The 144,179-nt window shown below is 38.6% G+C and overlaps 3 protein-coding genes and 1 long non-coding RNA gene across 14 annotated transcripts; 1 reads left to right on the forward strand and 3 right to left on the reverse strand.

Annotated features, from left to right (window-relative positions):
- The first annotated feature begins 15,049 nt into the window (after positions 1-15,049).
- Positions 15,050-28,846, forward strand: GRSF1 (G-rich RNA sequence binding factor 1). Of its 3 annotated transcripts, none has more exons than XM_058722345.1 (10): positions 15,051-15,514; positions 17,979-18,135; positions 19,415-19,570; positions 19,925-20,068; positions 20,758-20,893; positions 23,054-23,235; positions 24,456-24,577; positions 25,748-25,883; positions 26,475-26,550; positions 27,466-28,846. In XM_058722345.1, exons 1-9 carry the CDS (start codon positions 15,161-15,163, stop codon positions 26,522-26,524), a joined length of 1,437 nt encoding a protein of 478 aa, XP_058578328.1. In that variant the 5' UTR covers positions 15,051-15,160; the 3' UTR covers positions 26,525-26,550; positions 27,466-28,846. The 3 variants fall into 3 exon arrangements, with proteins under 3 accessions (XP_058578330.1, XP_058578328.1, XP_058578331.1); XM_058722348.1 differs by lacking the exon at positions 15,051-15,514 and adding an exon at positions 15,693-15,807; XM_058722347.1 differs by lacking the exon at positions 27,466-28,846 and having other exon boundaries at positions 15,050-15,514; positions 26,475-26,551.
- A 9,748-nt stretch (positions 28,847-38,594) lies between these two features.
- Positions 38,595-119,198, reverse strand: RUFY3 (RUN and FYVE domain containing 3). Of its 9 annotated transcripts, XM_058722337.1 has the most exons (20): positions 102,609-103,155; positions 102,266-102,489; positions 85,443-85,496; positions 67,343-67,516; positions 66,421-66,538; positions 65,488-65,589; positions 63,644-63,767; positions 62,232-62,293; positions 61,261-61,326; positions 59,935-60,004; positions 56,782-56,874; positions 55,585-55,668; positions 52,984-53,151; positions 52,388-52,485; positions 48,128-48,247; positions 46,688-46,787; positions 44,933-44,997; positions 42,653-42,680; positions 41,831-41,899; positions 38,595-40,041 (listed from the first exon to the last, which is right to left on the reverse strand). In XM_058722337.1, the coding sequence occupies exons 2-20, from the start codon at positions 102,441-102,443 to the stop codon at positions 39,898-39,900; spliced, it is 1,917 nt and encodes a 638-aa protein (XP_058578320.1). In that variant the 5' UTR covers positions 102,444-102,489; positions 102,609-103,155; the 3' UTR covers positions 38,595-39,897. The 9 variants fall into 9 exon arrangements, with proteins under 9 accessions (XP_058578320.1, XP_058578317.1, XP_058578321.1 ...); XM_058722334.1 differs by lacking the exons at positions 85,443-85,496; positions 102,266-102,489; positions 102,609-103,155 and adding an exon at positions 118,717-119,198; XM_058722338.1 differs by lacking the exon at positions 85,443-85,496 and having other exon boundaries at positions 102,266-103,149.
- An 11,679-nt stretch (positions 119,199-130,877) lies between these two features.
- Positions 130,878-132,680, reverse strand: UTP3 (UTP3 small subunit processome component). The gene has a single exon (XM_058722349.1). It carries the CDS (start codon positions 132,370-132,372, stop codon positions 130,945-130,947), a length of 1,428 nt encoding a protein of 475 aa, XP_058578332.1. The 5' UTR covers positions 132,373-132,680; the 3' UTR covers positions 130,878-130,944.
- A 1,032-nt stretch (positions 132,681-133,712) lies between these two features.
- LOC131507493 (uncharacterized) lies at positions 133,713-142,031 on the reverse strand. The gene is made up of 2 exons (XR_009259525.1): positions 141,803-142,031; positions 133,713-134,040 (listed from the first exon to the last, which is right to left on the reverse strand). It is a non-coding gene; the product is annotated as an uncharacterized LOC131507493 (long non-coding RNA).
- Positions 142,032-144,179: the final 2,148 nt, after the last annotated feature.

Consider the following 144,179-nt stretch of genomic DNA (forward strand, 5'->3'; position numbering starts at 1 on the left):
GTACATGCAAAATAAAAACTGGACTTATTTCTTTTTCTGACAAAAGTAGTTATCTTCTTATCAAATGGTACACTGAAAAGAGAAAAGCACCTTAATTACTTTTCAATGTATTAACAGAATTCTATTATCTTGCTCAAGAGTATATTTTGTGATAAAACCTACTCAGTATGTTTTACTTTTTAAAAATTTGACCAGTGACTGTCTAGTAATAATTAACTGAGTTCTACTTAGGATTAACCCTCCAAAATATTGGTCTCAATTCTACTTTCCTAAAATAGCCTAGTCAGTCAATGAGAAAATCAGGACCACACTAGTGTTAAACACGAAACGATCTTTAAGTTCCTGTTTAGCTACATAAAAGAAACACCACTTTGGGTTTTTGTTTTGTTTTGTTTTTTAGTTGTTTTTTAGTTTTTTTTTTTTTTTTTTTTTGAGAGAGAGAGCATGAGTAGGGTAGGGGCAGAAAGAGAGGGGAGAGAGAGAATCCCACACAGGCTCTGCACTGTCAGCGTAGAGCCTGATGCAGGGCTCAAACTCAGGAAGGGTGAGATCATGACCTGAGAGGAAACCAAGAGTCAGACACTTAACAGACTGAGCCACCCACTTTACTTTTTAAGAACTAAATGGCATTATTATTAGTTAATATCAAGACTGCTGTCACAAAATAACATATTGTATCGATGGGTTACATCAACATTACTACAATAACTCAAACTCTACCTTTTATTCACATCTAGGCAAACAGAACCAAATTTCAAATAGGACATTTCACATTTCTAAAAGCACCAATTCATAGCAGTCAGATGACAAAAAAAGGACCAGGCAACAAGGTCAGGCATTGGAATTGAGGAGACATGCATCTTTTCTATTTCTGTGTCAGATGATAGTGATTTTTGTTTTTATTTCCAAAGACTGCTTACAGAACAGTGGCAAAGGAATAACAGAAGAGCTGGAACAGGCTTTTCCTTTGCCACATGATTTTAGGGAAGTCAGTGCTGCCATCTCTGGCTTCTATAGTTTCTCTTTTGAAAGAAATGATATAAGCATAGGATTAATCCAAGTTATAAGACTTAACAAGATGTTGATAGAGAAATTTGAGGAAGGCACAAACTCCTTGGATATATATATCCAAGGATATATTTATTATATATGATATAAATAAATATATAACAAATAATGCATAACACTAATTAATATACAATAAATATATAATTATAAATATCTATAAATATATCCTGGCATATATTTGTTAAGTCATTTCTATATATCTCTAGGGATACAAAAATGATAGGGTCCTAGCGATAGAAAAATAATAAGGCATAATCCCTGTCCCTGAAGATCTTAGAGATTCTTATACAAACAAAAAGTGCTTGTAAAATAAGCAAACAAAAGGGGCGCCTGGGTGGCTCAGTCGGTTAAGCGGCCGACTTCGGCTCAGGTCATGATCTCTCGCTCCGTGAGTTCGAGCCCCGCGTCGGGCTCTGTGCTGACAGCTCAGAGCCTGGAGCCTGTTTCGGATTCTGTGTCTCCCTCTCTCTGACCCTCCCCCATTCATGCTCAGTCTCTCTCTGTCTCAAAAATAAATAAACGTTAAAAAAAAAATTAAAAAAAAAATAAAAAAAAATAAGCAAACAAAAAATCTAAACATTTGGCTTTAGTTTCAATATTTTATAGATACATTAGTTAATTATGGTATAGTCTAAGCTTTTTGTAACAAAGAGATATAGAAATACAGTGGCTTAAGAAAAATGTCATTTTGGTGGTGGGAGTGGGGTGCCTGGGTGGCTCAGTTGGTTAAGCATTCAACTCTTGATTTCAGCTAAGGTCTTGATCTCAGGCTCCTGAGTTCAAGCACTGTGCTGGGCTTTGTGCTGGTTCTTTTTTTTTTTTTTTTTTTTTTTTTTTAACCTCCCAGTTAGTTAGCATATAGTGCAACAATGATTTCAAGAGTAGATTCCTTAATGTCCCTTACCCAGTTAGCCCATCCCCTCTCCCACAACCCCTCCATAACCCTGTGTTTGTTCTCCACATTTAAGGGTCTTTTATGTTTTGTCCCCGTTTTTTTTAATGTTTATTTTTGAGAGAGAGATAGATTCTGAGCAGGGGAGGGGCAGGGAGAGCCAGAGACACAGAATCCAAAGTAGGTTCCAGGCTCTGAGCTGTCAGCACAGAGTCTGACGCGGGGCTCAAACCCACAAACCACGAGATCATGACCTGAGCTAAGGTCAGATGCTCAACCGACTGAGCCACCCAGGTGCCCCAAGAAATAAGTGGTTCTTAGAAAGAAAGAAAGAAAGAAAGAAAGAAAGAGAAAGAAAGAAAGAAAGAAAGAGAAAGAAAGAAAGAAAGAAAGAAAGAAAGAAAGAAAGAAAGAAAGGAAGGAAGGAAGGAAGGAAGAAAGAAAGAAAGAAAAATGTCATTTTTATCTCTTTTACCTAATATTCTAGAAATAAGTCGTTCTGGGCTAGTAAAGAGGCCCTGCCATCCTCAACATGTGGCTTTTGTCTCTGGGTCCAAGCTGGCTGCTCTTGTCCACCGCCACCCCCCCCCCCCCCCGCCCTTCACTTTTGTATCTGGACCAGAAGGTTAGAAAAAAGAACAAGTTGAAAGCATGCCAATTTTTTTTTAAACTTTTTTTTTTTTTTTTTTAACATTTATTCACTTTTAAGAGGCAGAGAGAGACATAGTGTGAGTGAGGGAGGGGCAGAAAGAGAGGGAGACACAGAATGCAAAGCAGGCTCCAGGCTCTGAGCTGTCAGCACAGAGCCTGATATGGGGCTTGAACCCACAAACTGTGAGATCATGACCCTAGCCAAAATCGGATGCTCAACCAAATGAGCCACCCAAGTGCCCCTGAAAGCATGCAAACTTCCTTGAGGAAAAGAGCGGGTAGTGACAGAAATCACTTCTCACATTGCACTGGTCAGACTTAGAAAAAATGGTCAGGTAGCGGTAATACTCTAGCTGGTTGGCCTAGTAAAAACTTCATTGTTTTTATTAAAGTACCATCATCAGTCTCTGCTCCATGTAAGTATGGTCAAGAGTTGATTAGAGTATCTTGTTTTAGTAGCTCTAAGAAAGACATTCCTCAGGAGCTAAGACTCCAGACTTTGAGAAAATACACTTCAGGAAAGGATCATAAACACCTTGAAGATGAGAAACCATGGTGACCCCACCTCAACAATGTGTTGTTTGATGATCAACGATATGCACCAGGACATGCTTGCTAATTCTTTAATTTGGAGAAGCTATACACTCTTACAACTAATAAAATTATCTAGGAATTTGCTTTAAGATGATCTGGGAGTGGGTGGGCGAGGAAAGAAGTGAGCTCTGTAAAAAATGAAGCAAGATTGATCCTGAGTTATTTTTAAACCTTTTGCATATGTTTTAACTTTCCTATATTACAAAGGTTTAAGAGTCAATAAATAATAATTGCTAACATCCATATAGGGAACTGCAGATTTTCAAACCTGTTTCATGGGCATTATCTTTGTGAGATTTGATAAAATTCCAATAATTTTTTATCATTATTCTCCTCAATTTACCTTGACGAACAGAAAGTATGGAAAAGGTAAATGCTACAAAAGTATTTATGAAATTCAAAATGCATGTTAAAATAAAAAGTTTAAAAGTGTTTGAGGGTTGCCTGGGTGGCTCAGTTGGTTAAGCATCCAACTCTTGATTTCAGCTCAGGTCATAATCTCGGGGTTCGTGGGATAGAGCCTGCATTGGGCTCTGTGCTGACAGAGCAGAGCCCGCTTGGGATTTTCTCTCTCCCTCTCCCTCTGCCCCTCCCCTGCTCACACTCTCTCTTGCTCAAAATAAATAAATAAACTTAAAAAAAAAAAATAAAAGTGCTTGAAAACATGTAACTCTAACTATTTTCACTACCTTCTTACTTGTATTTCTTTTAAGAATAAAATTATATCATGCAATACCAAAGCATGTCCTAGGAAGAGAATAACATAATCTCATGAGTTAGAATGTGGTGTAGTATAAAGAGAAAGAGCTTTGGAGTGAGGAATCTGGCTAAGACCTTGCTCTACTCTACCAGCTATGGGACTGGGGCCATGTCATTTAATTCCACTGCATCTCATTTTTCCAATTTAACAAATGGGATTAATATTTAAGTTGTAGGTTTTTGTGAGGATAAATTCACAGTAAATGTAACTATTATTATAAATAAAGAGATAGAAGTGCTAATGTTTTCCTTTATGGCTTAGATTCCCAAGGTAGTGCTTTAAAGAAAAATACTCTCCAATTTTCCTTCTAGTTTTGATAGAATTCTGAAGGTGTACACATCTAAAAAGATGCCTATATGAACATTAGGAAGAAGGCAAAAAATTCATGTGTACTGCATTACTTATTGGCCAGTAAAATAAGTGTTAGGGAGAGCCTGTAGAAGACAGATGGATCTTGCAGAATGACAGTGGATTATTGTAAACTCAGTTAGATAGTGATTCCAATTGTAGCTGCTATTCCAGATGTGATTATGTTACTAGAGAACATATAAATTGAGGCCCTTATACAGAACCATTCCTTGAGGAGGATCTGTCACCTAGCTGGAATAGGTTATTATCAACATAATGTTGAACTACTTCCACTATGGGAAGACCAGCACTTTGTTCTCACTGGAATAGACACTTAATCTCTATATAGATTTTCCTTCTCTGTACATAAAGTTTATGCCAAAACCACCATCCATGGATTTACAGAGTGGCTTATCCACTGTCATCGTATTGTACACAGCATCACTTAAAATTATTTTTTTTAAATGTTTTTATTTATTTTTGAGACAGAGAGAGACAGAGCATGAGCAGGGGAGGGGCAGAGAGAGGGGGAGATGCAGAATCTGAAGCAGGCTCCAGGCTCCCAGCTGTCAGCACAGAGCCCGACGCGGGGCTTAAACTCATGGAGTGTGAGATCATGACCTGAGCTGAAGTCGGATGCTCAACCGACTGAGCCACCCAGGCGCCCCCACACAGCATCACTTTTGATGAAGGAAGTCTTTGTATAGAAATGAAGTGTGGTAATGGTAGTTTCCTCATAGAATTCACCAATCCTACTCTATCCCCCATCACCCTAAAGCCACAGATTTGAAAGAATGGTGGATTGGCTTTTTAAAGACTCAGATATGGTACCAGCTAAGTAACATATGGCATACTTTGTGCAGCTGAGGCAACATCCTCCAGGATGCAGTATATGTTCTAAATCAGATAATGTATGTGGTGCTTTCTCCTATAGACAGAATTCATGGGTCTGGGAATAAAAGGGGGTAAAAATGGGAGTGACTCCTTTCATTATTATGTTATATATATATTATATTACATATATATATTTATTAATATATATGTATGTTACATATATAATATTATGTTAATAATATATTGTATATATTATTCATATATAATGAAAGGAGTCATTCCCATTTTTACCCCTAGTGATCCACTAGCAAACTTTTTGCTTCTTGTGACTTTGGGTTCTGGTGGTATACAGGTCTTAGTTCTAAATGGAGGAATGTTTTCACCAGAGGACACAAGAATGGCTCCATTAAGCTGGAAGTTGAGACTGCTATCTGTTTACTTTGGGCTCCTCATGGTAATCAATCAACAGGCAAAGCAGGTAGTTACTTACTGTTCATGGTGTGGTGATTTGATCCTGACTACCAAGGGGAAATTGGGTTACTCCAGCACACTGGGGATAAGGAAGAGTACATTTGGATTGTGGAAGGTCTCCATTTTACATGCTCTTACTCTTCCCACGTCAGGTGATTTAAGCCAAGGGAGGAACTACAACAACTGAGTTCAAGTAGGATTAATGATCCACACACTTCAGAGATGAAGGTTCGGGTCACCCTACCAGGCAAGGGACCATGACCAGGTAAGAAGCTTGCAGAGGGCAAAGGAACTATGGAATTGATAGTAGTTATAAATACCAGCTACAACCGCATGACCGGGAGTAAAACTCAGGACTGTAATAGTCATAATTATTAAACTGAGAAAATTACTCTAGCCAAATCAGTAATTATACAAACTTCTGAAGGCTTTACAGCATTTACCAACTATTTGAGTTTATTCTGGAATTTTCACTTCGAAAAGGAAAAGGATTTCTTAAAAGTCTACTTTTTTTCATCACCTACAAGCATATTATATAATATTAAATCAATTAAATGCTGTTCACTAAGGGTTGTGATTTACTATTTTACATACTCAAACTTAGTACACAGCTAAGGCAGTGATGACTTCCTGGTATTTGCTTTAGGCAGAGATTCCTAAGTAGTATTCATCACTTTATATTCTGGTTATTTATTCACTGATACATTTCCCAGGCTAGACTACAAATTCCATATGGGGATATTTTTCCTCTGTTTTATATGCAGCACCCATCTAATGCCTAGACCCTAGAAATAAGCCATGTGTGTGTGTGTGTGTGTGTGTGGTGGGGGGATGTTTTCAGCATGTGTGGTTGTATAAATGAATGAACTAGCGTTACAGGTAATTTGAGTAATTCTGAAGTGACTAAAAATTGATGATTGTAAGTAAACGTCCTTATAATCATTTAAGAAAGGTATAATGAAATAATTTTGGTATCAAAAAGATGAGAGTCTGAATGCTGTCTTTGCAATTTGTTAGTTATTAAGCATTGGGCGCCTTACTTAGTCTCTCCAAGTCTAAATTTCCTCTTTTGCAAAGTAAGGTAACATTTTGTAGCATTGTTATGAGGGTTGGAGGTAATTTGTACACCTGACGCAGGGCTTAGCTCAGAGTATGTGCTCCAACTTCATTAAAGATAGTTCTATTATTATTTACTACATGTGTCCAGGAGTAACTAAACAACTCTTTGTATGAATTAATAAACTCAAATTATTCAGAAAACACAAAACAGTTTATGACATTCTGGCTCATACCTGGAATTGTTTTAAAAACTTAGAATACTCTTATAAACCTTGGGAAATTCCCTCAAACTTTGGGTTTTGAGAAATCTTCACCTATAAAATTGGTATCTCAACACGTATCCTACCTATATTACAGAATTATTAGAAGAATCAAATATGCAAATGAGTTTTATAAACTATAAAATGCTAAACAAATGCTAATTATTGTTATATCTTTGACTTAAATGCTTCAACCATAATTGTGAGAACATTTTTTTTTGTCATTGCACTATTATAGCAATGCATTTTTATCTCCTTGTCCATTTCCCAAAGAGAAATCAGAGCTGAAACTTGCCACTTGATTCACAAAGCTATCTTGAGGCCCAATGACCTAGTGTTTGCTACAAATTCATAAAACTCTCATCCTTAGAGACATATCCTGCAACTGCCAAAAGAAGTTTTAAAGGCAAAATGTTACGTATTTTATATTCATCAGCGTATTCTGCTGGTTGAAAACCTACTGTTGTTTAAGTAAACTTAGAAACTTTAAAAAAGTCAGTAGCACATTTCATCAGCTACCTAATGTGCTATTGACTCTCCCCATAACCTTTACCTTAGAGACTTTAGAACAAGAGCTTTGTATAAACATACCAAGATGGCCCTAGGCAGAATAGGGACATTGACTTTGTGTTTTTATGCGAAGTGGGGGTCATGTTGTTTTCTGTTTTTGTGTATGTATGTGTTTTTTAATGTGGCTTTATAGCTAGCAGTTCCTAAATTTAGCTGAGTATCAGAATTGCCCAAGAATTCACCCCAGTTCTACTGAGACAAAATAATACAAGGAGGAATCCTAGAAACAGTATTTTGAACAAATTCCAGGTCCTTCACATGTAATCAACTAAGTATCTCTGTCCATGGACCACTGGGAAACTGGCTCATCTTGCCTCAGTGTTGCTTTTCTCTTCTTCACTTCAGTGCTCTTTCCTTTGCTAGTGGTTCTTTACTTTCCAGGGTCCCCAAACGTCAGGATAAAATCTATCTGATATGTCATTAACACCCTAGTGTGACTTAGTTTAATGTGTCATTTCTTCAGAAATGCTAATGGTGTGATGTGAGAGTCTATGATAGGTTGGGGTGGGGGTGGTTGAGGGTGGGGAAACTTTGCTTCCTGGCCCCCAAAATGACTTTCTTAGAGAATAGCTTCCTTTAAGGTCAGCCTTCCCATAAATAAAAACTTTTTAAAAGGCAGCCTTCCCATAAACTCAGTCCTATATGTAAATCACTATATGGAGATGAATTTGAGGAAGAGAGTGAAAATGAAGTCCAGTGAAAATGGAAAATGGGGATAGAACTTGGAATCTAGACTTGCAGGTCCCTATAAACCTTGCTGGTTTTGTTTTTTGTTTTTCTTTTTTAAAATTAGAGTAAATGTCTGTGACCTTTCTAAGGAAATAGTGGATTATTCTCACTAGAGTTATTTAACATGGGATGTATCTCCACTTGGCAGAGATGCTGTAAACAAGATTCAAATATTGGATCAGAATCTCTCAATAACCTTAAAACTTTTTTCTATCTCAAAGACTTTATGTTCTCTGATACAGTAAAATTATTTTTTGGTTTGATATTTCCCCAGTTTGTAACAAGTTGGGTTAAAGTCTTTACTTCTAATACATGTCTGCTGGCTCCTTTAGCTTGACCTTTACTTTGCAGCCTATGTCCAGGACTGCCATAAGGCTTATAGAGGGCACTTTCAGGAAAACAGGATTTCCATCATTAGTCCAGATAGGTCTTGAAACATGTATATACATGTTTATTGCAGTATTATATACAATAGTCAAGATATGGAAGCAATGCAATTGTCCATCAATAGATGAATAGATAGATGTGGTATACATATACAATGGAATATATTATTCAGCCATAAAAAAGAATAGAATCTTGCCATCTGCAACAATATGGATGGATCTAGAGGGTATAATGCTAAGTGAAGTCAGTCAGTCAGAGAAAGACAAATACTATATAGTTTCACTCATATGTGTAATTTAAGAAACAAAACAAATAAACACATTTAAAAAGAGGCAAACAAAAACAAACTCTTAACTGTAGAGAACAAAGTAATGGTTACCAAAGAGGAGGTGGGTGGGGATGGGTGAAATAGGTAAAGGAGATTAAGAATACATTTATCATAATGAGCATTGAGTCATGTATAGAATTGTCAAATCACTCTATTGTACACCTGAAACTAATACAACACTATATCTTAATTATACTGGAATTAAAAATAAACAAATAAATAAATTTAAATCCTTAGATACATTATTAACAAATACATATTGAAGTAGTTATATGACAATTACATTTTGATTAAAAACATAAATAAATCCTGAGGTAAAATCAGAGGGAAGAAACAATTAAAATACAACAATAACCATTTCCTTTAAACAGTATCTAAGAAAATAAAAACACACGACTTACTAGGTTTTTCCTAAGTAGTAGATACCTCACAACTCTATGTGATAGTTAATGTTACCTTTATTTTTACAATTTGGCAAAGCAAAGCTCAAAGATTGAGTAATGACCAGTTACACAGCTTGACAGTGACATAGCCAGAATTTTATGAGAATGTGACTCTGAAGTCTTATGTTTTTCCTAATTAAGCTATGTTGTTAAAGAGGGAAACATTATTCTACAAATATCATTGCTGATTTACCTTTTCCTTTCATACCTTTTTTTCCCCAGTGTCCTTTGTTTCTTGTGACAAGGATCTCATTGGTCTCTTGCATTTCCTTTTCCGTTAGCTCTCAGTTTAGGAACACACTGGCTTCAGAATATTCTCTTAGCAGGTGGAAAACTTGTCAAAATCCCAAATACAGCAGAATTACCAAATTTAGAAGTGAGGAAACTGCACCAACCGTCTCTGAAAGGATACACAACAACATCTTTGAGAAGCAGATGACTAGAGAGGAGTGGCTAGAGGCTACCTTACTCTGTGTGTGTGCATATATGCATATGTGTATATATAATCTTGCATGGCTTGACTGTTTTTTAAACACTGTGTTCATGTATTACCTATTTTAAAGAGGTGATTGTTCAGAATGATGCCTATTAACAAAGGCTTCTTGGTTATTTAGTATCTTGTGTGTCATTTGATGTTCAGAGACTGGGCTCTGGTTGTACCCTAGCTTTTGCCCTCCTAGGAACAGCTAGTTGATGTGATTACTTCTCCTTAGCTGACTAGTAAAAACCACTACCACCTTATCTTTGTAAATATGGCCAGAGGCGGGGTGCATGAGTAGCTCAATGAAGCATCTTGATCTCGGCTCAGGTCATGATCTCACACTGTGAGTTTGAGACCCCCGCTAGTGTTCTCTCACTCTTTCTCTCTCAAATAAATAAAAAACTTAAAAAAAATACACATATATGTGTATATATATATACATATATATATATACACACACACATGTATATACATATATACATATGTGTGTGTATATATATACATATATATACACATGTGTGTGTATATATACACACATATGTGTATATATATGTATATATGGCCAGAGGTGCTCTATTCCATCATTCCTCTTTCTAAATATCCTCAATGAGCTTTACGCAGTAGTATCATCTCGTCATTCCCATAGAATTCAGTTTTGTAACCACCTCATCTATTTGGATAAACAGTTCCTGTCAACTGTGTTGACAATGTGTTCTGAGAGCTCCCTCAGGAATATAGGTCACATTTCCAGTCTTGTTCATATTTGACATGGGAAAAATGGGCTATTATCAATATAAATCATACTCTTATTTTTATTTATATTACTATTTCTTGATAGTACATTTCATTTAAACAACAAATTTCTTTTCTAGAGACAAATCTTAACAAGCTAACTTTAACAAGTGCAGAAACTGTAGTATTTAGAAGTGTATTGGTCTGTCACGTGCCGAGCATAAATGGGTATATTTTATTTCTTGGCGGAATGGTTTTCCAAATGCAATCTATGGGAGAGACCTAAACATTGTTTAGCATGGACTTGTTAGTAGTGTCAATTGACAAAGCAGACGCAAGAAACACATCACTGCAGCAAAGACATATTTTTGAGTTTGTGGCTCCAGTCGATCAATTTTCCTTGTCAGATAAAAGAATGAAGCAATGATAGTGGTGATAAAATGCACCTCTTCGTCTTTCCTTGGAAGTAACTTTCCTGAAGTTCTCTTGCATCTAGTCAATGTAATAAACTTCTTCCTTTAATCTTGGATGATGAATAGCATCTTAACCACAGGTTACACAAATGGGCACCATTTCTTTATGGTACTTCACTTCCATCCCTTTTCCTTTTGCCACCCTAGGCTTATTGACATCCTTGGTTCATGATTTTTTTGTTCCTTTCAAATGCAAAGAAGGCTGTGGGGTGGGACCTTTAAGATTAACTCCACTTCATTGCATATCAGAAGAAAAGTATGTTCACCTCCAAGAATTGAGGGGCACAGAGAATGTGTTCCTTCAGTTATTTATTAGTAATCAAACAATCATCCTCTTCCAGCTCCTCTCCCAGCTCACAATAATGTGCTCTTTAGAGTTAAGAGGACTTCTTTTGTAAATTCTTTCCTAGCAATGAGAGATGACTGTTTTTCTGTCCTCCTTATTCTCTCCTAAATCTAGTGTTTCCTTCCACCAAATTAGACTAGCTCTACCTCATAAATTCTTGTCAAAGAAGTAGGTTGACACTCTGTCAATGCTACTCGGTAAATAGTACTATAATAAGTGTTAAATGACCATACCCAAAGAACAATATGCTTTATGATAGAAACCATGGAGGAACTCTCCTCTATATAAAGCTAATCTCTGCACCAGAGCTTTGATGCCTTTGATGCCTAGTCCCTTTCACCCTTCTAGGAACCCTCTCAACCAATTTCTCCTGGTTACTCTATTAAATCCTTATCGACTGAATCCTTGCCCAACATCATTTCAACATGTTCTACTCGAACCCAATTTAATCCAAACAAAGCAAAATGAAATGCACTTTTGAGCTATACTTCCTTTACTGACTTACCCCTTTTTCACCTACAAAATCAAACTTATTTTGGACTTCTATCTCCATTTCCTCATCCCTGCTTTATTCTGGCCTCTGCTATCACCCCTCCAAACAACTGTACACAAGATTCCTGAAGGCTTCCCATAGCACTAAATCTAAGATACTTTTTTCTTGTTCTCATCTCATTTGACAGGTAAGTAACGATCTTAGTAAGGACTTGACACTGGTGAATACTCCCTACTTCTTTTCAGAAATACTCCGTTGGCTTTCTTTAACTTGCTCTTAATTCTCTTACTGATCCTTCTCTCTTGCAACTTCATTTTCCTCTACAGGCCATTCAATATTGTAGTATCTCACTTCTTTTTAGGCCTTCTCTCTCTAACCTTGATCCTAACAATCTCATCCAAATCAGCAGTTTCATTTATACTGACAACCCCCAAATGAATATTTTTAGGACAGATTTCTCTGGCTTAACACAAAATGGGGTTGACTTGCTTCCAATATCTCTACATTGAATTCTAAACTTTCCCCACCCATCTCTCCCAACTCCAAATAACAATAAAATTATGGAAAACAATATTCCCCTCTCTAATGTAGCTTCAAATTCTGTTGATTCTACCTTCTAAAATCTCAAATCTTCCCTCTTCACTTCCATCATCACTACCCTAGTCAAGTCCCTCAGTGTAAATTATTTGTCCAAAAGTCTTTTCATTTCCATGATAAAAGTTTAGTCCTAGAAAGTGCTATACGTATTTGGGTTATAATTTTATTTATTTTATTTTAATTAATTAATTAATTAATTAAAATGTTTATTTATTTATTCTTGAGAGAGAGAAAGCGCCGTACAAGCAGGGGAGGGGCAGAAAGAAAGGGACACAGACGGGGGCGCCTGGGTGGCTCAGTCGGTTAAGCGGCCGACTTTGGCTCAGGTCATGATCTCGCGGTCCGTGAGTTTGAGCCTCGCGTCGGGCTCTGTGCTGACAGCTCAGAGCCTGGAGCCTGTTTCAGATTCTGTGTCTCCCTCTCGCTGACCCTCCCCTGTTCATGCTCTGTCTCTCTCTGTCTCAAAAATAAATTAAAAAAAAACGTTAAAAGAAAGGGACACAGAGAATCCCAAGCAGGCTCTGTGATGACAGCACAGACTTGCCACTCGAACTCACAAAGTGTGAGATCACGACTGGAGCCCACATCAAGAGTCAGATGCCCAGTCAGCTGCCCAGGTGCCCCTAAAATAATATTTAATACAACTTTTAAACCCTGGTGTTCCAGGGGTCCTGGGTTCCAGAGTAGTTCAGTTGATTGAACATCCAGCATTTGGCTCTGGCTCAGGTCATGATCTCATGGTTTGTGAGGTCGAACCCCGGATTAGGCTCTGCGTCGACAGTGTGGAGCCGGCTTGGGATTCTCTCTTTCCCCTATCTCTCTGCCCCTTGCCTGTGCTCTCTCTCTCCCAAAATAAACAAACTTAAAAAAATAAAAATAAAAACCTGGTGTTCCGTAAGTCATTAGTGTCCATTTACAAAACTTATTGTTCTCTTTATATTATCTACACATATATAAATCTAACCATCACTTTGATATTTGGTCTGTAAGCCTTTTATTATATCCCTGACTGCATAGGGCATAGCATCATGCCCAGAACACAAAAAACACTTAATGATTATTAGATAAATGAATAATTGTTAAAAATTAGTTTCTATTCTCCCTTATGTTCTATTTTAGTAAGTGTTAAATATTGGGTGTTACTCCTGATTATAATCTGCAAAATTTCATTCTATGCATTGAGATTGCTAATCCATTCAGATTTGTGTATTATGGAGGATGGCTTCAGCTATTAACAAAATGAAGGCAAGAGTAAATATGGGCAGAATCCCTAACATGTTCACGGACTGTGAATTCAGACGAATACTGAAAGGGTGATTGACATGATCCTTGGGGTTTGCTTTAAAATATTCCAGCAAAGAAAAAAAAATTGGGCGTGGTGGTGATAGATAAAACAAGACTGAAAAGTGTTGATAATTTCTGAAATTCTGCCATTTTATTTATTTATTTATTTTTTTTCAACGTTTTTTTATTTTTTTATTTATTTTTTTATTTTTGGGACAGAGAGAGACAGAGCATGAACGGGGGAGGGGCAGAGAGAGAGGGAGACACAGAATCGGAAACAGGCTCCAGGCTCCGAGCCATCAGCCCAGAGCCTGGCGCGGGGCTCGAACCCACGGACCGCGAGATCGTGACCTGGCTGAAGTCGGACGCCCAACCGACTGCGCCACCCAGGCGCCCCTCTGCCATTTTATTATACTTTGAGATTTTCTTGAATAAACAGTTTTAAATCTTTCAGAGTTTCCTTTTTTTTTTTTATTTTTTTTTATTTTTTAACTCTCAGAACTCCCTTTTGCTTAATAATCTGTGATGGATCCTGGACTCTGGAGGAGGAAAACTTCACAACCAGTCCTTTTGCAAACCTCTGCCTGTCCACCTGTGAACACGCTAACTTATTACAGGAGGCTTTATTTTTGCTATATACATTATCAGCAGATAAGTATCTATACACTTCCTTTTGAAAAGAAAGTTGTGGGGGGGCACCTGAGTGGACTTCTGCTCAAATCAAGATCTCAGGGTTTGTGGGTTTGAGCCCAAGTCGGGCTCTGCTCTGACTGTGCGGAGACTGTTTGGGATTCTCTTTCCCGCTCTCTGCCCCTCCCCTGCTCTCTCTCTTTCTCAAACTAAATAAATAAATAAACTTTAAAAAAAACAAAGAAAGTTGGCCTTTGGCACAGATCTCAAATTTAGGGTGTACTAAACCTCCTCCGATATTATACCAACCTCTTTATAACCCGAGTAGCACAATTCCTCCCAGAAGCGGCCCTGTTGCCCCTCACGTCACGCATTTCGGGGACGGTGCTGGGGCGTCGCCAAGCTGGCGTTCCACGACTCGGCCTTCCCCAGAGCAAGAAGGCCTTCGCCTCGCCTCGTCCACTTCGGGGCTCAGTTTCCATCGAAGGAAAGAACAACCCGGCGGTCGGACCCAGGCCCCGTGGCCCCTCCCGACCCTCCGGCAGCCCCGCCCCGAGGGCGGAGACCGGGCGGAGCAGCGCGTTCTCCTCCGCCTCCTCCCGACTCGTTGCTGCCCCGGGTGCCGGCGGCGCATGTGCCTGGCACCCCCTCCCCGGCCCTGGATTCCACTCCCCCTCCGCTCGCGCTGCAGCCGCAGCCGCCTCCAGGCCCCGCGCCGCCTCCGGAGTCCATGGCCGGGACGCGCTGGGTGCTCGGGGCGCTGCTCCGGGGCTGCGGCTGCAACTGCAGCAGCTGTCGGCGCACCGGCGCCGCCTGCCTGCCCTTCTACTCGGCCGCCGGCTCCTTCCCCTCGGGCGTATCGGGCCGTCGCCGCCTGCTGCTGCTGCTCGGGGCGGCCGCGGCCGCCGCCTCTCACACGCGGGGCCTCCAGACCGGGCCTGCGCCCGCCGGGAGGCTGGCGGGGCCACCCCCCGCGGCCGCCTCCGCCGCCGCCGCGGCCGCGGCCTCTTACCCGGCCCTGCGTGCCCCTCTGCTGCCGCAGTCGCTGGCGGCGGCCGCGGGCCCGGCGCGGAGCTACAGCCAGGTAGGTGGGCGCAGCGAGGGGCCGCGCGCGGGACCCTTTCCCGGCCGCGCGCACGCGCTCCCGCGCCCCTCCGCGTGCGCCTCTCGTGCACGCCCGGGGACCCGCGGCACGCGCCGCGCACCCTCCCCCCCTTACCCCCGCCCGCCCAGTCCTCCTATTGGGCCCCAGAACAAGGGACGCTCTCCCAGGCCTCGGGTTTTCTCCTTGTTTTGTTCTCTCGAGTCTCTGGTCGGTTGGGCAGTGTAAGTGTGGCTAGGGGTGAATGTTGAGGCCTTGTTTCCCGCCGGCCCATGGTAGGTTTTGTGAGGCTGTTGATGCCCCCACCCCGCATCCCTGTCGCTCTCCGCCAGCTGGTGGTGAAGTTGGGAGGCTGGACCCGCGGAGGGTTGGGAGTTTCCGTGCAGTCAGAGCACTAGGCCTAGGCGGCCCTGGTGCGCCTCGCAGCCTGCTGATGGGGAGGTTCACGCACAGAGTTACGTGGGCTGGGTTCGTGGGGAAGGAGCCTCGTCGCCAGCGCTCCCCTCTCCCTCGTGTCCCTGGGGAAAGGCGGGCTGCCCCAGTTTACTGAAGGTCACCTCTGCACTTCACCTCCTCTAGCCGAAGGTCCTTTGGGACCATGGGTCGCCGCCGACGGGAGGACGGTGTGGAGACTGAAATATTGGGGGAGGGGACCTGGAAGAGGGGACGCTTAGGGGTAAAGCCAAGACTTGGGGACCCAGGAGGGAGGCTACAGTGTTTTCTTTTTTAAAGTCAGTGTGTGTCCTTTAAGAACTCGGATTGCAAATATTTTGTGCCTTGTAGGAAGCTTTCTTTTCTGCTTGTTAACGTGGCGTCTGGGAAATATCAGCACACGTTTTGACTACCCACTCCCGATACCTTGGATCATATTTATCTAATTCAGTTTGTGCTTCTCCTTGAACTTAAGGGAAACTGGGAGGCTAATCAGCCTGGCTTCTGTCTGCCAGTGGCTGAGCTAATGGATTTGAATCCTGGCCCAGTACTTTGTGCTGCCCTTTTCGTAAAAGCTTGTGATGCTTGTGGAATTCTGGGAAAATGGGGAATGTTGCCTTTATTAAAAAACACAAACTATCTCTAATAAGCCTTTGCCAGCTGGCTACTCTCTTGATTATTTTTCTGTGAAATTGACTATAGTATCTGTTGAGCCTCTACTAGTGTTGTTACACACTGTGCTTACATTTATCATTGACTTCTTAAAATTCTATGTAAGTCTTCATGAAAATGAGGAGAACATACAGAGGAGTGAAGTATCTCCTTAGCCCGAGAGCGTGCAAGTCACTTGTCTTAAAACCTGAGTTGTCTTTCCACATTGATAATTGTGCTTGTTGCATTTTTATTAAGTATGTAAGAGACTTCTGCTAGAGGTTTACATTTATCATTACTTCTTGCAGTTAGACGTAAGTCTTAATGTAAACGTGGGATGGTCCAAAGGAATCTCTTTCCTTAGGCCAGTAGAGTGCAAGTCTTAAAATTTCAGTTGTCGTTCCTGGTTATGGTTGTAGTGCTTATTGGAATCTTATTAAATTCCAGCTTTTGCTTAGTATTGTAAAATAGAGTTCTTTGGGTATGTCTCAGGTTTCTGTCACCTTATACTACTGTCACCTTTTATGATCTTTCCCTTATTCAGTTGGTCGGATTTGCCATTTGACAGATTAATCTTTACACGCCTCCTGCTGTCTTGTTTTACCCAGTCCTGTCTTTTATTAACTCCCCTTTGCCTACCAGGTTAAGGGAACACATTGAGCTTGACACTCAGGTGCCTCTGCTATATGGTACCAAGTTCCTTTTGCCAGCTCATCTTCTTTGGCTCCTAATTGTCCCTTGCAGTTTAGCCAAATGGGATTATTGCAGGTTTGCAAATGGACTGTTGTTCATGCTGCTTCTTCCCCTCACCTCTCAAACTGGAATGCCCTATCTTTTATATATGGCTGTCAAAATTCTGTCCTTTCAAGGCCCATCGTATATTATGTCTTGATTCTTCTGTTAATGCTCTGTTTTGAATTCCTCTAATAATCTTATATCTTAATTACAGCACTTAAAGCATCTTGTCTTGTAATGCTTGTCTTAGTTTAGATGGTAAGCTTTTTGAGATGAGGGCCTAACATGGCACATGGTGAGTAGGAGGCACTTGTATTTGTCAGATTGAAGGGACTCTTCTTGTCCTCCCTTAACTAAAATACTATTGTTATTGGGGCTGATGAATTTAAAAACAAGCCCAGAATAAAATTTATGTCCTGCCAAATCACTGGGATATACCTGCATGTTGCTTTAGAGTATACAATTTAAGCCAAAATAGGATGGGTTAGATTGGGGAAGTTTATTTCTTGCCTCTGAAATAGTAACTGTCTCCTAAGAATAACATTCGGAGTGTTAGTTTGCAGGAATAAACAATTTCTAAGTAGGTTGTCAGAGAAGTATTTTTACATTTTTCCATTTTTCTTGGAAGGAGTCCAAAACGACCTACCTGGAAGACCTTCCACCTCTCCCTGAGTATGAATTGGCTTCGTCCAAGTTAGGAGAAGAAGTGGATGATGTTTATCTCATTCGAGCTCAAGGATTGCCGTGGTCGTGCACTATAGAAGATGTGGTTAACTTTTTCTCAGGTATATTGTATGTATGTTTGAAATATGTAATTTTGTCTGAGTTTTTACTCAGACAGGTAGTCTCACAAAACCCAAGTTAAGCTATGCTATAGACGTCTTATTTGATATTTGGGAATTGTCTAGTTCTGACTGGTTTCATATCATACCAAGTAACACCATGTGTACCATTTGTGGCATATGCCAGGTTTAAGGACTTTAAATGCAACTAAAAAATGTGGTGTTCAAACTACATGGTAGAAACCAGTTTTCTCTGAAGTTCAAAAAGCAAAACCTGTTAACGGTAGCTCTTTATATGTAACACATACATTTAGAATACAGGATCACTTAGTGTCAAGCGATATAATTTCCTTAATAACATTTTTGGAATGTTTACATATCTACAGTTAGTTTTTAAGTTCTGTATCTGACTGTGATTTTTAAAAAAATTTTTTTTTTTTTTTTAACGTTTATTTATTTTTGAGACAGAGAGAGACAGAGTGTGAACAGGGGAGGGGCAGAGAGAGGGGGAGACACAGAATCTGAAACAGGCTCCAGGCTCTGAGCTGTCAGCACAGAGCCTGACACGGGGCTCGAACCCACAGACCGTGAGATCATGACCTGAGCCGAAGTTGGACGCTTAACCGACTGAGCCACCCAGGCGCCCCTGACTGTGATTTTTAATATTCCTCTTAAAAGACCTTTAGAAGATGCCCCCTTAAATGTTATAAAATCATATAATAATATATTGTGTACTTTCATGTGCATAACATTGAGTGGGTCAAGTATTTTATGAAGCCAGTTACATCTTCAACTAGTTGCCATTATAAGTATGCAGTATGGGGATCTTTTCCTTGGTAATGAAAAGGGGGCACAATCAATTATGGTAACAACATTATTCTTACAGCATTTTAGAGTTCTTATAGTTACGATTGTAACAAAAGAAAACACTTCTATATAAATCTAATCATATTTTAATTTTTTAAGTGATTTGAAACTGATTGTAGAAGCATTGGGAAGGGCATAATTTGTTCTGTGTTGAGCTTGTTTGCTGTTGTAATGATCAGGAGATTATAAGCTTATATGTTAAGGTTTGCTGTCCTTTTCAAGTGGAACATCTTCCAGACATCCACCTTATTAGCATTTGGACGCCTTCAGTGATGGGGGTTTCTGTAAGGAATATGATAGGCATTTTGGTTCACGCTTTGTTTTGTTGTTGGAATTGGAAGATTGCATTCTAGTGACATGTATAATTGAAGTAAAAGTTTGATTTCTGGTTTTGATTTTACTCACATACTTTCAGACTGCAGAATTCGCAATGGTGAGAATGGAATACACTTCCTCTTAAATAGAGATGGGAAACGAAGGGGTGATGCCTTAATTGAAATGGAGTCAGAGCAGGATGTGCAAAAAGCCTTAGAAAAGCATCGCATGTACATGGGACAGCGGTATGTGGAAGGTACGTGAAGTCACATTCTGGCTTTTTGCGATCAGTACGTTAGCCTGTACTGTCTAAGGCAGTTCATTTGATCCTTAGCAATAATGAAGTAGTTAGATGTTAGGAATATACCCTTTTGTAGGCTGTGAAAATGAAGCACAGAGATAATCTCAGTTTCTTATTTATAAAATGAGGATGTTGACCAAGTTTGCCTCACAAGATGGGATGTTTAAGTCATAGCTGGCACACAGTAAATAGTCAATAAATATCATTTGTTATTTTAAAATTCTTGGATAACCCAACAAGTGTGATTTTTTTTTTAATGTGTTCTTCTGTTATGTAAATTTGCGTACTTTTTGTGCTTTTACATTGCAGTTTATGAGATAAACAATGAAGATGTGGACGCCTTAATGAAGAGCCTGCAGGTCAAATCTTCACCTGCGGTAAATGATGGTGTGGTCCGTTTGAGAGGACTTCCTTATAGTTGCAATGAAAAAGACATTGTAGACTTCTTTGCAGGTGCTTTTCAGTTATATCATGTTTATGAATTATATCATGTTTATATCAGTATATCAGTTACATTATGTTCATGCCTTGTTTTTTCCTCCTGTTGTTTCCTTTTATATCTTAGATGAACCTTTTCTCCTAGGTAACTGCATTCAGTTATATTTGGTTCTTTAGGGGAGAACTCTTCACTCAGATTACCAATGTTTATAGATTATAGAAATGTTTTGACCTATCATGCTGATCTTTGGTGGATGCCACATTTCAAAATTATTTCATGTAGGTTTATTTTACTATTGACAAAGGTAATCTCTCATAAGAGTGGCTGTATTTGTCTAAGACAGTAACAATTTATATGGTTTAAAAGCATTATCATCTAATTTTAGCTCTAAAAAGTGTACCAATATTAGTCATGTTAGTCTAAATTCTTATTTCTCCCACAACACAATTAATGGCAAAAAAAGAGAGGAGAGATTGTGTGTTTTAGATGGACTGCATGGATTCTAAACATTCTGGAAATACAGATGTGTAGGTGTAGCTGGATAATAATTTTCATGTATTCAGCTTAGAGACTAGCAAAATATACCTAAAATTTTAATAATAAAATTCAAAAAAATTAATAGTATGTGAATGAATGTGTTATATTCTAAGGATAGAAAAGACTCCTGTTAGCTTTAATTTGTAATAATTTTTTGGTGTCCTAGGACTGAATATAGTAGACATCACCTTTGTCATGGACTACAGAGGGAGAAGAAAAACAGGAGAAGCCTATGTGCAGTTTGAAGAACCAGAAATGGCCAACCAAGCCCTCTTGAAACACAGGGAAGAAATTGGTAACCGGTAAGTGAAGCAGATTCTAATAATGTGGAAGTATCATACATTGGGTCATTTTATGAATGCACTGTGATAGAACTGTAAAATTATCTAAACACAGCAGAGATAATAGCATGATGACATACAAATGCCTGACACTTAGGATTAACAAATTATTAACATTTATTATATCTGTTTTTTTCAGTAGGCATCTTTAAAAAGCATTTTCTTACCTTATGTGATCCAAGTATTATCACATCTAACAAAATTAGCAGTAATTTATTTACTAATGCCAGTCCATAATCACTTTCCTAATTGTACCAAAAATGTCTGAGTTGGTGTTTTTTTTTTTTTTTTTTTTTTTTTTTTGGTACCAGAATCTAGACATGGTTCACAAGGTGCATTTTGATTGTTATGTCTTCAGTTCTCTTAAACTAGGGCAAGTTCCCTTCTCCTTTATTTTTTTTTTTATTCTCTTCCCCTTTTTAAATGCAACTAACTTGAACTAACTTGAATAAACTGAATCAGTCGTCCTGTACAGTGTCTCATGTTTTATATTGATCTTATTGGTTCTTCACTGTGTCACTAGTTTCTTTGTATCCTCTCTTATTTCCTGAAAACTGGAAGTTAAAGCTAAAGTCTTGATTCTTGATTCAGGTTAACATTTTGATATGGACACAGTATTAGGTGTTTCTGTATACTGCATATTATATCACATTAGAATGCATATGATGGATGGGTTCATTTGTGTCAAATTTGGAAGAGTACTCAAAAGTGTCAAATTTTAGATTGCTGTTTTACTGCTTTCTGGCTGTTTTATTTGGCTGCTTTGAAGTTTAAAAAAAAAGAAAAGCCATTTTAAAGTTGTGTATTTCAGGATCTTTGTATAGAATTGATTCAAAGGTCTTTATTAAATTTTTAGATAAAAATATGTATGCAAAAAGTACCCTCTCCCCCCCATTTTCTTTCAGTAGTCTTCATGTTTTCTTGTATGTCTTAGGACAAATACGTCGATGTTTTTATGTGGTAATGTTATGGCAGTGTATAAATCTCTTCAATAAATTAAGAAGTGGTGCCTATCTAATAGTTATGGATCTGTAAATACAAATGATTTTTGCAATTCAATCTTGATAACTTAATTTGGAAAAGCAGTCTTGAGGGAAAAAAAAACACAAAAAAACAAGATGGTTCCAGAAGCTTGGATTTAATAGATAATCCCACTGCCAAGTAGATAGCAAGTCAGAATTGACATTTAGTTCGTGAATCCTCATTGACATCTTGGTGTCGTTCTGGGGGAAGTTAACTCCTCATATACTGTGAATTTTTTAAAAAATACATTTATTTTGAGAGAGAGAGTGCGATTGGAAGAGGGGCCGAGAGAGAATCCTAGGCAGGCTCCACGGTCAGCACAGAGCCCAGCACAGGGCTCGATCACATGACCATGAGATCATGACCTGAGCCAAAAATCAAGAGTTGGACACTTAACCAGCTGAGTTACCCAGGCGCCCCTGATTTTTAATATCTTATACAGATATCATTAATTTTCACAGAATTGACTTGTGAGGCTTCAAGAGATTGATAACCAACTATAAAAAACAAAACCTTTCTTACCAGATTATTTTCATACACACAATCTTTGCATAGTTGTCCTCATGAAGCAAGACAGAATAGAAAATACTGTTAAAGGGTGCCTGGGTGGCTCAGTTGGTTAAGCGTCTGACTTCAGCTTAGGTTATGATCTCAGGATTTGTGAGTTCAAGCCCTGCATCAGGCTCTGTGCTGACACCTCAGAGCCTGGAGCCTACTGCAGATGCTGTGCGTTCCTCTCTCTATACCTCCCCCACTCATGCTCTGTCTCTCTCTCTCTCAAAAATAAACATTAAAAATATAAAAACTAGGTAAACATTAAAATTTTTTTAAAAAAAAAGAAAGAAAATACTGTTAAAATGTATATGAAGAAAGCTGTTATCTTGGGCAGGGATGTGAGAAAGATTGAAGCAGTGACCTGTTCTGTTGAGAGTAGTTTTCATGGGCTAATATCTATATCTTATCTTACTTTTCCTCCATCACTTGTGTTTCATAACACCTTTGTGTTGGAAATATTATATATGTATGTTTTATTTTAAACGACTTCAGTCTAAAGTTACTTTGCATTGCTTGTGCCTGTTTACTTTTGCTTTGACATAGATATATAGAGATATTTCCAAGCAGAAGAAATGAAGTCCGAACACATGTTGGTTCTCATAAGGGAAAGAAAATGACATCTCCTACTGCTAAGTATATAACTGAGCCAGAAATGGTCTTTGAAGAACATGAAGTAAATGAGGATATTCGACCCATGACAGCTTTCGAAAGTGAGAAGGAAATAGGTAAGGACCTGCATCCTGTTGAGATTTAATGAATCTGTCTTGTGATACTAAAATATTTTTTATGAACATGTTGTATGAAATTATTAGATTATAGGACCAAGGAATTGAGTTGAAGATTTATCGGTCTTTGAGTGTAGTATGTACTTTGAATATGTGCAGCAGGGCTTAATTATTTCATAAAGTTTTTTTTATTTAATCGTTTTTGTAGATTCTGTATAAAAAGCTGGGTGGCACAAATATAAAAGGAAGTAAAATGTCAACATTTACAGGTGAGGGGTGCCTGGATGACTCAGTCAGTTAAGTGTCTTACTCTTGGTTTTGGTTCAGGTCATGATCTCATGGTTTGTCAGTTCGAGCCCTGTGTTGGGCTCTGCGCTGGTAGCGTGGAGCCTGCTTGAGACAGAGTCTCCCCCCGCCCCTCCCCTGCTCGTGCTCTCTGAAAATAAATAAATTTAAGTAAACAAAGATGAGAAAAGATGTGGGTAGAGAGCAGAAATGTTGACTGAATTAAAGAGTTTTGTTTGCCTCTGTATTTAATTATTACTCTGATTCCTGACCACTAAGCAACACTGAAGTTTGATAAATCCTTTTTAAACTGGTGCTATGGGATTATCCCATTACCATATTTATTCTTTTTTAAGTGGCTATAACCCCCCAAATTTCTGTTGCCTCTATTTCTTCACTCATAATCATTTTTCTTCTCTTTGTTCTTATAGAAAAATCTGTAGTTTGTAATCTGGTATTAGTTTGAGGCACTAAATCTTTGCACTAAATCTTCATGGGGGTTCAGGTGATATTTGTTAGGTGTCACACATTTCAGATTATTTTTGCTTTTAAAATTAAAGCCCTTCCTGGGGCTCCTGGGTGACTCAGTCACTTAAGCGTCCAACTTCAGCTCAGGTCATGATCTCGTGGTTCCAGAGTTGTAGCCTCTTTGCTCTCAGCACAGAGCCTGTTTCAGATCCTCTGTCCCTCTCTCTCTCTGCCCCCCTCTCTCTCTCTGCCCCCCTCTCTCTCTCTGCCCCTCCCTGCTTGTGTGTGCTCTCTCTCTCTCTCTCTCCTCAAAAAATAAAAAATAATTAAAAAAATAAAATTAAAGCCCTTTCTTACTGGTTCAAGAAGAATTGAATAATTGGACATAAAGATATGCCTAATTATAACCTGTTAATAACCCTTGAAGCCTTTATGTTCCTGATAGTGCTTTTTGTTCCACTTCCCAGAATTGCCTAAGGAGATGTCCGAAAAGCTTCCAGAGGCTGTTGATTTTGGAACCCCATCTTCACTACATTTTGTCCACATGAGAGGATTGCCTTTCCAAGCTAATGCTCAAGACATTATAAACGTGTGTGGCAGTAAGATACTCAATCTCAATAGATTTGAACAAAAGTTCTAAAATTGAACTTATATTAATTTGGGAAAGATAGAGAAGAAAATACCATATTTCTGAACTATCTTTGGACAGTAAGATGGCATCTCCATTGTTGTAGAGGCTGAGAAGTGTGGATTTTATTAAGGTCAAATGTATAATGATAAAGAGGATTTTACAGATACAAAATAATGTGGTATATGTTTAGTATTCTAATTAAGAAAGTTTGAAAAAAACAAAACACCAAAAGAGATAAACACAGACAAAAAAACAAAATAGGAAAGTGTGGGTTTTCTCCAAAATGGTTCAGCTTATTCATTTTTGAGTTTAGGAAACAGACTCAGAGGGAATTTGTCACAAGGCAGTTATATACTAAACAAGAATCTAGTGTTCCTGTGCTTAGAACCATGTAGGCTTCTTCGTCAGGATTCCCTAATTCTTGGAGAAAAGGAATTTTAAAAATACTCTTATAATAGATAGTATATGAAAACAAAAGGAAGCAATAGCTATATTGACTTCATGAACTTGAGGACGTATACGTAAGGTAGATTCCAGCCTAGACTCTTCAGTTAGTGGTGGGGCCTCAAAATTGTCTTCATTATTTTAAAAAAACCCGATAGGAGTCATATCTTTAACCAGACGGAAGTTGCACAATCTCATTAAAGTATTACATTCGTGTTGCTTTGGTTTGAAATGATAACCACACTCAGTGTGATAGTGGTTTATGTAGTGCTGGTAAAAAACCTGATTCACAGGTACATGTCTGATGAAAATATGGTAAAAACGACTTATTAAGAAATGAAGTATATTTGATGGATGCTGTTTAGAAACAGGGAAGGATAAATTAGGAGTAATAAAAATAGTCCTTGTTGGCATAAAAAAGTTTGAGTATTCTTTGTGTAGTGTACTTATAGTTTACGTTTCCAGTGAACAAATATTTGAAATGTAACCTTGAGTTCCAAAAGGATCAGAAAAGCCAGAAGAGATGGTAGATGTGTAACTACATTGTTGCCTAAGGAGATTTCCTAAAAACAAATTTATTGAGCGTATGAATCAGAGTCTGAAAGAAAAAAATGCAGAACCGTAAGACTTCTAGAAATTGGGCCTCCTACCATTATGTTCCTTTTGGCTTCTTTTGTTGTTTAGTTTTTTGCTCCACTGAAGCCTGTTAGGATCACCATGGAATACAGTTCCAATGGGAAGGCCACTGGAGAAGCTGATGTGCACTTCGATACCCATGAGGATGCTGTTGCAGCTATGCTCAAGGATCGGTCCCATGTTCGTAAGTGCTGCTCATGGTTTCCATTGTCATTTTGGATGTCTGTCTTTGCTTACAAATGCCTTTCTGTGTTTTGAGTTTACCTAGACTTTTTACTTGGGTAAACTTGCTCTGTTAATACTACTAAATTAAATGTAAAAAGGGCAAAACACTATATTGTAATGAAAAGCATTTGTTTGCTAATTCTGCATATTTCTATACAGAGTTAGGTAGGGTTTTTTTTGCTTGTTTTTTAGATTTTGTTTTTGTTTTTAATTAGGAAAAGTAATGGACAAAGGGTTTGAGTTGCTGTCTTGAACTATGAGAAAATGGCTGCAGTATTGTTTCTCCCTTTTTAAAAGCTTTATTTTTTTTGATTTTGATTTTATTTTTTGAAGTTTATTTTGAGAGTGAAAGCACGAGTTGGGGAGGGGCAGAGAGAGAGAGAGTCAAGCAGGCTCCATACTGTCAGCATGGAGCCTTACAGGGGACTGGAACCCATGAACCCCTGAGTTCATGACCCCTCAGCCAAAGTCAGACGCTTAACCGACTAAGCCACCCAGGCACCCCTTCCTCTTCAGTTTCTTAAAATGAATCTTTTTTTGTCATTCTCAGACCATAGGTATATTGAATTGTTCCTGAATTCATGTCCAAAGGGAAAATAAGACTTCCAGGGACTCCAGATAATAAGGTAAATTTAAAAGGTACAATTGTGGGAATTATTTTCAGTTGATAAATTAAGCATTAACTCATTTATAATATGGTGGAAACCATTTTTTTTTTTTTAATGATCAAACTAATCATGATATTGAGCATCACAAAGAATCTTTTGGCATCATTCCCAATATTCATGAATCTATGTGCCTAAAATTAATTTTTACCTTTAATACCTATTAATTATATCACACTGAAAATGTGCTTACGTTAGTTTTTCTTCCTATAAAACTTAAACATATTTTCTCAGTTTCTAAGATATTAAGACGTTTAAAATGATTCTTCTGAAATCGGGGTGTACATTGTTACGTTCACTTAATGTAACACTGTCTCTTTTCCTAAAAAAGTGTTATGAAAATGGTTGTCCTAGGAAGTACATGATTTCATAGTTAACCTATGACAAATCTAAATGTTTTGATGTCCCCTCCCTTGACTAAATGTTATGTGGTATCTTTTATTTCCCCCTAAAATCTTTTAATGTATTATAATCATTATTTTGTATATAGTGGTACATTTGAGACTGTTAACTAGAATGATTTCTTGGAAATACATGGAGCATTTCTTTACTATAGTTGTCATAGGCTATTTTTGAATATTAAGTCCCACAATCTTGTGATGTTAGATATTAGTTAAATCCATGTTAAATGTATTTTGTGCTTAATTGTGAAGATCTACTGTCTTCATACCAGGCTGTAAACACTAATGCCTAATAATTGTCCTTAACTTAATGGATTTGTCACCAAATGGACTTGCACTAAACCAGAAAGAAAAGAATTGATCATTTTAAATGGTCTGGGAATGGGTATGATATGGCAACGCTTTTTTTTTTTTTTTTTTGGGCAACACTTTTTCATTGTGCATAAATGTCCAACATTTTTCATTTTATTTTCAGGATGAAACAGGAAGCATTTCATTTGCACATCTTTCCTGGACGTGGAGTATAAAGTTCCAGTTTTGTAGCAGCAACTGCTAGAGAAAGGATTTGGGGGTTTTGGGTTAATTGCTTATAAGACAAATTACATAGTGGACTATTTAGAAAAGAAAAGGAAAGTTTCAGTTTGGAATTATTAAATAAACCACAAATTTACATTTTTGTTTAATCTTCAGGATCTGATTTAAAAATCTGGTTTTTATTTTATACGATTAAACACTTTGTTTTCATAGAAGTTATGTTACCCAGTGTAAAGACTACATATTTTTTTTCAGCACTGTCCTTGAAAATATTCCTCCCATTTTGCAGATGATCTGTTTGAGGTTTTGTCTTTCTGCCTATGAATTAAGAGCTCTGATTGTAAAACTTCTTTGGAATGAAATGCTGATTTTTTTTAACCAAATACTCACCAAAGCAGGGAAAGGTTTCAGACCTTCAAACCATTATGGTTTGGCAGAGTAGTTTTAATTTTAGGTGTATTAGATTACTTAGGTAGGGGTAGAAATTTAAAAGAAAGAATCAAAACAAAAAATAAGTACCACAGGTTAGTGAGTGTAAATGACAACAATTTGGCAGTTTTAGGTCTTTAGAAATGTTTTGCCTTTCTACGCCTTGTGCTAAAGGCATTTGACATTGGTGCCTGTAATACTAAAGGAGAGAATTCTAGCCTCAACTTAAAAGTTCACTGAACACCCACCCCCAGCGTTTTTTGATTTTGGGTAAATCATAAGGTGTGTGTTAGTCTCAAAACTGAAGTGACATGTCAGAGAACAGTCCTGACTGGTAAGGACATTAATGGCTTCACTTGAATTTAAACCAGCTCCCTAGAGGAAAAAAATGTGTCTCCTCATTTGCTTTTTCAGTGGGATAGCATATCCCATATTTTAGAACAAGTAGGGGTGCCTTGCTTAAATAAAAATAGCATTTAATGTATAATTGTGTGAAGGGTTTATGGATAAAGCTGTATTTCTGTCACATTGTGACAGTACCTTCTGCTTAATATTAAACAGCTTGTTATTTAAATATTGGATCAAAATGGCTGGCTTCAAAATGTAGTCGTTAATAAACTAACTTTCTGTGCACCTGTGTAGGAGAATCAAAGTCCTGTATACTTTCTTTGCCTTGTTCCTGTTCTCAGGGTGACGACTGCCACATAGTTACCAGGAGATACAATTCTAGTTCTTAAAATTGAATTAGCCCAGATTTCTGAGAGGTGATATCTGGAAGAGAGATGACGCCTTCTCTCACCTAATACATAACCATATTTGATTACCAGCTAAGATATGAAATCACTGTACTGTAAGTAGTCAATAAATGAAGGCTTGTTTCAGGCTGCAGATTACCTAAGAGTATTTATTTTGGAGTGTGTGTATCAACCAAATATATTTTTGTTACATCAAGTCCTGGTATAGTGTAAGAAGACATTGTTAATTTTCATTTGTGTTTTTATCATATGAGCTTGAAGTAACCATCTTAACATCTTCAGTATTACTACTTAAATAGAAATGTGTTTTCATATATGGTTGAGTGTATCAAGCTATCAGAACTGGTGTCTATAGCGGAGTGATCTATTAGAATATGATCTTTTCTCTCTGTTTAGCAGTAGGTATCTAATTTGCCATGAAAAAAATCTGTAGGAACTGTTGGGATTGGGGTTGGTGAGAAATTCATTTGCAAATATTTTAAAGCCAATGAATTTTCGTTTGCACATCTCTAGGAAAAGAATGAGAGCAAAGCTTATGTGGTGGGTAAGCATGAAGGGGTGTATCTTACCACACTAATGACTGAGTACTGCGTACAAAAGGTGGCCGTTCTTGGGAAGTCATTTTATAAATTCAGACACTTTACTCCTTCCTTGAATAGGTGATAGCTTGTAATTTAGGCTAGTAAACGAATGATTGCTGAGACGGCAAATGTAGTTACTGGAAGGGGAAGAAAAGCACATAATAGATCAAGAGTAATCTTTTATTCCATCCAATCAAAAGACATATTTCTCTCTCCTGAACTTTGACAAGACTGGATTGTGTATTATTATTAGCTATTGAAAGAAGTAATGACAGTGAATTTCGCCCTTCTGCTTGGGTCCTTTTGTGTCTTTATAATCTCTTTTGTGGTAAAGCTATAAAAATAGCAGGTTTGGATATGGCCAGGTTACCCATCCTGCTTTAGATAGCTACTAGAATTGCAGGAGGGGACTCTGTGTAGACACCCAGGAGGAGATGGCTAAAGATCATGATCTGATTGATATACCTGCTGATAGGAGAGAATGAAGCAGTGTCCCAAAGTGTTTGTCCTTCTGCCTGGTTGAATAAGGCTTCTGCCAGGTAGGAAAGGAGACTGTCCACTGTGGACTGGAAGTCTCTGCGGTGTAGGGAGGAGGAAGCAGGAGAAGGCCACTTACAGCCACATGCCCTTTTGAGGCAATGGCCTTGCTCGTTATTAATCAACATGCCCTATTGACATCCTCTGCCATAAACAGTCCCTTAGCAGATTCTCACTTGGAGAGGTTTTTTTTTGAGTTACATCCTATTCACTAACATTCCATTGTTCTAAGAGTTTCCCCTAAATTATGTGAAAAGGTTCACATTCAATTGGCAGGACCTTATTATGGAGTAGAATGGTTTATCGGCAGTAAAGTAGAGGCAGGCCTAAGTTCCAGGGGCTTTGAAAAAAAATGTTGTAATGTAGTAGGAATACATTTTCCCTCAATTCAGCAGATTAGAAGAGAATCTCTGAAGTTTGTAGGAAGGGAATAAAGCTGCTATAAACATTCATGTGTAGGTTTTTGTGTGTACATAAGATTTCAGCTCATTTGGGTAAATACCCAGGAGTATGATTGCTGGATCATATGGTAGGACTATGTTTAGGTTTGTAAGAAACTGCCAAACTCTTCCTAGGTGGCTGTGCCATTTTGCATTTCCACTAGCAATGAATGTGAGTTCCTGCAGCAATTTGTTCTTATCAGCATTTGGTGTTGTCACTGCTTTGGATTTGAGCTATTCTAATAGATGTGTGCTGGTTCTCTTGTGTTAGCTTACAATTCCTTGGTGACCTAAGATGGTCAGCATCTTTTTATGTGTTTATTTACATCTTCATATTGCCTTTGGTGAGACGCCTTTGGTTTGGTTTGCCGCCCAGTATTTTAGTTAGGTGGTTTTCTTACTGAATTTTAGGACAGGGATATATATAGGAAGGTTTAGTTTGGTTCTTAAATCTGTATGATATGAAAATAAATGGTGGGGTAATTTGTAAATTGTTTATATTTTATTTTTTGAATGAAATAAAATTCAAGAGATATGAAAGGGTAAACAGTGAAGTCTCCCTCCCATCCTGTTCTTCAGCTAGATCCCCTTCTCAGGCAACCCTGCCATCAGTTTCTAGTGTAAACATCCAGTGATATTTACTGTGTAGATAAGCAAATATTAATAGATATTTTCATTTTAAAAATATAAATTTATAGTATACTATACATGCTGTTCTGTGCCATTTTTTTCCATTTAATACATTCTAAAGATCATTTTATATCCGTATATAAAATCCTCTCATTTTTTAAAAATGTACAGTATGGATGTACATAATTTAACCTGTCCCTTACTGGTGAACAGGAAAATTGCAATCTTTTGCTACTGTAATGCTGAAATGAATTACCTTGTAATAAACTTATGTCATTTTGTACATACATAAATTTCTCTAGGATAAATGGTCAGAGTCTGTGCACTTGTAATTTAGATCTACAATTAAACTTATGTCTGTAATTTGTTTTTTCTTAGTTTGCACCAGCAATGCAAGTGCCCATTTTCCCATAGCCTCATTAACACAGCATATTAGCAGTCGATTCTTGGCCAATCTTGAGAGGTTAAAAAAAACCCCCAAAACACAATGGTATTCTTCTGTGAGGTGGCATTTCATGTTTAAGACTTGTGGGATTTCCTTTTCTGTGAATTGTCTTTTTTTCTCTCTTAAAATCTCCATCTACTTATTCTCTTCATATTAATCTTAAAGCAAATCCAAGACATGGCATCATTTTATCTAAATATATTTCAGTATATATCTTTTCTTTAAAAAGGACTTTAAAATAATACCACCATTCCTAAAAATACTAATTTCTTATCACAAATATCTGAAAAAATAATGTTTTGAAAAGTTGATTTGAATCAGGATCTAAACAACAGTCCACACTCTGCAGTTGGTTATGACTTCCCCTGTAATATTTTTTATTTTTTTATTATTATTAAAAAATTTTTTTTTAATGTTTATTTATTATTGAGAGACACAGAGAGAGAGACAGAGCATGAGCATGGGAGGGGCAGAGACAGGAGAAGACACAGAATCCGAAGCAGGCTCCAGGCTCTGAGCTGTCAACACAGAGCCTGACGTGGGGCTCGAACTCACAAACTGTGAGATCATGACCTGAGCTGAAGTTGGACCTTAAGTGACTGAGCCACCCAGGCGCCCGGCCTGTAATATTTTTTAATAAAAAATTTCAAGCATACAGAAAAGTTGAATTATACATATACCTAAACCTACGCCTAGTAAAATTTTGTCTTATTCTCTTCCTCACTTTATATCTGTATATTCATCAAGCTATCTTCTTTTCTTTATAGATGTCAAAGTTGCAGACATTGATCTTAAGCTTTGATTGATCTTAAGCTTTTTGGAATACATATTGTTAATTAGGGTTTTTTCTTGAAGTAAAATTTGCAGTGAAGTGAACAAATGTTAAGTGTACCTTTCACTTGATGAGTGTTAATGTACAATTGTGTAACACAAGCCCCTAGCAAGCTATGGAGCATTTCCATCACATCAGAAAATTCCTTTTCCCAGTCAATTCCTACACCACTCCCATCCCTTCTCCCTGTTAGAATTTTGTTTTCACCATAGATTAGTTTGGCCAATTCTAGAACTTCATATAAATGGAGTCATACAGTATGTATTCCTGTGTAAATTTTCACTCAGCATGTTTTGAGATTTCATTAATATGTTTCAGCTCTTTGTTCCTTTTCATTGCTGAGTAGTATTCCATTGTATGAACATTTCACAATTTAACCTTTCACTTAGGTGAACAACTGGTGGACAATGGGCTGTTTCTAGTTTTTGGCTCTTATGAATAAAGTTGCTATGGACATTCTTGTGCAAGCCTTTTTGTGGATCTATGTTTTAATCTTTCTTTTCAGTAGGAGAATATCCTAAATTGTAAGATTGATTATCTTTTTAATTTTACTAGAAATTGACATACCTTTTTCCAAAGTGGTCATCCTATTTTATATAGACCAACAATATGAGAGTTCCAGTAGGCCCACATCCTCATTGTTTGGTGCCAGCTTGTAATTTTAGCTATTCTGTGTGTAGTGGTATGTTGGTTGTGGTTTTAACTTGCTGTTCATGATGATGTTGAGCATTTTTCATGTTTATTGGCCATACAAATATCTTCTTTAATGAAGATGAAGTGCCTATTATTTCTTTTAATCCATGTTTCCCCGTCCATTACTTTTGCCCTTATTTGAAGAAATAAGATTTATTTATAGAGGTTTCCACAAACTGAATTTTGCTGATTGCCTTTTTGTGATGTTTTTATATTGTGTTTGGGTTTTTTCTTAATAGGAGCCCTTTTTTTTTTTTTTAATTTTTTAAAAATGTTTTTATTTATTTTTGAGACAGAGAGCATGAGCAGGGGAGGGGCAGAGAGAGGGGAGACACAGAATCTGAAGCAGCCTCCAGGCTCTGAGCTGTCAGCACAGAGCCTGACGCGGGGCTCAAACTCATGGAGTGTGAGATCGTAACCTGAGCTGAAGTCAGAGGCTTAACCGACTGAGCCACCCAGGCGCCTCATGGAGCCCTTTATTCTTGCAAGGAGCTACCTCTGTGAATACCTTTCCCTCTGGCACTTTGGCATTTTGGTTGCTTATCATGGTAGAAATTATTTTTATGGGGGCGCTTGGGTGGTTCAGTCAGTTAAGCATCCGACTCTTGATCTCATCTCAGTCCTTGATCTCAGGGTCATGAGTTGAAGCCCCTCATTGGGCTCCATGCTGGGCTTGAAGCTTACTTTTTTAAAAAAACAAAAATTATTATTATGTGGTGCAATTCTTAAATCTCCCCTTGTATGGCTTCTAGGTTTTGTGTCACAATTAGGACATCCTAGTGAAATGATTTTGAAAGTACCTGGTAACAAGGCATGAAGCCAAGGTGGATTGGAATATGGATGGACCTAGTGAAACTCACAAGGATCACCAAGATACATTTAAGAAGAAGCCTTCCAAATGATCCAGACTGAATTTGAAGTCCACAGGTGAAATTTCACAAGTATATTCAAAGACCCGTGATTGCAAAACATAACTGGTTCTAACTGAACTAAAGAGGCTCTCAACCTTTCTTTCTGCCACGTGACAGTGACATTAGGGAATAAAGACCAAGAGTTAAAGAGAAACTGAGTTATTCACAATTTCTGGTAGGCTGGCTGTAATTCCATCCGTTTCTTGTCCTCTTGAGAAAGCAAATGGGGGAATACAAGCGCAATACAAGTTGGGCTAATTTTTAACCTTCTTTGACTTCTAAGAATAAATTTTTTTTTGAAGTTTATTTATTTTGAGAGAGAGTCAGTGTGCAAGCAGAGGAGGGGCAGAGAGAGGGAGAATCCCAAGCAGGCTCTGTGCTCTTAGTGCAGAGCCCGTGGGGGGGACTTGATTTCATGACCGTAACATCATGACCTGAGTTGAAATCAAAGAGTGGGATGCTTAACTGATTGGACCACCCAGGGGCTCTGAGAATAAATTGTTTTTTGATAGACCTTATAGTTGAATATGAATGGATGCTATTGTGTCAGAAAGCAGCACCCCCTAAATGGTAAGGCACTGTTGCTGCCTGGGGACTTGTATAGCTTTTCTACTGAACCTGCCTGTTGGAGGCCTGAGTGCTGTGTCTCTATCAAACTCAATTATTAACTTGTAGGAATCTGACATCCTCAGCAATGCTTACAACTGGTCACTGGCTCTATTTTTAACTAATTTTACATTTCAAGATAATACGTTGTCTGAATAAAGTTTGCCTTTTATTCTAAAGTTTATTTTTTAATTTATCTTGAGAAAGAGACAGCATGGGCAGGGGAGGGGCAGAGAGAGAGGGAGAGAGAACCCCAGGAAGGCTCTGCACTAGCAGTGGAGAGCCCCATGCGGGGCTCAAACTCACAAACTGTGAGATCTGGACCTGAGCCAAAACCAGGAGTTGGTTTCTTAACCGACTGAGTCACCCAGGCGCCTCCAAGTTTACCTTTCATTCTAGCTGTAGGAATGGTATTTCTCAGATACTTGATTTCTGATTTGATAGACTGACATGCTTATAAGATTTTCTTATACAAAAGTAGTTGTGTTAACAAAATGTCCTCAGGAATGTTGACAATAAAAGATCTCAATAATTGACAAATCTTCAAGCCCACCAGTGTCTAAGAATCCTTGAGATTTGACCTGAGGGAACTTTAAGTGGATATATTAGGCTAAGTTATTTGAAAAATGTTTTATAATCAATCAAAACATGGTCACTTCTGAAATACAATTCTTTAAAAAAGCCTACATTTTCTGTTGAGCAAAGCTGAAACGAGGTTATAATAGACAGTGGTCCTGAGAACTACTTCAAAATCACTAGTCCCATCGTTGACTCCTTTCACAGAATGGTTAAGTTCCCTTTAAGAGTTTCATCATACATTTTTATTGACTTACACTGAGGTATAAATCTGACTTAAAATCCTCATTCTGAGGAAAATTCTTACTCTATTTGGAAATAACATCTAGGGAGTTAAATTAAGTTCTATAAGGTTAGACCTATAGTTAGGAGTATGAAAACACCCTTTTTTAAACTTTTAATTTCAGGATAGTTTTCGGTATACAAAGATATTGCAAGAATAGAATTTCTATATGCACCTCACCTAGTTTCACTACTGTTGACTTCTTACATTGCTACAGATTTGTCACAACTAACATTAGTACATTGCCATTAACTACATTCCACACTTCAGATTTTTTTGGCTTTTTCTTCGTAGCCTTTTTGTCCCCAGGGCACATTACATTTAGTCCTCGTGGCTCTTTAATCTTAGACTTTATTTTGGATGACCTTGACAACTTTAAGGTATACTGGTCAGGTACTTTGTAGAATGTCCCTCAATTGGAGTCTTCTGAGGTTTTTCTCCTGGTTAGACTGGGGTTATAGGATTTGGGGAGGAAGAACACAAAGGTGCCATTTCACTACACCTTGTCAAAGATTCACGTTCTAAGCGTGACTTATCACAGGCATCAGTTTTCATGATCTTGCCAACATAGAGTTTGCTAAGTGACTATAAATTTCCTTTTATTTCTTTCTATATCATACTTTTTTGAAGCAAGTTACTAAGCATGGCCCACATTGAAGAAGCAGGAAGTTCCATCTTGAGGAATAGTAGCTACATAAATCATTTGTAATTCTTTGTAGATGTGTCACTTCTCCCTTATTTAATCTTGTATATCAATATGGACTCCTAAAATTTTATTTTTTGGCTTATAATCCTATATTACGTTATTTTGTTGCTCCCACTGTTTTTGGTTTTTATGCCACTTCCTTACTTTCTGGTATTACAAGATGTCCCAGACCTAGAATCAGCCATTTCTCCAAAGAGCCCTGGTTCCTTTTATTGGAAGAATGGTATTAGAAACCAAACTTAAGTTTCTTTTTATTTTTTATTTTTGAGAGAGTATGAGCAGGACAAGGGCAGAGAGAGAGGGGGACAGAGGATCTGAAGTGGGCTTTGTGCTGACAGCAGAGAGCCCAGTGTGGGGCTTGAACTCCCAAACCGTGAGATCATGACCTGGACCAAAGGCAGGTGCTTAACTGACTGAGCCACCGGGCCCCTCAGAAACCAAGCTTTTGTTGTTTTTTTTTTAATATGAAATTTATTGTCAAATTGGTTTCCATACAAAGATTGAATGCTGGGTTGTGCCCATTGTTACCAAGTGTTGGCTTCCAGGCCCTTTCAGCAGAGGGATCTGTGTACCAACCCATATTCATCTTCCCCAACCGAAATTCTGTATCCACTTCCCCCTTCCCTCAGCTTTTGGCAACCACAATTCTGTGTCTGAATTCGACTGCTCTAAGGAGTCATGCAAGTGGAGTCACATGCCCTTCTATGGCTGGCTTGTTTCACTTATAATGTCCTCAAGGCTCATGCATGTAGTAGATGTCAGAATTTCCTTCCTTTTTAAGGCTGAATAATATTCCATTGTATGTATCTACTGCATTTTATTCTTTCATTGGTCAGTGGACACTTGGGTTGCTTTTCACATTTTTGGCTATTGTAAATAATACTGTGAACATAGGTGTATAAATGTGTTTTGAGTCCCTGCTTTCACTTTTGACTACAGTATACCCAGAAGGGGAATTGCTCTATTACGTGGTAATTTTAATTTTTTCAGGAACCATCACACTGTTCCACAGTGGCTGCACTGCTACCAACAATGCACAAGGGGTTCTAATTTCTCCACAAGTTAATTTTGATGAAGTCCAACCTCTGTTATTTTTTGTTGTTAACTGTGCTTTTGGGGTCTTACCTAAATTTTTGCCAAATAGTTGTGATGAAGTTTTTCCTCTTTTTTTCCTATGAGTTCTAGTTCTAGCTCATTTGTTTAGATCTTTGAACAATTTTGAGTTAATTTGTGTATGTTATGTAGTAGAGGCCCACTTTTTTTTTTTTTTTGGCATGTGGACATCCAATTTTTGTCAACAAATTTGTTGAGAAGACTGTCCTTTAAGCCCCTTTTGGTCTTGGCACCCATCTCAAAAATCATTAGTCCATATTTGTGAAGGTTTATTTCTAAGTTCTTTCACTTCATTGGTCTAGGTCTTTATGCCAGTACCATGTTGTTTTGATCACTGTAGCTTTGTAGTGAGTTTTGACTTCAGAAGTGAGACCTCCAACTTTGTTCTTTTTCAAGATTGTTTTGGCTATTTGGGTGTCCCCTGAGATTCCATATGAATTTAAGACAAATGCTTCTATTTCTGCAAAAAATATGGGTGTTTTTGATAGGAATACTTAGAATCTGTAGATGGTTTTGGGTAGTATTGACATCTTAATGATATTAAGTCTTCCAATTCATAAACATGGAGTGTCCTTCTATTTGTTGGTATCTTTAATTTCTTTAGGCAGTGTTGTATAGTCTTCAGTGTACAAGTCTTCTGCCTCAGGTTGTTTAGTCCTAAGAATGGTATTCTTGTTGCTACTGTGAATAGTGGAAAGAACAGTTTTTGTTTTTGTTTTTTTTAATTTTTTTTTTTAACGTTTATTTATTTTTGAGACAGAGAGAGACAGAGCATGAATGGGGGAGGGTCAGAGAGAGGGAGACACAGAATCTGAAACAGGCTCTAGGCTCTGAGCTGTCAGCACAGAGCCTGACGGGGGACTCGAACTCATGGACCACAAGATCATGACCTGAGCCGAAGTCGGCCGCCCAACCGACTGAGCCACCCAGGCGCCCCAAGAACAGTTTTTAAGGAAGACAGACCTACTATGAAGTCAAGCCTTTCAGGACTTTGTTTCCTTGCTTTTGTTGACAGCTACACTAATAACAGATCGTTGGAGCTTTGTTTCAAAAAGAGAAAGGGCTGGGGCGCCTGGGTGGCTGGCTCAGTTGGCTGTGCGTCAGCTGTGCGTCAGACTTCGGTTTAGGTGGTGATTTCACGGATCATGGGTTTGAGCCCTGCATCTGTGGTCAGCACAGAGCCTGCTTCAGATCCTCTGTCCCCCCGCTTCTCTCTGCCCCTCCCCTGCTTGAGTGCTTTCTCTCTAATAAAACAAAACATGAAAAAAATGCTAAATAGCTTATGTGTAAGTCTCAATAAAATCTCAGTGGCTAATTATTCTTCCTCATATTCCATGTACAGAGCTGCCTCTTTTCAATTTAATTCAAAACTAATTATAAATAACTTTTGCTAGTTTAGGATAATTCCCCATATTATCTGTAGCACTTAGAACAGTGCTGAAAACATGTAGGTGGCCAAAAATAAGACGAATGAAGACCCCCCCCCCACACACACACAGAAATATTTAAAGGGAAAAAAACCAGTCAATAACCTAGGCAAGACTATTAGATTTTATTCTTTCCTAGTACTCTTATAGCTCAACTTTACCATGTAACAAGCCAGACTTCCCGAATAACAACTCTTTCCCAGGCTATAACCCTTCTCAGGAGACAGAAGATCAAGTATCATGGTTCCAGGATGTTTTCACCCCAGAATTCTAAACCAGTTACAGAATCATATCTTCTTAGGTCTTAATTGGAATCAAATAATCTAGGCACATGTAACATAATCAAAATAGCATATACCATTTCTTTCCTTCCCTTGTGGAATGCACATTCCTCTTTTCCCCCAAAGGGTTTGTTATGAAGAGATGTTTGAGTGTCACGTTTTCCAAGAAACCTGTCTACCAGTTCAAATTCTTGGCTCAGAATAAGGTATCGCTTATTCAAGAAAATTTAATAAATATTCTGATCTAATTGTTCTCAGACATGGACAAATTTGTTTTACACGCAACTTAGCTTTGCTTTCAATAACTACTTGCAAAAGTCAAACCCTATCTTTAAAATATCTTACAATTTCCCTTAGGACTTGGGAGAGCAGGGAAGGATGAGGAAGGGAGTTGGCTTATTTTTTAGTAGGACATTCTGAAAAGGGCAGATATTTACTTTTGAAGTCATTAAGTGGATAAACTGTCAAGTGTTCCTCTTGTTCTGATATTGAAAACATTTACAGCCCAGGGCCTTCCTGGTCCTGAAACTATAATAAATTATAATATTGTTTTAAGTACATTCAAAATTTATATTACTCTTTAATTTCTTTTCCCTGAGTTTGGGTTCACAGTTTGGTAGAGATACTTGAAAGAGGTAGTTAGTGGGGATGAAGAGGAAACAATGTTTATGTCTAGCAGCACCCAGGGAAAATATATAATATCTATTATTTTGATCTCAGGTAACATTTATCTTTCCCCCTTGAATCTGCACATTAAGAGAGGGAGATAATCATTTTCCTTTTCTTATCTGTTGGACTCTCTCTCCTATTATATTCACCCCAGTATTATTATCACTATTCATAAAAATGAATAGCCCCTCCAAAGACAAGCTACAGAATTAAGCCTTCAAGGTGGAGTTGTTTAGATTTAGAAGAGAGGGGCTCAACTGAGTAACTTTTATTCATACAGTCATTAGGGAAAATGAGCAAAATTTCCAGTTCCCCCAACTACTCACTGCCTTTTCTCCCTGGACCTGGTTTATTTAAATCATTGCTATCAATTCTGGAGTTGATTCTAAGGTCTGGGCTCTAGGAAATCTTGACATCTAACACAGGTACAGACACTGGTCCAGGCCTTGGCTTCCAGTCTTACGATGGGCTGGCGGAATACTGTTTCATCAGATGCTCATGGCAGGGATTGCAAACTCGCTCAGGCTTGATACTTGAGGGAAGAGGCAGTTCATTTGTTGAGCAGGTATCACAGAATGTTCCTCTGCAGTTCTTACACATATTCTACAAGGAAAAGAGGACGTTAGGTGGGGGATAGAGGAGCAGGGCATATAGATGCATGGAATAGAAAAGGCCAGATATGGTAATTATGGCAATACCTAATTATTGACTAATGTCTGCTATGTGCCAGATAGTATCTGACCAAACAGTTTCTGCCTACAAGGAAGCCTACTGTCTAGTTCTTAGATCTAAACGAAGAGCAGTGCCACAGAATTCAAAAGAACAAATAATACACAAATTGCTTACTCTTAGAATGTTCGCACCCATTATATTCACTTTTATGTGGGCTAATTCTAAAATTAGTTTGCAAGTACTTAAGAATACTCCAAATAAGGAGGCAGGCAGTGAGTGACCTAGCCATGGACTGGGTAGTGGTAGCCAGCCTAGGATTAAAAAACTTGCTGAGCATGAAGTGAAAGTAGAATTCCTAATACACTGATGTGCTTAATGCTTCCCTGTAATACTCTATAGACCTATCTTTTGGGATATCAGCGCAGCAGGAGCACAGCTTCCCTGCATCCTCTTTATAGGGAAATCAGTCTCTTTATTAAGCTTTTTGAATATTTAGTGGCCATGCAATGGGACAGCACGTGGGTCATTATGGCAGTGTCACTGGTAAGGCTGTGTGATAGGGTGGCACACACATAGCTCCAAGGGTCCCTAGTAAAGGCTGTGAAGAGTAATTCCCCCTGTTAATAATGCTGCTTTCTCCCAAACAATTCACCTTCCTGAGGATGCAGCAGAGGTAGGGGGTCACTTTTATTTGAAAGCCCGAGAGGAATTTTCCTCTGACATATTGTAGTTACTGTGCAGAATTAGAAAAGCCAGAATTAGATTCTCTTCCAGAAACAGACATTATTTCTGTAATTCCAATTCCAACTCTATAAAGGCAGCTCATCTTTATCTGATTCCGTTAAGACTAGGTCATATTATAATTTTGCTTGTTAAAATTCAGCATGATCACAAAGGGTGGCATAGAGGCCACAAAGGCAGAATTCGGCACATTTCCTCATCTCTTCCAAGCACTTGTTTCTTACAGTCATTTGCCCATTTCTTGAACATCTATGAACTGGGGACTACATGACATGCAGGGTGGGGGGGTACATATTACTATGAGCAGGTCAAACACCTGGCTATCAGAACACTTGCTGTATCTGAACACTTCCTTCACTCTGCCTACTCTAGCAAACTGGGGAAGCGCTCAAGCAGAGACCCTTGAGGATCTGAGGGGAAAACAAGTGGTTTTGGTGGAGAGAGCTCATTTCCCTCTCAGAGGCTGATTCTCCAAATAATTCAAAGAATCTCCCTTCCCCAAAACTGATTTGTTCTAAGCCGGATGGAGTACTGGAAGAGTACAGACTTTGGGGCCAAAGTCAGGCTGCAGCTGGGCCTTGCCACTTATGACTTGAGTAACTTTGAGAAATGTGCTTCACATCTCTGAGCCCAAGGTTCATCTACAAAATGATGTCACAGAGGAGATAAGCTTTACAACAGGGACTTGGTCTACGCTTTGCTCATTGCTCTTTCTCCAGCACACGAGATAGCACATTCTACACAGCAGGCACTCAATGAACATTTATAAATTTGTTTTAAATTCTTTATATTTGTGTTCATGGGGATTTACTGACATGACATACTATGACTGAAAAAAACGGGTACACAATAAATGCTTGCTCCTTTTGCTTTTTCTCCCCACTCTGCACTCTACACAGCAAAGTCCCTGTTACTGAAAGGGACTAGTGGTGTAACGGACATCCTGGTGAAGAACCTGTTTGGTTCTCAGCATCGTTACCTTTGCAAGGCGGCCGTCTTGCTGGCACAGCTGACACATCTGTGGCTTTGCAGAGAGCAGCGGCTGGTCCTAAACCACATATTGAGCCAGTTAGCTTCTCTTGGTCTCAGAAACATGAATACTTTCAGAATACTCATTTTTTTTAAGTTACAAAATTAATACAACCACGCTACAGGCTATCTGGAAACTAAAGAAACAAATTGTATACAGTCCTCGCGCCTTAATACAAGTCTACTAATCCTATCACTATCCTTGGAGCTCTTTTCACTTTTATAATAAAGTAACATGTGATTTCAGTTATAAAAAGAAAATTCAAGTATACAAGTATGAAGAAGTTTCAAAAAGCCCCATCCCTCTTTTCCTATCATATCATCAGGAATAGAAAGCAATATTCTATTTTGCTTTTTTTTTACTTTTTTTAAATTCCTAACAGATAAATGAAAGGGGTGACTCAGTCATAGCTGCCTGTGTCTTCTTTCTCATGGGTTGTCATATCCTATTATATATGCAAACTATCTTACAACCATTTATATTTGTTTATTTCCAAGTGAGCAAGAAGTATTTTTTCTGTTTTATAGAAGAGAAAACTAAGGGAAGAGGAGGCACTCTCTTAGGTCAAAGAGAATTTCTAAGAAGTGAGACGTGCCATTTCCTTAGTAAATTGCTCAGAGCTGTACTACTTCCTGTGAGAGTTTCAGGCCAATGCGTGTTTGTTGAGGATACTGTTAAAAGGACGGGGCACAGAGGCCTGTGTTCAGCTAGGAATGGGACAGCCAACTACATCATTTACACGAGATGTTTGAGAACAGGAGACTCGGTTACCTGTTCATTTGCAGGGGGAGACGGCAGCCTACAATGGAAAAACAGTAACAAACAGCAACTTATTATATTTCCATGTGAATCATTTCAAAAGCAAAGAAAAAGCATTACCATGGTTCTTTTATGTTGTTGGAACTGACATAATTATTAATCTTGACCTCCAAGGAGAAGAAATTTTTGTAGTTAAACCTATTACTAGAATCTGATCCTTGACCTACATTATGGTTCCTGTTTAAAAATGGATTTGGAATTACATTTGTTGTTTTCTTTTTACTGCCAAGAAAATAGTTAGCACTTGTATCCCAGCCAATAAAACTCCAATGGCCAATGCTATACATTTTAAAAGTTTCTTTTTTCTGATATTATAGAAACCTATTATATGTCATGTATTAATCCCCTCTTCCAAATATTCTTAAGATGTGAACTTTAGCAAATTAATGAGGGAGAGAATGGATGAGATTGTCACAGTTCTGGGGATAATGCACCACAGATCCACAGTGGTTCCAGTTCTCTTCCATCGAGTGGCAGGGTGACCAGCAGAGTGACCAAGTTCTCAGCTGTTCCTTGGACCGTAATCCCAAGAAACCTGGGTATGTTTTAGGATTGTAGTTCAGGATCTGGGAGCTGCTTTAGACAAAGGACTTATACACAGAAGACATGGTAAGTAGAGGCAACTTAGGTGTGCCACCTTGCCTCTCTGCTCCTCAGTTTTCGCATCTGTAAAGTAGGAACAGATGATTAAACTTTCCTAAGAATTAAAATGTTAAGGAAATAATGAATGTGACGTGACACAGACATAAGGTAGTCTTGTCTTATATTCCCAGGGCCTAAATCAAAACCTGGCATGTAAGGTCCTCCTGATTGTAAAGTACTTGGTTTTAGGCTGGAATGGGGCCGATTCTGAAAGGCTCTTTTAAGTCCTTGTTAATTTTATAGCCTTTCTAGTTCCTTTCTGTGGCCCATGCTGATCTGTGGGGTAGTTTAAGGTTAGTCCTACATCAGACCATGCTCTCTTTGGGAGTAAACTTAAAGGCTTTGGAATCATTCTGGCCTTGGAGGCCAAGTGCCTGCATAATCAGTCTACTGTTGGGACTCTGATTTATCTTCTCCAGCAGCTACTTTGCTCAGGTGGCACACGGCCTTATTCTTGAGCCATCAAAGCCTAGACAGGGACAGGTGCCAAAAATGTACACTGCATTGTTCTCTCCAACCCCCACTGTGGTGTCTTTCTTGTTATTAACCTTTGCTGTTGTTGTTGTTGTTGTAACAGAGCGAATTTTGGAGCAGTTTTAGGTTCACAGAAAAACAGAAAAACTGAGCAGAAAGTACCGACATTTCCCAGAAAGTATTTCCAATATACTTCACTGGCCCCCCATGCTCCCCCAATACCTACATTCCGTAACAGGGAAGGTGGGGAGGGGGTAGACAATGTTACAATCAGCAAACCTACACTAACACGTCATAACTACTCAAAGTCTGCAGTTTAGGGTTCACTCTTGGTGTTGTACATTCTATGGGTTTGGACAAATGTAAGACATGTATCTAGCATTACAATACCATAGGAGTATTTTCACTGTCCTAAAAAATTTTTACTGTGCTTAAATCCATGCATATCCCCTAACTCCTGGCAATCACTGTCTCCATGGTTTTGGCTTTTCCAGAATGTTATACAGTTGGACCACCTTTGTTTTTTAATGCAGTGGCACTGTGTAATATTTTGTTATATTTCTACTTGCTAAAATAATTGTTAAAAGTTCACTTCCTTGATACTATCCTAATACTTTTCATAGTGAGCAAATCAGATGAAGAGTTAAGAAAAAGACAAAGAGGCTGTTTGAGACCCTTAAGAGAAAGGACACGAAGGAAATGAGAGGATTTATGTGAAACATAGCTGCCCTCCACTAGCTCACAAGTGGAAACAAGTCCTACTCAAGTACACTAAAGACCCTGAGAAATGCTATGACTTGTACTTCGTTCCTTTGTGATGCCGATCCAGTAAAGATGAAACATAATCTTTGAAGTGATCATGAGAGTTTGAGGACTAACCAGGGGAAGAGTCGGAGGACAGCTTGATTATTACCCTGCTTTCTTCTAAAATGGACTAAATGGGTTTGGTTTTAATATGTGCTCTCTGCTTGACTTGTTCATGCCCCCTTTGAGATAACTTGCTGGAGTATTACTATTACAAGTCAGTGTCTGGTCAGTGCCATTGCCCATATGTATCGAAAGGTCCCTCTTCCCACCCAAAATACATTTATATCTTAGTATTTTATTAACAGACACCTGTGGCTTTCGTCCAGGGGCTTTTTAAGTTTAGCATTTTCCTCTTGAATTTTGTGCTTCCCATCCTGCCAAAAGAAAACAGCCCAGTATATTAATTATTCAGAATGCTAAGCAGTGATGATGCTGCAGACATTTTCTTCTGTATTGACTTAGCTTAGGCATAACACTAAGCAGCTTTATTATTATATGGAAGGAATTTACCTTCCAGAATATTTCCTCATTCTTTGCTCTAATTACTTTCTTAACAAATTATTCTGATAGGGTTTGCAACAAATGATTTTCAGAGTAGGTATTCTCCTTAACTCTTGCAATTCAAATAAAATTCAGAATATATCCTATTTACTTGTGAGTAAATAGTGAGCTCAAGGTATCAGTTACTGCTTAGGGTATCTTAGTTACTTCTGTCTATCTCTATATATCTTCACCTCCCACTCCCCACTGAGCTCTGGATAACTGGTAAAACCAAGCATGGCCATATATAGCAGACTATAACCCTGTGGACACTCAGTCAAGCAGCTGCCACAACACCGTAACAACTTGCATAGCCTAGACACTTGAGTTTTGTATTTCGAAGGACCAATGTAAAGTTCCAAACATCCACTCTACCAAAGTGTGTAAGCCCTGCCTAGGCAGTTTTCAGTGACAAATTCTTTCTGTGGACACTGCTGTCTGCCTTGAGCTGCTGTCCATCAGCCTCCAAAAATAGAATGCACATTCTTAGACCACTCAAGTGTCAAGGAAAGGAGGTTAATGCAACATTTATACTCCTGGAACCCCTACCGCAGGACAATTCCAGATTGAGAAACTTAAGGCCTCACTGGAAAAGCAGGGTAAAAAAGGCCAAGAATTTAAGTAAATCTCTATAAGCCCTTCTAAGTAGATTTTATGTTTGCTAAACTAAAATAATGAAGTTGGCATGCTACAAAAGGAGTGGTATTTTGTACACTTTAAATTGCAGTGAATACTACTACATAATAAATTTCTATTTACCATTATTTTCTGCTCTCCAGCAAATTAGCATCTCTTTCTCTAGCAATTTTAAATTAAGAAGCTTATAAATTTGTCCTGCTTTGTTATATATGATGTAAACAAAGAAGATAATTTTTTCCCTGTGTCTGTCTTTGACAGAAAATGTATTTAATACGTTTCTGATTTTATTATTTAACGACATTGGCTCCCGTTTCATGGATCCCAGAGATGGACTTTTCCATTTTAGCTTCCTAACCACTACAGGAGCTGGGAGTCTCACTCCTAAGACTGTCCTGTAGATATGTCTACTCTTGCTCTTTAATCACTCTATGTTCCCTCTTCTAATTTCCCAAGAAAAGTAAAACTGGAATCCTCATGATTCTGAAAACGGTATACAGAAGCAAATCCATATTTAAGACAATTCTGTTAAATGGAAAATCAGGGTGGGGAAAGATTACTATAACATATTATTGAAGATGTTAGCCAGTAGAATCCCAAGGAACACCAGTTTTTGTTAAGATACCAAAACAATCTTAAAGCGAAAGGGATTAAGAGGGTCACTGGAAATCATGGTTATTAATCTTCTTTTCCAAATGAAATCAAGTCAGAGAGAGTGTCCAGAGACAGACTGAGAATCAAGGCCTTGTGTTTACCCCAGGTCTTGTCTGCCATCTACATACTCAAGGCCACAGCAATTAAGCTCATGTTCCAGGAGACAATACTGTCCAGCCCATCGAAGTAGCCTCCAAAAATTAAGTAAATGAACAAGGGAATAACAAATATTACCGTTTTGGGTTCTGCCTTCTGAAAGCCCTTTCCTGGGATGTTCCTGTTGTTTTGTAACCTTCTTTCTCTTTCCTGTTTTAGCTCTAACTCAAGCTGGTGCCTGGGACAGATGGGAGAGGAAAAGGATGAAAATTTGGGTTTCTGCACTCATAATCTCTAAAGAACGCCCAACCCTTTTCTTAAAGCTCAGCAATTACATTTTAATACTTGATTAATAAAAGGATACCAGATATATATCGGCAATCAGGTTTTAAGGTGTTAAAATATAATACAGTAAAACCAGTAACACTAAAATACAGACATTTTTTAAATCTTCCTTGGGTAATTAAGAATGTACTTTAAGATCTCCTAGTACCCGAGGGTCACCACTCTCTGAATATCAGTATTAATATTAACTCTTTTTTTTTTAAGAGTCTTACAATATTTCTTTAACATTTATTTATTTTTGAGAGACAGAGAGAAACAGAGCACCAGTGGCAGAGGGGCAGAGAGAGAGAGAGGGAGACACAGAATCCGAAGCAGGCTCCAGGCTCTGACCTGTCAGCACAGAGCCCAATGCGGGGCTCAAACCCATGAACTGTGAGATCATGACCTGAGCTGAAGTCGGCCACTTAACCGACTGAGCCACCCAGGCGCTCCCAATATTAACTGTTAATAAAGAGTTGTGGTCAACTGAATGGCAATTAGTAGGATTTGCTATAATGAAAGACAGTATTTACCAATTTTCAACAAGAAACAATATGAAAGCACTAACACTGTAGTCCCATTTCGTTTTAATTAGCTGGTCTCTCTTTACAGTTATGTGTTCAATGCCCAGTTACATCATCAGCCACTAATGTCCTTAGTAGCCGTGTGCTTTTATATCTAACAACAAAGTTCTCTTTGTTTGAAGTCAGTGGCTTCTGCAGAGAATTGAGTCTCATTTGACAGATAATATGGAAGAGTTGTTAAGGACTTGGGAGTCAAGAGAGAGACAGGCTTTGAGAATGCTGCCACTGACTAGCTGCACTGTGTCAATCTGGACAAGCTGAACCCATCTAAGCTTTAATTTCATCTGAAAATGGGGGGGTAATATAGTCAACTACTAATAGGGTTGATGGGAAGATGTTAGGACAGAAAGCCTGTGAAGTACTTTGTGAAGTTTCTGCACACAGTAAAAATTTAGGAAATACCATTATTAGTGTTAGGTTGGCTATTAATTCTCTTACTTCTTTCTATTTATTTGGGACCTTGAATTCTAATTTCCTAATTCTTTGGTTGCAAAGCATGTTGACAAGATTTGGAAATGTTGATACAGGTGAAGCTTTCTGAATCTAATTCCAGAGAAAGGACATTACAAAGACAGAACAGAGGAGGCTGGATCCTGGGACCGCCTAATCTTGCGGCTAGCCTTAGAATTACCCACGACCACCCTGTCAGCTCCTGCTGCCCTCTCTTCACCGCTGCCTGGTGAGCTCCTCCACTTCCAGCTGCAGACTGTTTATCTTGTCTCCGAAGTCCTGCTTGAACAGCCGGTTGTCCAACTCAGCAGACTGGCGGTCTCGCTCAGCCTGGCGCAATCTGGATGTGAGCCACATGAACTTGTGATAAAAAACAAAAGCCATGGTGGGGAGGAAGACCAAGTTTACAACACAAAATAAAGCAACCCAAGGAAGAAGGCATGGAGAGACGTGGCGGGGTGGGGTGGGGTGGGGTGGGGGGGACAAAAAGCTTTGCAGGACACAGGGGAAGAAATTATATGAGGGAAAAAAGATGGAGAAGAAACAAATTCCAACGAAAAGTAAGATGAAGGTGAACCAGGCAGAGGAAAAGTTGATTTTCCAATTTTTTTTATTCTAGTACTACAGTTTACAGCCATTAGATGATAAACAATAAAACATCACTTTTTAGAAAATCCATATCCAAAGCCAACCTCAAGTACACAGTAATTAAAGTCAAATCCACCTTTTGTTTGTGTTTATTTCCTAATAGGTTTGGTACTTCATATTTCTGCTTTACACACATAACTGGAACTTGCAAATGGGCAACTACCTTATTATATGTGGAATTAGAACATGTTCCTGGTCCTTTCCCTAAACCACAAATTATATTAAATCACGGACATTACACATTAACCCTTACCAAGGCTTTTTGGGTGTTTCTATAAGGAAAAGCCTTTGCCAGAGTTTGGCCATCTCTTTCCTTTTCCATTCCCACCAGGTTGTGTGTGACTAAGTGGACAAACAACTCAGCACCGGGCCTACGTAAGATTCCTGATCGTATTCTCTGGAGAATTCTAATGAATGTTTTCTTCTATATATCCCATAACTTTGCACCTATAAAGAAGCATGTTCTAAAAGGTGAAACCTCTGGGGCTCTATATAATAGAATTTGAAAGCATGCTATCTGTAGTCTTTAAAATGTTTTATTTTAGTGTTTGAGCACTCCTCCCAAATGCTCATAGAAAAGGCAATTCATCACCACAAAAGGTTGATGAAGATAAGAACAGGTGCAAAATTATAAGAACTAAAATAAGTTCAAGAGCACAGGATATTCCATGAGGTTAGTCATATGCTCTTTGACTTGACTTTGGTTCAAGTCTGTAAGGACCTATAGAAGCACAAGTGAAATCTATCTTACTCTCTTAATTCTGGTTTTTCCAAGAAGAAGGTAAAGAGTTTCAAAAGCTGGAAGCAAAGGGGGGTTATCTTTGTTCCCACCTAAGCAGCTGAAATGCTGCAAATCATACCAAAATGAGAAAAAAACATTTTTTTGTCAAGACTTTTTGAAGGAATGAAGGCTTATGTACAGCCTGTTCCCCCATATCAAAAGTCATTAAAAAAAAAAAATCCAAGTATTTATAGGCTTATTTACAATGCAAAGCCTAGAAAGGGGTAGATCTGGGGTCACTTAGAAAAAGAAGCCCTGCTAATTAATCACTCTTGTGGTTATCTACTGGGAATGTTTGTTTTTAGACTAAATAATAATAAAGAGTTTATTATGTATCTATTTCCTACCTTGAGATGGTTTTCTAATAAAATTAGATAGTTAGTTTCCTAGAGACTAGCAAATCCCCATCTGAACAGAAAGTAATAGAAGCTCTTAAGTCAATGTTTCCAGCAAGGAATGACAGGTGGGGAACCATCACTCATGTCTATACCTTGTTGTCTTTGCTTCAAAAGGAAAAGCAAGATAGATTTGAAAATTGTGTAGTGTTTTTTTTTGTGTGTGTGTTTTTTTTTTTTAATAGACGAGTTTTTCATTAAAATTGTTCTCTCTGAGCTACCTAAATAGGAAGTGGCACTGCAGGAAAATGGCAGAGGTAGAAGATGACAAATATTAGGAGGGTTTTCCAAGCTTCCACATTATTACGTTATCATAAGTTACCTAATCACTACCTTTATCTCTATGTACTTTAAAGAAATGTAATGATGCGGGTTTCCCACCCCCTCCCCCCCCAAAGTCACTAAGGCAAAAAAGTTGCAAGCAATCTTGGTTACTGAGAATAGAACTGTAGTGAGATGCTAAGTACTTATCCGTGGCTTGGGGAGTAAACCTATACAACAGAAGTGGAAAGGGGCCAGGGCCTAGGAGACACAGAGCTATTTTAGGAGAGTGCTAGTCCATACGCTGTCACCTCCTGTTCACTACGTCGCAGTGGCCGAGCAGGCTTGCTGGTACACACAATGCACCTAGAATCTGACATGGTCAGGGACTGGCTTGTAAAGGCATCAATAAAATCTGCACACTGGGTTTTAATTAATTCCCTAGGCTTTTCTTGTGTTTTTTTAAAATGGTGTGTTTATCGGTCAACTCAGAAGTAATTTCTCAAAGTTTATTTGGCAATTAACTGAGAACTTATACTAAGGTTTCTAACTCTGGGGAGAAAATAAAGAAGAAAAAAACCCACAGCCTATATATCAAACTGGTTTTTTTTCCTTTCTTTTTTTTTAAAGTCCCAACAAATTCAAAGTCAATTTTTGGTGACATTTTATGTAGAATCAGAGCCTAAATGTAGTAACTTCCAGATTTCTTTCTTTACAATTAAGTTGTACGTCAGACTTGCGAGGTGACCACTTGCAAAGTGCCTAATGATGTTTGGGGATCAGTTTATTCGCTGCACTATTTAAGGTCTTTGCCTGTTTCACCAAATCCTTTTCACTAAATTAGTAAGATAAAAATAAAAATGAGTGAAAGGGGAATGAGAAAATGAATAAACGGGAAAGAAAAATAACAAGAGAAAAAGTCAGCTTAATATATGAAGAAGGAAGTCATTGTTTTAGTTCTGTCTACTTTAAGTGCCACGTCAAAAAACTATCAAAAAATAATTTGCACAACATTTCAAAAATACAACTTATGAACACCAAAATTAATCTGTTAAATCATAAACATGTAAGTGCTCATGAGCAAGCACTTAGAGAATGTCCTAGTTAGACCTGATACTCTTTTATTAAAAACCAGTCAAACCAGAAGTTTCAAACTTATTCACTCATTTGCAATTAACTTGTGAGTTACCATGAATATTCAGTGCCATTTAAGACCACCCCCTGGTCAAGCATCATCTGAATAAAAGAAGTAACCCATTCATCCTTTCATTCACGCACCAGCTAAGCGAACATCTCGCATGTTTCATGGTACTGAGGCAGATCCAACGAGGGAACTTAAAGAATTCATTAACTAACCCTGAGAACTCACACTCTCATCAGAAGGTACACACACACACACACACACACACACACACACACACACACACACAAAGGCTGTAACGTGAGGCAGAAAGTGAGAAGTAAGCATTATGGGCAGGTATGGATATAAGGCTCTGGGAATTCCAACAAGGGCAAATGGGTAGATTACTGTTATCAGAGAAGTATCAGAGGAAGCTTTGGAGAGATGGCATTTGAGTCTGAATGTAAAAAATGTATGTCAAGAACAAGGGAGTGGGAAGAGGAAGGGCATTTCTAGTTGGTGGGTCCACTAGGGAAGGAATGGATGGGGAAAGTGGAAGCATGTGCAGGGACCAGCAACTGGGTAGTTTTGCTCAAGTAAAAGAAGGGTGACCAGTGGGTGTTAAAGGTGGTATCACGGGCTGGCAACACAGAATGACCGTGGGTGCCACAACTCCTTCACAAGAGGACGTGTTTCGGGCAGACTGAATTGTAGGTACCAGTTGAAACAGCCAGTCAGAAGACAAAAACCCAAGACTGGTCTCCAGAGGGGACAGAGCTGGAGACAAATTTAAGATAGCGGGCAGGGGTGACAGTGGGCACACAGAACCGCTCAGAAGAAAGGAGATACAAGAGGGAGATGGTGGGGAGGAGATAAAGGAGCTAAAGCATTAGAAGGGCCCTCAGTACCCCTGACATCACTAGCACCAACGCATTCCGAGACTTCAATGATGAAGAAGAAAATAACAACTGTAAACATATTTAAAAGTGCTTTCATCCTCACAGGTTATCCCTCCTCCGACATGACACTGAAATGGGATTACGGAAGAGGGTTACTGTTCTGCTGTTCAGAACAGTCACAAGAGGCTGATATGTTTCTTAAAAATATTTTCAGTGACATCTTAGAGAAACACAAAATTTAACTGGCTTTCTACCAGCATGCCTCGTGTTAAGTTGGGAGAATCTCATACACTTTGTTTGCCAAATGCAGAGCACACTTCTCTTACTTCCAGCACTAAAAACCCCAAGCGTTTCACTAAAGAAACACCACTTTTACCTTTGTTCGAGTTGTTTGATGGTAGCAGCCATCTGATTAGTCTTCTCTTCCAAGCGACTGTTTAATTCACTTTTCTGTTTCACTCCTAAGTCTGAACTCTGTTATGGAAAAGAAGTATGAGTGATGTACATATAACATAAAGTCCTGAAATAAATCACACTTGCCTCTTGAACCTTACGAGTAAGTGGGAAATAGAGAAATAGAAATGCTCATATATTTGTATACCAGTTAATTTCCTGATGGAGAAGAAACAAAAAGCAATGTTTAAAATTAATATTGCTGTAAGCATCTTTGCCACAAAAATGAACATCAGAAGGTTCATCAATTTATCACATTTCAGTATAAAAGCTAATGGAATACAGAACTCAGTTGGCAGGTTAGGCTGGAGAGTAGAAATTATCTTATGGACGTAACAGACCCCCTTTCCCATTACAATCTGAAAAGTGACCATGGCTTTCCAGAACAGCAACACGGGACCCTGCAATGGTCTGATTCCCACAGTGGTTTATTGGCAGCTAGCCTCAAAATGAGATGCGACTCTGGGAAGCCCAGGGATCTTGGAGAGCCAGTGAGCCTATTCCTCTTATTTCCCCTACCTGCAGCTTAAAGGCAAGTTCATGCTTGAGAGCCCTGAGATCATCCAGCTGCTGTCGCAGAGACACAAGGGCGTCCTGCTTCTCACAGACATCCTTCTCCAGCATCTTCATAGCCAATTCCATCTCCTGTCGCATGCTGATCTGGATCTCCAGTTCTTTTTCAACATCCTGCCCCCAAAGGTAAATAAACTGCTTATTCTCTTTCATCAACTAAGTTCAAACTCTGCAATTCCAAAGGAAAAGGTGTGAACTCTCAGGTCTGAATATTTTGGCAAAATAGCTACAAGTTATCATTCAATGCAGAGACATTAACAACAATAATTAGGATCATCACAAAAATATTTACTCAATAATTTACAAATCTGAAAAACTTGGTAGGTCAAGATACTGCTATTTAATCTGTGCAAAATATGCACATACTTGAGACACTCCGTGATAGTAAGAGAAGGGATGTCATGTCCTATTATGGAAATGTATATAGAGTGCTACAGTAGCTACCATAAAATGAAACAGATGCAGTTCTCTTCAATGTGGATGTTACTGACATACTTAAGAGCTCAAGAAACCCAAAAGATACTTTAGGTCCCCAGCATAAACATCTCAATAACGGGAATGATCGATATGGCTAACTGAATTTTTATATTCACTTAACATGAAACCCATTTTTGTTTCAACCATTATTAGTGCAACATTATTTGGATGATCAAAGATACAAAGACCTGAGGTTCTTCTGCATCCATGCTGTGCCTGGGGCATATCTAGGACCTACTTGCTTGGTTTCTTTTCTTTGTGTTTGTTTCTTTCTGTGACATAAGGAATGTGGAAAATTTTGTGTAAGATTTTGATTTTGATGTGCCATCTGAGGTACTTCTCTGTGCATGGGTAGCATGATTAAATGAGACTGCTTCTTAAAATGCTGACATATATTATTTCTAGAATCTTCCTCATAGAAAGTGTTTTGAGATCTAATCCATAAACACGTAGAAGGAAAATGATAGTCATTTCAAGGATACTAAGATTATATTGCTGTTTTCTCAGAACTCCTGAAATTCTATTCTTACACTGTTAGTTGGTGATCATTTTTAGTACAAAGCAGGTCACCTTTATTTGCAGGCTTTTCCCTATTTTCAGAAACACTATTGGTGGGGGGAGATCCTTTTGTCTGTCATATTATCAAAATTGCAGAAGTTAATATATCAATACCATTGATATATTAATATTAATATACTAATATTAATATACTAATACTTATTAGTATAATAAGGGGTGTATTAATATACTAATACTTATATAAAATCTATTACAAGAGTATTATTCATTATTATACATTTATGCGCGCGCACACACACACACACACACACCCTCTAAGGAGACAAATCAGAATCTTCACAGGGGTTTGGATCATAAAGTTTAAAAAAGTAGGTCCCATGTACCTAATGTTCTTGTAACAGAAACTATAAAACTACAAAACCTGTCTCAGAAAATGGACTGAGAAAGCATTATAGGGAATATGGGTTCAAAAAGAGTGAGAAACGGGGCTCTGGGTGGCTCAGTTGGTTAAGTGTCTGACTTCAGCTCAGGTCATGATCTCACAGTTTGTGAGTTCGAGCTCTGCGTTGGGCTCTGTGCTGATGGCTCAGAGCCTGGAGCCTGCTTCAGATTCTGTGTCTCCTTCTTTCTCTCTGCCCCTCACCCACCCATGCTCTGTGTCTGTCTGTCTGTCTCTCTCAAAAATAAACATTAAAAAAAAAAAGTGAGAAACATACACCTGAAACTAATGTAACACTGTGTGTGACCTACACTCAAATAAAAAAATTAATTAAAAAAAAGTCATAGAAACAACTAATTAAAGTATCATTATAAGAGTCACAGAAGAGCTCTGTATGAACAATATTCTCATTAGCAAATATGATATGAAAAAATCCACGCTAAGACTTAGCTAAGAGGGTTTTCTAGATGTCATTTTAATTGAGTCAGATAATTAAAAATTTCCTACCATTTTTAAATATCTTATTTTTTCATTTAATTTTTTAAATGTTTATTTATTTTTGAGAGAGAGAGAGAGAGAGAGAGAAAGAGAGAGACGTGAGTAGGGGAGGGGCAGAGAGAGAGGGAGACACAGAATCCGAAGTAGGCTCCAGGCTCTGAGCTGTCAGCACAGAACCCAAGGCGGGGCTCAAATCCACAAACCCCAAGATCATGACCTGAGCCGGGGCTAGATGCTTAACTGACTGAGCCACCCAGGCACCCCCAAAATTTCCTATGGTTTTCTAATATGCACTGTATTAATCAATTAGCAGCTAGCCCTTCCTATGGAAGAAGGTAATATCCTTGGTTAAGAGTGTTTTATACAACTAATGCCCAGTGAAGGTAAAAATCAACCATATGAAAACTTGCCTTTATGTAGAACCATATTCACGATAAACATACTCAAAATTAAAAAAAGAAAAAAGAAGAGTGAGAAACAGTTTTTTAGGATCTACAAAAATCTGTTAGGTCACTATTAATGTTCCTGACCCTGGTCTGTAAGGTCAAATCTCTCTAAGTGGGCCTTTATGTTTAATGGGTTTCTGAACTACTAGAACATAAGTGAAGTTTTACCAGTCGCAACTGTGTCTCCTCCTTTAAATGCTTTCTGGCTTCACTCAGTGCTTGCCCATCTGAAGTTCTGTCCTGCTTAGGACCCTTGAAGAGATACATGAAATAGTAAATATATTTAAGGATTAGAAAAAAAAAAAAACCCTGTACAGCGTTAGCTGACACCAGTACTGCTGTTTAGTAAGGAAAAATGATTATATGTGGTTAAACGGGTGTAACAATGAATGAAGATAACAAAGAGATTGAAGAAGCTTAGTAAATAAAAAATTCTGTTCTGAGAAATCACAGTTGTTTTCACAAAGTCCACACACTAAAGCCAAACGCATTACTCACAGCAAACGACTTCATCCCCACTCAGAGCCTAGTTGCTTCCTTTTTAGAAATAATTTTAATAACTATGGATATTTGGATTCTTAGGTCACAGAAGGTTAGAAGTATGAAGATAAAAGGGAGTGGGGAGACACTAATACTTTCAGGGAGAAGCAACAGATGCCAGTGACATCATAATAGCAGAGAAAAAGCACCCAGAGCAACCTGGAAACATTTAAGTATAGGTGCTAGAAGCTCTATCAGTTCCAACAGCCCCTACGGTAGCATCACTGTAATTTAGTACAGAATTGCCACTGTTGGTAATTATGATTTTCAGTCATCATAAAGGGCTAATGTGTTAAATTATGTCCTCTATCTAAGACTGCTTAGAATTGTGTAGTACATAAAAGGTTTGCAAAAAAATCTGTATAGACATATATAAAAAGTTTGATAACTTTAAGGGGTTAAGTTATCTGGTAAACTCATGTACATGGTAACTCCCAGTGGTACCAGATAAACACTTCTTACAAAATAGTACCATGGACTAAAAACAATGATATATTTAATAGAATGAATATAACCCTGAACTACAGTGCAAATCATTAGTACAAAACAACAAGAAATTGAATGAGACCTGTTCTTGGAATCTTTAAACAGATGTAGGTGGCACAGAAGCCAAGGAGCATCTGTAGGAGAAGGGGCCTCACCCTGGCATAACCTCCATTATTCACTCGATTCTACATGGAGTCTTAGTAAAAACAGCATGCTATATGTCAAGTAGCTATATGTTTGCTACTTCCAAACAGTCCTCTAGAGTAGAGGCCCTCCCCACCGCCCCGCTAACACGTTAACACATCTCTAGGAATGTTTTATAAATCCAGTAAGGTTAACCTTCCGATTGGATTCCAATATGTAGGAGCTTTCCTCTTTAACTCGTTCCATTTCTTCTTGCAAGGTAATAATCCTGTTGTTTGCAACTGCAAGCTGTTGAAAAAATTTAAAAGGTAATCTTTTATTTTTCTTTTTTAACAGAGGATAAGATAATTCATGATCTGCTAGGACATCATTTTCAGGCTTGAATGTTCTTAGAAGGAAATAAAGTTATCTATGGCTGCATAAAAATGTTCTCATGGTGTGGGAAGTTAGGAAAAATATTTTTAAACTAGGTTAGGTAAAAATAAAAAATATCTACTGTTGCTTTTTGTGTAAACTCTTTTTCAGGACCAAAATGTTAACTTAAGAATGTTTACCTCAAGGGTATTCTCATGGGTAACTTATATTTTGTTATAATACCTATTTCTAAAATGTTTAATAAAGAGGTCACCTTGGGGCACCTGGGTATGTCAGGTGGTTAACTGTTGGACTCTTGATTTTGGCTCAGGTCACGATCTCACGGTTCGTGAGATGGACCCCTGCGCGGGCTCTGTGCTGACACCGTGGAACATTCTTGGGATTCTCTCTCTCTGCCGCTCCCCTGCTCGCACACACGCAAGTATGCATGCATGCATGCTCTCTCTCTCCAATAAATAAATAAACATTATATAAAAAAAGAAGTCACCTCATGCCTTGGGATTCATCTTACAAACGATACATAAGAACTTTGATAGATGATTTTTAAGAGTAAAGAAATGAACTAAGTCCTCGCTCTAAAAGATACCATTAAGTATCAAAGAGACTTTTTTATTTCCGCACCTAAACAGGTAAGGTAATGTTATTAGCAGTACACTGCTAAGGGGAAACATTTATATCCCCATTCCAACAGGAGGGGATCTCCTCATGAGCAGTGAGCATAGGTTCTGCTTAGTTCTGGTTCTAGTGCGTAAGTACAGAGGAACCTGGGCTCAGGCTGCTTTCTAGAGATGGGTCTGGAAGCCCATTTTTCCCTCTGCTCCATGGGCCTCACGGTGCATAAAAAAGTTAACTCTGGACAAGTGGGTCTGCTTTCTAGATCCAAAGACACCCTCAAATGGGTTCTTCCAAGATTTTAACATCAGAGAAAGTTTTAGGAAACTATGTCTGTATCTCCAAGTGGGCCTTCTAATTCAGCTTTATCAATAATAAAGTGGATATTTTTATATGATCATCTGTTTATAACTTCTCACTTTATCACACTGATTCATTCAGGAAAAGAGGGGTTTTTTTTGTTTTGTTTTTTTGTTTTTGTTTTTTTACTAGACCTCTTAAATCCAAAATATATGGAAAAGAGATCTGGGTGGAAAAGACATCCAGATATAGATATATAGAAAAGAAATGAGACATATGGAAGAAACAGATCTGATTTGCCTTTTCTGTTCTTTATAAAGCCTATACACAGTGCTTACCTATCTCTACAAATCCAAGGTTTCAATAAAATAAATGTTACTGGTAAAATAAGTACATGAATGAATAAATTAATATTGCTAATAAAATAAATCTAGGTCAGAAGGACAAGTCTTGTGACTGAGGGAATAAAATTAATAACTATATTTACTGGGTGCTTATGATGTGTCAGACACTGGTCTAGGCCTTCATGTATTACCATTTAATTCACACAAAAACCTTACTATTATTTTATCATCCCCATTTTACAGAGAAATAGATCAAGAAATAGAGGCTTAAGTTATTGGCCAGGATTAGAAAGTTAGCAAGTGCCAGAGCTGGGACATGAATCCACGTAGCCCAGCTCTAGAGACCATGCTTCACTGTTGGGCCTTATTGCCTCAACAGAGGAGCAGCAGAAACACGGCAGAAAATTTCTATGCAGAGTATTTCAGAAACTTTGTAGAGGGGCACCTAGGTGGCTTAGTCAGTTAAGCCTCCAGCTTGGGCTCAGGTCATGATCTCACAGTTCATGAGATGGAGCCCCACATCACGCTCTTTACTCTCTGCTGTCAACACACAGCCCACTTCGGATCCTCTGTCCCCCTCTTTCTCTGCCCGTCTCCTGCTGGCGTGTGTGCATTCTCTCTCACTCTCTCAAAAATAAATAAACATTAAAAAAAAAAAAAAAAGCTTTGTAGAGTAAAATTCTAAGGACTGTTTCCATTAAGTTTTAATATAATTTAAGAATCTATATCCAAAAGTGAAGCCCACAAGGCTGAGAAATAAGGAAGGTGTTTGAAAGTTGTAACAATGAAAATGTTCTGAAGGAAAATGTTTAAACAGCATCTTCCTGACCAGTGCTTGAACTTGGGTTTTATTTAGACCAAATCTATCTCACAGTATATAACAGGGTAGTTATAATCAGAAATACATAAGAGAAAGTCTTTGTCACCAGAAAATTTTATGTAACATTTTTCATAGAAACGTCTAATGCTATTGAAGAAAAAAAAAATGTGGCTTAGCCGCTGGCAAGTTAAAAAATTTCTTTATTAATCAGAATCGAAAATGAGGTTAATATTTATTCTTATTTTGGGGACTTTCCTAAGGATTTTCACATATATATTCTCCTGTGATCTTCAAAGCAACAGTGAGGCTGAAAGGGGAAGTATAAATACCCTCATCTGCCAGGGAGGGATGGGGCCTCCTGGAGGTCAAGTGACTTACTTGCTCAGAAGCACATGACTCGTAAGCAGCGTGACATACAAGCAGGGAATGCTGGTGTTCTGACCAGAGCTCTTTATATTATCTGCCCTACCACCCCAAGGAGAAAATGAGATCCTTGAGGGTGGGAGCTTGCCAATCTGGCACACATCAACCAATGCACACATAAATCTCTCTCTAGCTCTAGCACGTAAGCAGTACCAAATGTTTGTGAGTGAACAAACGAACATCAAGCTATATGCTAAAGGTTAACTCTAGGCTAGCCCAGACAAAACATTCATGCAAAAGAAAGCAAGATATCTGACGGGCCCAGGTTCTACGCCTTCATAGTCCAACTGGATAACAGACACCCCTGAGATAAGCCAGCTGGCCATTCTCAGTCAGAACAAGGGATTATGTCCTATTACAGACATTATCTGAAAAAGCCAAGTCCTTTATTTTCAAAGTTCCATAGAAATGACTGGTTCCACTAGTGCACATTATTAAATTCTATGTCAATCAAAGTGTTTCCAAAACACTTACCTCCTCTGTCAGTTTAGTGTTGGATTTTTCTAATGCATCCACTTTTGCCTGAAGGTTGTTTACAGTAGCACTGTCAAGAAAGGAAAAAAAAAACCATAATGGTTTCTCTTGAAAAACAGAATATCCTGTACTTTCCATTTAAACACTCATCACATTTATCATTCATTGTCTAAAGTCCACAATTCGTGATAGAATTGCAGGTTCTAAGACAGTTTACAAGTGGCTGTGTGTCTTAACTGTTACATCCTGGCCACTGAAGCTTGTATTTAAGAAGTACTTGTTGGATGAAATTAAGGAGCTGATGCACGGCACAGTATATAATAATAAACTATATGAATTAAGTGCTTGCCATACACTGAGCACTTTTCTAAATTATTTTATTTACATTATTTCATTTACTCCTTTCAACAACCCTATGCATTAGGTATCCCCAAAGACAGATAACAAAGCTGACGCACGAAAGAGTAAATAATTGTCATGCTTCTATTTCACTATCAAATGTAAGCATACTTCTGCTTGACTAATATCTCCATTAATTCACTGTAGTCATTATTAGTTCTTGGTCTCCAGAGAAAATATACTTAAACTGCTCTTGAATTTTCTAGCTGGAACCAAGACTACTCAAAATTTATACTGATACTGGTATAATCATATAATAGGTCTTACTTTATTAAAATTGTTATCTTTTTAAAAGAATTGTAAGCAAGATAATAGTTAATGGATGGAGAGATCAATTTTTCTGAATTATTCAACAGTCTTTAGCATAACAAGAACATCAATGTACTTGAGAACACCAACAGAATTTGGATTGCTCTCCTCACGAAAGAGGAGATGGTTTCATGTTCCGGAAGTTCCGAAAAATACTTAGTATTTGGGAAATTAATGGTAGTGATGGCAAAGAGAGGGTAAACTAATACCATCAATTCAATGTATAAATGACAAATCCAAGGGACCAACAAGATTAATCAAAAGGTCCCAAGGCAATGAGTGGATTACCCAAGATCACTCTTGAAATATGTGGCTGGATCTACTGAACCAAGAAGGCTGCTAGTTTCAGCTGGGTATGTCACATGGTTAAGAATTTTTAACTGAACATAGTCAATCACTAGAGTTATAATTACATACTAATCTTAAATTGCCTTTCACTAACGGTCACCCAAACAGTTAATGTCATTTATTTAGTGCCTAGCTCAGTGCCTGGTAAGCAGGAATTCAATTTATTTTTATCGAGTATTGTCTGAATTTATCTCATGGCTCATCAGTTTACTCTTTCCTTCCTTTGCAACAAAATCTCCAGTAAAGTAAAAGTATTGATTCATTCTTTACTTTAGATGTCTGTTGAGTTCCTCCACATAGTTCTTCTGATCCAGAATTGCAGTAATTTGGCCATCTCTGGGATGGGAGGGGAGAGTTGGAGGAAAAAACAGAAATAAAATAAATCCCATTAGAAACACCAAGATCCTCCCTCCATTAATCTTTTCATATCACAGAGAAAAGAAAATTGTAGCACAGAAACCAGAAGACAGACCTGATGTATAATACCCTCAAACAAGAAAGACTCAGAGATTTAAAAATGAAACAAAAAAATTCTCCATATTAATAAAACCTTTGCTATAGCTTAAATCCCTTAATAACTCAGGTTATAGGTATAACACTATAATTTATCAGAGGCATTTAAAAATAAAAATTTTCATCTCACAACTGGTAGCCTTTTTAGCTTTGCTGGTATTACTTATAACAACGACTCTCCTGTGAGATCAAGACCTGAGTGGGGATCAAGAGTCGGGTGCTTAACCGCCTGAGTCACCCAGGCGCCCCTCTGAGGTCTAATTTCTAAGGGCCATGTGGATATTCTGAAGTAATTTTACATTTACAAGAGATGTAAAAGCAGTGCTGAGTTTGCATTTATTCTTCACCTCATTACCCTGAATGTTAACATTGTACATAACCCCATATCGTATGTTTAATATTTCAAATTTTAAGAAATGGAGAATGCAATTGTCTGATCAAGAAAGCCACTTTTTCAAACACTACTTCAAGAGAAGGAGCAAGGGATTCCTTTTATAAACCTTTTTATTTTATTTTGTTAGCCCCTGAACCACACAGTAGAAAACCACTTAACCAAAACCCTTTTAGGGCTTAGCATGCACAATAGTCAGATGCTTTTGGCAAGATTCTATTAAAGCTATATCATCGGAAATTCTTCCAGCAAGTGTGTTAAAGCACTACTGTTGTAAACATTAAATGCTATCGAAGAACATTAAAGAGAAAAGAAATTTAATTTTCTTTGTACATACCCTTCACTACCTTTACTGCTGTTCCCATCCTTGAGATACATTGAAAAATCTATAACTCCAACCTACAAAGAGAATTTTCAGAATTTAACATAAAATTAGATACTTTTTCTGAGGCATAATACAATTATCTCTTTCTGGGCACTCAGAACAGCAATGAAGTCATGACAGTTATTAGGAATTTTGATGAAAATGTAATGTTTTACTTTTGTAGGACCAGAAGACCAGATCACACAAGTCAACAGAAGATTTTAACAAGAAAGTCAAGAGAATGCTTAATATAAATTTAAGGTTTAAAGTTTCTTTCTCTTTTGTGTCTTTCAAGTATTTTGCTACTGAATCCCTATTCACTTACAGGAATAATAGTTTAAAAATGATAATTACAAAGAGAATGCACAGTTCCTTAAAGAAGTTTTGGAAAATACGGATAAATAAAAGGATGTAATACAAAACACCCATGGTCCCAACCACCCAGATAGGACCACTGTAACAATTTGATATCTATTCTTCCAAACTTTCATTGATACATTATGTCTAAATTTTTTAGGACTGCTATTTCATTATTCAGTTTACTTATTTTTTTAATACAGGTCAAAATATCATATTTCCTTTTCCATTTTCTTAGAGTAAAATGTAACAGAAATTTGCTGTAGTATTTCATAGAGAAGGGGTGAGAACGAGTCAGAATGAAAGCAACAGCTTTATTTAGTAAGCAATTAATATGTGCCAGGCCCTGTACTAGGTGAATTACATTACTAATTCTTTTATTCCACACAATAACTATAAGACATAGATATAGATACTCTTTTTTAAATCCCTGTATTTCAGCTAAGAAATGTGAAGCATCAAGAAACTACAAAATTTATTCAGCTAGAAAATAAAGAAGCAGAATCTGAACCTAAACAGTTTGGCTTCAGTCTGTATTCTTTTTTTATTTTTATCTTAAAAAATTTTTAATGTTTATTTATTTTTGAGAGAGACAGAGACACAGTGCGAGCAGGAGAGGAGCAAGATGAGAGGGAGACACAGAATCTGAAGCAGGCTCCAGGCTCTGAGCTGTCAGCACAGAGCCCCATGCGGGGCTTGCACTCACAAACCGTGAGATTGTGACCTGAGCCAAAACCAAGAGTTGGACACTCAACTGACTAAGTCACCCAGGTGCACCAGTCTGTACAAGATATTTTAAACAGGGGTCACAGTCAAGAGAAAAGTTGAAAAGCACTCATAATACATAAATGAGTCAAATTAGAAGAAAAAACAAAGTAATTGCTTATATTCACATCAAAATTTTTAAAAATACTATTCATGACTCACAGAATTTCTCTTAATTTGGTTGGTGTAATCTGATCAACCCAAATTCTGAGCTAACAAAACTCAAGAGTGATGCACTTCGTAACTGAGCACATTGTGCATACCTGAGAGTCCAAGTCTTCTCCTTTCATACAGAAATTGGCATCAATGACGTTGAGACCCACCAAGAGACCAGCAATTATGGCTCCTTCTTCTTCCATCATGAGGGCGTTGGGTTCATAGAATTCGCTGTAAGAGAAATCCACAGAATGCTCTGTTGTAACAAAACCTCAAGAATCCAATGATGTAATCACAAGACAAGCAGAAAATGCTGGCCTCATAGTTGAATATGGGTACTATGATAATAGAGAAAAGGTTAAAAAAAAGGGGGGGGGATGGTCTGAATACTTTATTTTAGATAATAGGTGCATGAATAGACTCTAGATAATAGACAGTCTAGCTGAAAGAGAAGTGACCAGAATGGTAGTTTCACTGAAGTGATTATTTATACTTTCCCCACATATTTGTATTTGAGATGCAAGGGATGATTTTTCCATCTTTAATGCATCTTTAAAAAATTGTTTTTTAAAAATTTGCCTCGGAGATCTGCTTTATTTGTAGGTGGGTGTGTATCACATTGTTGTTCTAATTTGCATTTACATGATGGCTAGTGAACTTATGTGTGTGTATATATATATATATATATATATATATATATATATACACATATATATATATTTTAAAGTTTATTTTGAGAGAGAGAGAGAGAGAGAGAGAGAGAGAGAGAGAGAGTCCCAAGCAGGCTCTGTGCTGCAAGCATGTGGGGCTCAATCCTATGAATCATGAGACTGTGACATGAGCTGAAATCAAGAGTTGGATGCTCAACCCACTGAGCCACCCAGGTGCCCTTACATTTATATTTTTTTAAAGTAATCTCTATGTCCAATGTGGGACTGAACTCACGATCCTAAGGTCAAGAGTCAGTCACATGCTCTACCCACTGAGCCAGCCAGGCACCCCTCTTTTTAATGTTTACTAGCCATTTTGATTTTCTCTTGAGAAACGCCTGTTCAAATTCTTTACCCATTTTTACATTTGCTCATCTATCCTTTTTTGAAAAAAAAGAAGTTTTTTTAATGTTTATTTTTGAGAGAGAGACAGAGCACGAATAGGGGAGGGGCAGAGAGAGAGGGAGACACAGAATCTGAAGCAGGCTCCAACCTCTCAGCTGTCAGCACGGAGCCTGATGCAGGGCTCACACTCACAAACTGTGAGATCATGACCTGAGCTGAAGTTGGAGGCTTAACCAAATGAGCCACCCAGGCGCCCTTGCTTTTTTCTTATTGGATTGAAGGAGCTCTTCACATACCCTGATTCATATCATTTATTCAATATATGTGTTACAGATATCTCCTTTCACACTCTATGGATTGCCTTTTAATCTTGTGTCTTTTGATGAATGAAGTTCTTCATTTTAATGTAGACCAATGTATCCATTTTTTCTTTAACAGGGAGAATTTTTTATGTCTTGTTTAAGAAATTTTTGTCTACCTTATATTGTCTTCTAAAATTTTTACTGTTTCCTCTTTGCCATTTGTGTCTATAATCCATCTAGAACTTTGTGTGCTGTTTTTAAATTTAATGTAACATGTCAACTTCCTGTCTTATTGCATCTGGGTAAATGCTAAGGTTGAGTCAAAAGCCTTTCCTGTTTTCTGGGGGTATTAAGTTTTAGCCTACCCTACAAAGGACCATATATATGCCACAGTGACAGACTGAACACATGTAATAAACATCTATTCTTGGGTATGTGTGTGTGAGGTATGGGAGGAAGTATTAGTTGAACTATGTGAAATTGTCATGAAACAACTGTTTTTGATCTGCAGAAACAGCAAATTTATATGATTTGACCTCATATAAAATATAGAACATAGCAAGAAAAGAACAAAGTTCAATAAGATGTTCATACCTGAGAAGTTCCTTCTTATTGATCAAAGCTTTCATGTATTCTGAGAGTTTCTTTTGCATTAATGCCAAACGAAGCCAGGCTCTTCCTCTGCCTACTGGTGTCCTACAGAAACACATGAATCCAACAACTACAAGTAGCAGAGATAGAGGACATAGTGGGACAGATTCACTTACTCTTGCTAATAGTCCCCAGTAATAACATGCACACCGAGGTGCTCTTTACAACCTATTCTCCCACATTCCTATGTGAGGAGTTCTGAGTGGGCTGGTGGGACTAGGGGTGTGTTTGGGACAACTGCTCTTGTGAAGAATGAATTACTGAGACTACAATTTGAAGAAAAAAACCTCTGGGAGGCCCAAATGAAAATGTTCTATCACATTAGCATCGGTAAATCCTCATAAACTTAGTGTGGATCATGTAAGTGTCCAAATACTCGCAATGTGGACACAGTCCATTTAGGCCTCTATCTGATTAAAGTTAAACCAGTTTAATTTGGGAAAATGATCAGTCCTCTTTTTGAGTTCTGAGGCAGGTTCCCAGTGTCAGTTCCTGAGGTCCACTTGACAACGGTTTTAATCTTGGCTCTTAAAACTTCATTGAACACATTCTTTTTCTTAGTTGGGTCTAGCATCCTCCCTCCTAAGATCTGATTTCTTGAGACTCTAACTGATTCCCACAAGTACTTTTTACAAAATAAGAAAAATTTTGGCATTTTAATATGAATGCAACCTCTTTTAAATTAGTGATAATTATCCCTCACAGACACACTTCTCTTAATATTCTATATCAGCAAGTCTCTTGTAGTAGTACATATTCATAAAAACAGCATGCATTCTGGACTGTTATGAAATAAATGATTATGGTCATCATTATCTTTAGACTTCAAGGCAATGGTTAATGTTTTCCTAGCAGAATTCTGGACCTTAAACTTACTTAAGTCCTGGAAGATCTTTAACACTTGCTGTTATCTCTGCAGCTTCTGGAACAAGCTTTTCTACCAGTTCTAGAGGCCCCCAGAAGGATTTATTTTGTCCAAGAAAAGTTTTCTTAGCTAAGGTGATAAAAACAAAGCAATGTTTTAATATCCCTTGCAACATAAACATGCCCTCCACACACAAACACATATACACACTTCTCTCTCATCTATTTAATCCTTTTTATCAGAGAATTAATTTCTGCATTATCAGACAGTTCTGAAATTATTCATGCTTTCAGAACAGATAACATTTTGTAAAAACCAAAAATCCCCCACTCCCCAAGACTCAGTCCTTCCTCTTTCAGGAAGAATTTATAACTAGACCTATAATAATAACAATAAAAGGCTTTAACAATATAGTACTTAAAGCTGTGTGGTATTAGTGAAGAAAAGAGTCCAATGGGAAAGAATATGTAACCTGGAAACAGGCTATTAACGACTGGGGAGGGAGCAGGAAGGAAGCAAAGTGAACTAGACCAGGTTCTGCCCTCAAAAGCTTATGGTCAAGTGGAAGAACACAGAAGCAAGACTCAGGAGATATGAATTCTAGCACTTGCTCTGCCCCCACTCACTGTGTGACCTTGGGCAAATTACCTCCCATTCTAGGCCTGTTTCCACCTGTCCAACAGAACTGCCATATTGGACTAGATACTCGTAATGTCCTTTCCAGCTCTAGCATTTAAGGATTTAAGCCCTGCATGTCTTTTAATTCAACCACATCCCTGTCTCCCTGTCTGTGCTCATATAGGGTGCGTTCCAATAGATTAATATTATTAATTCAAGCCTCTTATTCTTTGGCTCCAGAAAGAACACGTTTCTTGAACACGTATTGCTAGAAAATAGCTGCGTGCACATTTGCATTCTGGGGCCATGGCCTACCCTTCAAGCCGTGTTTCAGGCAATGTTCCATCACCACGAAGAACTGCTGGAGGGGTGCATAGTCTGAGTCCAGAGTTCTTCCCAGGTTCAAAGCTGATTCAATCAAGCCCTTGATACTCAGCTTGGCCATGTTCATCAGGTTCATGCGTTCGTTAGCCATGAGATAATTAGGATCTACGGCCAAAGAGGGAGAGGATGGAGCCTGGTTAGTGGAAACAGCACATTTAGAAATTCAATGTTTCATTGTGTTGACGTTAGCATCGAAGGTGCAAAAGCAATGGTGGGTAGGACTGTTGGGTGTCTTGGCAAGAATGGAGACAGTGGTTTTGTATTCTCTGCCAAGTACTTGCTGTTAAAAAAAAGAAAGATGCCAGTTTCCCTTAGGAATATCCTTGATGCAACAGTGAAAATTACTTATTTTATCAAATTTCAAGCATTGAGTACAGTCTTAATAATCTCACCACCACCTCTGCCCTAACCTAACCTGGGTGCCCATCCTAGCTCACTATTGCACAACCTTCACACTGGTCTCTGTGATTCCACCCTGGCCCTGCCCACCTCGTTCTCTACACAGTTTGTGAAGTGCTCTAAAAATTAAAGGCAATGTAGAAAAAAAAAGTACTTAAACTTTGTTCCAAGTATACGATTGACATTATTATTACTATTTATGTTAATTAGCATTATTATTATTTAAACTAAACATTACATAAACTAAAAATAATTAACCGTATTAACTCCCAAAATTTTAAGACTTAGCATAGAGTATGATAAACTATTTGATGAAAGGGACTAAGTACCACATTTTATCCGACAGAACTCGGCACAATCCAGGCACCTTCTACCTTCACTTACTGGGGCCTACACTGTGCCAGGTACTGTGGGCTGCTTCTGACAGTTACAATTTCAATCCCTCCTTATGTCAGGCTGTGAGACAGTTACCAGTAGCACCAACTTACAAACGAGGCTAAGTGTGTGAAAGAGCCAGTCCCTGGGCCCAGCCAGTAAGAGACAACAAAGCCAGAGTTCCAACTACATAAATCTGGCTTTGTTGTGCTGTTCTCTGAGGTAGTAGTTTTAAAGAAAAAAAAAGTCAGAATTGGTATATATATTGCCATTAATTCTTCCTTGCACAACAAATCAAATGTGACTCTCTTTCCTCAGGGCAGGTAAGTGTTGAGAATAAGCTCACAAGGTGAAATGCACAACAAAACTACCCCCTAAAACACAGCCGCTAAAACCAGTTTTATCAGACATTAATTCCCAACTTTGTCACTGGCATTTATGGGCACTCCAGTGTTTCTAACCTCCCATAATCACTGGAAGAAATGAATGGGATAAACGTGTGTGGGTGTGCATAAATGTTTGTGGACAGCAACTAGATTCTGTTTAACCTCCCAATAGATGGCAAGAAAATGTCACTGGAGAGCTGGATTGGAGACTCTTGCCAGAAGGGTGATGGATTTACACTTCTACATTGCCTCATGTCATTCTTCTTACAATCAGTAGCAACATGTTCAAGACATCTGTTTGTGGCCTGGGGTGCATAAACCATGCAGAAAGATGAACTAATGCCTAGGGAAATTAAATTCCTAATACCTCGGACGACTTAGTATGGTGCTATACCCTATTGAACTAATCTACATCAAACACAAACAACCCATTCATTCTTTAGAAAATACTGCTCTCAACTTCTGCTGCACTACTAACGTTTTGGCCAGATAATTCTTTTTTTTTTGAGGGGGTGTGGGGTTGTTCTGTGAATTAAGTTTAGTAGCAACCCAAGCCTTTACCCACTAGGTGTCAGTAGCATCCTCCAGTTATGACAACCCAAAATATCTCCAGATACTGCCCAATGCCTGTCTCCTGGAAGACAAAATCAGGTTGCTACCCCACTGAGCACCACTACTCTAAACAAATAAAAGAAGGTCAAACAAAAATCAGGGTAATTTGACATTAGGCATAAAAAGCTCAAAAGACTTCACTGCTCATTATTAATTATTTAATGCAGAAGGTAAAATGTTTATTATTTAATGCTTATTATTATCATTTTTGTGTTGAATAGTATATAAGAGTATGGGCATTACAAATCATTTTAATTACGTTTCCTGGTTAGTACAAAATCAAACTACTGAAAATAATTAGCACTTAAAATTATTTCTTTGTTCCATTTTGTAATGTTGGGTACTAGTAAAGATCACCAAATCACTAACTTAATTTGTCACAAAATAAAAAATAATCTATTCAATCAGTTTGTTACTTGTCTTAAATCGTACTCGAGTGTAAAATGATTTTGTGGAACGAATATATGCTGTTAAAAAGGGTTGCAGCAACCCAAAGGGAGCATGGAAGGACTTCTGGGGTTCTGGTTTTTGGTGTGCAATTGTTGAGTGTGTGAAAATTTATTACACTGAATACTTACAATGTGATATTTCCTGTATATTTTATACTTTTAACCATAAAAGTTTTCATTTTAAAGTTTTGTTATATTGTATAGCCCAGAAATTTTTTTTTTTTAATGTTTATTTATTTTCGACAGAGACAGAGACGGAATGTGAGTGGGTTAGGGGCAGAGAGAGAGGAAGACACAGACTCCGAAGCAGGCTCCAGGCTCTGAGCTGTCAGCACAGAGCCTGACACGGGGCTCAAACTCACGAGCTGTGAGATCATGACCTGAGCCGCAGCTGAACGCTCAACTGACTGAGCCACCCAGATGCCCCCCAGAAAATGGTTTTTAAAAGTTCATGGCTTTCAGGGGTGCCTGGGTGGCTCAGTTGCTTGAGCGTCCAACTCTTGAGTTTAGCTCAGGTCGTGATCCCAGGGTTGTGGGATCCAGCCATGTGTCGGGCTCTGCACTGAACGTAGAACCTACTTAAGATTTCTTTCTCTCTCTCCCTCTGCCCCTCTCCCCCGCTCGTGCATGGGCTAAAATAAAAAAAAAAAAAAAAGTGAAAAAAAAATGCATGACTTTCACAATGTTATGTCATATTTTTTCTAGGAGAAAAATAACTAAAAACGTTTAACAATGCTAACATTTAACACTATTATTTCAAAATCTGAACTTCTGTTCATTCATTCATTTTTTTCTATAAATAGCGACCATCTACTGGGTGTTAGATATTTAATGCTGGGATTCCAGAGATAAAAGACCTAGTTCCTGACATCAAAGTGCTCACTATTTATCAAACTTGGTTTACACAAATGTTTGGAGAATGAAAACAGGGCAACTTACAGAGAACACTTGAAATTTCACAATAAACATTACCATCTTTGACAAAGATCAATTTTATTTCAGAACAAATAAAATTAAAATGTTTTTATATTAGGTCAAGTATCCTCTTTCTATGGAATCAAATGTAAATTTTATATAAATTTTAAGGCTAAGATACTAGATGCGATATTAATGTAAAATTTCAGACACACCGTATAAAAGTCTAATACAATTTCTTCTGCCACTGGATGTGGAAAAGTTTGAGAGTCTGTATAAACGTACTGTAATAAGAACACTAACAAAAGTATACACAGGATATTATAAGAATATGCACAGAAGAAAGCTACCTGACCTGGCTCCCTTTTTCCTTCAAAAGAACTTTTTTTTAAGTTTATTGATTTATTTTGAGAGAGACAGAGACAATGTGAGTAGGGCGAGGGCTGCCAGCACAGAGCCTGTTGCCCGGCTTGAACCCACGAAACTGTGAGATCATGATCTGAGCTGAAACCAAGAGTCAGATGCTTAACCGACTGAGCCACCCAGATGCCCCTTCCCTTCAAATTTAAAGGGCAGGTATGTATATATTAAGTTCTCAGAGATGAGGCTATTTGGTTTTAAAAAAATATTTATTTATTTTGAGAGAGAGAGTGAGAAAGAGAGAAAGTGAGAGACAGTGGTGAGGGGCAGAAAAAGAGGGAGAGAGAGAATTCTAGCAGGCTCCATGCTGTCAGCGCAGAACCTGATTCGGGGCTCAAACTCACAAACCGTGGCTTGAACTCACAAACTGTGAGATCATGACCTAAGTCGAAATCAAGAGTCAGATGCTCAACTGACTAAGCCACCCAGGCACCTTGAGACTTTTTTTTCTCCAGCTAATAAAATGTTTTTAGTCACTCTGTAGCATTTTAAGAAAATTAAAAAATACATATTAACATGGCTAATTCTGAACACTGTACTGAAGGTGAAAGAATGCAATTAAAGAAGATAAACAAATTGGAGACATACAACCTGTGAAAGAGTGGGTCAAACATTACTCCTCTCACACGTTCTGATTCTACACCCAGAAAATCAAACAAACAAAATATGCAAAAAAATATAATTCATTAAGGTAACAGTGTACAAAATTAATATACAGACATTATTAGGTGCCATACACATCAGTAACAGAGGGTGAGACTTTTGAGTTCAGTCTTTTTTTTTTTTTTTAATTTATTTTTTTTAATGTTTATTTATTTTTGAGACAGAGAGAGACAGAGCATGAATGGGGGAGGGGCAGAGAGGGAGGGAGACACAGAATCTGAAGCAGGCTCCAGGCTCTGAGCTGTCAGCACGGGGCTTGAACTCACAGAGTGTGAGATCATGACCTGAGCCGAAGTCGGAAGCTCAACCGACTGAAGACACCCAGGCACCCCAATTGAGTTCAGTCTTAAAGGACAGAAAGACATTGGTTTGGCAAAGAGCTGGGAAGGGAGCAGAATGGAAGGAACAGCTGGGGCAAAGGCACTGAAGAATGAAAAGAACTTGGCACACTAAGAAAAACAAAATGGAAAAAGTGCCACAGTTTATGGTACATATGAGTAAATGCTGTGAAATGAGATGAGGGAAATAGGTAAAAGAGAGACTGCTAAGGATCTTTGTTAAGGAGTATGGATTTTACTTTATCAGTAAAGAGTTTAATGAGAGGTGTGATGTCACAGATTTGAATCTTATTTATTTGTTAAAGTTTTATTTATTTAAGTAATCTGTACACCCAACACGGGGCTTGAACTCATGACCCCAAGATCAAGAGTCACATGCTCTTCCGCCTGAACCAGCTAGGCGCCCCACAGATATGAATTTTAGAGAAGCCATTGTCACAGCCACATGGAAGACAAACTGGAAGGGTGTTAGAACTCAACGCTGTGGAGCAAGTAAGGGTCTCCTGCAATAGTTGGGGAGAGAAACAATAAGGGAAGAGCCGTCGGAGCTGTGGGGAGAAGAGGGAATTAATTAGCTTTGGGGGCTGTTCTAGGGGTAGAATGTCAGGATTTCAGGACTTGATGACCACTTAGATGTGAGAGGAGGAGGAGGAAGAATGGAGAGTAATTTTCTAGTTTTGGTGAATAGATGGGTAGGGGTACAAAGCACCATGGTGGGGAACACACCAGGAGCAGTGGACTAAAGAAACTACAGAAATGACTATAGTTACAATAATCAACTATATTAATTGATTTTCAAACCAAAGTTCTTTCAAGAATATGTGTATGTTTATTATAGGTCTTCAAGACTGCTAATTTCTATATGAGGAAATATTAATGAACTTTACAGAGTAATGAGACTCATTTAGTTAATAGTGATGACAAAAGTTAATCCAAAGTCACATAACTAAGAGTGACACTGAGTCACACTGTTCTGCAAACCCATCATCTGACCAAGACCCCATTCCATCTCTTTAGTGAAATGACTAATGTTCATACGGAGAAATCTTGAAATATTTTAAGAATAATTGAAGAAAATTAAGTTATACTTAACATATATTAATATTAAGTATGTTATATTGTACCAAATTCTGGGTAAGTTGGGAATAATTTGTATGTAACACAAGCAGTTACTCTTTAGAATTTCCTGGTTATTTGACAGATCAAAAATTTAGACTATATGAGAAACAAAAGTTGCCATACAGAGATTTTCAAAAGATACCTAAGAACATTAACATGAGATTAAAAACGACAAAATAACAAAGATATAGAGAGGAAAGCTTACTGTGTTCACAATGTTTGAAGGCCAATAATTCCTAAATAAATCTATTTTCAACCTTTTCTGTAATATTTCTTTTTTTAACGTATTTATTATTATTTTTTAAGTGCTTTATTTATTTTTCAGAGAGCACGCAAGTGGGGGAGGGGCAGAGAGAGAAGGGGACAGAGGATCCAAAGCGGGCTCCGCACTGACAGCAGCAAGCCCAATGCAGGGCTCAAACCCACGAACCATGAAATCATGACCTGAGCTAGACAGACACTCAACCAACTGAGCCACCCAGGTACCCCTGTACTATTTCTTAAAAACTGGGCATAGAATTGCTAGTCCTTGATAGTGAACAAATTACTGAAAGCACTAGAAGATCTTATAATAAAACACAATTTGACTATTCTAATGACACTTGAGAATCATGAACTTTGACTCAATCCTCATTTAAAAATAATCAATAGATGGGGTACCTGGGTGGCTCAGTCAGTTAAGCGTCCAACTCTTGGTTTCAGTTCAGGTCATGATCTCATGGTTTGTTCCAACCCCATGTTGGGCTCTGCGCTGACAGCGTGGGGTCTGTTTGGGATTCTCTCTCTCTGTCCCTCCCCTCACTCACTTTAATAAATAAGTTCTCCAAATAAATAAGTAAACCTAAATAGTATTAAAAAAATAATCAATAGATGGGGTGTCTGGTTGGCTCTGTCGGTAGAGCATGCAACTCTTGATCTCCGGGTTGTAAGTTTGAACCCCATGCTGGGTGTAGAGATTAACTTAGAAATAAAATCTTTTTAGGGTGGCTGAGTCGGTTAAATGTCCAACTTCAGCTCAGGTCATGATCTCATGGTTCCAGCCCCAGGTCGGGCTCTGTGCTGACGGCTCAGAGCCTGGAGCCTGCTTCACATTCTGTGTCTCCATCTTTCTCTCTCTCTGCCCCTCCCCCACTCATGCTCGGTCTCTTTCTCTCTCTCTCTCAAAAATAAATAAAAACATTAAAAAAATCTTTTCAAAAATGTAAAAATAATCAAGAGTCTTAGGACCCTTAGATTATCTATGTACCCATATCTATCTATTCTCCTTAATGCCATTCCAAATACCATATAAAATTCTACTCGAGTAATAAAGAGGAAGTACACTTGAGTAACATTTTGTCTGGTTGAAATCTTAAAGACGTTAGTCAAGAAAATTTAACAACAAATTTGTTTATCCTCATTGCTACCTTTCCTTGGTAATAGCGTAATCAAAGATGTGCTTCACTAAAATCCATCCTTATTATCAGGAACACTATATCCACCCACTACTCTTAATCTGTTTGATATTAATCACTTCTTTGTACCAATTAACTTATGACACCAGGCAAGGAGTCTCATTTCTTTGGGGCTTCAATATCCTCATCTGTGAAATGAGGGTTAAGCTTGTTCAGTAATTCTTTTATCTGGTGGAAACAACACACACCCATATAGATCCTAATGACTCCCTGCAGCACCAATTTTCAAGGGGTCGGGGGAGTATATTATTAACTCTGGAATGGAGAGAAAAAACAGGTTTTGGAAAACCCCACAAATGACCCTGATACCAAATGAACTAGATCCTTGCCACTGCACATGTAGCCCTGGCATCAAAATTGGCATCACCTGGAAGCTTTTGGAAATGGGAGGCCTTAGGCTCCAATGGTACTACTGAATCAGGTTCTGCACTTTAACTCGACCTGAGGTGATCTATATATGCATTAAAGTTTGACAAGGCACTGACCTACATGACTCTTCCAGCTCTAGCATAACTTAATTCCATGATTTCACAGAAGCTTCCTCAAGGGCAACCAATAAACACATATACCAGTGGAAAGCCCCAGGAAGAAGGGGTAATAAAAGATTAGAACAGAAATAAACAGCACATTAAAGTACTGAGAAAATCAATGAAACCTGAAGTTGGTTCTTTGATAAGATCAACAACTGACAAATATTTAGCTTGATTGACCAATAGAAAAAGAGAGAAGACTTAAACTGCTAAACTGAGGAATGAAGAGGAGACATTATTGTTGACCTTACAGAAACAAAAAGGATTGGAAGGGAATACTACTGACAACTGTATGCCAAAATATTAGACAACCTAGACAAAATGAACAATTTCTAACAAAGATACAGATCACCAAAACTGACTTAAGAAACAGAAAATCCATAACAGGTAAAGATACGGAATTTGTCAGTAAAAAAAAACATCCCACAGAGGTGCCTCGGTGGCTTAGTCAATTGAGCATCTGAGTCTTGATTTCGGCTCAGGTCATGATCCCAGGGTCGTGGAATCAAGCCTCACATCAGTCTCAACATGGGCACTCTCTATCTTCCTTTGCCCTTCTCCCCTGCTCTCTCTCTCTCTCTCTCTCTCTCTCTCTCTCTCTCTCTTTAAAAACAAAACAAAACAAGAAAAAAAAAATCCCACAGAGAAGAAGCTGGAACCAGAGGGCTTCATTATTGAAATCTATCAGACATTCAAAAAAATAAAGAATGAAAATAACCCTTCATAAACAATTCTAAAAAACTGGAAGATGGAACATTTCCCATTTCATTCTATGAAACCAATTATTACCTTAGATCAAAATCAGGCAACTATATATAAAAAAACTATAGATTAATAAATACCTCTTATGAATATAGATGCAAAACCCTCAACAAAGTACTTACAAACCAAATCTAGCAACATATAAAAAGGATTATACAACATGACCAAATGGTTTTTTAAATGACACCAAAAGTGGGGCACCTGTGTGGCTCAGTTGGTTAAGCGTCCGACTTTGGCTCAGATCACGATCTCATGGTTCAAGGGTTTGAGTCCCACATTGGGCTCTGTGCTGATAGCTCAGAGCCTGGAGCCTGCCTCACATTCTGTGTGTCTCTCTCTCTGCCCCTTCCCCACTTGTGCTCGCTCTTGCTCTCTCTCTCTCAAAAATAAGTAAATACTAAAAAAAAATAATAAATGACTCCAAAAGCACAGCAACAGAAAAAACAAACAACTGGATTTTATAAAAATTAAAAAAATTTGTGCTTCAAAGGACATCATTAAAAAGTGAAAAGAGAGCCTACAGAATGGGAGAAAAAAATCACATTATATCCAATATCTAGAATATACAAAGAACTCTCACAATTCAACAAAAGACAACCCAGTAAAAAAGAATGGGCAAAGGATTTGAACATTTTTTTCAGAGAAGATATACATATAAATGGCAAACAAGTACATGAAATAATGCTCATTGGGAAAATGCAAATCAAAAACACAATGAGATACCACTTCACATTCACTAAGATGGATGTAATCAAAAAAAATTTTTTAAAGGAAAATAACAAGTGTTGACAAGAACGTGGAGAAATTGGAACCCTAGTTCACTACTGGCAGGAATGTAAAATGGTACAGCTGCTTTGGAAAACAGTCTGGCAGTTCCCCAAAGGTTAAACCATAGTCACCAATATGACCCAGCAATTCCCCTTTTAGGTGTATAACCAAAAGAAGGGAAAACACATGTCCATATAAAACATATAAAGTTGCATGTTCATAGCAACTTTACTCATAATAGTCTAAACATGGAAATAGTACAAATGTCCATCAATTGATGAATGGAGAAATAAGATGTGGTATGTTCAATGAAATGTCATTCACAGCAATAAAAAGGAATGAGGTACTGATACATGCCATGTTATGTATGAACCTTGAAAACACCATGCTGAATGTAAGAAGCCAGGCACTAAAGGCCCCATGTTTAATGACCATTCACATGAAATGTCCAGAACAGGCAAATCTATAGAAACAGAAAGTGGGTGAGTAGTTGCCAGGACCTGGGGGAAAGAGGGATAGGAACTCAATGGTAATAGATATGTATAGGGTTTTTTTTTTTTTGTAGGGTGATGAGAAGGAGAAGGCTCAGTAGCTCAGCACTGGTCTTGTATAGGGTGATGAGAATATTCCGGTAGTCGTGATGGAGGTACAACTTTATAAATATAGTAACTACTAAATGATACAGCTGAGAGTGGTGACTCTTATGGTATGTGAATTATATCTCAACAAGGCAGTTCTTTCAAAAAACTAGAGACTTGCTGGAGGGGAGGGGGGCAGGGGGATGAGTTAAATAGGTAATGGGTATTAAGGAGAAAACTTGTTTTGATGAGCACGGGGTGCTGTATGTAAGTGATGAGTCACTAAATTCTTCACCTGAAACTTACTGTTACACTCTATGTTAACAAACAAGAATTTAAGTAGCAACTTGGAAAGAAAAAACAAACAAATAAAATTAGGAAGATAATAGCAGTATTAAAAAATTAAAAAATAAAAAAACTAGAGACTTAAGATATATAATAATGTATATTATGTATGGATCCTGATTTGAATAAACCAATTAAAAAGAGACATATTTAAGACAAGCAACCTTTGAAAACGAGCTGAATAAATAGTAGGTACTATTAAGAAATTATTGTTAATATCGAAGTGCTTACAAGTGGTAAGGAATACTGTTTGGAGTTTTCTTTAAATGCAGATCTTCTGGGGCACCTGGGTGGCTCAGTCGGTTGAGCATCTGACTTCGGCTTGGGTCATGATCTCATGGTTAATGGGTTTGAGCCCCGCATCGGGCTCTGTGCTTACAGCTCAGAGCCTGAAGCCTGCTTTGGATTCTGTCTCCCTCGCTCTCTGCCCCTCCCCCGCTCATGCTCTGTCTCTCTCTGTCCCTCAAATATAAATAAATGTTAAAAAATTTTTTAAAAATAAAAATAAAAAAATACAGATCTTCTTCAAGATATGATGGGGTTACTTCCCAACCAACGCATTTTCCATTGAAAATATTATAAATTAACACCTAACCTTTAACAGACCTAGCCTACCTTAAACATACTCAGTCACATTAGCCTAGAGTTGGGCAAAATCATCTAACAAAAGCCTATTTTATCACAAAGTGTTGAATACCCCATGCCATTTATTAAATACTGTACTGAGAGTGAAAAATGAATGGCTGTATGGCACAGGATGGTTTTAAGTGTATCAGATGTTTACCTTGTGACTGCATGGCTTGACTGGGAGCCACATTTCTCTGCTATTGCCCACCGTCATGGGAAAGCTTGGGAAAAGGTGAAAATTCACAATGTGAAGTATGGTTTCTACTGAATGAATATCCCTTTCACACCACCATAAAGTAAAAAAGTCCTAAGTTGGGGGTTGTAAGTACTCCAGGAACAAAAATATGGAAATTGATGAAATAAGATCAGCAAATATTGACAATTATTAAAGCTGGGTGATGGCAACTTTAGGCTTCATTACTCTATGTAGTTGAAAACTTCCATAATTAAAAATAAAAAAGAGGGGCGCCTGGGTGGCGCAGTCGGTTAAGCGTCCGACTTCAGCCAGGTCACGATCTCGCGGTCCGTGAGTTCGAGCCCCGCGTCAGGCTCTGGGCTGATGGCTCGGAGCCTGGAGCCTGTTTCCGATTCTGTGTCTCCCTCTCTCTCTGCTCCTCCCCCGTTCATGCTCTGTCTCTCTCTGTCCCAAAAAAAAAAAAAAAAAAAAAAAAAAAAACGTTGGAAAAATAAAAAAGAGGTTCTGTTTTCTTTTGCTTCAGGTCAAGGTTTAACTGCCAACCTCCAATGAGAAGACTACCTCTATACTGTTTTCCCATCTCTGAAAATAACCAAAACCCCCTTCTGATTGGCATTAATACTGAACTGAATGATCTTATTTGGTGATTTAATGTTTCCAAACCATTCTTTTATATACTATCACTCATTCTTGATAAGGCATTGTGAACTTTATATGTATATCCTGAACAAAGAGCTCCTAAAACCCTTAAAATTTCCTAAGTGATAAGAGCCATAGAAACATCTTTTGTTATATGTGGTTTTTGTCCCTGGCTCCTGAAATAGCTCCAGAGTTAAGGATAAAAGAAGCATTTTTGGAAAGTCCCTAAGGATGGGGGCTGGTTACCCAGGAGCAACAGCCATGTGATTAAAGGGTTGGAAGTTTCAGCTGTACCCCACCCCCCAACTCCAGGGAGGGGAGAGGGGCTGAAGATTGAGTTCAGTCATCAATGACCAATAATTTAATCAATCAGGCCTATATAATGAAACTTGCATAAAAATCCTAACCAAAAGGGATGAGACAGCCACTGGGTTGGTGGACACACTGAGGTGCTAGGAGGGTGAAGCACCCAGAGAGAGTATGGAACCTCTGCGCTCCTTCCCACACACTTAGCCCTATGCACCTCTTCCACCTGGCTGTTCCTGAGTTGTATTCTTTTGTAATACACCATAATCTAGCAAGTAAACTCTCTTCCTGAGGCCTGAGCCATTCTGGCAAATTATCAAACTTTATGAGAGGGTCACAAGAACCTCTGATTTAGACCTAGTTGGTCAGAAGCAGAGGTGATAACCTGGCCTAGCAATTAGCATCTGAAATGAGGGGGCACCTTGTAGGAGTAACCTCCTAACCCGTGGAGTCTGCACTAACTCCAGGTAGATGGTGTCAGAATTGAACTGATGCTAGCGAATTGGTTGGTGTGGGAAAATCCCCCGCATAATTGGTGTCAGAAGTAGTGTGAGCAGTAAAGGAAAAGTGTTTTTCTTTTAGGCATCCACTATCTTTAATGTTTAAAAGATGTCCATTTACATACACTCTTTTCCAAGAGTTTCCTATGAAAATGCACTGGTTTCTTCTTCATTAGGCTCCCATATCATAATATAATCGATTTTTGTTTTGGGAGCTTCCCAAACTCAACACCACAGAAGAATACCTAGAAAATTTCCGGGAACATTTATAAGTTAGGACAACAGTCAGTCGTCTGTGTTTTGAGGCAACATAAGAAATTTAGGAGATAAGTACAAACCCAAAAGTTCCTTGCTTTGCTTAGCTTATTCCATAGAAATAGTTTAAATGTTGAGGGCACCACTGTGACTTAGGACAGCTAGAGCTCTGATCTACAAGAGTTAGATCTCCATTTCTCACATTCCCTGACACTGGGGAAATTTCTCATTTCTTTATATTTTACCTGTAAAATGTTGGGAGAGACAATCCTCCTTGGCCCTCTTGTGCCATTACACATCTTTACTGGGTTGTATCAAGACTGCAACAAGACCTTGACCACTCTTTTATCTGGGTCATCTGTCAGGGCTGTTTATGCAGCTGATAGTCATGAGAGGTGAGGCTTTCTTACTGCTTCCTATAAAAGCAATGGGTTCTCCAAAGTCAGTGTTCCTCAGTTGCAACACCCACCCACCACATGCAGAGCATCTTGCTGAGCCTTATGGTGTCTACTAGGTGGGACTCTTGTGCAAGACACCAGTATGCTGATGTTCAGGCTGTTTGCAGAGTTATGAGTAATAAAGTCCTTTGTCTCCCACTAGGAGTCTTGTATCTTTTGCCAGTATCTAAGAACAGAATCAGGCTAATTTTTCAGCTTGTAAGTAGGGTAAACTCCAGACCTGACCAAAAACCTGGAATAATCTCGATCTTTAGGTTAATGCCGGGAATACTGTACACCTGTGTTCCAAATGAGACACCACCAAATACTGTAGGATTTGAGGAAGACCCTCAACGTGAAATCACAGAAAACACGGAAGAATGCATTCTAAAAGGTGGGAATGGGTGTGTGAAATGAGGTAAAGAGAATCGGAATGGCATGGGGAGAGCTGGCAAGCACAGGAAAGGCAGTCAGGTGACAGAGGTCTCTAAAAGCAGACAGGTAATGAAACAGGTAATGAGAACCATTCTAGGTTTTGAGCAGAGAGGTGGTGTAATCAAAACTTTGAAGATGATGAGTCTGAGAGGATAATGCACAGTGAATTTGGGCGGGGGGAAGAGGACCAAAACTGCCTGCCATGAAGGACTGTACCAGTTAAGGAAACAGAACAGTCACGAACAGCCAAAGTTTTTGCCCCGTGAGACTGGAAATGAAAATGAAAAAACTGAGTAACTATTTGGGGGTAAGGGGTAAAATCAGGTTGGTTTCAGATATGGTAAAGGACATTTATGTGGAAGTATTCTCAACATATTTTTTCATCACAGAGCTGTAAATACAAATTAAAGTTTGAGGTTGGATAATCATTAGCATAGGGATAATAGTGGCAATTATTAGATGCTTTCACCAGAGGAGATGGTTTATACAGAAACAGAAGGATGAAGGGTTAGTTGCCCAGCCTTTGGAGGATGACAATAATTGTATGCAGGAAACAGAATCTAAAATAGAGCCATTTCAGGAAGAGCTCTCTTTCTTAGCTTAGTACCTACAGCAATTTTCAAACTAAAGGTCACACTCCTTAGTGGAGTATAAAATTGATTTACTATGTCTCACCATAGATTTACTATGTCTCACCATGTATTGATACATGTTCTAGAGGTCATGTTCTAGGTACATACAAATAAATGATGTATGTACTGAGTTTTGATGAAAACATATTTTTACAGTGGGTTTTAAGTCAAATAGGTTTGAACTCTGGTGTAGTGGTCAAGGGCACAAGCTTTGGAGTGAGCCTGTGGGAGTTTGAACTCTACTTGAATTCTACCCTGTGCGATTCTGGGAAAGTTTATCTCTTTTTTCTCTGCACTTTTTTTTTGAGATAATTGTTGATTCAAATGCAGTTCTAAAAATTGTAGTTGTTGTGTGTACCCTTAACCTAGTTCCCCCAAATGTAACACTTTGCAAAAACTAGAGTACATTATCATAACCAGAATACTCATATTGAATTACAGTTAAGACACACAACGTTGCCATCAACACAAGGATCCCTCATCTTGCCCTTTTAAAGCCAAACTCACTTTCCTCCAGCCCCCTACCCTCTCCTAACCCTTGGCAACTACTATTTTCCATTTCTATACTTTTGTCATTTCAAGAATATTATATAAACGTAATCACACAGTATGTAACTTTTTAAATTGGCGTTTTTTTCCCCACTCAGCATAATTCCTTATATTCATCCAAGTTGTTGGGTGTATCAATAGCTTGTTCCTTTTTATTGCTGAGCAGTATTCCACCTGGCAATTTTCTTCATGGGGTAGGCCTCACTTTCCTCATCCATAAAACAATACTAGGGTTTTGAAGACTAAACAAATTAGTATGTGTTAAATATTTAGAAATGCTTGGGGCATGCTAAGAATAAAACATTGTTAGTGATTAAAATTATTATGGTTTTCCATAAATATAAGTGCAACAATTTTATTTAAAATAAACCTTTACTCAATGACTATGTGACACAGTGTTACATGCTAAGAATATCTCTTAGATATGTTCCTTCCATTTTTCACGATGGCGGACATTAAATCTTAACCCAAAAGAAAATGTCAAGGAACCAGTAAGCAATCTTGATCAAATAGTATGTCACAAAGGTGTATCATTTCCCTAATTCAAGTAACATCCCAACTATTTCAATGCTCAGAAAGATGGGCAATAACATGGACAACTGCAAATTCGCTGAATCCATTTAAGAGGCTGGTAATGAGTACAGAAAGGAATTTAATATTTGAGAACTAAAGATAGTAAATTATCCGCTTTTATTATTTCATTTAATCTTCATAATTTTTTGTGAGTTTCCAAACTTTTAGACACAAATTAATAGTATATAATGAGATGGGATGCCAGATGATTGATCAGTGTTGTAAGCAAGATACATTTTCATCCTCAGAAGACATTTCAAATTCTGTTAAGACAGGAGTGACAGACACACTGAATGTAAAACCAACAACCATCACTGTAAGAAATCAGTTTGCCAGAAGAAACTTCAATCTTGACAAAATTTAAAACAAAACAAAACCCAAAAGCTAATAGTTCTAATCTGCAACCTCCTAGAGTTTGTTATGTTAAAAAGCAAATTTTCAGGAGGCTGGAGGCCAGTGTTAACACTTCATCTATTAAAAAGTCAACTGTTATGACACATCCATAATAACAGATAAGAGACAGAATTGAAACAGTTCAGCGGTAAAGGTCTCCTGAAAAGATCTGAGTCTACATACATCTCAGCTTTCTCAGATCTAAAACCAGAACCCACCCCAGGCTCTGAGTTGCTAACTCTGTTACATGTGGGTAATACTCTTTAACTCATGTTTATTCTTGTAACAAGCACTTTTATAAAAACTCTTGTTATGTATTAACATAGTAAAACTCTAGCATTTTACATAACTGAAATGAGGCAAGAGAAGTAGAAAATGATAATAAAAAAGACAGGGATGAATGACTCAAAAAAGTTAATGAGTAAAGCCCCTTCCCTTCCACCATTCTGATTGTCATTTTTTTTTTTTTTTAAACTCCATTCCAGATAGACTCTTCTGTAAATACGTTCTTGACCAACATTACCATACACTACATGACTGGTAATTTACTACTATCATCAAAGTATTGAGACAGTTCACATCTTCTGGGCTTTTTATGTGCTATACTGTTACAATTCACCTCATTTCCCTTTCTGATTTCACCTGTGGCAATCATTCACAAAAATTCCCGCAAAAACAAGATGAAAAAGAGGAGGCTGACTCTCACAGTAGGCTTGATTCTTTCAGTAGTACATTGTATTAAAGAAATGGAATTTTGTCAGGTTGACTCCTAGGGAAGAAGTCTTCAAGAAGGACATAGATTTTTTGGCTTTTATGCAGCATTTTTTTTTAGTACCTAGTCTATTAAAGGAATCGAAACCTTATACCTGTGTGGTGCCTGGTAAATAATAGTAATAGCAACTAACATAATAGTAAACGCTACTCACTGAATGAATCAACACCCTCCTCTTTGTTTTTCGTTGTCTATGAACTGTCAATCAACTAGATAATACTGATTTGCTTTTTCATCGAATTATATGTAACTGGTTATATTAAAAGATGGAATAAAGGCATAGCTTGACTGTGGGAAATGAGGTGAAACTCATAATAATTTACTCATTCAAAGTAAAGTGAAGAAGAAACTACTGGGCATCAGTAGAGACAGAATGCCTTAGTCTTGTCTGGTGTGACCAAATGGACTGAGCACAGTACCACCCCAGATCTCACATGGACACCAAGAAGTTTAAGACAACCTCTGTTCAAGGATATTACACTTGAACTAGGACGATAAACACAAAAAGGAGAGAACAAGTAAAAAGCCTTAAGCTCCAAGTTCTGAAGAACTTGAGTGAATGGAGAAATGAACGTGGGCCACAGCTGTTAAGGAGCACTTCCTTCCTGGAGCACGCATCTAGGCTAGAGGGCGGTGCCCCAAGCACAGCGGGGCGCAGGGCAGGTAAGGGAGAAGGGGAGTAAGTGCTCCGGGTGGAATGCTGCAGGTACAAGGCAGGAGAGGAGGCTGAGGGCACTCAGGGCACTCAAGGCACTCAGGCACAGGCAATGAAAAGGCCAGTCTGCGCGCAGGGCCAGTCTCCTGTGTGTGCTAGGAGAGTGTGTGCTGAAGCTGGGGGACGTTTAGTGCCCAGGCAAAGTGGGAGAATGTAAATGACAGAGTGCAGTGGAGCCAAACTTCAATTTTTCTATTTTTATTATAAAATGTATAAATTACCTTGAGCTCCCTAAAGTTTGGTGCTGATTTCAGAAGAAACGATTGGTTTAGGGAAACTTCATATATTGGAGCATATGTGCTACTTTTGAAAGTAATTCCACTGGAAAGTAATGCTAATATGGGACCAAGATGAAAGCGCTTCATGTTATGGAAATCTACAAATCAGAACAACATTCCAGACTGGATACTTCAGATTCCTGGGATTGGTTTGTTTTTGGCCACTGTGGAATTCACAGAAATATATTTTTTCAAAAATGATAAAAACATGTGTTTACATCTTCCCAACAAATGAAAAAACAGCCTAGAAAAATTTGATATAATTTTGAAATAAAGTCCCCTTAAAACATTTATTATTAGGATATTTAACAAATATCCTAAAGGAACAGCATAAACATATATGCTTTACTTGGAACCACAAGGATAAAGATTTTAAGTGCAAGACTCTGAAAACCCTAATCCTGTACAAATGAAGTACCTGTATGGAAAATGTAGCAAATATTTTTATTATTACTCCAATTATTGCCATGGGAAATAAAACCTAAAGCTGACAGTCTCGCTTATGGAAAACAATCAAAAGGTGGTTAGAGATTAATAAAAAAATAAAAAAGAAAGAAAGAAAGAAAGAAAAGAAAGGAAAAAAAGCTGAAAGATGTTGGTGTGGCACGCACCTTCTGTATCATCACGCATTTGCTCCACCAAATCTGTCAAATCCTCCCAAGAGTCTTTGCAAACGGCAAAAAGAAAGGAAAAGAAAGATAAAATGTCATGCAAGCCAAGAAAGAAAAGTGCTATTAAAAACAAGGTTTCAAAAGGATAACTGAAAGGGAGATTTCCTAGAATTCTTTCAGCTTAACCCAGAGATTAACAGTGAAAACGGCTGGAAATACTCCTGAGAAGGGGTAGAACTCTAAGCAGAGACATCGACTACGACTATTAAATTTGTTTCAAAGCTAAAATCATTTCAAAGTTTCTAACAAAAGGAAACAAGGATTCATATCCCATAAAAAATAACAGATTTTTTTCCACTGAAAAGCAAGATTAGGCTCTTTGTATTTTAAGCGCACACAACATTGGCCTCATTCAACGTTTGTTTTGACCACTTCAGTGGAGCTGGAAAATATGTGGAATGCTTTTTAGAATCAGGCCAAATATGATACAAACTAGTGACTTTTCTTAAAATAACCAAAGAAAAGTCCAAATACCTCTCTCAAAACCCTCCACCCATACAGTTCTTTCCCAAACCAAAAATAAAGGAAAAGATGCTGCTTTGAAGACAGACAAAATAAATCATTTATAATTCAATACAGATGTGCCTTCAGTTAAAAGTATAGTACTCTCTCCTTTTTCTATAAATTCAATATTCCTGTATACAGAATATTCCATGTGAGGGAGAAGGACAGGAAAGAATGCGAAGATTACAAATATAATAGGTACTTCTGTGTCTTAAAGCTGTAAGATGACTTTGGAAATAAGAGAACCTATAGAAATTTTTCAAAAAGTACACCAGCTTCATCGCTCAGTAATTCTGAAGCTATTATATTGTACACACCTGCAATATTCATATTCAAACTCACAAAATCAGGTGAATTTTGTGTGTGTAAATATGCAGCAAATAAAGGGACATTCTCAGAGGATGAAGCATAACAAAAATGAAAATGGGCACGATAAGCCTTCCGTCTTGAAAAATGTATCACAGAAACCAGCACAGGATCTGAAGCAACAAGTGGGAATCACCATTTAGGAAAGGAATTTATCATTTGTCCTGCTTTTTCACTAGTTTATTATATCATCACTGTAATTCTTCAATTCAACTGGTTAATTTCTAGCTCTGCTGTGGTATAGTGGTTATTCAAGTGGGCTGTAAGGGCACATTCTAGTTAAATAAATAAATATATGATCACTTATCCTAAAAAGATGTGCAAAAAACATACAAGTATGTAAAAAATTTCAGTTTAAATTCAGAAAACAGGGAAGCGGATGAGGATGTAATATGTGATTATGTTGATATTGTGATGTTGTGATTATGATAATATGTTGATATGTGATTAAAGTAGCAATTTTTGAAAACTATATATAGATAGATTGTTGGTTAGGCCAGACATGGGGACAGGCAATGTAAGAAGAATGCAAGTATCTATAACCTTTTACACTTGTACTGTCTCCCGATTAAAAAGTCTAGAAATTAATAATTAGAAAACCAAGCGCAGATGTAGGGCACAGGCAAATAGGATTAAATCCCTAACTGGCATCAACATCCCAAGGAAGTCACCTTACAAAGGGAGGCAGGAGAGCACAGTTCTGAGAGCAGATTCAGGATCACTGGGGCTGGCATCCCAGCTCCACCCCTACTCGCCCTATGACCTTGTCCCTGTACTTCAAGTCTCTTTCCTCAGTTTCCTCATTCTGGAAAACAGGGACAAGAACAGTACCTATCTGACAACACTGTTGTGAGGAGCAAACGAGTAACACACGCCAAGTCCTTCATGTTAATATTTTCCAGCCAAATATATTTTGAAATTCAGATTATTTTTTTAATTTTAGAAAGGCAAAATGGTAAATACTGAGGCCCAAGACCCCCCACAAAACCATGCAGAACTAGCAGGCTCCGGGGCAGCACTTCACAATCAAGCACATTAATATTTCTGCAGGAAATAAATGAATGTTCAAATTAAATAGGATAAATAAAGACTATAAATAACCTCAAATAAATTCAGGTCATGTCTTAGCACCAAATGAATTCAGGCGAATTTATGAAAAATGCTCTTGTTTTTCAGAGCGTTTTTGGATTCTGCAATTGTGTATATGTATGTGCAAAGCACTTAGTGTTTCATATAGAAAAAGCATAATATAAGTGCTAGTTACTATTATTTTATAGTAAATTAGTGCTAAAATACATTACATATAGATATATTTCCATATATCACTTTCAATATCCTGACAATATGCTACAGATTTATATTACGTAGGATTATAGGTTTATAAGAATGTACTTCTTAAAAAAACTTTTTTTTAATGTTTGTTTATTTTATTTTTTTTTTAATTTTTTTTTCAACGTTTTTTATTTATTTTTGGACAGAGAGAGACAGAGCATGAACGGGGGAGGGGCAGAGAGAGAGGGAGACACGGAATCGGAAACAGGCTCCAGGCTCCGAGCCATCAGCCCAGAGCCTGACGCGGGGCTCGAACTCACGGACCGCGAGATCGTGACCTGGCTGAAGTCGGACGCTTAACCGACTGCGCCACCCAGGCGCCCCATGTTTGTTTATTTTTGAGAGAGAGAGACAGAGTGTGAACAGGGGAGGGGCAGAGAGCGAGGGAGAGACAGAATCTGAAGCAGGCTCCAGGCTGTGAGCTGTCAGCACGGAGCCCGATGCAGGGCTTAAACTCACGAACTGCCAGATCATGACCGGAGCTGGAGTCGACGCCTACCGACCGAACCACCCAGGCGCCCCAATAAGAATGTACTCTTAACCATCACATTAGTTTACAGACTTGCTATGCTGACCTTGTGAAAGTCAGCAAGGTGAATGTTACCATTTATCCTTCATTTTCTTCACCTAGAAACTATATTTGTCACCTAATAAAATAAAAGTACCTAATTATAGAAATGAAATATAAAGATCCTCTGAGATTCGTGCACAGAAGAGCTCTGGAAAGTGAATTTCTAGGTAGGAATGGTTGGTGAGTACAAGGGACCTCTCTGACTTTCCCCTTCCGTGTCCCATCTACAAGTTTCCCAGTCTACTCTGACCAGACATATTTTCTGTTTTGTTTTTAAAACAAAAAAGTTCTGAGTATCAGGGTGATGGAATCAATTTAAAAGAGCCCTCCTCCCCTGAAAGATAAAAGGCGTGTTTTCTCCTTCTAAAGTTGTTCTCCCCTTACCTCGGCACGCTCAGGATTTCATTGCAATAAAGAATGGATACTGTGCTGTTCTTTTACATTCCTCAAAGAAGGATTTACAAAATATTTTAAAAATTATGCTATCTGGAATATGTTCAAATTGTCAAAACAACAATGAAAGTGTCTAATACATGAATCAAAGAAAGTACTAGCATGGATAACTCTGGTCTTTTCGCCAGAACGTTTCATTTTTCTAGGGATTATACTTTGTTACTCTCAGCATGTTTTTGCCTGATCTAAAAATCTATGGTAACTTTAATTTGTGTCATAATAATACATATTCACAAGTTTCAGAGAGCGGTAACCTAAAGGTTTGCTAGTTGCTACAGAAGATAGTCCTGAATTAAAATCTTGCTATAGATAATGCATAATTCAGAGTTGTACCAGTCAGAACTATGTCAAATGTACACCGTAAATGTTAAAGTAAATAGTAAAGGGAGCTTCCAAGGTTACTCTGGCTAAACAGACAGCCTCATTCTCACTCAGAACACTGATTCCTTATGAGTGCATAGCTTAGAAATGCCAAGTGGACTGTCACTGTGTGTGGTGCCCTAAGTCTGGTAATGAAACATCAGGACCACCACACCACTCTAAATGCTTGGATTACATGGTTAAAAATGGTGCACCTAACAGATTCAGGAGAAGCATGTGAACAAAGACATTTTCTAAAGTCAAGAAATAAGAGACAAGGCTGGAAGTGTACGAGGGCCCCGAATTAAGGAAGCATAGCTGATCTGAGGTTTAATGAACTATTTTCTTGGCTATCATTCTGTTTCAAGTCTAAGAATGAGTAAGTCAGCAAACTAATATATATGGCACTATAAATAACTAATGAGCAAGTACCGTAAAATATTTGCTCTTACAGAACATGGTGACTCAATGGCAGTGGCTGTGTGGCCTGGTAGGAGAGACCTTGGCTTTGGTACTGATACATATTTGGGGTAGGACCACTGCTCTCACAAAGCCTTGGGCCCTGTGTAGTTCCATCTTTTTTCTCTGATGAGGGAAGCAGCTGAAGCTCCTTCTCTCCTGAGAAATGCTTGAATGTGCTCAAAGTGCCTCACCATTGTTTATGTATCCAGGGCTGTGAGATCTCTCTTCTTGATAGATTCTTTTTCCAGGAGTCTTATAACTATGGAAAACGAAGTTACAGCCAAGTTTAGAGAAATATGTAACCAAGTTACATTGTCTCCTTGATGCTAGGTGACTCTGATTTAGAGTGTTATTTTTAAAAAGCTTATTAGTTTCTTGGGGGAAAGCCTTCTTAAAGCCCCAACTACTGATCATAAAGCACTCTTCAATGGACTGTTATGAAAATGAAAGCTAACTCATTTAAAGTACTTAGCACGCCTTAGATTCAATGTGAACTTTACCTTTACAAGAAACTAACAAGCTGGATTCCACTAAGTATATTTGCCACAATTAAAAAAGAAAATAGGGGGAAGTGGGGTTAAATAAAAAAAAAAAAACAACAACAAAAAACTAAATATTAAACAGGGTAAAAATAAGCCAATACAAGCAGACCAAATGACAAGTTTAACAGCTGAGATACTCTTAAACTAACTAGTAACATAATTAGCTTTAGTAATATAAAAATTAGTAAAGGAACTGCCAAACTAATTTTAAAAAGTACGAAGAGGTTCTGTTCTAATAAACCAATAGTTTAGACCAAGATCTGTCTCTTCCCCACAGTAGAGTTAAAAACAAAAATATCAGCAAAAAAACACAAATGGTCTTGGAAAAAAAGTAATATTAAGCGATTGTGATCTTGTGATTTATAATAAATATCTATTTGGTCTTCTTCCCCAGTCCCTGGCACAGGGCTCCCGAAACCCCTGTAAATTCCTAAGTGATAAGAGCCCTACAAGCATCTTTTGTTCTAATGAGGTGACTCCAGGTGGGCTCCTGGATGGGGGCTGGTCCCCAAAAAGACCAAGCCATGCTTCTAAGTTTGGAATTTTCAGCCCCACCACTCACCTCTTTAGAGAGGGGAAAGGGGCTGGAAATGGAGTTTATTGATCATGCCTACGGAGGAAGCCTCCACAAAATCCTAGTAGTATGAGGTTTGAAAGCTTTCCAGGGGGGTGCACACCCCAAATCCACCAGGAAGAAGCTCCTGCATTTGGGACCCTTCCAGACCTCACCCTATGTATCTCCTCTTCATCTGTATCCTTTTTTCATAACCTTTAATAAACTGGCAAACTTAAGTGTTTCCCTGAGTTCCGTGAACTGTTCTAGCAAATAACTGAATCTAAGGGGAAAGCGGTCATGGGGATGTCTGATTTGTAGCCAAGTTGGACAAAAGTTGTGGGTAACCTGGGGATCTACTACTTGTGATTAGTATCTAGAGTGAGGGGCAGTTCTGTGGGGCTGAGCTCTTAACCTGTGGGATCTGACATTACCTCCAGGTAGGCAGAGTCAGAATTGAGTTAAACTGTATACCCAGCTGGTGTCACAGATTGGTGTTGGACCACCTGCCCCACACACATACATTTGGTGACCAGAAGTGTTAGAAGTGAGGCATCCTGAGTGAAAGGAGAAAGACACAAGAGAACTATAGGTTTTCCTAATACAGTTATCAACACTTGGGCCATTTAATACTTAGGCTTTATGTTGAACAAAGGCTTTTACTAAGGCAGACAGTACAGTGAGTTTGTACAGAAGTCACAAGTATGAAATATCACAGGCACTTCCCTTCAGAACTAAGTAACTGCGACATGAGGTAAACAGAGATTGGTATTAGAGAGATAAGAGAAGATAAAATGGATTCCTAAATCAGGTGAGCAGCTACGTGATACTGGAAGGCTAAGGAGGACACGGCCTGATGGAGAGTGAGAGGATGAGGGAAAGGGAGCCTCCCCAAATTAGTAGAGCCTTTGCCACCTACCTGAATGGCTGCAATGGAAGAAATAATCATGAGGCGTCTGATACCTCAACGGGGAAGCTTGCTGCCCACAGGCCTAGACATTGTGGGATTCTCAGATGAAATGTAGTACACCCTGAATTTTACAGCTCTAGGAGAAAGAGAAATCTCAGCAGCCTTTTCATCCCAGAAGACAAACTCCAGCAATCAGAAAATTTCTCATTGTACATTTAACAGTAAAACTCATTCTATTCTACCTAAGATATTGTCACTGGCTTAAAGAAAAAAACAAAAACAGATAAAACATAATCATGGAGTTTACAGCTGCTGAATCAACTGTTCTAAAAACCACAACTGTTTCATTTGGAAAGTTCAGATTTTAGTACTGTGAGAAACCACAACCAACTGCAGTAGCGAAAGACAAAAAGAGGTAGCTAATACGAAAGTTCACGATACCATGCTATTAAAATTTTTTTAAATGTTTATGGCAGCTTGGAAATGTGTATAAAAAATTAAAATATATTACTATTTGACCCAGAAACTCCACTTCTAAAGATGAAAATTGGTAAACTGTTCAAATTGTAAACATAATTTGGGTAAAAATACCCCAAATGAAAGTGGTGGCCAAATTTAGAAACAATCTAAACGTCTGTAATAAGGAAGTCAAAGAAATTATGGCATATCCAAAAAACTGAAGACATTAAGTGAGGTGATGCAGATTTCTATTTACTGTGGTGGAAAGACACCGCAGAGAAAAAAGGCAGGTCACACAACACAGGAATGGTACGATTTTGCATGTATAAAAACTGTGTGAGCTTGTAAGTGAACTGTGTGTATATATTAATAAAAAAGAGAATCTGATTACTAAATCTTATTAGTGGTTATCAATAGGTGCTAGAAATGGGGCACCAGGGTGGCTCAGTCGGTTAAACATCTGACTTCTGCTAAGATCATGATCTCGTGGTTTGTGGGTTCGAGCTCCATATTGGGCTCTGTGCTGACAGCTCAGAGCCTGGAGTCTGCTTCAGATTCTGTGTCTCCCTCTCATGCGCTCTCTCTCTCTCTCTCTCTCTCAAAAAATAAATAAACATTAAAAAAATTTTAAAAAAATAGGTGCTAGAACTTTAGGTGAATTCTACTAGCTTGTGTTTTATTTACACTCTTCTGTATTCTGTAACTCTTACAATATGAATATATCATTTCTATAACTAGAAAAATAAAGTTGCTTTCATAAAATACTTATATACATAATAAATATTTTCTAAAAAAAACATTATTTCCAGCAGACTGACACATATACATTTTATTTTGAGAATATTTAATTATAACAAAAAATAAATAATTCCTTAGGGGCCATTTGTCAACAAGTCTATTTCTCTGTCCCTCTATACATGTGCTTCTAAGCTCATCAAATCTTTCTATCTGTTCTCTGGCAAAGTTCAACTATGAAAAATTGCAAGGAACAGTTTTTTGTGTTTACTCCCCTGGACTCAAAAACACTTCACAGCAATCAGAGTGAATTGGTGGGGGTTGGAGGAACCACAGTGGAAAACTGCGCCCCATTATGCTTTCTATTTCCCCACAAAAAGGAGGTACTGACAAAACTCAAAAAACAGAACCACAGCTGAAAAGCGGAGAATACTGTGGGTGCTCTCAGATGATAGCACTTGCCCTTTCCAGCCACGTGTTACAAGTACCCAGGTCTGGGAATCCAACGACTTGAATTCCAATCTGAGCTCTATCACTGAGTAGTTATCTAATCGGGTACAGCATTTACCTCTGGAAAATGATAAATATGTCAAAGAGAAGTTTAGGAGGAATGACCTTCTGTACTGGAAGCTGATAACCCAAGGAAGAGTCACTATAAACTCCATTAAGAAAGACACAAATTAAAGATTAAAGAAAAAGCTCTGTTCTCAGAAAGGTCCAGAAAGGCTCACCAATAGAGCAAAGACAGTAAGGCACTGTGATTACGACAGTGCACTAACGTGGACACCAGTGCAGGCATTTGAAGGAGTTGGGAAGGAACTGGAATGGGAAGGAGAGTGCTGACTTCAGGAAGAGCACATTACAGTCAGCTCAGAGGCAGCACAAAACTCTGCTGATATTTCTCTCCCAGGAAGGATTTTACAAAACTTGGGTACAACTTACCTTGAAAGGGTGACTAGCCAAGCTCTTCCACAGCAGAGCAACAAGAAAGGGATGAACTTTGTCCAAAGAACTTTGCCCAATAGGCTTCCAAGACGGTATTACAAGCTACCACGTCCACACTTCAAAAAGTTCACAAAGACTGCCTTCTGCACACGTAATCACAACTTGGAGAACCTGACAATACAAATCTGAGGCTATCAGGGCTGGTGGCAACAAATGTTCCTGTAATCTCACTGAGGGCAGATTATAAAGGGAGGTGTGCCATGTTGAAAGCCAAGAACAGTAACAGGATTCCGTTTGAATCCTAACAATTCAGGCTTTATTTTCTGGACACTTCTGAAAGGAATAAATCAAATGCTGTACCGAATGCATCTAAGTCCAGACCTTGTGGGTCACCTGGTGTACTGCAGGCAGCTTTTAGACAGCTCTGAAAACAAAGCATGCCAGTACACAAATACAGGCCTAGGACTCAGAAAAACTCAAAATGTCTACTAGAAATATAAAAAAAAAAATTCTGACAATGGATGTGAAACTGTTAAGGAAAGTACTTATTAAATACGAGTCAGGCGGATGATCGCACACCTATACTGATATAGCCTTTTGCTTTAAAAAAGAGCATTTTTTTTTCCTGATTATACTAATATACCCTCTTGTAGAGTATTTGGAAGACATGAAGAAGCTTAAATAATGTCATAAAAGTCACCTGTCGTTCCACTGTCCAGAGGTAATTACTTTTTACATATTTGGTACATTTTGTTTTACTTGTGGTGGATATGTACCCTTGCATTTAACACAAATTGTGACCACAGTGTATGTAGTTTGGGAAACAGCTTTTAAAAATTATATTCTAGGGGCGCCTGGGTGGCTCAGTTAGTTAAGTGTCCAACTCTTGATTTTGGCTTAGGCTTTGGTCTCCCAGTGTGAGTTCGATCTCCACATCGGGCTCTGTGCTGACAGCGTGGATCCTGCTTGGGATTCTCTCCCTCTCTCTGCTCCTCTCCCGCTCTCTCATTCTCTTTCAAAATAAATAAGTAAAATCAACTTTAAAAATTATATTCTAAACAATTCCCTATGCCATTAAATATTCCTCCACAATCATCTTTTAGGGCTTGTTGTATAGATGTTCTGCAATTTACTGAACCACTTTCCTATTCGGCGACTCGGGTTGCTTTTAAAGGTCCTGCTACTATAAATCATTAAAACGGGGACTTGCCTGTTATTTCTGATTATTTCTTTAAGACAGATGTTTGCTATAATCACTGGGATTTAACTTGTCGAGGTTCTTGATTCACAGGGATTAAGGGAACCCCAACAAAGCTGCACCCATGTGCACGCCTACCAGCAGAGCCTGTGCCCAATGCTTCCCCTGCTTTCATCAGCACTGAATAGTATTCTTGGATTTAGTAGAAAACAACAATAAGAAACTATTACATTATACAAAACTTCAACTTTCTAAGTAAGATACAGTGAATCTGGAATAGGAGATAAATGACTAAAAGAATTAAATTAAAAAAACTCAAGGGGCACCCGGGTGGCTCAGCTGGTTGAGTGTCTGACTTGGTTTCAGGTCACGATCTCACAGCTCGTGAGTTCAAAGCCCCACGTCAGGCTCTGTGCTGGCAGCTCAGAGCCTGGAGCCTGCTTCCTAGTCTGTTTCCCTCTCTTTTTCTGCCCTCCTCCCGCTCATGCTCAGTCTCAAATAAACTTAAAAAAATATTTAAAAAACCTAAAAAACCACAAATTGTGTGTGATGGAGGGAAGGTATTCCAATAATCTTTTCTTTCACCACTGATTATTTTCTGGAGTTATGGGGCATTACTGCATTCACCCAAAGTGTGTTGGATAGCTACCGTAAGCAGTACCTAGTACTACGAGGCCTTCTGAAGGATACAAAACAAAGTTTTGCCCAAAGAACTTTCTATATAATTTCATAAATGAGGAATCACATAGATTAAAATGAATCACTGGAGAATGATTCCAAGTGCATTCAATCAAGTGGCACAGACACTACCCAACGATTCAAGGCATATGATTCAGGAGATGAAGAGCAATGGACATGCTAGAGAAGGCCTTCTGGATGAAGGGAGTCAAGGGGCCTTTCCATTTCTTGATATGATGTCAGCATGGAGAATCTCAAGAGGGGATAGTGTAACAGCAAGAATAATCAGGGTCCTGGCGAAGTGAGAATCTACAACCTGGCTGAAATAGGTTAAGTATGGAACAAGAGTATGAAAAAGCATTAGATAAGTAAAATTACCCAAAGCAGGGCATGGAAATACTTGGCTAAAGACTAAGGATTCAATGTAGTTACTATTTCAATCCATAATCATGAACATTTCTCTTACCACAAACAGCTTTTCACATCATTTTGTACATCTACCTGAGAAACATTTCAAATTTAGCACATAAAGGTGCTGACCTGCCAGTCAGGTCAGTTTTAGCAGTGTGCCGCTGTTTGGGAGTATCTCTGCAACTATGTAAATATTTTCACGCACTTCATAAAAACGAGTGGAAAGAAGAAAATGAAAACAAGTGGATAAAAGCTAAGATCTCCACTTCAATTAATGGCAATCACCAAGCATGCCCCAACTGGCATGCTTTTGGCCTCATTTTGATGTTCACTGGACTCACGCTGGCCACTGCTGTGATCAACTGTGTACAAAACTGCTAGAAATAGGTCACCAGAGTAGACGCCCTTTGTTACATGCAGGTCTATTGGTAGACTTACATTTTACTGAGTTTTGCTATAGGAGTGCCCCAAGAAGATTGAACTGTGGCTGCCTGAGTTTGAATCCTGGCTCTATCACTTACTACATTCCCAAATGTCAATTAGTAAAATGGGCCTAATAATCGTACCTAGGCTCAAAGCGTTGCTGCAATGATTAAATGACATACTATATACATATTACTTGGAAGAGTTCTTGGCACAAAATAAGTGTTCAGTAAATGATAACGTCTCCTCCTGTTCCAACACCATTACCACTTTTTCAGGAGTACTCTACATGTAATACAGAAGGCTGCCTGAAACAGGGCTCTTGTACAAGAATGAAAAGTTTGCTTTCATAAAGACTCATTTGGCAATTTTATGAAGAATGAATCAGTATAGGAAGAGAAATGGGTTTGGAGAAAAGCTGAAAGTAGGTGTAGGAATCTAGATGTGACACAATTAGCTCCTGGTAGTTGTACAAATGAAAATAAAAGACAAAATTAAGACTTTGTTGTGGAACACAGCACGTATATCCTTCTTTTACGCCCTAACACATATAGCACTATTTGCTTGTTTAATCATAGCAGAAAACTATAATAGCCAGATGCCTTGTGTGTCTACAGGTGTTGTGTTAAATTCAGAAAGATCATTTATATATAGTTTAGTAAAGTGCTACGTTTGATACAAATGACATATATTTACTTATGAAAATTGGAGCCTTGATTTTTCATCAACTTCAGTTAAAGTCATTTCACATAAGAACCTTTGAGTATTGCATGCTTATAATTTTCTTAGTAAATACATGTTCATCATCAAAAAGATAAATGAATGTTCACATATAAATAAGTGAAAATAGAAAGTCTGATCACAAATCTGCAGGTTACTGGGATTCAACATTAAGAATAATAGTTCTGGGATGCCTGGATGGCTCAGTCAGTATCCGACTTTGGCTCAGGTCATGATCTCGCAGTTCGTGGGTTCGAGCCCCACATTGGGCTCTGTGCTGATAGCTCAGAGCCTGGAGCCTGCTTTGGATTCTGTGTCTCCCTCTCTCTCTGTTCCTCCCCTGCTCATGTTCTGTCTCTCTCTCTCTCTCTCAAAAATAAATAAAGCTCAACAACTTTTTTTTTTAAGATTAATAGTTTTGTTTTTCTATTAATTGGGAGAAATGACTATTAAGTCTTATTCAGGAGAGCTATTAAAATTCACATATAATATATGCTTATTTTATTAAAGTATAGGAGTAAATGCACATACATAATGAACTTACTGTTAAAACACTTAAGATTTTAATGTTAAAAAATTAACATTATGCACAACCAGAAGGAAAAAAAAACACCTACTACTTTCATCACTACTCCTAACATTTTGTTCCCAGTAAAGCATGTGAAAACTTACTGGAGAGGAAATTTGGAAAGGGGCTGAAAATAAATACTAACCACCTTTCAGTTCTGGCATTTGAGTCTGTGTAGTTCTTCCTCCCCATCCCCACCCCTTAAGACTCCCTTGCCTCCAGTTTATGCCCAGATAACTCCTGCACATATTTTAGGTCTTAGCTCAAACATTACTTCAATTGGAAATCTTTTCTGGAATAAGATTTTTCACTCTGTACTACTGTACTGCAATGACTGTCATTTTACTTGCTTGAAGTACCCCACCCTACACCTCCCAACCTATCAAATAAGCCCAGAAAATCCAAAGGACCATACTTGTTCACTTCACTGTACTAGGACATAAATTATAAGTGTGGGGCATAAATCATAAGTAGGATACTTAAATGCATGTTGAATGAAGGGCCAAGGTCTGTATGATAAAAGCTGAGTTTTTAAAGCGTTATTCGTTTTTCCTTTGAGGGTTCTAATGGACACTAAGGATTTTTCTACAGGAAAAAAATGAACAGATATAAAATTTTTTGAATGATAATTAGGATCACGGGTCCCAGGTTTAGAAGCTCTGCATTATAGTGAATTCATGCTCTGAAGTTTCTTGGTAAATAGCCCTTTGGCTTCCCCTGCCAAAACGCCCATTGGGACAGGCACCTTTTTCATTAAAACATACACATTTCACCCCAAGCAGGGTGGGGTTATACTAGGGTGCAGTGATATTGATGAGTAAAAGTACATTAGTAAATGTCAATGGAGTGATCTCAGCATGAGACACTTCCCACAGTCACTGAATAATAAACACTTTTCCATTACATCTTTAGGGGATTTTTCCTTGCTTATTATATCTTATCAGTAGAATATTCCTTACTGTATCTTATCAGTAGAGTAGTTCCTATCGAATGGAAAAACCTGATCACAAATCTGCACCCATAACCTACACCCAGACTGTCCTTCGGGAAATGTGAAGGGGTGTCTATTTATTTCTTAGTCCCTAGAACTGGACTTTGCATCAAGGAATGCCTAATAAATATTTCTGACCAACAGGCAGACCAGAACACGTCCTTGTATGTCAAGGACAGATGTTTCATATAAACTACCTCTCTATACATTAATGAAGCCAGCTATTCTAATGAACACTGAAGCAAAATGACACCACCAGGGCAACTGCAGAGTTATGCAATAATAGCATGTATTAGGTCTGCCATCACATATAGTTCTCTACAATACCCAAAAACTATCGTGTCTGTCCAATATGTCACTGCCTCCATAGTCTGTCTCTTATTATCTGTATCTGAAAAGGAAGTTTCCTAAGTCAAAAAAGTAATTTCAAAGCTTATACCTGTCTTTGTAACCAGATGGTACATTTTACTGTATTAAATTGATCATCTGTGGACATCATCTCTCAACATCAGATTCCCATTCTTTAAAAGGTTAATAGGAAAACAAGTATTGCTTGATAACTAAGTTGTATTTTTAATCAATTACTTTGTTTTATAGAGCTCCAAGAAAGGATAATGCTAAAACATGAATTTAAGCTACTAATGGTCTACTTTAGTCTGTCTAGTAAACAACTAGTTCAGAGTGTTCCAAAAAATTAGACATAAAAACAAAAATATACATTAAAATGGTAATGTATTCAAAAACATGCTGCAGTTCAACCTAAGGCTCCATGAATAACTATTACACACATAAGTAACATTTATAGGGTTTACATTAATTATCTCAATTTTCCTCACCTACAATCAGATAATTACCACCCATAACTACTTGCTATTCTCCAGCTCGACCAGCTCACCATGTACTGCTGGAAATGTCCCCCCTCTTCACCCTGCATCTGCCTGATGATCACCTAATTATGTACAATGTCCAGGCCAGTCTCACTCATTAAATGAAGCCTTTCCTGAACCATCTCCTCTTCTGTGGAATCGGTCTTGGGCTCTTGTCTTAGGGGAAATCTACTCACACAGATTTATAGATATCCTCCTGGTTTTAAAAAAAGGGTACTGAGAGAGAGATCACTTCCTTGACTACCAACAAGCACTGAAATGATGACATGAGTGTTTCTATTCCCATGTATTTTAGGGCTAAGCTAGGCGGAAACTCTAGGTCCAGGCCTGCACTGTGGGCTGCACAGTGAGAGGCATGAGCTGTTTTCAGAAAACAAAAGTTGGAAACTACAAATCTTCTAACTGAGGCCATGCCCAATCTTTATTCTTGTCTTAAGAGGGTATATGATGCTTTTTGTCCATTTTCTCTTGTGGGAGTCAGGGTGCCTCATTGCAGGATTTGTGTGGCTGGAAGGCTTTCCCTCCAAGAATCAGCTGGGAAGTATAATGTGAATCCTCCTGTGTGTCCAGGTACCAGGTGCTCCATTTTGTCAACAAGGTGAGAGATTCACAGTATCACTGGCCTGGCAATAACTGCTTACATGCTGATAGCTAAATTATACCTAATACTTATCACTGGTATTAATATTAAAGCAGACACTTCTTGAGTCCAAATGACTGTTCACACATCCTGAGTTAGCCAGTGGAGCAAGGAAATAAAAGCTCTGAAAAGCACCACCTTGTTTCCCAGGTCCCCAAACCCACAGATGTCTGGACTTTCTTTTATTATATCCATTTCTAATCACTTGAAATTATTGTTTCTCTTGCCCACTTTAAGGCAAAATTCCAAAATTCAAGGACAGTATTTCCCTATTTTCCTTCACATCCTCTATAGCTGATTTTAAGGTATTGGGAAGTTCCTATTTGTCTCTTTTCCTTAATCAAAGAATGTGCCACTTAGAGCTTAGGCTGCAGCCCTCGTACAGATTTCCATCACAGATTTCTCCATGAAGGATTCATACAGAACCACTATAAATGCTTACATGAACCATGAGCTCATTTTTGCTCACTCATAGGAATCCTGTTCAAAAAACAAATATAAATTCAAAGTATTAAAAATGTTAAAAATTATTTATGAAACACTAATATACTGGATTTTATAATTAAGGGAATATTTCATATTATATTACTTTCAAGATGGATGAGAGTATTTTTAAAAACAAAATATGTAAATTGAGGCATTCACTAAAAGATTTCTTCGTAGCCTTCTAAAAACGTATTTTTCTTCCCTAAAGATTCCTAAACCTTTGGGAGTTGTTTTAAACAGTACTGGCATTCTATGGATTTCCAGCTGATGTCTGCCAACCCCTGTGCACATTTCTGAGACTTAGAGCCAAGGAAGCTGTCCAACTGACAAACCAATTGTTAAAAGACGCAGCGGGTCTTAAAAACTACTTAAATATTGCCCTTAAAGACACACCCAAAATGACTGCTTTGTGTTCTGTGGTATTAATTCTCTCTAAAACTTTCTCAAGGCTAAGCCTAACGGGGGAAATAAAATCCTTTTCAGACATAAAGGGTGAGATCTGAGTCACGCTAAGATTGCAACACAAGGTCAAGGGCAAGGAATCACTTTTCCTAACCCAATCTGCTATGTGCAATTCACCTTATGCCCTCCATTCAGCAGATATGCCTAAATACCAGGCAGATGTTGATAAAGAATTTCTCATTTGTGAGCATTTCTGCATTATTTCAAAGCTGGAGAATAAACACTAGTTAAAAGGTCATTACATAAAAAACAAAATATTTGTAGCTATGACTTAAATTAACTCTCTTCCTTATAGCATTGACTTAAGAGAATTAAGGGTACAAGGTAAAAACCTGTGGTAATTTAGAAAAGGTTCTGGGAGAAAGTCACAAGTCAAGCAACCTCAAAGGTCTCAAAGGTACTGACAGTGGAAATTTCAAATGGGTCATCACAGTTACCACAAATAACTTATAAAAAGCAATGGCCAATAGATTCTATGGGTAGAGATTACCTTATTAATCATGTTTAACCTTTTTGAGGCATTATGCTTTTTAAAGCATCCATATTCATTAAATAAGCACTGAATGGAAAACTGCTCATCTACGGTCCATATTATTAAAAAAAGATAATGTTTGATCAACTATTTTCTAGATATCATAGCCTATTTCACAGGTTATACCCTGATATCCCTTGGTAAAACACCTCAAGTGCTTCAACTATGTCAAGTACAATCCTAAAGTCATGCTGTCTTAACTTAATCTATTAAGAATTATTGTAATTTCTATAACATTTTAGTATATAATCAATATTAATAGCTTTTTCATTATCAATTAGGGCCAAATGTGATAAGTGACCTCACATGTTCTCTTTAGGGGCTTAAAGACAAAGAGCTCTAAATAGGCACCAGCATCTTTTGAAAGGATACCTCAGGGGGCAGGGAAATAATATTTTTTCCCAGTAAAGTAGAGAAGGTAAACTGGGTGGTAGGTAAGGAAAAAAGGTTGTCATCGTTGTTAACAGGTTAGAGTACAGAGTACGGGTTCTTCCTGAAACCTCTCCCTGACCCTCCCAGCTTACTGTAACAATGAGGATGCTGGTGAGACACTAGTGGACGGGTTCTGACCATACCTTCATGGGTAGGCTCTGGGTCAGGTGTAAGTGAGATGTCATCCAGCTCTCGCAGGCAGAGCCATTCTCCATCCATAGACACTCGGAATTTGCAAAGGTAGATGGTCTCCATGGCAGCCTGTGTGATCTTGTCAGTGGTGGGGGTTGGCATATCAGTTGGAGGCGTCAGAGCAGACATGATGACTCAGCTGGGACCACAACACACACACACAAACACACACACACTCACCCCAACAAAAATAAATAAAACCTCCTTACCCCAAAACCCCAAATCCAAAGCTCTGAAACAAAGCTCTCAGGAAAAGGGGTGGGGGAGATTAAAACAAAACACAAGGAAAAATACCTTACGGTTTAAGAACCAACTGTTCAAGACAAGCAATCCTCTACTATCTTTTCTCATAGATAGTTCCTACCACATAGCAAAATAAAATGATGCCTGTTTTCTCTAGCTTCTGTCCTTTTATCTTCTCTTCCCTGCCCCCTCCTTTTTCAGCTGGGCTATAGGCTTTAAACGTTGCACAGCCGATGCCACCTTAGCTGGCTTTAAAAAACTGGTCTCTGAATGAATAAGTGAAAAATCCTCCTTTGTGCAGGAAAAAAAATACCCCGAAAAAATCCCGAAAAATAAACCAATATTTTCAATTTAGCTTAAAAAATATCCTGAACTGCAGAAATCACTTCCAGGATCTGCTCAGATGAGCCGGGATGCTGAGTTCTAATAGGATTGGTTGTGCGCAGTAAGCAGGGTGTTGACCAAAATGGCTGACTAATGAACTGAACTGAAAATCCAGGCTCATGTGACCAGCTGCTCTGAACGTAGGGCGAGCAATTCCCAGGATGCTTTATAGATGCTGCTGATGCAGGGAGAGCAATTAAGCTGCTGCTCTCATCCTGTACAACCCACTTCCAGACTGTGCTAGTCAAACTGTGATCAGACATAACACAATGCACCTATCCTCATCAATTCCCTCACTTTGGGATAAAAGGGCTAGATAACAGGAGGACAATTAACACTGGGTAATACTTCATTGCAAAGATGATGAAAGAGACAGTTAGATTAATTTAGTAAGCACATAATTCACTTCCATCTTTTACCCTCATATACCTAGCTATCAAAATTCTTTACTAAAGGTGGTGTTTTAAGAAAAGCCAAAGCAGATTTTCAAGTTAAATATCATACTCTCAGGCATTTACAATCTCCTTCTCCAAGGTACAAAACCTGACTTTTTAGACTAGATAGAAGTGCAAGAAAAAAACCTTGATGCTAAAAAAGTAAAATCCCTTCCAATTAATGGCAATCCCCTGCCCCACCCTCGCTTTTGAAGTTGTTGTATTTACCAAATTTCTTTTTTAATTGTTTTTAATATTTATTTTTGATAGAGACAGAGGGTGTGTGGGGGAGGGGCAGAGAGAAGGAGACAGAATCTGAAGCAGGCTCCAGGCTCTGAGCTGTCAGCACGGAGCCTGTCATGGGGCTCATGAACCTTGAGATCATGACCTGAGCCGAAGTCAGACGCTTAACCAACTGGGCCACCCAGGCGCCCCTACCACGTTTCTGCATAAAGTATGTATTATGTTTCTAAGTAAAAGATAAAACTATGTTATATTTTTAAAAAGCCTCCCATCCTGGAACATCCTAAGGGCATATTATCATATATTATCAACTCACCAACCAACCAACTCACCTACCCACATACATGTCTGTATTATCCAATGAGGCATTTATACCTTGATAGCAAAAAGTTAGGTGCTTCCTTTCTGAGCTGCAATAAATAATGAGATAAGGGATGATAACGATTTTCTTTGAAAATGTTTTGGACAATTGAAAACAAGTATTTTTTCTATTTAAGGATCTGGTTTTAAGGTGGAAGCTACAACTTCAAGAAATATATGACAAGACGATTTATTCTATTTTAGGAATTTCATTCAGAAGGATACCTTGATTTTTGAAAACTAAAAGAAAAAAATTCTCCTTGAATATTATAATGACATTTTATATGTATATTACATATAAATATAATATTAAAATTTCACAAATGTTGCATCCTAACTTGAGATTGAGCCCAAAGAAAAAATGCTAAGAATCAGGTTCTGTAGGTAAACAGGCATTTCTCATACTGTTAGAGGGAAAGCAAACTGGTACAACGTAAAAATGCATATACATATATGATTATTTACAATTAGGAAGAAAATCAGCAAATTACTAAGGAAAACAAAATACCCCAGGTTTATTCATTTCTATTTAAAATTTTTCAACATTATCCTACATCTGGACCCAAAGCTATTCATTCACGAATTTTCTCATTCAGTAAATATTCAGTCAGAGTATTCCACATGTCAGGCAGCGATCCAGGCACTGGGCATGCAGTAAGACAAAATCACCCTTTCAAAGAAGCAGAATTTATGTACCCAAAAACTGAACATAAGTCTTCGTTTAACACATTCACATTTAATTATAGGTCGATTCCTTTCTAGACATACATATTTCCATCTTATACATTAAAGCTTAAAGGGGACAGTTTATAGTTTCACCATGCAATACTTTATAACCTAGTAAGCAGTCATTAAAATCTTTAAACTTACACTGAATAGTTCCTGGAATCACAATGCCAAAGAGCCCTGGCTTCTGTACGTACAACACCAAGACTGTAGGTCACTGACACATTCTTGAAATATAGAATAGTGAAAACAAAGAAAAATCTGGATGCTTTGAGATTTCCTGGTTCCATGAATATCTGAATTGAGCCTATCACAAACCATGACAATCTTTTTAGCAACCAATATGCATTTAATAACCTTAAACAGATTTGGATTGATTACAAGACACTAGCATACAAGAAAATCTAGGTCAATAAACAGAGAAAACCTGGTCAACATTCCTTCCCAAGGTCCTTCTCTCCAGGTAGAAGATATCAGGAGGGAAGCCCAAAGCAACTAACACTTCTGCCAAGGAGAGAAAAACCTTCCTGCACTGGTTATCTCTCAGTTTAAGGAGGCATTAGGAGTCATTTCAGAAGTAAGAACTGTGGGTGAGCAGGAAAACCTGTCTTTCCACTATCTCAGTCATACCTGCTTGCAGGTAAACACCTTTGAGTCTTCAGTGTGGACACTTACTCACTGTTCACAGGCAATGAATTTCCTACGAGAACAAGCACTGTTTGTAGAAGACTAACAAATAATTCTAAACGTTGTTTAGTACTGTTTTTACATTTGGGTATTTACTAGGTAAACATATTAGCTTAGGTAACATGAAGTCATCAGTGAGACAAACCTTGAACTTTTTTCTCATTTGATCCTACCTGTGAATAAAGGCACATCTTTGTAAGATGGTTGTGAGGAGGGTTGAGGTATAGTGTGTGGCCCTAGAAGCAGAACTAACAGGCCTAAGTGAAATTCAAATCCAAGGTGATGATCTGAATAATACTATGTTCTAGTTGCTTACACAGCCTGAGTTTTCCATCTTATAATTGATTCAAAGCAAATGAGATTCACTGTCAAAGTCAGAAGTCACTTTTAAAGACTACTCAGCTACTATTATAAGACAAAGTCTGATTTGTCGTGCCCAAAGTCCCTGTTATACAATAGGGAAAAATTACTTAAACTAGCTATCGTTTATTGAATCTCTATTTTCTGTTAGGTGCTTTAAAATTCTTTTAATGTTTATTTATTTTTGAGAGAGAGAGAATGAGAGAGCACGAGCAGGGGAGGGTTAGAGAGAGAGGGAGACAGAATCTGAGCTGTCAGCACAGAGCCTGACATGGGGCTCAAACTCAGGAACTGTGAGATCATGACCTGAGCTGAAGTCAGAGGCTTAACCGACTGAGCCACCTAGGTGCCCCTAGGTGCTTTATAAATACTGTATCAAATCTTCACAAGAATCTGGCCAAGGAGATATGGTATGTCCTCTTTACATACAAGGAAACCAAAGTTGAGCCAAGTAACTGGCCCAAGATCACACAATTAACAAGTGGCTGATCTGGGATTCCAAGGTTTGTCTTAATGCCCTCAAACCAAAGTCCATGTTTTCTTTCATGCCCTGAAAAATCAGCACTCCAACCCAAGGATTAAATTTTACTTAGGAAAAACAAAAAACAAAAAGCACAAACAAAATAACACAAGCAATGTCCCCACAAAATTTCCCAAATATGAATTTGAACAAATTTAAGATTTGAGGAAGAAAAAAATTTTATTAGCTTTCACACTTTACAAACCACATATTCCACTTTCTCTTATACATTCAGTTCAGGTTTTTAATATGTGGGCATTTTCTGAGAAACTGGGATCCCAGCACAGATCTTTCCTGCTGTGTGCTGGCAAAGGGTAAACCAAATTCTTCCTGATCATAGTAAAGGATGATACACTACTTATTGTACTACCACTCTGAGGAAAGAGCAGGAAATAAGCATCTTACCAAGTTCCCGCCTCATCCACTAACTTAGTTGGGCATATTAAGAACACTTCAGGGGCGCCTGGGTGGCTCGGTCGGTTTTAAGTGTCCAAGTTTGGCTCAGGTCATGATCTCGAAGTTCGTGGTTTTGAGCCCTGCATCGGGCTCTGTGCTGACAGCTCAGAGCCTGGAGCTTGCTTTGGATTCTGTGCCTCCCTCTCTCTCTCTCTCTCAAAAATAAGTAAACATTAAAAAAAAATTTAAGAACGCTTAATAGTGAGTAGTGTGAAAAGATTAATGAAGGGGAAATTATTTTCTCAAATGACTTATTCCAGAACTTCTTCAAATAGCAAACTTCAAAATATAGTTTTAATACTTTAAAAATACAACCAATATCCATGAAATCATTGCCTAACTGATGAAATGAACCAACAAATTTATGTGCTCCTTCTCTCTTCTGAATTCCTGCCTCCCCTTTTGAGGCAATTACTTCTGAATTTTGTGTATATCATTACCTTACTTAAAAAAGTATTATTATGAATATATGGATGCCTAAACAATATATTTAGCTTCATCTTAACTTTATAGAAAGCGTTTCATGCTGTATGAAAGCCTTTTGCTCAACATTGCATTTTATTTATGTTTTAAATATTTATTTTTTCAGAGAGTACAAGCAGGGGAGGGGCAGAGAGAGGGAGACAGAAGATCTGAAGCAGGTTCTGCGCTGACAGCAGTAAGCCTGATATGGGGCTTGAACTCATGAAAGGTGAGATCATGACCTGAGCCGAAGTTGGACACTCAACCTACTGAGCCACCCAGGTGCCCCTCAACATTGCATTTTCAAAGATTCATCCACATTGTAGTGTGCTATAATTTATCTTTTTGGCTGCTGTGTTATGAGGTAATATTCCATTGTATGTGTAAAAAATTTTCTGATCCATTTTCATGCTGGTGAGCATGTATGGGTTATTTCTAATTTTTTTTAAAATAATATTATTTAAATACTTTTCAGAAATAGATTTTTTTTTTGAGAGAGAAAGAGAGAGAGAGAGAGAGAGAGAGAGAGAGGCGCAAGTGGGGGAGCAGCAGAGGGAGAAGGAGAGAGGGAATCTCACTTGGGGCTTGATGTCACCACTGTGAAATCATGACCTGAGTCGAAATCAAGAGTCAGACACTTAACCGAATGAGCCACCAAGGTGCCCCCAGAAATAGATTTCTTGTAGGTATACCAATTCTTAACAGGTCTGAAGGTAAGAAACTATTTCACATTTCTTTTATAGGTAGTTGTCTCCTATTACCTAATTCCTATTGGTGACATACTGGTGCTTTTTAAAACTTACTGACTTGTGCAACTAAATCAGTTTGTAAACCTCACAAGTTCTACTTCCCAAAGTCTCTGGGATCACAGTTTTACAATTTAAGAAAATAATTCTCCCACCCCCACCCCCACATTTTACTAGGTGCTGTCAGCACAAAAGGGTTTCTTTGATGAAATGCCATCATGATGACATTGGTGGAAAGTCTAGATGTTTCTGCTAAAGTATAAGATTATTCAGTTGAATGATCATTTTTTCACACGCTCCAGTCTTCCACCCACTTCTGTCCCTCTTACTTCTTTCCCTCTCTCAGACAAAAATCTATTATGTTTACCTCTGATGCTGAGATTTCTACAATTGTAGATTTATACATTTGAAAGGCTCAGTATTACTTTGTAGATATTAACCAAGAATGATAATAAGTACTAAAAAATGATTATACCTGAGTTAATTATTTTGTTAGGAACAAAAACCACCAGGAGTATTACCATGCATAATCTTTTCACTTATTAAAATTAACCAGCATCAGGCTAGAGCTAACTCCTATCTTAGTAACTAAAACTGATTTCATGGCTAAGTGGCAGTAGGTAATGATTTACAGATGTAAAGCTACCAGCAACTTAGTAGATATCTTTGGAAATTTATCCTGCTCCTGTCCTGATTTACTCAACTATAAAATGAAACTAAAAAGCTAGCTTCACAAAGCTCATGGGCTCCATGAGAACTTTGCCTGCTTTACACACCATTATACATCTGCTTAAAACAGGACCTACCAAGTATCAGTCTCAAAAGATACTTGTTGGTGTAGATATGTAACTCCAAAGCACGCTATACTCTTGCAATGGTATATTTTCACCCTCCTGTTTCACCTTAACCATGAAAACTTCCAAGTTCCTCAAAACCAAGCTATATTCATGCCCCAACAAATAAGTCATTCTAACACAGGCTTTAGTCACTTGTACCTAACAGATTCATTCATTTAACATGCAATGGGCACCTACTATGTGTTAGTCACAAGGGACATAAGAACAAGGTAGTAGACAAAAAACAGGCAATTACAGGCGCACAGACGGCTATTCAGTGTTGTTTACATACATAACTATTGAATTTCACATTTATTTATTCGTTTAGGAAGTAGGGCCTCACTGAGCAGAATGAGGAACTAAAGGACTGCTGCTGTCTGAAAAGGAGGCTTCAGTTTAGGATGGGATTCCAGTAATGGGAGGCAGTGAAGGAGGCTGAGAGCATGTAGAGTCGGAAAGCCCACAGTGAATCCTAGATCCACCTTTAGAAGCTGAATAACTTTGGCATAGTATTTGTATCTGTGCCTGTTTCTTCACTGACACAATGGGGATCATAATATTAACTACTTCAGACTTCACGGAAGTAATGTTAAGTAAAATGCTTAGCATGGCACTTTGTACAAAGTAAGCAGTCAGTAAATACTAGCCATTATCATCATTATAGGTGCTTGAGAATTCTGGGGGGAAAAATGCTACCATCACATGAAGCGTAAGTCAGTAAGGATGAAAGCTCATAGGACTGAGGTAGAGGAAAGTCAAAAGGAGATGTGAGCAAAGGGGATGCTGGGGCATCTCTCAGGCCTTGAGGAAGGAAGACATGGGTCAGAACTTTACCAGGCATTCATATCAGGTGACCAGATTTCTTAAGTTCATAAAAAAGGCAGAGGAAGCAGATGTTTATGCCTGTAGAGTCCCTAAACAGATTCTAAAATTAGAGGAACCGTATTCTATTTTTTTAAATTTTTTTTAACGTTTATTTATTTATTTTTTTTTTTTTTAATTTTTTTTTTCAACGTTTTTTATTTATTTTTGGGACAGAGAGAGACAGAGCATGAACGAGGGAGGGGCAGAGAGAGAGAGAGGGAGACACAGAATCGGAAACAGGCTCCAGGCTCCGAGCCATCAGCCCAGAGCCTGACGCGGGGCTCGAACTCACGGACCGCGAGATCGTGACCTGGCTGAAGTCGGACGCTCAACCGACTGCGCCACCCAGGCGCCCCTAACGTTTATTTATTTTTGAGACAGAGAGAGACAGAGCATGAACGGGGGAGGGGCAGAGAGAGAGGGAGACACAGAATCGGAAGCAGGCTCCAGGCTCTGAGCCATCAGCCCAGAGCCTGATGCGGGGCTCGAACCCACACACCGCGAGATCGTGACCTGAGCTGAAGTTGGACGCTTAACCGACTGAGCCACCCAGGCGCCCTTAGAGGAACCGTATTCTAAAAGGCAACATGCTCAAACAATTTCTGCTTTCTACATGCCTCTTGCTGTCACAGTCTGACAGGCTCTTTTCCTATGTTTTATGAGGTTTCAAATTTCCCCACCTCTGTCCCTATAAACTTCTTTTCAGTTTCCATGCCACTCCCTCTGACACATGCTGCCTGTCATGTCTACTTGGTACAGAACAAGTACAGAACCAGTCAGTCACTAACAGGGTCCCTGCAATCAGGGATACCCACCTTGGTCAGCAGCCCTTGCCTGGTGGGCTTTAGGAAGACCATGAACTCTCCCATTATTTGGAAGTAGTTACAGTAGTGGGCGGGATCATACTGATATTCTCTCAAGTACCACCGCTCTGTAACTCTAAAAACATTTCCTTTCTCATAATTTTAAGTCATGCTATCTTACACTACTGACTTCCCAAAATAAATGTTACAGCTCACACTTGAGCCACTTTACCCTAGAGGAAGAAGTTTCCATGTTAATAAGGTTTGGGTGGAAAAACAACAGTTCAGATATCCTACAAAACTCATTAAAATTTTTTTTGTTTTAATGTTTATTTTTGAGAGAGAGACAGGGTGTGAGCAGGGGAGGGGTAGAGAGAGAGAGGGAGACACAGAATCCAAAGCAGGCTCCAGGTGCTGACCTGTCAGCACAGAGCCTGACTCAGGGCTGGAACTCCTGAACCACGAGATCAGGACCTGAGCTGAAGTCAGATGCCCAATCGACTGAGCCACCCAGGCACCCCTAAAATGGGGTTCTTTAGGGCGCCTGGCTGGCTCAGTCGGTAGAGCCTGTGATTCTTGATCTTGGGGTTGTGAGTTTGAGCCCCACACTGGATGTAGAGCTTACTTACTTACTTACATACATAAATAGGGACTCTTTAATTTATGATGGAGACTCATTACCTTTTGTACAATGATAAAAAGGCACTGTATCTTTTAGGCAACACTTAATTATTTAAGGAATTTTCAAGTATGTTAGACAACAAGAAAATATCATTATTTCATCCAGTTAATCCTGCTACGTTATTCTCCCAGACTTTTTACTACCTATAACCTATACTAGAAGAATATGTTCTCTTAGCTTCTTTGTAAGATTCCATCTCTTTAACACAGATTTCTGCTAAACAAAAAGGAAAAAGATGCAAGACAGAATAAGTCAAGTGAATATGTTTTGAGGCCAATACTAATCTTTTAGCTCCAAAAGTTGCTTTCTTTGCCACTTTTGCTCTGCTCTCTCTCTCACCAAACTTACTGCTTTCTACCTAAACTGATTTAATGCTTTGGTGAGGGAGCATACAGTGATTAAGAACATGAGCTGTGACACCACACTATGCAGGAATATGAATTCATTCTGTCCTTCACTTAAAAAACTGCAATATAAACAAATATTGAATCATTATGCTGTATACCTGAAATTAATGTAGTGTTATACGTCAGTTGTGCCTCACTAAAAATAAACAAACAAAACACCTCTGGGGATAGGGCCAGAAATCTGTGCTAACAAGATGTCCAGGTGATTGACAGGTGCAAAATTTGAGTTAAGAACTATTCTAAAACCACAGAATCTGTGTCTCCAGATTTGCAAATGCAAATCTAAGGCTACTCTATCAGAATATTTGTATTTTACAATAATTTAGATAAGTCATTTAGAGATACTTAACCAAATACTCTGACAAAAAACATAAGTTGTATACATCTACTTATATGAGTTCTACATGGACTCATTTTTTTTCAGTTTTCATTTTTTTTTATGTTTATTTATTTTTGAGAGAGAAGGAGAGACAGAGCACGAGCAGGGGAGGGGCAGACACAGAACCTGAAACAGGCTCCGGGCTCTGAGCTGTTAGCACAAAGCCCAATGTGGGGCTTTAACCCACAAACTGCGAGATCATGACCTGAGCCAAAGTCAGACACTTAACCAACTGAGCCACCCAGGTGCCCCATTCAGTTTTCATTGTTAAGAGAGTAGTTTTTAAGTATCAGCTCTTCTATCTGTTGCAAATTTTAATGAAAATCAGCACGTACTGATAAATGTGAACTTTTTAGCTCTTTGCAGGGCACATAAAAATATTCCATAAAATGGTAGCCACTAACTACTACTACTATTATCTTACTACTCACATTCTTTCTTTGTAGCTGTTTGGATTACAGAACGACAGTAAAGCTTCTTTCATCTAATGGAGAGCCTTTTAGGATCCTCTAGTATCCAAAATGAAGCTAAGACCAGAAATAAGAAAATAGAAAACTCTGTCTATAAAGAATTAACCTACGATTATCAAGAGGGGGGCAGTCAAAACAAAGTCTCAAAGATTACATCTAATATTCTGAAATTGTTGTTTTGTCAATCAGAGTGTGAGCTTTTTGATAATGCCGGGCCAGAAGTGTAAGTAAAACAAATGAAAGGAAGCAGAAGGGGAGAAATTGGTTGGGAAGACAAACTGTGATAATTTAGGCAGCAGTGATAATAAGAGCTGTATCAGGAAAGGAAGCAGCAGACAGGCTCTTGTAGCCAAAGGATGCAGGAATTGGGGGAATTGGGGGCATGAACCAGCTCCCCATACCTCACCAGGTCACTGCAGCTGTGGGTGGAAAAGACCCACCTGTATTTAGATACTCTTTAGTTCTAAACTCTAGTTCTCTGGTAGTCACTAACTTACAGTTAAACTGTCTGAAGATGGGGGCACCTGGGTGGCTCAGTCGCTTGAGCGTCCAACTTTAGCTCAGGCCATGATCTCACAGCTCATGAGTTTGAGCCCCTCATTGGGCTCTATGCTGACAGCTCTGAGCCTAGAGCCTGCTTCGGATTCTGTGTCTCCCTCCCTCTCTGTCCCTAACCCACTCGCATTCTGTCCCTCTCTCTCAAAAATAAATAAATGTTAAAAAAAAATTTTTTAAGTCTGAAGATGCTACATTTCTGAAGGGTTTTTTTCCTTTTCTATGGGTGTTTATATCTGTCACTTGACAAAATAACATTTAATAGATCAGAAAGTGATTCTTAACACAGGTAAAGTATGCTTAACACAGTTGGAAAAGAGCTGAAAGCCTATGGATCACAGCATTGTAAATGGAGGAGCCACTCTACGTCAATTATACCAAAAAGCTGTCTTTAAAAAAGTCACAACTCCATCTGCTATTCTAAAAACTACTAGTATAAAGATGAACCTTAAATACTTTTAGGTTCTCATTGTTCAATCCTTCCCCGAATACCTATCAGTTTTGAGCAGATGCCGCTATATTTACAAAATAGAATGGAGTATTTTTGTCTTTTCAAAATTAAAAAAAAGCAATACATCAGGTCAACTAACTAATGTGTATTCAACTGCTAACCAGGTATAATGTTTTCTGGAGTGCTATTAAACAATGAGAAAAGAAAAGAGACACAATAATAGAAATGTCCATGGAAGATAAATTAAGATCAGAATATATACATATACACACATAAATAATATATATACATGCACACATATAATATACACATCTTTATATTGTATATATGTGTATAAACCGAACATAAAACTATTTTTTCCCTTACTCATTACTGCATTTATACATAAATGAGACAGTTCCTTCCTCAACATGGGTTCTTAAAGTGCATCTGTGAGAAAGCACATCTGTGAATGTTTCCAGAAACCCTCATTCTCTGCACTTTCCAGGGCTCAACAAGGCATTCACTATTAGCTATACTCAACTTTACAGTGGGTGGACATAGCAATGCCACCATTCCTTCCCACTTTTTTTCTTCCTTCTATTCCCCTCCTAGCCCTTCTACCATCTCACAACAGCACATACAAATACAGAAAGAAAGTTGCTTCTTTGTTGAGTGCAACTTTTTTTTTTTTTGTTTTGGTACATTGTTGGAAATGGAAAAGACAAAGTCAGAGATGTGGGTTTATTTGCATGTCATTGCCCTAAACATAAATGTTAGCTGTGGCTCTGGGAGTTGGAAGAAGAAACGAATCACTGTCAGTAGAAGCTGATAACTACGCAGACAGCAGGAGTGCCTCTTCACTCCAACACCAAGAAGCCATCTCTTACTCATCCATGAGAAGACTTTTAAAGTTAGGATGGAAAAGGGAAGCATTAAAAGCATTGTACCATGGCATGAAAGTAGATCCTTATATAATTTATGAGAAATTGGTGTGGAAGGTCATACACCAAAGGGGAAAAAGCCTCATGAAATATGAACCCATACATGTCTGTGAATGCATGCTAAAGTTCTGGAAGAAAACTCACCAAACTCAAAAGTGGTATCCTCAGAAAAGGGGGTAGGTCTCCTACCCAAAAGGAAAGTTCACTTTGTATTCAATGTACTCTTGTACTGTAAATATTTAAACAATGACAATAGATTTATGTGTTACTTGTAGTTTTTATAGATCAAATATTTTTTAAAAGGCATAGTAGGGGGGCACCCGGGTGGCTCAGTTGGTTAAGTGTCTGACTCTTGATTCCGGCTCAGGTCATGATCTCATGGTTCAGGAGATCAAGCCCTACATCGGGCTCTGTGCTAACAGTGTGGAACCTGCTTCGGATTCTCTCCCTCTCTCCCTCTCTGCTCCTCCCCTGCTCATGCTCCCTCTCCCAAAATAAACATTTTTGTTTGTTTGTTTAAAGGCATGGTTAGGAATTTTTATGACATTTAAAAGCTAGAAGCATAAAAAATTAGCAGACTAGCACTCAAAGACTCAGAAAGGAACATAATCCAACACAGCAAATCAGAAGCCTTCCTTCCTGCTGTATTTAAACATGATGAATATATTAAGGATATTATATCTAGCACGATTTTACACTGACATAGTACACATTATGAACACTGAAAAGTTTAAGCTACGTTCCCTACACACATTCTTGCTATTCTTTATCAGTGTCATTTAAACAAAGCTGAACTCAAATGTAAAGGTTAATTTTTAAAATATCTGAATACAATCAAGGTATCTACAATAAAAAAGATGGCATTGCCTTAATATACAACACCTCAAAATTATTATATTAAGTACTTTGGGCAAAGACAGTAACAAGAGTTAAAAACTGGGTGATGAGGAGGCAAATACTTATTGGGTACTGAGGTTGAATCTAAGTACTGTCCTGGTAACTGAAATGAGAAATCTTTTTAAAACTGTTTCCTCAGGGGGTGCCTGGGTGGCTCAGTCGGTTAAGCGGCCGACTTCGGCTCAGGTCATGATCTTGCGGTCCGTGAGTTCGAGCCCCGCGTCGGGCTCTGTGCTGACAGCTCAGAGCCTGGAACCTGTTTCAGATTCTGTGTCTCCCTCTCTCTGACCCTCCCCTGTTCATGCTCTGTCTCAAAAATAAATAAATGTTAAAAAAAAAAAATTAAAAAAAAAAAAAACACCAACAACTGTTTCCTCAGGTTGCTCAAGTGAACAGCCAGGAGATGCAGAGTTCTGATATCCAAGTACAGTAAAACCTTGTGACTGTGAGTAACTTGTTCTATGAGTGTTCTGCAAGACGAGCAAACAGTTCTAATAAATTTTAACTTGATTAACAAGCGATGTCTTGCAATACAAGTAGTACGTGATGCTGAATGTCACGTGATCACAACTGAGCCAATGGTTCTCTCTCTCTCCCTCTCTCTCTACAGGATTGTGGGGTATGGTCCCATGTCGCGGTCTCAGGCCGCAGTGTTTGGCAGAAATTTTTGCATGTTGGAAGGTGCCCACAACTGGCACTAGTGTGTTTTTTGCCACTTCAAAGCACCTCTGGACGGTCCCTTGCTTTTCCAAACAAGAGTAAGCTTAGGAATGCTTTGCTTCATTCTAGGTCAGGCTGCATGCAGAGACCCCTTCCTCTGCTGCCTTCTTGCCAGACACATTAAATACCGTATATGACAAGAGTTTATTTATACTGTACTCAACATCCGTTAACGATAGTGAAAGTCATCCTACACAATGACCCTCCTCTCTGGTCTCCCTCACACAAGCCATGAAGGTTTTCAAAGGTAAGTGAAGGTTAATTTATGCTTCTTTATATTGTATATTTTCTTTGTTACTTTGTATTATATTACAGTATTTTATTCATTTTCATATGAATGTTTTTGGGTTGTGGAATGAATCATCTGAGTTTCCATTATTTCTTATAGGGAAATCCGCTTTGATACACAGTGCTTTGGATTACAAGCATGTTTCTGGAACGAATTAGGCTTGCAAACCAAGGTTTTATTGTACATGATAGAAAGTAATACTGCATTGACTCTGCAGGGCAGCCACAAAAAAATCTTTTAATTTATTGAGTATTCCTTTTCCCAAGTATGCATGTGTTCTGAAGTACATATAAAAATAACAAGGTGGGGTGCCTGGGTGGCTCAGTTAATCCTCCGACACGTGGTTTAGGCTCAGGTCATGATCTTGTCACAGGATCAAGACTATGTTCAGCTCCATGCTGGACATGGAGGCTACTTAAGATTCTCTCCCTCTCTCTCTCAAAAAAAAAAAAAAAAAAAAAAAAAAAAAGAAAAGAAAAGAAAATAAGGTAAAAATAAAAACTCAGGACAAGAACTGCTCAATACATCTGCATTGTAAGGTAGAGACTAAGATATCACACCTATGAAGCTTCAAGTCTTCATTCCTGATCTTGATTATGCTTAGGCCCTAATTTTCTAACAATACTTAAAAAAAAAAAGAAGCTAATCCTTAATAGGAGGAAGCATCAAGTAAATTAACTGAAATTCAGATAATCCCCACAGCTGACACCTCCACGGTTGAGCATTTGCTGTGTCCATAAAGTTTGTGGGGTGCCTGGGTGGCTCAGTGGGTTGAGACTCCGATTCTGCTCAGGTCATGATCTCGCAGTTGGTGAGTTCAAGACCCGCGTTAGGCGCTGTGCTGACGGCTCAGAGTCTGGAGCCTGCTTTGGATTCTGGGTCTCCCTCTCCTTCTCTGCCCCTCCCACGATGCACCTGCACACTCCCTCTCTCAAAAATAAATAAACATTAAAATAAATAAATAACTAATGGTTGTACCACAACCTTTACAGAATTATAAAGAATTGATAGGAGTGTCTTCATCCTATAGTGATGTGGTTAATAAGCAGATTACACAGAAATAAAATTTTAAGGAGAAAAAAGAGGCCATGCTTAAAGAACAAAGTAGAAAGCAGATTCCTTAGAAAATTGAAAGTAATGTTGTGAATATTATCTTTACTTCCCCTACTGATTAAAGGACTAATTTCTACCTTGATTAGGCACTCCCATCTTGAGATTAGCACATACTACTCCAACACACAACCTATGGTTTTACTAACTTTTTGTCAGTGGTCAGTGTTGGCCCTCTTTCTAGGTAAGTAACAGAAACGGTGACACTGGACTATTACCTCCAGCTGAACCCAATGGCTCCTAACCTAAGAGAACCATGCCCCCAGTTTCAGAGGTTTGGTGTTTGTTTAAGGAGCACGGGCTTGGTAGGCAAGGAATCTGGGTCAACTTCAGTCCTACTCTAAAGCTGTTACTTGGGTCAAATCATTCAATAATACTGATCCTCCGCTTGATCTGAAAACGTGGCATCCTATTTGTCTCACAGATGTGAGGATTAACTATGATAATCACAGCATATGCACACAGAAAACATTTGACTCTTAATGTCATAAGGGATGGATTAGGGGTAGAAAAGACAAAGTCAGGATTTCTTGGTTGTGTAGAGCAGTTAAAAGGCTTGCTCTGGTGAGAAAAGAAGTCTCTAGCTCTATTTCTGGGAAAGAGATTCCCTCATCACCTTAGGCAAGTTTCTCCCCCTTTTCAGAACTCATACAACAAAGTACTTGGCATTTACAGCATGCCTTGTATCTTCAGCCACATTTTCACACTGTAAGACCCTGTCATGTTAAACCAGATTTAACACTCCTCCAAGTCTTTTTACACACACTGCCTACTCTAGGACCCCGCTCCTGGCAAGTAGCAATGAACAGCTGTTGACTGATAAAGCACAAAGTGAGGTCCGCTGCATTCAGGGGGCTCCCGAGGCGGTGGTATTAAAAGGTGGAGGCCTCTGCCTGCCAAACGATACGATCTCGGGAGGGGCCCCTCCAAAACCACACATTCCATTCATGTCAACTCGCGTACTGTTCCTGATTTCTCTTCTCAATCCCTTGGACGCATCTGTGATATTTACGGGTGTGGCGTGAACGCTCGTAAAAATTTTAGTGGTGCAACCGAGGCCGCCTGGGCGGCGGCGGCGCAGCAGCCACACCTACTCCGCGGCCCCAGCGCCTGGAGCTCGCAGAAGGCGGGCCAACGGGGCTGCCGGGTCTCTGGGCGCCGCCCCCTCCTCGGCTCCTACGGGAAAGGCACCCAGCCTGGGACCGGGGGCTGGGACCCGGCGAGCACGTGGGAGGCTGGCGAGGACGAGCGTCCGGCCCAGGAGGGGAGGGGAAGCCGAGCCGGGCGGGAGCCAGCGGCCTGGGGAGACTCCGAGGTAAAACAGTCCGGCGCCCGGACCGCGGCAGCCCCCCTGCACCCTTCCCGGCCGAGTCCCCCCTTCCCGCCGCCACTCACGGTGCTTGCCGCCGCCGCCGCCGCCGCCGCCGCCGCTCGGGTAGCTCAGTAGCAGGAAAGGCAGCGGGGAGCCCGGCGACGGCGGGGTCCTCCAGGAGCGCTGTTGCTGCTGCGGCGGCGGGCGCGCTGCGAAGCCGGCGCCTCCATCGCCTGGGTAGAGCAGGAAGAAGGGGGCGGCCACTGGTGAGCCGGGATCCGACTGCCCGGCAGGAGAGGCCACCGGCGGCCCCGCCTCGCCCTCTCGGTCCGCGCCCCCGGCTGGAGCGCGGCTCGGCTCCTCCAGCAGCTGCTCCCCGCCCCTCGCCGGTTCCTCGCTGCAACTTTCCGCGCCGGCGTTGGGCGGCGGCGCGGTCTCAGCCATGCTCGCTCCTTCCTTCGCCGCCGCCTCGTACTCGCGCCCGGGCCTGGGCCGGGGAGTAGAGGGTCACGGCGGCGAGCCGCCGCCTCGTCCCGTCCGCGTCGCCGCCGCCGCCACCTTTCTCCTTGGCCGCGGGCCGGCGTCTGGGCTCCGCCGCGCCGTCTACAGCCCGCCCCGCCGGGGTCCGAGCCAGCTGGTGCGACGGCCCCGCCCGACGGAGCGGTCTCCCTACCGGCCGCCTCCTCTCGCCCGCCCCTCCCGCCCCGGCCCCCAGCCTGCGGCGCGGCTCCCCTAGGGGGCGGCGTCCTCCTCTTCCCACTTCCCACCTTCCGCTTCCCTCCGCCGGCGTTGACCTCCCTCCCGACCCTAGGGGAGGAGACGGCGCCCAGTGCGCGTCCTTACCCGCCCCCGGCACGGCCCTCTTAAACTGTCAGGTGTGTTTGCCCTCCCCAGTGCTTGAAAGGTGGGAGACCCGGCGAGATAGCTAGCGGCGTTTTGTGTTGCAGCCTAACTTCAGCCGTAGCACCGAGGCACAAAGATCTGGGTGGGAGAAGAAGACAAAGCTAATTTTAAAAAGGAACCTCCCTCCCCCCCGGGTATTAAACTGTACCATTTGCCTTTCACACAGTAGAACTTTAACCGTTGATTCACGGTTTTGATTCCTGAGCTTTTTATGTGAGCAACTAGAGGTGGGTGTCTTCCTTCTACCACCTCTTTTGTTCCCTCTCTTGTGCGCCCTGTAGAAATCTTGTATTTGCTTTGACTTCAACTCCCTGGTTTTCCGGTGTTCTGGGTGCGCATGAGTGCATTTTAAGCCAAACAGATCAGAATTTATACGGCAAGCGCCTATTATAGGTCGGCAGTTTTCACTTTCATAGTGCTTCCGTCTCGCTAGTAATTGGCCGCTGTTGCTTTATTCTGAATGTTTGAATCAATGATTACTGATCCAGTAATTCCCATAAGTAAACATTTCTTTCTCTAATAAAGACAATTTGCGGTATTATCGTTATTTCTTACGCTGGATTCTGTGAATGTATCCTTGCATTTCCTAGCAGATTAGCTTTGTGTTCAGGTTGCAAAATGCTGGCATAGAATCCATGTTGACTTTTAATTAAAAATCACTGTTGTGTAACATTTTGCCCACTTGCTTTTCTCTTTCTCTGGTCCGTCTTTCCCTCTGTAGAGAAAGTTATACTTCTCTAGGAAACTAAACCTTTTTACTGTTAATATTCTCTGAAAACCACTCTCAAAGTACAAGAAATTAACATGAAACTTCTAATACTCTTTTCCGTCAAAACTTTTAAGCAAAAAGTATTTATTTTTTTTAACGTTTTTTATTTATTTTTGGGACAGAGAGAGACAGAGCATGAACAGGGGAGGGGCAGAGAGAGAGGGAGACACAGAATCGGAAACAGGCTCCAGGCTCCGAGCTATCAGCCCAGAGCCTGACGCGGGGCTCGAACTCACAGACCGCGAGATCGTGACCTGGCTGAAGTCAGACGCTTAACTGACTGCGCCACCCAGGCGCCCCTAAGCAAAAAGTATTTAAACAGATGTTTACAAGAGGCTGATTTCAAGGAGTCTGACAATTTCTTAGTAGCTTTTCAGTTTCTGGCATTTCCCTGACCTGTGGATCCCAGCGCTACTGCCTGCTTGAGTTGTCTTTTGAGCCAGGATGTCTCTTTTGTAAAAATTATTCTATTACTTACTCATAGAGATGCGGGGATTAAATAAGAAATATAGGGAAAGCCTTTAAAACAAGATTTGGCATAGGGTAAAATAATTATTATAAGCTATATTTCATCACCGTGGCAAAACAGCATATAATTTACAGTAGTAAAACAAAACTGAGAGTAAAAAAAAAAAACTTTTCATTGTATCTTTAGGTTGTTTGGACCTTTTCTTGTAAGCCTTGGTGAAGGTGCGAGTCTTAATAAAAACACACTTGCCTTTTAGGAATTACAAACTGTAATACCTTGAAGAGAAAAACAAAGATTCCAGATGTATTGCATGGTTTTAATGTCCATCCTTCACTGGATCTTTTATCTTGTTTTTGCATGCAGAAAATTTTAAGTATTTTAGTTCCTTCACAGGGATGTTTTGAAATGTTTCCGTAAAGAATTTGACAGGAATATACACTTACTCCTTTGTAGGTAGAAGAAAAGAGCAAAGTCCTCACAAATCACAATCAGCCAAGGGAGTCACCGAGTTAAAGTGTGAAATACTATCTAGTCTAAATTGCCAGCTTTCTCCATTCTAGTTTGTTAAGGTCCCTAGAGGTATTAGAAATATCGACATGCTGTGGAATTTTGCAGCGTATTGTGTGTGTGTGTGTGTGTGTGTACCTCTCTGCATTTAAAAGCAGTTATATTTATGCTTTATGTCATTAATTAAGTGGCAGTGTAATGAATATAGAAAACCAGTTGAAGTATGAGTCCTTTAAAATTTATAGGTAAGGCTGTTTATGAGCCTTTTCTTTAAAGGTAGATGGTACTCCAAGTTCCTAGTTGCTTATGCTTTTAGCTTTTGGATCAATAATATAGTCACAGCTCTGCATAAGCTTTAGTGCAATAAGAGTCGATTCAGCTGCTACACACATTTAGGGAAGCCAAGATTATAAAAACAAGCCTAAACATGTTACTTCTTGAAAATCCACAGAACATCTTACTATACTGTTTTAAAGTGACAAAATCCAAGCCACTGTGAGAATCAAGCCTTATTAATTTTCTTCTGAAATAAAGCAAGACATTCTTTTCAACTTACCTACATTTTCTTTTTAGGTTTCCATCTTTTATTTTTTTGGAAACTCTTTGGTGATCTTAAGGATGGACACTTAGATGATAGGACAAAACTTTTTAGAGATCAATGTCATGGGTGTACTTTTAGCATAAGCTATTTATTTATTTGTTTATTTTTAGAAAGTGAGAGTGTGTGCGAGTGGGGGAGGGGCAGAAGGGGAGAGAGAGAGAGAGAGAGAGAGAGAGAGAGGGAGAGAGAATCTCAAGCAGGCTCCATGCTTACCTTGGAGCCGGCATGGGTCTTGATCCCATGACTGCAAGATGATAGCATAAGCTTTTTAGAGCTATGACAAGAGAAAAAATACCTCTTAGAAACAGTTGAAACGGTTTTGTCTTTTTTTTTTTTTTTTTCCGGTGTAGTATATAAGCTTGTTATCATTTAAAAATAATGGTTTCCTTGAGCTGTTTATGTTTCATTGTGTGGTACTTGGGAAAAGACTTATTTGAAAATAATACACTCAATTTAACACTTCATGTTTAACTTCTGGTTTTATTTTTTTAAACTTTTTTTTAACGTTTATTTTTGAGGGAGAGAGACATAGCACAAGCAGGGGAGGGGCAGAGAGAGAGAGAGAGAGAGAGAGAGAGAGAGAGAGAGAGACAGAATTTGAAGCAGACTCCAGGCTCTGAGCTGTCAGCACGGAGCCCGACATGGGGCTCCAACTCATGAGCTGTGAGATCATGACCTGAGCCGAAGTCAGATGTTTAACCGACTGAGCCACCCAGGTGCCCCAACTTCTGATTTTATAAGTGCAGAAATTTATTTATACCATTTAATGTAAAGCTTCAGTGTGAAAGCTCTCTGTAGAGTCTACTTAGCTTTACTTTTCAATCACAAGATTTTGATCACTGTTACTAACTTACTTTGGCAAAATATTAATTACAAAAATACTTCAATATATATGTTCTCTCCATGTTTATTTTATCTCTAATAGTCTTAGAAATATAAGCACTACTTGTAATGCAATTTTTTTTTTTTTTTTTTTGAAAGAGAGAATGGGAACTCGAGCACTTCGGGGAGAGGGGCAGAGGAAGCAAGAGGGAATCTTAAGCAGGCGCCACTATCAGCGCAGAACTGGTCTGGGGCTCCATCCAACAACTGGGATCATGACCTGAGCTGAAATCAAGAATTGGACATTTAACCGACTGAGCCACCTTGGTGTCCCAGAATGCACTCTTAAGAAATTATTTCTCTTAAGCAATATATTTAACCAAGTCACACAATGGCAGTTTTATTTGGGTGGGAGAAATATGGATGTGTTTTTCCATTTTTCTACTTTCCTGTATTTGCAAGTAGTCTATAATGAACGCATTACCTTTATCATAGAAAATAAAACATGTTGAGGGATGATTTGGGTTAAGTTTGATAATTATACTTTTTTTTTTTTTTATGAAGATCTAATAGCAAAGAGCAAAGTGGTGTTCCTTGTGTTTGCTGTGAAGTAGAGTTCAACTGCCCTACTGTAGAGAAGCTTATCATATATATTTTGTGTCAGCTTGGAGTTTTAATATCTCAATAGTGTTGTTGAAACTATCTGGTTGTTTGCTTTTCTGACCTATGACTTTATTCGCCATTTGTTCTGCTTCTCATACATTCTTTAAATTCTCTTTTAAATTTCTGTGAAATCTGTCCCTTAATTAGTTTTCTCTGCTTTAACTGAAATCTTCTTTTCTTGCCTTTATTATTGCAAAGGACCCCTAGCTGGTTTTCCTGTCTCTGTTTTTAATCTATTCCCATCCCATTGCTCTATAGCAGTTAGAATGAGTGATTATCTGAAGGTTGATCTAATTATGTCACACAGATTCTTAAAAACCTTGCTTGCCTTCTCCATATCTGGGATCCAGTCTAAGGTCTTTCATGATCTAACCCCTCCCCATCTTTTCAATATTATCTCCCAACCTTGCTTTGCCCTTGTTGCTTTGGATTAACTTAAATGTTTGGCATTACCCATATTGCTACACTCACTCTTCCTCCAAGATTCTATCAAGTAGAACTTCTCTGCCTTCCTTATGTAAGAGGTACATGCCTCTTTTCAGGTTCCATAGCATACTAACTAAGCAGTTAATCACTCCAACTGCAACATGTCCATCTCTTCCACCAATGTATCTACTCTCAAGGTTGACATCTTTGAGTTTCTCCTTTTTACAACACAACAGGTTTGCTCCTCTGGTAGTTCTCAGGCCACCTCCCTCACCAGCAATAAAAATCCCTTTCCTCTTTCTAAAATCTTCTTAAGGGGCACCTGGGTGGCTCAGAAGGTTGGTTGAGCTTCCGACTTCAGTTCAGGTCATGATCTCACTGTTAGTGAGTTTGAGCCCCACATTGGGCTTGCTGCTGTCAACCTGTCAGCGCAGAGCCTGCTTAGGATCTTCTGGCCCCCTCCCTCTGTTCCCCCGCTTGCACTCTCTCAAAAACAAACATTTTATTTATTTTTAATGTTTTTAAATTTACATTTATTTATTTTTGAGAGACAGAGAGAGACAGAACACAAGTGGGGGAGGGGCAGAGAGAGAAGGAGACACAGAATCGGAAGCAGGCTCTGAGCGGAGCCGTCAGCACAGAGCCCAACACGAGACTCAAACCCACAAATTGTGAGATCATGACGTGAGCCGAAGTCGATGCTTAACCAACTGAGCTACCCAGGCTCCCCAAAACAAATAAATATTTAAAAAAATAATATCTTCTCAAAATTCTGTGCCATCAGGACCCTGAATAAAAAAATGATTCAGAGAAGTTGGACTCAAAATGAAGTCTAAGGAATAAACTTATTTATTTAGCCTTAATTTCCCTTTATGTGTATTTTTGAATGTGGTGTGATTAGAAATGTAATGGGGTGCCTGGGTGGCTCAGTTGGTTAAACATCCGACTTTGGTTCAGGGTGAATTGGAGCCCTGTTTTCAGGCTCTATGCTGACAGCTCAGAGCCTAGAACCTGCTTCAGATTCTGTGTCTCCCTGGCTCTCTGCCCCTCCCCTGCTCATGCTCTGTCTCTCAAAAATAAATAAAACGTTAAAAAAAAAATGTAAGTACAGTTGACCTTTGACAATATGGGTTTGAACTGTGCAGGTACTCTTATCTGAGGATTTTTTGAATAAATTGAGTCCAGATTGGTGAGTGTATTTTCTCTTCCTTTTCTTTAGTTTACTTACTTTATTGTAAGAATATAGTATGTAATAACATATAACATAAAAATAGATGTTAACCGACTGTTTACGTTATCAGTAAGGCTTCTGGTCAACAGTAGGCTATTATTAGTAGTTAAGTATTTGGGAATTCAAAAATGATACATGGATTTTCAACTGTAAGGGCAGGTGGGGCGGGGGCCAGGGAGTGTTGGCATCCTCAATCCTCCTGTTGTTCAAGTGTCAACTGTATGTCTAAAAGAGCTCATTTAATAAGTATAAAAAATTATGGGTGTTAATAAAGTTTTGTTTAGTCATCTACTTATTTTGAATATACTCCTGTCCCACCCATGGTAAGGTGATCTCCTAATATATTAACATAGGCCATTTAACATAGGCCATTTAAAGCAATGCTTAAGGATAAAAGGAACAGTCCCCTAGTGTAAAGTTTCCTGAGGCCCAAGGACTTCTAGCTTCAGAGAGTCCAGGAACCCACTTGTGGTATGTAAAATGTGATTAAGCCTACGTTATTGTACTGAGGGGCGGGGGATGGGGAAGGTCCATTGCTTTCAACAGATTCTCACGGGACTAAGTTTGAGGTTTTGTAGTCCCATCTTAATACCACCCCATATTTCATTCTTGTAATTAATTTCAGTCATGTCCCTGTTATTAGCTAAGAGAAACCTAAAACTGGTGTGCCCAGGGCAGTGTTTCCCGAAGTGTATTCTGTAGACCATCTGGATCAGGATCATCTGAGGTCCCTGTTAAAAATAGAAGTCCCCAAATCAACACCAAGTCAGCTAAATCAGAATCTGTGATAGTAGGGCACAGAAATCTGCTTTTTAAACCTACCACATTAGGCACTCTGGATATGATAGATCCAAGGAGAAAATTAACTCAAGTGGAGTAATTTTTTTAAATGGATTAACAGTAACTAACACTAAGCGCTTAACTACCTGCCAAGTGCTGTTCTAAATGCACATTATATGGTTTAACTACTTAAATGGCTATAACATCATATATTATCCAATGTGAGGAAACTGGGATGGAGATTAAGTAGGCCAAAGACACACACTGTAAGTGGTGACCCTGGGATTTAAACAATCTGGCTCCAGAGGTCAAACTCCTAATTGCTACCCTGTATTATTTAAGGCAGACCATTTTATTCGTTTCCTCCAGAGTTTTTTGTTTTGTTTGTAGTTTTGAAAATATTTATTCTTAGTATTTACTATCACTTAAAGCTTTACATAGAAACCCATGTAAAAAAGTCATTTTCTTTTTCAAAAATGAATAAAGGAATCCAGAAAACATATCTGCAATGCATAGCTAAAGTAACTATATCAAATTAAAAACTTTGATATTGAGAAAATATACTTTAAGCAAAATTGATTAATTTTTTTTTTTAACATTTACTCATTTTTGAGAGACAGTGTGAGTGGGGCAGGGGCAGAGAGAGGGAGACACAGAATCCCAAGCAGGTTTCAGGCTCTGAGCTGTCAACACAGAGCCTGACACGGAGCTCGACCTCATGGACTGCAAGATCATGACTTGAGCTGAAGTCAGATGCTTAACTGACTGAGCCACCCATGCACCCCAAACGTTAAGCAAAATTTAAAACATACATGTTAATGTTTGTTGATTTGGGTGGTGTTAAATTTTTTATGTTTCTGTGTTTACACATTTAATGGCAAAATGCAAATGTGTTAAAAAAGAATCACTACCTAAAAGAATTTTTTAAACTATGATTTATTACCTGAAGCAACTTTCAGCTTGAATGATTTGGAACTTTAGTTGAATCCTACATGATTTTGGGGATCATTTATTATTCAGACAGTGGTACATGTTCCTCATTGTTATCTCTAAGATGTAAATTATACTGACCTTCACCTTTCTTGAATTACTTTGGTAATGTTAACATATTACTGTAACATTAACTTAAAATTCTTTTATTTTAGACAAGGAAGGAATAGGCAACTCCAGCTACTCCTCAGAGATGGAATTTATTTTTTTGTGTCAGATATGTGAGTATAATTATTCAAGTTACCGAAGTTATTTTTTATGTTTAGGATCACAAAAACTAATTTCCCAGTTTGCCAAAAGCTTTGACCATTGAGGTCTGATAAGCAAATAAATTTATTTCTACACAAAAATTAAAGGATACATTAATTCCTTCATAAGAATATAGGTAAGAAACAGTGGCTTAGAGAAACTATCTCAAAGCTAGTCAGCAGGTAGAGTAAGTCACTGGATCACTAATTTGGTATTTTCTTCCACTTTAATTTTTAATATTTTTATTATCAATAGTTACCCATAGCTTAACATGCTGACATAAAACAGGTTGTTGCCTTGGACTGATGCCAGAAACCAGTAATCTATTTTATTGGAACTGTTACCCATGAGACTCCCCGAAGTTCACAAAGGAGTCACTATGGTAAGTGATCACATTGAGTAGTTAGCAATTTATCATTCCCGTGTTATGACGATACCCAGCACATCTCAGTTCTCTTTGAGTAAATACAAAATTTGGGTGACATAAATATCATATACAGCAGTCTTTGTTACTTCATTAGCTATCAGTTCACATCAGGCAAGGTCATTTTTTATGTTCGGAATCAGGATAGCACCATCTATGGCCTAGCTTTTCCAGAATGAATTAACGTTTATAATGTATTGTGAGGTCTCTGAAGGAGTACTTGATACATTTGGGGGAATATTTAACAGGCATAACTTTTTTCCACTTTCCTAAATGGAAGGCTTTTCTTCCTTTAAAACATTTTTTCCTCACCACAACGTTGTACATCTGGCAGGGATTTGACATAGAAAATCTTTTTAAGTCTAACTTCATTTCCTTGCTTTTTGTCTTGTGCCAGATTTTCTGTATTTCAAGTCACCCAATGCTCCCCTCTTCTTCTAAACTTAGGACATTAAATTTCTGAATCACTTTTACATATATCTACACTTTATTCTCTATATTTGTGCAATGATAGGAATCGCTATACTATTAGCTACATTTCACTCAGCACCTGTGTGTGAGATGTGTTAATTCTCACACTATAGTAAGAGCCAACACTTACTAGGTGATTATTGTATAACAGGGATTGTTCTAAGTGCTTTACATTAATTAACAATTTAATTATACTAATCCTCATAAAAACTCTATGAAGTAGGTACTACTAATAATAATTGCAGTTTATATGAAAAACTAAGGAATGGAGAGATGAAGCAACTTACCCCAAATCATAGACTAAGTGATGGAACTGGGTTAGGAACTTGGATAGTCTAGTCTACCCTCGAATTGGGAAAACTGTTTTACACTTGTTTCTCCTTTACACTACAGCTATACTCACAATACTTCTGACACCAGATGTGAGTTTTCCCCCCCACCAAGCAATTGTGTTGGGTGTTGTACAATTTAACTCAATTCTGACACTCTCTACCTGGAGATAATTCAAGTTGTTACCGTGGTTCTGACTGATCAGCTATAATCTGAGGTTCCCATGACCCCCTTCCTGGGTCCAATTAATTTGCTAGAGTGTCTCACAGAACTCATGCAAACACTTATGTTTATTACCAGTTTAAAGGTATCAATGATACCTTTATGATATGGATACAGGATACAGATGAATAGTCAGATGAAAAGATGCATAGGGTGAGGTGTGGGAGGGTGCCAAGCACAGAAGCTTCTGTCCCCATGAAGTTGGAGAGCATCACCCTCCCAGTGTGGATGCATTCACCCATCTGGAAGCTCCTTTGAACTTCATACTATTGGGATTTTACGGAGGCTTTTTCACATAAGCATAATCAATCATCAGTTCCATTTCCAACCTCTCTCCCCTCTCCAGAGAACGGGGAGTGGGGCTGAAAATTCCAAGCTTACAATTATGGCCTGGTCTTTCTGGTGAGCCATCACCATCATCCAAAAGCCATGCTAGGAGCCCACCCAGTTACCTTTCAGCTCAGATCATTCACAGTCGTAGGATTGAGCCCCAGGTTGGGCTCTGCAGCAAGTGTGAAGCCCACCTGAGATTCTTTCCCTATCTGCCTCTCCCCTGCTCATGTGTGTGCACTCTATCGCTCTCAAAATAAATAAACATTAAAAAAAAAAAAAGAACAAAAGATGCTCCGAGTGCTCTTATCACTTGGGAATTAACAAGGGTTTACTGTTCCAAGAATCGGGACAGAGCCAATACATATATTTTCTATTATCTCACAGCTCTTAACCATTGTTATATCACCTCTCTAAGGTAGGTATAATTGTACCATGCAGATGAAGGAGTCTGACATAAGTAATTAATGCAAAAACACCTAAACTGCAAAAGCTTTACTTTTTCTACTGTATCAGAAAAGGAAGTGTAGGATGGGGCTTTGAAGCCAGAAAAGCTGGATTGAAATCCTGACTCTACTAAATAGCTATATGACCTTCAGAAAGTTGTTTTTCTGGGTCACAATTTCCTCATCTTTAAAATATGGCTAATAGAATTTACTGTACAAGAGTTGTGAGGAATAAGAAACTAAGTACACTAAAGTGCTTACAAAAGTAGCTTAGCACTAAGTTTTCATTTTATTTCCAACCAACCTCTTTATGAGGAAACAAAATTACTTGACACGTGCTACTGAGAAAGCTGTAAGCCAGAGATAAAGATAATGAAGGCTCCTATTAAGCCTGTCTGGGCCCAAATCCCAAGTGTGTATCCTTTATAAAGTTAACCTCCTGGAATTTCAGCATCCTCATAAATGATACATGGAGAACAGTACCACGCCTCAGAAGGTTATTGTAAAGGTTAAATTTGGTGACACACAACTGGTACATGGCAATTGTCTAATAAATATTAACCAGTGATCATCTCTGCATCTCTAGCAGCTAGATATTATTTAATGAACAGTGGCATAGTTAGAACATCTTTTGTGCGTTCCTTCTCTAGTCCTGTCATTTCCTTTCCTGGCATCATCCCAACTATTTTTCATTTCACCATCTCACAGGCACCTGGGTGGCTCAGCTGGTTGAGCATCTGACTTCGGCTTAGGTCATGATCCTGTGGTTCATGAGTCTGAGCCCCACATCAGACTTGCTGCCGTCAGCCAGTCAGCACAGAGCTGCTTTGGTCCTCTGTCCCCCTCTCTGCGCCCCTCCCCCCTTGCACTCTCCCCAAAATAAATATTAAAAAAAGTTAGTTCACCATCGCAGCATCTCTTTCCTACTGTAAAAACCAGGGTAACTAAAGAAAAATGTAACTTTTTTACTATTTAAATTTGTCACTTACCTAGCAGTAAAACTACCAAATTTTCAGCAAATGGAGTATACAAACAGCAACTGCTACAAGTCACCAGTACAGTATGGAAAATGGAATTTTTACCTTATTTACCACATTGACTATTAGAAATATTCACAATGTAATTAAAGCATATCTCTTTCTACTTTTAACTGAAGTTCCTCTACATTCCTAAGCTTTTACTACAATGTACACAATCTTTAAGTTGACAAACCTATTAACAAGTATCCTGCTCATGAATTACACTTAGGTAAGTGAAATGTGTCAGAACTGTTTTACAGACTCTTACAAATAAGATTGCAAAGGTACATTCTTTTCACTTTACAAGAAAAATGATAAAAGTGTTCTAAGTTTGACTGTTGCTTCACAACCATCTGTGAAATTTTCATAGACTACTACTTGACAGATTACTTTTTTCAACACCTCCGTTTTTCCCAAGTACTTTCATATTGCTTCCAAATATAAAAGTACTACCTCCATACTATTTTTTAGTATGACTTCAAAGGACCAAAAAAAATAATAATAATAAAATAAAATTGAACAACAACCCAAATATCCCCGTCGACAAGAATTTTTAAAATTTAGGGTTAGGTATTATATATCAATACAATAATTTCGGTTAAAAATAAAAATTTATTGATCTAAAGTTATTGCCAAAAAACTTAAGCTAAGTGAAAACTTTATTTAAGCTTAATGCTCTTTTTAACTCCTGCACGAATGCCAGAGAGTTCGCCACTATAACGTTGCTCTTCTCTACGAACTTCACGAACTTGGCCTCTTCTGCGAATTTTGGCTCTTCTGAACTTCTCCCGGTGTTTGACTCTAGGATTCCGATCAATCTTCTTTCTCCTAGGTGTAAGTCCCCTATTTTTAGCAATCTGATAAGTAATGGCTCTCTTTGCATTTTGATCTTCAAGAGCCTGTTCTTCAGTGCTATTTTCTTCTTTCTTTCTCTTCAACTTTTGCTTGTCTTCTATTTCTCTATAGTATTTCAGTGCAGCTTCTTCATCAAAATCAGAATCATCAGAAATATCTGTAACAGCAGAGGCAGCAGCAGTCTCTGAAACAGATTTTGGCTCGGCCTTGGTGGATTTTACTTTTAAACTCAGTTCTTTCTTTCCAGCATCATCCTTAAGTGTGAGTAGATGACGAATTTCAGAAGACAGCTTCTGATCTACAACCGACAACTTGTTGATCAAATTTCGGTAGGTAACAAGCCTTTCTATGACAGGATGTCCATGTGCAGGGACTCTCCTGGCTTTCAGGATCAAATAAAAACTGATGTTGGAGCAGTAGTTCAAATAGAGATTGTACTTGGTCCTCAGGTATTGGCTTCCTTTTCCAGATGGAATGATCCCTTGCTCCACCAACTGTAGCAATGGCTCCAGCTCATCCTTCACCTCTGTCAACTTAACTTTTAGGTCTTCTATCAGTTCCAAGAGCTCTGGTGATTCTTTCCGCAGCATCTTCAGCTTCTCTTTCACTGAAACTTTCGCCAGATCCTTCACGACCCGGGTCTCAGCCTCATCTACTTGACGTACAGGTTTTGCAAAGGCCTCTACCCAGGTCACCCCAAAATCATCCTCTTGCAGGCCTTGGGCAAGGCGCCGCTGTATGAGCTGTGCTTCTTCTTCCTCCTCTCTTTCCTCCTCTTCTACTTCTTGTTGACTTTGTCGGTTTCGGGGCTTGGAACCGTAGTCTGTGTCATAGTAAAGTTTTTTCCTCTGACCCCACGACAAACTGGGATCCACAGATGCCTCGGCCTCACTCTGCACGGAGCTCCCACCATCATCATCATCATCTTCCTCCTCCTCCGCACTCTCTCCATCTTCATCGTCCTCATCAGCAATATCTAGGGCTAGAACCTCCTCCTCCTCATCGCCATCCTCCTCCTCGCCCCCACTCTCCATTTCTTTCCAGCCTTTAGACAAGACGGCCCGAGATCGGGCCTCATGGAAATCATCTACCTTATCTTGATAGTAGCTGGAGTCCCCTGGCGACGGTGGCAATTCTAAATCGTCTTCATTTTCGTCCGCTGGGCCGGGACCTGCCTTGGTCCGCATAGCTGCCCACTTAGCCGCTCCGCGCCGCCGCGATCTCCCCACCATAACTCACGGTCTCAAGTTCTACACAGACGTCGGGCTTTTGGCCACCTCTGACCTCAGCGCACGAGCCACGCGCTCCAGTAACACGCCTCTTTGAACAGCCACGCGCTCTCCTCCCAGGCGAGTGTACAGGCAAACAGGTCAGCTACAGATTCCACCTCCTTCCGGGCCCCAGAATCCTCTCCGCTTGGCGAGTGAACTAGGACTTCCGCTCAGCCCCGTAAGCTTTGTCACGTTAGGAGCACTTCCGTTTTCGCTTTTGCACTTTAACGCCAATCTATTCCGATGAACTAAAATCCTTCCGTGTAGGAACAATAAATACTGGAAGTTCCGTTCCGTAGAGCCCTTTGAGACTTCTTACTCTCGCGAGTCTAGGCGTGGATGGGACGCGGGATCTTGAGGGACCGCGAGGCGAAGTCGTGGGGGCCGGTAGAGGGGGCTCAATCTCTTCGCGTAGGAGAGGCTCCGAGCTAGTTGTACTGCGCATGTACCGGGCGTTTCCGACCTGGAGATGAGCGTAGCTCTATGGGAATTCTCTAGGTTCTGTAATTGTTATCTACCTTCTCCGCCTATTAAACATGTTGTTTTCTCTCCACAAAGTCCAAATACTCTTTATCTGGGCACCATAACCTGAGGCCGTGACGGCGCCGCTGGCCTCGAGAATCCTGGCAGAGCCTCGGATTAGCCCATCTCCAGCTCTCTGCCCCATCAGGGCTCGGTGACTCGGCGGTGATTTGTGTCTCTCAGGGTGTCCCCGTGGGGTGTCGGTGCCGAGCGCCCCGTTCTAGGATTTGACTCTCCCAGGAACTCAAGTTGGTTGCAGAAGGCACCGCACGACTTTTTTTTAGTGGACAAAGTTCACCCAAGATGTTTGGACCTGACACTCTCAGGGGCGGACCCTTTATTTAATTCTTCAACATTTATTAAGCATGAGACAGTGGGTGAGACTCTGGGAAGACAATGGTGGGCAAAAGCAAACGCTGTTCCCGCATTTAAGTAATTTGTGGCCTCGCGAGGGACACGCGTTAATGAAATAATACCGCGACTCTTGCGCAATTCTAAATGGGATAGGGATTGTGAACTTTCGTCCAGTGTTACGCAGCGTTCAGCTGCCGAAAACACTCGACGCGCCTTTCACATCGCTGCCTTTGTACACGCCATTCCCCTTATTTAAAAAAAAGGGTGTAGTCCTCCTACCCAAGTTTGGGAAAGTTTTACTGTATTGAAGAGATCTTAAGCATTTCCTGTGTGGTCTCTTTACTTACCTACTTGTCTTTTCCTCCCTTCTTTATACCTAGTAGATCTCTGCAAGCGCTTATACTGAAAGGACCCGATACAGTGTCTGGCACAGAGTAAGTTTAATGAATAAGTATTGAAATTACAGTATTCCTTATCTCAGATGCTACATAAAACAGTGAATGAATGATGCATAAAGGTGCAAAGGTTCCTAAAGGCAATAACCTGGCTGGAATGGAATGGATTTTAAGAAACATTAATTCAACTACTTTAATTTTATGCATGTGGAAACTGACTTAGGGAGGTTACATTAGCATACCTGGCACAGAAACCAGGGGCAGGGCTCCCACACCAGGCTTTCACATTGAGCTGTTATCAGTCCTTTGCGTCTTCAGTGTGAATGAGTTTCAGACCTTTTCCTGAGGGTAGGTTTTGCTGGGTGGATGAAAGAAACCAAGAGCATAGGTTAAAATATTTGAGGAGGAGGGTGATAATAAGGGAAGAATTAATCAAACTTTAGAAGTGTTTTTAGAGCTAGAAGTATGAAAGGACTGTCCTATAATCTTAGACTAATTTAAGGTTTAAGTTTTCATACATTGCATATGATAGATTAAGATTTTTAGTATTAATGACACCTTCAAATGTAGGGAGTTGAGTTGAACTTTCTATATGATGCTAAAATTAAGAGTGACACAATTTCTTTGGAGAACATATAGTGTCTAAGAAAAATACAAATTTTTAGAAAAGTGGTATTTTGAACTAAACAATATTTTTATTTTTTTATTTTTTTATTTTTTTTTTAAATTTTTTTTTCAACGTTTTTAATTTATTTTTGGGACAGAGAGAGACAGAGCATGAACGGGGGAGGGGCAGAGAGAGAGGGAGACGCAGAATCGGAAACAGGCTCCAGGCTCCGAGCCATCAGCCCAGAGCCTGATGCGGGGCTCGAACTCACGGACCGCGAGATCGTGACCTGGCTGAAGTCGGACGCTTAACCGACTGCGCCACCCAGGCGCCCCTAAACAATATTTTTAAAGTGTTAAAAGTTATGTTAAGCATTTTAAAACCTTTACAACATTTTAGAAAATACAATTTAATGAATTAAAAAGGTATGGGTAAAAGTCCTATGTTCTGATGGTAAGCAAGAATTTATCTCTGAATGTGATTTTTAATGGGTTTTATCATTAAGCAAATATTAACTGCTTACTAACTGTAGCAGAATACTACATGTGTAGTAGATACAAAGGTAAATTAGCCATAGTCTCTTCCATTAAAGAGTTTATAATTGGATACAAAAGAAGACAAGCATACACAGATTACTAAATTACAGAGCAGTGTGTGATGTAAACCCAGTGCTGTGAGATCAGAGGGGTGAGAGATTGCCTCTGGATTGTTATTCTGGAACATTGCTTAAAAAAATGTTGCATCTGAGTGGGACTGTAATTATATCCTTGCTTTAAATGTATTAAAAATTAAGTTTTATTTAGGCCCATAAATCCAAGTTTTTCTGCTTAATTTTGTTGCACATTATTTGAGAATTTATGGCCATATTTCAGGACCAGAATGCATACATTTTTATAGAGAAATTAGAAAAATATTTTTGTTACTTTTAATGGGAATGATCACATTGCTCTAATATTATTTAGTTTATACTAATGATTGCATTTCCTAACTATTCAGAATAGAGTTGCAATATCCAGTGCGTATTGAGAGAATGCTATAGTCCAACATTCTCAGATCTTTTTGATAAGGAACCATTCAGAAGCTAATTATTCAATTCCAGCAGCTCCTATAGCCTGATCTTCCATAGCTTAATCTTAGAATTATTTACTATTTAGGTGAGGAAATTTTTCTTCTTAAAAAACTTGTATTTCTGAAAAGACAGCTTAGCAGCTCTGCTATAAGCCTGTGCCAATTAAAGAGAAAAACACATAGTCCCCAGAGAAAAGGAATAAATATTAAATAACATTTGACATTTAACCATTATATTTGTGGCAACTATAGTTTATCATCAACTTTAATATTACATTATTGTGATGCTTGGCTTAGGAGTTAGCAAGCTACACATAATGAAGGCCACCAGGTTTTTGTTTTGTTTTGTTTTCTCGAGAATATCCTTTTTGCCTTATTCTAAGCTCTAAGACCTTTGGGGATTTTCTTAGTGTGGAAGGTAGGGGTTTGTAAATGACACACTAAGTGTTATTAGGATACTTTATTCAGGGCATGAGTTCTGGGTGTTGAAAGTGTTCTATCACCAGATTTGCTTAAATTGATCTCAGTTATGGACTATACAGCAATAGCAATTATAATAGCAACAGCAACAATAACTAACATTGAGAGCAGTTATTATGTGCCAAGAAGTGTTATAAGCTCTCGAAATTCAGCTCTATGAGGAAGGTACTACAATATCTCTAATTTAAGAAACTGAGACACACAGAGCTTAAATGAGGTCATAAGGCTAGTAAGTGGTAGAACTAGATTTGAACCCAGACAATCTGGCTTAAAACCCACACTGTACTATAGCTAACTGCTTAGCTAGTACTGGCTTTCATATATTCTCTTAATAGATTTTCTCATTTCCAGTCTCTGCTGTGCATTTGATTCAGTATCATACGATATATCCTCCTAGAATATCATTTCCATCATCCCACACCCTTGTTTAAAACCTTTTTCAATGACTCTCAGTTACTATCAAGATAAAGTTCATACCATACATGACCTTCCCTCAGTTTGCCAAAAAGTAGCCCTTCCAGCCATACGCTTTATTGTTCCCCTACTGAAACCTTTCATTCTAACTTATGTGCTCTACTGCTCTAGTCTCCAAACATTGCTTTGCAATTTCAGTGTCTTCATAATTACTTATGTTAGAAATGTACAAATCATTGCAGACATCTTTTTGGCTAACAAAGAAATCTCACATAAGTCCATAAGGGAAACTGTATGAGACTCTTTGAAGAACTATTTTTGATAGCAGGGAGTTAGAGACAACCTGGATGCCTGTCCCTGGAAGAGCAGATCAATAAAAGGTCATGGATGAACATCGTGGAATTTAGAAGCATGGGATGACCATATATCTTGGTGGACCTGGTACAGTTCTATTTAATCTGTTATTCTGGTACAATTATTAATAGCGCTCTTTTACTCTCATGATTTAGGTTATAAATTATTTGGCCATCTTAACTACATAGTAATTAGAAACAGTGACTGGAAACAGTGGATTATATATCCACAGAGCAACATGAATTGATATTAAAAACATTGTGCTTGGGGAGAAAAGCAAAAAATGAGATACATACTACTATATTGTTCACATATAGAAATGCATGCACAAAAAATACACGTTTTGTAAATACATATAAACAAAATAATGTAAAAAGAACAATTGCTTATGAAGGGGCAAAGAATGGGATGATGCTTGGAGATTAGAAAGAATGGGAGAGGAGCCTTCTCTGACAAAAAATGATAATGTGCCAGAAACTAAGGAGAATAATCAATTATTTGCATCTAAGGTTCAATTAAAAAACAAATAAGCAGACAGAAAATGACCATATAGGTCCCTAACTGAGAGTCCTTTAAAAGCCTCCAATATCTATGGGATCAAGTTTATATTCCTTATGATTTGACTCTTGTGTACATCTTAAACTTTACATCATACACCATGCTCAGTGCCACCATACATAATATAGCCTTGTTTATATATGTGTGTATGTATACACACACATGCACACGCACACACAGGCTGTGCTCTTTCTTGCCTCTTTTCCTTTGTACATATTGTTTCTTCTATACTTTTTAGAGAACTCTTATTTATCCTTTAAGACTAATTTTAAATGTCACCTTAAAAGCCTTTTCTGGCCTCCTCAGACAGGGTGAAGAGCTTCCTCTTTTGCATTCCCATAATGTTTCGTACTTCTTTCTCTTTATACTTACTGCTCTTCCTCCGCTAAGTCTATGAGCCCCATTAAGTCTGGGTCCATGTAGTCATTTTTTAAATCTCCAGAATCTAGGTCAGAACTTGAGTAAATATGTTGCTATATTCACTGTCAGCCTATCAAAGTGGCAGCCTTTAACAATGAATTGCAGTATCTTTTGTGCTTCTCTAGTCATCACTATTCTCCTTTTAAATGTAAAAGTAACATGTAATATTTAATGTATGGCTTTGTGTACTTAAGCTAATAGTTAAATGCACATTTACTTGCAATGCCAGTGTCATAGACTAGGTTGTGTTGACTGAAGTAAAAACAAGTAGTGTGTTTTTTAAATTTTTAATGCTTAGAGAGGTAGTAATGGTAAAAATAATTTTATATGATAGCAATAATGGGAAAATGCATCACTGATAGTTCATTCAGATAGTTCGATATAATCACAGAAACTCCTTGAACTATTTTTGGGTACGGAAAAGAAAGAAGGATTATTTTTAAGTGTAAAAAAGAAAATGGAAGACAGGAGGTATAGTGGCCATCTGCTTTCATTTCTCTCAGAAACCACTTACTCTGAAACCAGTAGGTTATATATTATTTTTGCAACTAAAGTCTATATCTATTTAAAGACACAAAAGTCCTAAAAGTGAAGCAAAATATAGAACTTGTACTGAAATATGGGATAAATATATGAACACTTTGAAGCTTTTAAAGATGACTTGGTTTGTTGGCCTTAATTACCAAATGAAGAATTTAATGAGATTGTGACACCACTTCCCCTTCCAAACTCTAATATAACTAAATACTATGTAATTATTTTGTAAACATTATTTTAATCCTTTTTGATTTTTTTTATCATGAAGAACCTTGTCGATACAATTATTTATGTATTAACTATTGATTCAATGATAATTATAGCTTTGATGGTGAAGGTCTTCTGAAACATGGTTCAGGTAGAATATTTTTCTTTAAGCCATTCCTCATTCTCTATAGAATGAAGGCCTTAGTTCTTAGCCTTATGTATGTTCAAGATCTATCTTTACCTGGCTCCAACTTATTTTTCCAGCTACTTTCCTTCTATTTTCCTCAATGAATTCTACAGTCTAGCCAAACTAAAGCACTCATTGTTTTTTTTCTCTTGTTGAGATTTCTTTCTCTTGGCCTTTGCTTATGCTGCCCTACATCATCTCAATTCTTAGATGTCCTTCAAGGCCCAGCTAAGATCTTATCTTTTCCAGGCTGTATTCTCTGACATAGTTCCTTCCATTAGCATCTAATAGCCCTTTAACTCTTCCTATGTTGGGATTTTAAAACATTTTCTCCATTGTGTTAAGAATATTCATCTTTTCTGCCAGACATATCACTGTTCGTCTTTAACCCTTATAATATCTGATACAATTACTCAGTTGTATACTGTGTATAGTAAGTACTGATAAATAGCTAATCAAATGAGAGTTAAATTGAGCTCTGTTAAATTTCAGTAAGATATTAGAAGTTATTAAGAACAATTTAAGAATTTAATAAGCATCTGCAAATGGGACATTGATCTGTCTCCATTTTTGATGTTATGTGATAACTTGGACTCTGCTAAGAGCAAAGGGGAACCATTGGAGGGTTTTAAACAGGACAAAATTAGAGAATTTATGGGAAGAGGTAAAATTATGTGTGAGGTTGTTACAGTCATTTAGGTGATGAATTTTAGTGTCTAAACTAGGGCCTTGGGAATAAGGATATAAACAGTGGGCAGATTAAGAGCTCTTTGGGAGATGGTATTATAGGACTTAGTGTCTGTTTCAGTGTGAAGGTCAAGGAGTTACAGTGACTCCCAGGTTTTCTGGACCACTGAGTGGATGATAGTACCCCACCCCCCCCCCCCCCCCACTAAGACAGAAAACTCAGGAAGAAAGAGGTTATCAGGGTGCAGGAAACAAGGGTAAATAAATTTTGGACATAGTGCATTTGAGGTGTCTGTGAAGAAGTTCAGGTGCCTTTTGACAGAATATATAAGTCTGAAGCTTGGGAGAAATATCTAAGCTAGAAAAGGCATTTGGGGGTCTTCAGCATTCAGTTGGAACATGAGACTATACTTGATATATAATTGAAAACAGAAAAAAATAAGGTTTGGATTGTTTTTACTTAAGTAGCTAGCACACATAAACTAGACCAGAAGGAGTATACTACCTGCCTGCCACTACAGTTACAGATCTATCTATCTATCTATCTATCTATCTATCTATCTATCTATCAAGTGTCAAATTTAAAAGGTTCAGATTAATAAATGAGCTAGATACAGTTAAATATGTAATTTAAACTTATTAAAGTTTAAGAATTCTAAATGTACCCTCTAAAACTAAGCCATGAAAAATTATCAACAAAGACAACAACAAAATACATCTGAATAAAGGCTCCATTCGTGCTTGACTCACATTTTTATCATGTCCAAAAGTTCGAATACATCTCTGGGCTGTCTCCAGTAGCTGTTGTCAATAACATTGAATATTTTGGGAGATACTAATTATGTATCAGGCACTGTGTTAGGTATTTAAAATACATTATCTTACTATAAGATATCAGTGAGAAGGGTGCAATATTATCCTCTTTTCACAGATGAGGCTCAAAAATGTGAAGTAATTTACCCAAGGTTATATAACTGGTACTTAAACCCAAGTCTGTCTCACACTGAAGTTGGTTTTGTCATTTTATTGAACCTTTTCCTAGTTCATATTTTATCACTACCGAAAAACTTGTAGAGCCCAGAGACATTCATTTCTGCTTCAGTGTGTGTTGAAATAGCTTGGACCCTCACATGTACAAACTAAGACCGTTCAGAGATACGGTACCAAATTCAACCAATATAATGAAAGAGAAATATAAGAGAATCAGGAGGCATCGGCCATATTTCATCTCTCCAGTTTTGTTCTGGGGCCTGGGAAACCATGAATGTAGTAAATGTGTTCAGAGTATAAGCAAATAATCATAAGGCATAATTAGAGGCTCTCATTCAGAGATTGGTCTGTTGTTTCCTCATTGATTAATTTTGGGAAAATTTATTTTTTTTTTCTTCTGTGATTTTGGTAAAATTGTTTATTTGCTATAAATTATTTTCCTTCAATTTCTTTTTGTCTACACTGATCGCCATATCAGAATATTACTTCACACTGTAAATTACCAGCTACTACAATTAATGTTCTACTATACAATATTTAAAATAGCAGTGGGGGCGCCTGGGTGGCGCAGTCGGTTAAGCGTCCGACTTCAGCCAGGTCACGATCTCGCGGTCCGTGAGTTCGAGCCCCGCGTCAGGCTCTGGGCTGATGGCTCAGAGCCTGGAGCCTGTTTCCGATTCTGTGTCTCCCTCTCTCTCTGCCCCTCCCCCATTCATGCTCTGTCTCTCTCTGTCCCAAAAATATATAAAAAACGTTGAAAAAAAAAATTAAAAAAAAAAAAAAAAACTCTTTAAAATAGCAGTGAACACATTAGTGTTCACATAAGTGTTTCCTTTTGTATAAATGTAAATAACTGGTAATATTCTACTTGAAAACTTGTTTCATGTTGCTAAGGAACTGAACTAAATGAAGATATTTAATAATCAAGTATAATTATCTATACAAAATCACTACTCTCCAACCATATCATACAGTAATGCCAAGTTTACACCCATGTAAATGTTTTAATTGTGCACAGCACACAACACTGTAATAGGTACTTGAATGAAGGTATGTTGAAACATATAAAACACATTGTCTCTGGATTTCTGTTGCCATATTGAACATTCATTTCCTTGAATAGTCACGTTTTCTCTCATCCAAATCGTCAGTGTCACAACCCTGAGATCAAGAGTTGCATGCTCCACCAACTAAGCCAGCCAGGTCCTCCTAAAGAGAAATTTTTTTTTTTTTTTTTTTAAATTTTTTTTTTTTAATGTTTTTTATTTATTTTTGGGACAGAGAGAGACAGAGCATGAACGGGGGAGGGGCAGAGAGAGAGGGAGACACAGAATCGGAAACAGGCTCCAGGCTCCGAGCCATCAGCCCAGAGCCTGACGCGGGGCTCGAACTCACGGACCGCGAGATCGTGACCTGGCTGAAGTCGGACGCTTAACCGACTGCGCCACCCAGGCGCCCCAAGAGAAATTTTTTTAAATAAAAAGACATGGTTGCCCCAATTATACTAGGAAATTTTGAGCCAGAACGATAGCTATATTTAATTTCTGATTGGTGCTAAAATAAATTACCACAAATTTAGTGGCTTATAGCAATACAAATTTATATCCTTACAGTTCGGTGGATTAGAAGTCCGACATGGTCTCATTGGGTTAAAATCAAACTGTCAGCATGGCTCTGTTCTTTCTGGAGGCTCTAGGGGAGAATATGTTTCCTTGCCTTTTCCAGCTTCTAGATGCTGCCTTCATTCTCTGGCTCATGGCTTTTTCCTTTAACTTCAAAGCCAGCAGTGTAGGATCTTCAGCCTCTCTTTCATTCTTTCACTCTTTCACGGACTGTCCTGCCTCCCTCTTTCCCTTCTAGGAACCTTTGTGATTACGTTGGACCTACCTGGATAATCTAGGATAATCTTCCCATATGAAGGTTACCTGATTAGCAACCAAAATTCCACCTGCTACCTATATTCCTCCTTGCCATGTAATGTAACATATGCACAGGTTCTGAGAATTAGGACATGGGTATCTTAGATGGGCCACTATTCTGCCTACCATTATACCTTAGCATTTATTTATGTAAATCTGAAAGAAGATGCTATCTTTTCTCAACGTAAAAGAATAATAATAATAGTTGCTAAAATATTTGAATGTTTACATGCTGCAGGCACGTTCTAGGTGCTTACAACTGTTAATTCTCATCAATCCCCTGAAGTATATACTACAGTTATGCTCATGTGGTAGATGAAATTGAGGAGAATAGTCACATTTGGACCCAAGTAATCTGACTCCGGAGCCTTTGCTTTGTTCAATAGGAAGATGGTAGATAGTGTGTCTCTTAAAACACATCTTTACAGTGTGTTATGTTGCTTTAGGTATTGTAAATTATTAGAATTAAGATACATTTATAGCTATAATATTGTAAAATTAGTTGGGAAATAATCAATTATGGCATACCTTTTAGGCCAAAGCAATTTATTTGAAACTCCAAGAGAGATACAAAAGAATTACTATGATTGACTTCAAAGAATGCATCCAGTATCTTAAAAATAATTGACTGAATATTCTCCACCATGGATTTATTCTTTCTTATTATTATTAGAGGAAACACACTTAGTGTGGCACTTAAATATGAATAGAAGAGTTAGCAAGAACAATTATATTTTCTCATCTATTTTTCTGAGTCTTAATAATTCTTTGTAATTTATATAAAGACTCTTTAGAATGGGTCTTTATATATGTTTCCTCATATCCTGTTTTTGGGTGCCAAAAACAGGATATTGCTCTATAAAGAGATCCCCTCCCTGCATCTGGAAAGCATTAACTTAGATAAATTACACACATAAAGAAGAGAAGGGGTAAAAGTGTAAAGTAGTGTGCTCACTCATGTAAAATGATATAAAGAGATAGGAGATGAGCAATGAAGTAACAGAGTAAAGGAGTGAACGGAGTGGAATGACATTATGCAGGGGAGACTACTAGAATTAGTTTCAAAGATTTGAGGAGTTTTAACAAGAGCTGGCAGAAAGGAAGAAGTTTATGGTGAGGAAAATAACAGAGTAAAAAAGATTCTGAAACAGGAATTGGCAAATCCTATATAGGAAAAGGAAAGCAGACATATTTGAATAGATAGCAGAGGCCTCTCCTGAAAATAGAATTCCCTTAAAGCAGTGAGGGACCAGACCACTGGACTTTATGAATTGAAAGGAACATATTGTTGTTTGAGGAGTTTTCTGGAAAACCTGTTTATTATTGTGTCTCGAGAGAAATTAGAGAGAAATTACTGTTGGTATTTTTTTTAATGGATTTTTGGAAATAGGCTGTTTGTAAATTAAGACCTTCCCAGAAAGTCGTGTAAGAGGAAAGAGCTCTGCATGATAGTCAAACGACTGACATGTAATATCCCAAATAGCAGTTCTGTGAAAAGCCACTGCAGGTGCAAGTTTATTTAAAAACAGACCACAACACAGGTGCAATTCTCCTTATAAACGTTTAACCACAAGAGACGACCATAAAGTCTATGTGGAAAGCCGTTGGAAAAAAAGAGAATTCAGTTTCTTGTTTGTTTTAATTTTTTAATTTTTAAAAAGAATTTGGGATGAAGTTTCTTCCTCATATTTTAAGTTCTTTTTAAACTTAATTTTTGCCTCCTAATTTTTTTTTTCAGTATATGAAATTTATTGTCAAATTGGTTTCCCTACAACACCTAGTGCTCATCCCAATAGGTGCCCTCCTCAATGCCCATCACCCACCCTCCCCTCCCTCCCACCCCCCATCAACCCTTAGTTTGTTCTCAGTTTTTAAGAGTCTCTTATGCTTTGGCTCTCTCCCACTCTAACCTCTTTTTTTTTTTTCTTCCCCTCCCCCAACCTCCTAATATTTAAATATAAATTTTACATATACTGTGATTAGATACAGATCAATATTGAGAAATTCTGTATGCAATACGCAAAAATGTTTAGGGTTAAAAAATGTGAATTAGAAGGATTTTCTCCATG

Source organism: Neofelis nebulosa, chromosome 3 (assembly GCF_028018385.1).
Source record: "Neofelis nebulosa isolate mNeoNeb1 chromosome 3, mNeoNeb1.pri, whole genome shotgun sequence".
NCBI classification, from domain to species: Eukaryota; Metazoa; Chordata; class Mammalia; order Carnivora; family Felidae; genus Neofelis; species Neofelis nebulosa.

What these genes read in the sequence shown, in the direction of transcription:
- GRSF1 (XM_058722347.1), top strand. Translation starts at nt 15,161, where the DNA reads ATGGCCGGGACGCGCTGGGTGCTCGGGGCGCTGCTCCGGGGCTGCGGC. An exon ending in GGGACAGCGGTATGTGGAAG is followed by an intron (nt 19,571 to 19,924) that starts GTACGTGAAGTC and finishes TTTACATTGCAG; the next exon opens with TTTATGAGATAAACAATGAA. An exon ending in CATTGTAGACTTCTTTGCAG is followed by an intron (nt 20,069 to 20,757) that starts GTGCTTTTCAGT and finishes TTGGTGTCCTAG; the next exon opens with GACTGAATATAGTAGACATC.
- RUFY3 (XM_058722334.1), bottom strand. Translation starts at nt 119,077, where the DNA reads ATGGCTGAGACCGCGCCGCCGCCCAACGCCGGCGCGGAAAGTTGCAGC. An exon ending in ATCAAACAACTCGAACAAAG is followed by an intron (nt 48,248 to 52,387) that starts GTAAAAGTGGTG and finishes GCTCACATCCAG; the next exon opens with ATTGCGCCAGGCTGAGCGAG. An exon ending in CTCCCCCTGCAAATGAACAG is followed by an intron (nt 41,900 to 42,652) that starts GTAACCGAGTCT and finishes TATGTGGTTTAG; the next exon opens with GACCAGCCGCTGCTCTCTGC.
- UTP3 (XM_058722349.1), bottom strand. Translation starts at nt 132,372, where the DNA reads ATGGTGGGGAGATCGCGGCGGCGCGGAGCGGCTAAGTGGGCAGCTATG.